The sequence below is a fragment of the Antedon bifida genome, chromosome 3, assembly GCF_963402885.1.
Source record: "Antedon bifida chromosome 3, ecAntBifi1.1, whole genome shotgun sequence".
Classification (NCBI taxonomy): Eukaryota; Metazoa; Echinodermata; class Crinoidea; order Comatulida; family Antedonidae; genus Antedon; species Antedon bifida.
In genome coordinates, this window is record NC_136228.1 from 24,040,033 (window position 1) to 24,158,193 (window position 118,161).

Here is a 118,161-nt window from a genome sequence, read left to right on the forward strand (position 1 = left end):
TGATATCATAGAATGAATAATTGTCCGGGTGGTAGTTGTCCTAGGGGGGTTATTGTCCGGGTGGTAATTGTCCAGGGTGTAGTTGTCCGGATACGCAACAAAGCTCCATGCCAAATTTGGCGGCTTTTGTCCACCGCGTAACGAGGTCATGCCAGCACAATGTTTGTAGAAAACCGCATTTGCATTTGCTCCGTTACTACAGCCTAAGGTGGTGTATGGCATGTTGTGCAGGTGGGAGGACAGGCAATACGGTCACGAAATGTATTTATGAATGATTTTGCTCTTCCATCATCCGATCTACATGGTGGATGGATGAAGAAGTTGTATTAACCACGTTTTTCCTTTAAGTATTTATATTATATAATAATGTAAACACTAATTTGTACTTGAGTTATGGAGAATTATTTTTTTCCGAAATAAAAGATGAATGAATGAATGAAAAACAAATTCTTCCCAAATGAAGGACAAATTCAATTCAACTTTAGCTTCAAATTGAGAGGGGTACATAGCTATGAGAGGCCTAATAATGGTTAAAGTAGGCCTACGTTGTAAACTGTGTAAATGAATAGGTGTCATATATATTGGCAGTGATATTAATTAAAATATCTAATTTTGATACTACGGTCCCCCAACCTTCTTTCTCCACTCACCATCCCAGCATCCAATTATAATCATATACTTTTAGGCCTATGCTACTTCATTACGCCAGTATTTTAGCTCCTCCTCCTCCCCTTCCAAACACATCCCAGATACTGGGTGATGTGTTTAAGACGGTTCCAGTACAAATTGTTAGCCATCACTCCCAACCCATAATTTTCAAATCATTAGTTTAAAATTCCCAATACAGTTTCGGTCATGGAGGTATAATTATACCTCCATGGTTTCGGTCATGGTGACAGGCCTACATCCCCACCCCAAACTTCCATCCCCTTCCCAGGGATAATTAAAATAAAATACTTTTAACATTTTCCAACCACAAAATGATAAATACCAACAAAAATAAATATGAATTTTGTTTAAAGTGAGACGTTTCGGCCCACGTTCGTCCTGGGAAAAACAATTACGCTTTCGGCCCTCAAAGTGGGATGAAATTATATTTAATTTTATACAAACTTTCACTGTGCTTTGAAAAGAATATGTGTTGTAATGTATGTGGTCTTAATGTATTATATTAGATTATTATTTTTTTTTTTATATATTATTTTTGAACACATTTACGGCCGCCATCTTGTTGGTGCCGCCATCTTGTTGGTTCCCCCTCCTGTTGGAATCACTTTTCAGTCTTGAGTACGCCCTCTAGCCTTCGGCTTACAGCTCACTGTCTGAAACACATGCGCACAACAACGAGGAGCGCCCGCACGCCGCACCGGCTATTTCAAAAATTCAATTGTCACACGACACAACAACACACATACACAGCGGTCGTTTTTTTTTGGTATATCTCTCACGAATAGCCTACCTAGGCCTAGCTAGTAGGTGTGAGAGAAGCACGTCTGTAAATTAATCAATTTAAAGGATTTAGTTGCTACCTTTTCTGTGATTCTCCTTCGCAAAAGTACGTATTAGGCCTAATTCTAAGGTGTGGTATTTATGATTATAGTAAGTTACTTAACTTGGAGTCAAAATAAAATTAAAACGACAGGTGCGAAACGGATCTAGCCTAGCCTAGGCCTAGGTATCCTATACTAGTAGGCCTAGGCCTTGAGTTACAGCTCTTCTTTATATTTCTATAACAAGTTGTATAATAAGTTTGCCGGCCGTTAAATCAATGTATATTTTATATGTATTTTAATATTAACTTACATGCTATCGAATCTTATATTCTATTTTTAATATTTACATACTATCGAATCATTTAATCATTAAAGATGTATTGTCCCTTGAAACACAAAAAAATGAAGGTCAAAATATTCTAAATTTAAATTCGCCATATCAAAGTAATATTAAAGTTATTCACTTTAAGTCGAAAATTCGAGCCAAAAGCAACAAGTTTACGTAATTAACAGGTAAATTAGTTTGATTACATTTCGTCTGGAAAATCGTCGCGAGCGAAAGTAAACAAAGATTTCAAACCACGAGTACGCATTATGCATATGCTAATTAGGATTGTTTACAACTCGTCACGGTTGAGAAGGTATTTTCACACAGATCGTGAGGAAGTTTTATGATTATGCATACAGAGTAGCCAAACAAGCGCGTTTCATTATGGGATATGTTTTGATTGAAAACTTTGACTGGAAGTCAAAGTTATTTTTTTAACAAAAAAACGTCTGTATTTCAGTTAAATGATTTTTTTTTCGACAAATTTTTGGTGATAGTTAATAACTATTATGATACTTCAAAATGACCCACCTTTTTTCGAAATCTGTTATTTTTTATTTTTTTGGAATTAGTCAAAGGGACAATACATCTTTAACTTTGTATATCTCATTATATTGGTAGTGAAGGGAAAATATAACGTTGAACTGACACGACGTTTCTCGACCCTCTCCTATCGAATCTATACATTAATAATTTACGTACGGTATTGCCGAATCTTTATATCTCATTTACATACTATCGAATCGTTATACAGTATTGAATTAATAATTTACGTACGGTATTGCCGAATCTTTATATCTCATTTACATACTATTGAATCGTTATACAGTATTGCATTAATAATTTACGTATGGTATTGTCGAATCTTTATATATCATTTACATACTATTGAATCGTTATTATACAATATTGTATTAATAGTTTGCGTACGGTATTGCCGAATCTTTATATCTCGTTTACCTACTATCGAATCTTTATACAGTATTGCAATAATAATTTACGTACGGTATTGCCGAATCTTTATATCTCATTTACCTACTATCGAATCGTTATACAGTATTGCGTTAATAATTTACGTACGGTATTGTCGAATCTTTATATCCCATTTACATACTATCGAATCTTGGTTTTTATTATTAGTAATAGGGTGTGTTCTACATTAAGTGTTATTCCATTGTAATACATTGTTTGTGTTTTCAATAAAGCCACGTGGGGACGAAAACGCCAGAGGAACGCGCACCTTCTACAGCACTATTGCTGGCCGCCAGTCGAGTTATTAGCAAAAATTCGCGTAATTAATTACCGTACCGTACAGACACTTGCATCTTATATTAGTATTTAAAACTCATTTTAAATTGATTTATATCTGAAGGTATAAAATCATGTATATTGTAAAAAAAATTAGAAAGAAGTTAACAAATTATGAACACTACTATAGTATAGTTACTTTACTGATTAATTAATATACAATAACAAAACTATATATTGTGATATACTTTATTGAACAAATGTATATAATTCTTAATAATTGGCTTATTATATATTATATTAATATACAATACAAACACCACAATGAATGTTATTGACTTTATTATTAAACATATATATCATTTATTTAAAATCATTTAGTTAAAATAAGTAGGCTAATCATCGATTCGCCATTTCGTTTAAAAGAACGTATCACATTCAATCTGTAAAATAAAGAGAATAAATTACATTACAATAATGTAGATTGTTATTTACGTCCGAGTAAAGAAAACCTGTCGAAACAATGACAATCAAAGATTACAAACCAACGACAATCAAAGAGCACACGGCGTTCCATACAAATTGCCGTTATTGAACTAGCGGCCGCTTTGGTTGGCGGCCGCTTCGACCGTAATCCGTACTAGTACGGGTTGGTTTGAGTACGGATTGACCAGCACCCCTAGCCTCTAGCGACTACTGAACTGTAATAATAAAAAGGTTTCTCTTGGAGGACTGCGACCATTACGTCAAATGGCATGTCTGCCTTAAACAAATCAAAGATTTGGTGGCAGATGTAAAAAAATGGATTTCTCTCAAATTTTTACCATGAATAGACATTTCAATAAAAAGCATATCTACAACATTCATTTTAATTTTTAGCCTCCGTTGCCATGACAACGGTCAATTATCCAAATTTTGATGTTTTTGCCATTTTTCACAGATTTTCTATAGTGAAAAAGTACAAACTTGTATACTGATTTTAACCAAAAGTACTTACAGTATACAGTTTTTGTTTATAGCAGTGTAAACAACATGTATTGAGTTCCATTTAATGTAGAAAAAAAAAATTTACAAAATGGAGTTTGGTTGATACCATTATTTTAAAAAGGGGTGTTTTTAAAAAATATTTTTTTTATAAAAGTATACCTCATAAACGTACCTATAACTTCCAAAGTGGTGTTTTTATATCAATGAGGTTTTGTAATTTGATAGTCAATAGGTTTGTCAACAATAATCACGAAAAAAACACTGGGGTAAATTTCGTACATAGGTTTTGTGTTGCCAGGAAAATACGAAAAATACAAAAAAATACAAACAAAATATCAACAAACAAAACACATGAAACACAATTTAAATATGGCTAATCCAATAATAAAATGTATATGTGGCTTGTCATAATGCTACTAGAGTCATAGGAATAGTTTAGATAAAATAGGAGAATGTGTTGCCAGGTTTATTTCAAATAATTGCCAGAAAAACAGTATTTTGCATTGAAATATTAAGTTGATGGAAAATAATGTTAAACTTTGAAATAATTGCGTCAATGGTTTTTATAAATGTTTACATCTATTTTGTGTAACGAGATACAGAACTGGGGTAGCACTAACATTTCATTTTGTTTAGCCATTTGGCGAAAGTTCAAATATTTTTTTTAGTCAAATCAGTTTATCTATAGCCAAAATGGCTAAAGTTCAATTTTTTTATTTAGCCAAATGAATCGGTCATTAGCCAAAATTAAAAATTGTTGAAATATAATGGTAAAAACGTTTTAGTTAATTTATCTATGTCAATAGGTCTATACACTGTTCCCTGAATGTTTTTGTAAGGCATTTGGGGAAAGAGAGCGATGCCTAAATCACTGTATATTTGATTTTAAAAAATAATTGTTGTTGTATTTTATATGATCAAAACAATTGTTCAAATTGTTTTTAATCATACAGCATTCATGCAGTTATCAATTTAATAAGAAACATTTTACAGTTTTCTGAAATTCCCTAAACGCTATGTTATTTTTGTTTTTTACGCTTGGCTGGTGGCTTCCGTACCACGCGAAAATCGTGTCCTAAGACTTTCACGGTCACCCACCGTCACCGCCGCGCAGCGGGTGAATGTTTTTAAATTGGGTATGCTCAAGAGGTGCGAAAGTGCAGTAGCGCAGGCTAAGACAAGCGCAGGCCTAGGCAAATTATGTACGATGGTACGTCGTAGGCCTATATGCTAAAAATATTTCTTGCATACGAACACTCGTATCGTTGTTGAACGTGCAGAAAATATAGGCTAAAGCACAGGGAGAAGGCGTTTCTGTCGGGGGAGAAATTTATACCATCCCGGCTCGATTATTTATTACACCCAACAACACAGAAGCCGGCGGCCGGCCTTGCTGTTACGTTTATATAGTCCGCAATAAATGCACGTGTGTGTTTAGCTAAATCCTCGTTAGACTCTACCATTTCCCGAATGTTGTTTTGTTTACTCTACTGACGCACTGCACGCACGAGGAAACTTTATTAAGGGTAAAATATGAAACTACATTATTAGAGCATAAAATGCATAACGCATAAATATTGATTTCGATAAGATCATTCATTGAAGATACTATGTTTTTTTTTAATCTGAAAGAACATCCTTATCGAAAAATAGACAATCCCGGTAAATACCCGACCGTCGGCTGTCGAGTCGTCGTTCGTTTGTGCAGCGCAACACGTGATAGTTTGGGTAGACTCCATCATCCATGTGTCGTGTAACGTCTGTTTCTCTGTGCAGTCTACCTCTGCTATCTCCATCATATTGAAACAACAAAGAGACGCCTGGTACAACGAAACAAGTTGACGAAAATGGAGCTTGAAGTAAACAACATGATAACGAACAAAATAAATGCTTGAAGATCGACAAATGGACCTTTTAGTTGGACTTTATGCTTTCGCCAAAATGATTATTTTATTATCTATTTTATCATGTCATAGCCAAAATGGCTAAAGTAGCCGTTTTATTTTTCGCCAATCTGGAAACGTTTTCGCCCATGGCGACTTGGCGATCGGCCAGTGCGAGCCCAGCAGAAAGACCTCCCAAAAAATCTGACCTTGTAAATAGGTCATTTGAGGTCAAAAGGGGTCAGAATGCAAAACAGGACAGGTCCCCACTTTACTACAACTATTAATGTTTGATCAACATTTACAAGATAGTTCATAAAAATTCTCAACAATTTTCATTTTTTACCTATAGTGTTACCATAGCAACCATTTCTATGTCTAACTAAGGAAAGTAATTTTTTTTTTAAACGTAAAAAATGGCATTTTTATGAATACAAAGAATTGATTGCATTTGTAATTTTTCTCAATTTTACTTTAACTGCATTCTAATAATCTTAAAGTGATGACAAACTTGACCTTGTAAATTCATTCATTTTGAGGTCAACATTTTACCATAGTAACTGTTTCTATGCGAAAATATTTAAAAAATAAGGGGTTTTTCATAAATAAAAAACATTTTTTCTACATAGTTTTACATTTCTACTTTTTGCGAAATTTACTTTAAATACTGAATCCTAATAATCTCAGAAAGAAAGTCTTGACAAATCTGAATAAAGGTAAAAAATTGACCTTTAGTGTTATCTTAAACCTGTTTAAAATAATTTTTTTAAAATAAAATATGGAGTTTTTATGAAAAAAATAATTATATTTTACATATTGAGGTCAAATGACATCAACATTTTACCTATAGTGTATTGTAGCAACTGTTTCTATACGTAACTAAGTACAATATTTTTAATATGGGGTTTCATGACTATAAACAATTGATTACATAGCTTTACTACTTTTTCCCAAATTTACTTATCTACTGAATCCCAGAAAATGTCTGACCTTGTGAAAAGGTCATTTGTTGGGTCAAATTATGTAAAAATGTATTATTTATGTTATCTTAGAACCTTTTTCTATGCGTAACTAAGGATAATTGTTTTTTTTAAATGGCCACCCTCGGGACCTGGAAAAGTGGCCGCTTACGGGCGGTGACCCCTTACGGGAGGTTCTGCCGATAAAGGGCCAAAATCACGTATTATGGCTATACACGATATTCTTAACGAAACGAGCCTCTCAATTTTCCAGCTAATTGTATTATTATTTATAATCAGGTGGTTTAGTATTTTTTAGCATTTTCAGACAAATTTTAAAAGCTTTTATCATATGAAAAATGGTCGGTCAAAATCTGTGTAGTTTTCTTATCTCTTCACAGTAATGTTTTTAAAACCACTTTGAAATAAAGCTAATATATAAGGGTCTGTTTCTGCTGCATAACGCAATTTAACCGGTTATTTTAAAATAGATTAAAAATAGATAACAATAACAAGACCGCGTTTCTGCTCAATTTGTGCTCCGAAATAACCGGTTAAATCTATGGGTGGTCGTCGAGCAAAACGTCATCATTACCCAAAATGCAATACACTCAGACGGAAGTAGTAAGTTGGCTGTTTGTTTACATCGACGTTAGTACACACGTGTGTGATATCGCCGAACATCTCAAACATGTTAACATAATAATAAAATGTTGTCTCCAGGTCTACAAGTTTTGTTTTTTGTAAAGCCTACTTACCATCACTAATAAAATTAATTCTCATGCCGCCTTCAATAAACATAGGGAGGGTCGTGCAGCGCCCGATCGCCTAGGATAATTATTATCTAGCCTAATTCCTCAAAAAGGCGATGTCATACGGCCCCCTTCCCACGTGAACGACTGTTGTCTTTCGCGAGCGCAGTCCTACTAAACACCAAACGGAAACAAAAACGAGACTCAGAATGTTGCAATACCCACCAAACGAGAGTATATAATTGTTAATTAATTATGAAAACCCAACTTTTATAGCAAAAATCATCCGAATTTATGTGAAAAATGATAAGTTTAGCCGCAAAAAGTTAAATCAAACGAGTGTATCCAAGTCATAGAATATCGCACGCACATAGTGCCTTTAATAGAATAATGAGTGTTGAACATTATTTCGTATATTTATGTACTAACATAAATAATAGCACATTTCTATGCTTAATAAAATCATATTTAATATATTATCAAAGGCTCTGATAACCTTTGTTTTCGGTCGATGTGATGTTTTTCTAAAAAATGATGATGTAAAACGATCAAAGTAAGATTGTTCATTGTTCTCCTATTAAAGGCACTAAGGGTGTGCCATAAATACGCTCGTTTGGTTTCAGTTTTTGTTGCTAAATTCATCGTTTTTAACATAAATTCGGACGATTTTTGCTATAAAATTTGGGTTTTTATAATTAATTAACCATTATCTATTCTCGTTTGGTAGGTATTTGCAACATTCTGAGTCCCTTTTTTGTTTCCGTTTTGGTATTTATAGGACCATACCCTCCGCGAGCGTGTATTAACGCCTCAAATTGTTTAGCTTGGGTAGTTCGGAACTCCACCCCGAATTCCTCTTTTACTTTCGCAAAAATGCTCTTATATATCTGTGAATCTTTTCTATTGCCTGTCATCCTTCCCCGTACTTTCTCTTCCCCCCCACAACTGAATAACATATCTTGTGATTTCATTCATCCACATACATGTTCACTTCTTCGTTCGACTGTCAAAACCACGAGGAAAACACACATGGTACGCGACGGTATCTGACGCGGGGTCACAACTGTCAATCAAATAACCGTTATTTCGTGTTGCAGCTAAGAATTGCTCAGCGATAACCGGTTAAACGGCGTTCTAACACCGATTTAAATTGGTGTTTTTAACCGGTTATTTTGCGCTGCCTTTTAACCGGTTACCAAAAATGTGTCCTGTTTCTGCTGGCAAGAAAATGGAGTTAATTTATTCACACCGATTTTAATTTATTCACACCGATTTTAACCGGTTATTTTTATGCAGCAGAAACAGGCCCTAAAGAAACATGGACCTCTAATTCATAGGTCCATGCAATAAGTATCACATTTTTCGGGTGGCCGCTTACGGGAGGTCATTTATCATACAAAAAATCTCATTTTTAGTATAAAAAGGTGCCTGCAGCTGCTTACGGGAGGTGGCCGCTTACGGTAGGTACCAAATGCACTAATTAGATAGGAAGAACAAACAGGCTTTTCAAAGTGCGTCCGTTAAGGGAGGTGGCCGCTTACGGGAGGTGCCCGCTGTAAATAAAATATGGGGTTTTCATGAATAAAAATAATCACAGAAGTCCTTATGAATATGACCTTGTAAAACGGTAATTTGAAAATGCAAATAAGGCATGCCTGCTAATAATCTACAAATTTAAATTTGTATAAGATAAGTATGAAAAATCTAAAGAATATCTCAATTTTAGTTACCATAGTAACTGTTGCTATGCATAACTAAGGGAAATTAAATAATTATCAGATAATTATAAATTTAATAATTAATACTGAATCCAACCATCACAGTAAAAAAAATATAGAATTTAAAACCAATATCTAATATAAAGTGTGATATTTTACATGCTGACCTTAAATGAAATGAAATTTCACATCAGGGCTTCAATATTTGTTATGTAGAGCATATATACATACCTGAGTATATCATTGACTTTTGATTGGTTCAATTTTGGGGAGGGGAAAGTGGTGGATCCAGGAGTTTGAAATAGTTAGGGGGTTGGAGACGAGGGTCTAAAAACTTAACTTTATGTCCTATCTTTTGCATTGCAATTTTTAACTTGTGGTGGGTGGGGGCTTGGAGAAAGAGGGAGGGGTGGGATGGAGGAGTTTGAATCCGTCTATTGGTTGGGGCGATGGTAGCGGCAGTGTGGGTGGTGCTTGAATGCATGCATTTGACACCCTATAGTGGATGATCGACCAAAGTATTGCAGTTTAGTCGAAAGTGGTAGTGGATGGGCATGTGGGATCTGCTTAGGTTAGCAAATAGAAGAAGTAAAAAAATGAAGGAGGAGCTTCAAAATAAGAGAGGAGTAATCTGTTAAAATTCACAACGATCTGATAATTTATTCAAATTTCCAGAGGATATAACCTATAAAATGACATTAAAACTGGGAATTACAGAATCTATAATTAAAAATATTGTTTTTTTTCTCACAACACAACTAGAAGTATATAAAACATTAAGAATTTTTCTGACCAATGAGTTTCAAATCAGATAATCAAAGAAAATAAAATGTTTTTACTAATATACCATGTTTTTTTTTTTATAAAAATGCCTATGTTTCTCGCAACACTGCTTGTAGATTTTTAAATTACCCCAGTATTTTATTTTAGAAATCAATTATTAAACATTAGAACTACCTATTTGTAATAAATCAGCTAAAAAAATACACCACTTTGGGTGTTATGGTGAAGTAAAGTTTAGTTGCATTTAACAATTTAAAAAAAGTGAAAAACACCCCTTTTTAAATAAATGGTATCTCCCCAAGTATGAAAAAAAAAATATGAAACAGGTACACAATGCATTGTTATTATGCATACACTAATTATTTTTTATAATTAAATGAACAAAACAAAAATATCGTTCATCAAAGTAGTACCAATATCCATTTTAAAAAACCTTAAAAAAAGACAAAATTTGTCAAAAACACAAATTTGGCCGTTGCCATGGAAATATATGTGTGAAATAAAAAATACTTATTTGATTTCTCTCAACACATATATAGCCATGTGCAAAATTTGAAAGAAATCCATTTTTTTGAGTCTGCCACTATTTTTGATATTTCTTTGATTCTTACAGACAATGGCTCTTAAGTTTCATCTAAAAACTAACTATGCTCATCTCAAAGTTAAGCGATGAGGTCATAATTGACACCTCACATATCCTGTAAGACAATATATATAAGGGTGCCTTCTCCTCATTTAGCAGTCAGTTTATTTAATCAATTCATAAGCAAGCAACTACACAATGTTGATTTTTTTTTTTGTACCATATTTATTGAGGGTGATCCATCCAGCAATTGCTGATCATTAGGGACCCTCAGAGGTTCACAAGACAACATATACACAAGATGCTCTACATAAACAAAGTCTTATTACAAGTCTTTGGGAGTGGAGTTGTAATTTTGTCCTTAGAAAAAATCCTGACATGTGAAGGGACTTGAACCCAGGACCCTTGGAGTGGTAGTCAAGCATCATAACCACCAAGCCACAACTCCACTCCATTATAATATTACTTCTTGCATTATTTATAAATTTAGGATATTATAAGTAAGGATTTTCTGTGCAATTTGAATTAAGTATTGTTTTGATTCAAATTGTTCAAATTGCGCATTTTCTTCAGAAGGTAGGAACATAAAATATGGTCAAAGTAATAAAATCTTTTCACAAAAAAATATAAAGAAAAATTTGAACTGTTACCACACTGATTAATTTCAGGGTGTAATGGCTTCCAGTTTATCGCTGTCAAGAACTTCTAAGAGAGTGCTTCCACGCACACCTAGCAATGCCAAGGAAAACGTATATCCATTTAACAGTCATTTCAGCACACCTGTTTCTACAAAATCTAAGAATAACCCTCAAGCACTCTTTGGCACACCTGAATGCTATAATTCTGTCACATTTGGCACACCTTTAAAACAAGAAGTCACATCAAACTCCAAACATGGGGAAGAGGATGGCTTTAGTGTGACTGTAGCAGTCAGAGTTCGTCCGTTTAGCGAAAGGTAAATTGGTAATTAAAAAAATAATATAATGTAACATTACTGTCTGGTTAATAACTAATACGATAATAATTATATGATAATAATAATATGCAATGATTTCCTTGTAACAAATGTGTGAAGTAAGAATTTTTTTCATAAATTTTTTTATGGACAAAAAAAAATGTTCAATGGAAGAAGTGAAAGAGAGATGACCAACTCAAATGTTAAATGTCCAGAATGTGTTCTAGTGTTCTCCCCAGCAGGATTGAGCACAATGATCAGTGATTCCAAAAATGTTGCAACAACCAACTTCTCCACTTATGTGGAAATTAATAAAATGAGTTACAAAAACTCACTTTGAATTAACATTATCCATTATTCTCTTATGGTTAATGGCAGTTTATCCAAATATGCAGAGCACTATTACTGTAGACTACCAAATGTTGGTTTGTGTAATTATTACCATTGTTATTATTTTACAGAGAAATTAAGAGTAGTACATCAACATGTGTTGTTTCTATGCAAGGAAATGAAACATTTGTTAAAACTAAATCAGCAAATGCTAGTAGGTTTTGCTATGATCATTGCTTTTGGTCATTTGACAAGAAAAATGGTGATTTTGCTGACCAGACACTAGTTTACAATAAACTTGGAAAACCCCTTCTCATTAGTGCATTTGAAGGCTATAACACATGTCTTTTTGCTTATGGGCAAACCGGATCGGGAAAATCATACAGGTATGAGTTTTGTTCAATTCAATTCTGGTTTATTAAATATATAAGGGGCATTGCAGAAAAATCTGAATTGTGCAAAATTTACATTATGATATAAAAAGTATAACAAAATATAAAATTCCATTTAAAAGTTCATTCAAATATAAAATATGTACAAATCTAAAAATAACAAATTTACATACAAACTAAGATTACATTTAGAATATCACAAAAACAAAATTTGATTCCAGGCAAACATATTTAAAATAAAATAAAAAAGGTGCAAAGCTGAGACAATATTTAAAATCTAATTTGGTGGGTTTGCAGATTTAGTTCCTTAATGATACTGGGTACAGACAATTTTGCAAATGATACCACTGTGATTTTAGCGTTCGAACGGAGGGAACTCTGTGCTTATATTTCTATTGGGTTTAAAAGATGACGTAAGGTTTGCAAAGAATTTTGCAAAATCTAGTTAGTAATAAAAATATCTAATGCAGAAATTGTACTGTTGACCCAAAATGATCTTACATGCTTGCTTTTGAACTGATTTAGTTAAATTTGAGTACAATTTAAAGATGGATGCCAAACTGGAGAGGCATATTCAAGAATAGACTGATTCACAAGTTTAGGTATGGGAATGCCAAATTTAGAAAGATGATAAGGGAGGGAGGCCTTTGTGGTCATAGCTTTATTCGTGGGATGACCATTTAAGATCATCTTGTAAAATTTGATTTTACTATTAACGGTATTTAATATTATGAGATCAATCAAATCCAATTATCTAGCTAATTAGTAATAGCTATTTGTTTATTTTTGTATATTCCTTATGGTTATTTTTGCTCCACTAAATAAGTTCATTGAGATGGGTTTGTATTGCATAGTTTTATTAGAAACTTCAGAAATTGTCAAATCATCAACAAATTTCCATCTTTATTCAGTATCAATAAGAGAATCATTAACCATAATTTTGAAGGTCTACCTTCATGAAGTTGATTTCCATTCAGAAAGCCAATTTTTTTTAATTACCCATTGGCGTCTATTAGTGAGAAAATCACACACCCATGAGATAATCTCTTCTTATTCCTATAATTATCATCTTTTGTACAATAATAGGATGATCAATAAGGTCAAAATACCAGGTTTATCTAGATTAGAATACAAATGATGAGTAATTATAGTGATTATCTTTTCATGGTACGCAAAAATTATCCCACTTGATTGTGGCACGGAGCCCCCTGCAGCTAACACAAGCCATCTTGGGCAGGGTGACTAAGCACACACACAGCCCACACAACCAAGGAAACCCGGCACCGGGGGTCTTGGCTAGCGATGTTTCTTTAGCACAACAACAGACCGAAATCCCCACGGATTACAGCCTAAACTCTTAATACTAATTAGCTTTGTTGCAGTTGCTCACACAACAAACAGATCTTTCGATAAATTCAATCAAACGGCTAGGCTCTCAGTATAGTACAATACTAGACTATGATACAATAGGTTCTATTGTTCTCTCTCTCTAGTCAAAACGTGTATACGTTTCGACGTTTCGAAAAGAAATGGTGAGTTATGCATGGGCGTTGCCACCCACCTGAGGGCGTGGCGCATGGGCGATACCACTGTCTTGGAGGGGAGTTCAGTAAAAAAATTTTACTTTTCGGTTATATTCTCCTCTTGAAGGAGAAAAGGCCTATGTCGGTTCATCCAGGTAAGCTATCACTCATAGACTACCAACACCACTATTGGTTTGTGTAATTTAATATTATCCATGGTCTGTCACAACTACCTATTTTCATTTGCTTAGTGGGAAAATATTTAACCTATCCATACAGTATTTAAAATGCCATTAAAAATGTCTAACTTATCTACAATACCAGAAGCATCATAAATAACAGATCAATGGATTGTCTTTCTTTTAATACACACAAAGAAAGACACTCTAGGTCAAAGGTCATAATGAACCAAAAATAATTTTTAAAATAAAGGATTTGTTTAAAGATGTATTGTCCCCCTGAAAAATAATTTTTTAATTTTTTTTTTTTGAATATGCCATTTTAATGTCACATAATAATTATCCACTTTGACAAAAAAATTAGATCGACAAAAAAATTATTTACCTGAAAAAACTGTAATTTAAAGCCAAAAATAGTCAAATTGGCTGCCAGCCAATGGATTTTTGGTTGAATTTACCCATTTATTTTGTCATTTTGTAAGTGAAAGCATTATTTGTTCGTTTCTTTTTTCTATTGAAGTGATTAACTTTATTAAAACTACAAAATACCATATTCAATCAAAGAATTTAATTAATCTTCATTTTTCATGTCTTTAAATCATCTTCAACAAGATTTGAACCAGATTATCAACCATGAAAAGCTGGATACCCATTACACCACACTTTAATTTTATGTAGTAAAATTAAGCCTAATTTATTATTATTTTTAAAATAGAGGTTCGGAAGAAATTGTTATATTGGTTGGCCCATAACACGATAAAAGTAATTGGTTAAATACTAAAAAAAGGTGTAGGCCAGCTATTTTAAAGATTGACTATTGTTTTGTGGTAATACAGATTAAAGATATTTTTGTTTGAATAGTACTCAAGCAAGTAGGTACATATATCTCTACAAATCAAATTTAACACCACCTTATATTATTTTTAGTGAATGTTATGTTTAAGTTTGTACATCTTTTTTTAATAGTATTATGGGATATGGAAAAGAAAGGGGAATTGTTCCACAATTTACCGAAGATCTGTACGCTAGAATAGAGAATCCAGAAGAAGAACATGTAATGTACATTTTAAACTTCTACAAGCTTCTATAAATAAAAATCAGTTTTATGTATTGTTTCATTGTAACTTAATTATACAATCTATTTAAAATATAAAAGTCAAGAAACATCTAGTCATTATGTATAACTTGTTTACACAAATATCATCGTAAATAAATAAATTATTAATTTATTATTTTTAAAAATAACACCAAATGATTGTGTTCCTGTAGAACATCCTACATGCTTAAACTGTTCATTTAATTAATAGACAGTTTATCAATGTTCTCATTTTGAACTCTATTCATATATCAAATCAAATCTGACCCAAATCAATACACCCATATCTAGTAAGTTGCCTAACTACTACCATTAGTATCTAGGTAAGCCCCCTAGCCCTAAAATAGGCTAGTACTAGTAGTAGACATAGTTGTCCCAGTAGTAATCTTCTTTGAGTGTGTAACTAATAAATGGCTATGTAGCGAACACAGAATATCCATCACCCTAACCGTCCTGTTTCATGTCCTGTTTTCCTGATTCAACATAGGAGGAATAACTCTGACATTTTATATTTTCATATAGAATATAATTTGGAAATTTTACTTCAAAATAGAAAAATGTCACTGAAATTACATTTCTGTATTTTTCCAGGTAAGCTATAATATTGAGATCAGTTTCTTTGAAATCTATAATGAAAAAATTCATGATCTTCTTGCCACTGCTTCAGAGAAAGGTAGAAAATCTGTAAGTATACTACAAGTAGTTCATGTTTTCTCAATATTTGATGGGTCACAAATTTGTTTCCGTTTTGCTGAATATTTTATCACGTATAAACTCATTAGTCAGGTTCAAAGAGGTATTCCATGTGCAATTTGTGATGAAAATTGGCAACTTGTCTGCAATTTGTCTTTATGGGACTTTCCAAGATTGCGGCTAAAATATTCAAATAGCGTATATCTTTGTAATGGCTGGTGTTACAGGGTCATTTTGGTGTCAAATTATTCACAACATAATATTTATATTCACTCTAATACAACATTTTGTCTAAAAATGGCTGCATATACCATTCCTGGCATTGTGACCTTTGACCTTGTCCTCTTATCTCTGTAACTAATAATCTTGGAGACAAAAAATTAAATGCAAATTGCTCAAGGCCTATATATTATATTTGATCTAATGAGCTTTTTTTGTCCAAAAGTGAAAAAAATGAAATATTGTTATTGACTTTTAACCCTAACCTTCTATCTCGATAACTACTGGTCAAAGAGACATGTAGTTGATCTTAAATTATTCAGAACATATAATGACAAGGTCAAAGGTCAAAATGCCAGGAATGGTATATGCAGCCATTTTTTGACAAAATGTTGTATTAGAGTGAATAAATATTATGTTGTGAATAATTTGACACCAAAATGACCCTGTAACACCAGCTATTATATTATATTTCTTTTATTGTATGTAATGTTCAAGATGGGATGTACAACATACATCCTTTTTTTATAAATAGTATCATGGGATATTACAAGTAATAACACTATTAGAATTGCAAAATGTTTCTTTGATAAAAATTAAACATATTTTCTTATTGCATGGTGTCAAGTTACGTGTTCGTGAGCATCCTACACTTGGTCCATATGTGGAGGGATTGTCAATGTAAGTATTTACATTATGATAAATGAAAATGAATAAATATAAAACTACAACTAAAAAACCACTCCATCTTTCAGCTTTATTTGAATGCTATTTCATGTAATATTGTGAGACCTAACCTTTTCTCATTTTCAGATTTTCTGATGGTTTTTTCAACCTTTATCATGTATAGTCCAGCAGCCAAGGGGTTTAACCTTGCAATATTTTCTAGTTTTTTTTATGGAATTTATTTATTCTTTCTTTATTCTGCAAGCACTTTCAGTACTAGTGCACTGATTTCCAAAGTGGTACAGTAATTGAAAATATAACAAACATAATAAAATAAAGACAAAGAGTAATTGAAATATACATTAAAAGTAGCAATCAATTTTAGAAAACAAAAAATTCAGTTAAAAATGTTGAGTACTAATTGTATTTTGGAATGAAGTTATTGAGAAATCTTTAAAGTTAATTTTTAATTAATTTGGAAGTTCATTCCAGCTTAGATGAACGATAAGTAAAGGTTATTTTGCCTTGACAAATGTTCCAGGTGGGGACAACTAAATTGTTATGGCTTTGGCTTCGTGTGCCTTTAGAATGGGTAGTGTTATTAAAAGTCAATTTTGAGGTCAAATATGGAGGAGCACACCCTTTTAAACACTTGAAAGTCATTAATAATAATTTTTCATTCCAGAGTACATTTAGTCTTTTCCAGCCAAGGTTATTTAAAATAAAATCAATTGAGGTCTTAATATCAACAGAAAGCAAAATTCTACCTAATCTATTCATGAGTACTTGTAAACAATTAGTATTTTGAACATTACAATTAGACCATACACAACAACAATAATAAAAAGGGGAAAAACAAGAGCGTTAGCTAACATTTTAAGCGTATATGACGGAAGAAAACATTTTACACACGGGTGACACCAATACGTTTTAAAAACATTTGAGGATACCTTGCTTATGTGATCATTCCAATTTAATTGCGGATCAAATGTGACCCCAAGATATTTAAAAGAGTCAACTCGTTCAATAATATCTCCATTATAAGATATTGAAATATCTTTAAATTTAGGAAGAATGTGGTTTGTCCCAAAAATCATAAGTTTTGTCTTTTTGATGTTCAATGTTAGTTTATTAGTTTTAAACCAATTAGCAATTGTATTTAAATAGGCATTTAGCTCGTATTGAAGAGTGACTGGGTAAAATTTATAGAATAAAGATTTTTTTTACTGAGCTATTTGCGTGATTAGCCTAAACAAAATGGCCACTATTTTCATGCACACATGCTATATCTCAAATTATTCACAATGTATATGTTTATATTAGTTCTAATAGAAAAAAAATTGACCAGAAACCCAATTTTTAGCAATTTTGACCTGGACCTATTTTTGCCATATCTAATTAAAACTAGGTGCAATTTGTTCCCAAGATATATATTTATATTCAGTCTAACAGAAGATCTTGCTTGAAAATGAAGTGTGGTTATTGACATCAATTAATATATTTATTCTATTTTTTAATAATATAAATCAATAAATATTAGTCAGCAATATATTTATTTATTCTTGCCATAAAATCAATTCTATTATCAATTTTTTTCTGAAAAAGACTGTAATATATGGAAGTATAAGTAGTAAATTCAGACTGAGAATTGGAATTTATTGCTTTGAGTAAATATTTGTTTAAATTAAAATCCAGTATGTATTGTTACCAACCAAGCACCTCACACCTCTTTGAATTATCCATCCAGATAGTAATAATCACAGTTGTTTTTTTTTTTATTTATTATTATTTTACAATATAATCCATTAGATTGAATATAAATATCTCTATTATAAACAATTTGCGCTTAGTTTCAACTCTCTATTTAATGCCATGTCGTTATTTAGATGAGAAAAATAGGTCAAAGGTTAAAATTACAGAGAAATGGGTGTTCCGGCCACTTGTTGAAGAAATGTTGCAGTATGGCAAGTATAAACATATAAATTGTGAACAATTTGACACAAAAATTGGCTCTCTACGACAAATATTTATAAATTTATATTATAGAATAAACTTATTATGTCAAAGGTCAATGAAAACACTTCCGGTCATTTTCAAGCAAGTTTTTCTGTTGAACTGAATAGAAATAGATATCTTGGGAACAAGCTTCTAGTTTTAATGCTGTCCGACCTGCCATTACTTGGATATGGCGAAAAGAGCGAAATTTTACCAAAAAATCTCTATTAGAGCTAATATAAACATACACATTCTGAACAATTTGACACCAAAATGAACTCAATACGTCGAGTAGTTCCAGAGATATAGCATGTTAGTATGAAAATAGCGACAATTTTGTTAATGAAAATTGCTCTATGCTGTCAGCCATTCAGTACAAAATTATTCATCCTGATAGAAAACTATAGAAAACATTGCAAGGTTATGGAAAAAATAGGCATTTGGCTGATAGACTAGTCTTGTCTTCCTTTCCTTCTCTCAATAACATTCTGTTAACATGATTTCTTTCAGTTGTTTATATCATGTCTCTTGGTTCTCCCAACTTTAATTAGGTTATATATATTATCATCTTGGTACCGAAATAACAAACTTAACTTTAACTTTCTTCTTTAAAATGTTCATATATTAAAGTTAAAAGTATATACTTTGGCATTTTTAAAAGTTTTTAAAGATGTCATCATAGTTAAAAAAGTATAATTCATTGCGGTATGTAATAATTTATCTGCACCAAAGTGGTTACTGCATAGTAAATACATGGAGGAATCTTTCTTCAACTTTTAGTCAGTTGTGTATGGCTAGGTGGTCTGTGCTTGTGTCTATAGCATTTAAGGTACCGAGATCAAGTCTCACCTTGGGAAACAAGATTTTTTTTTATTATCCATATTGTTTGTTAAATTTTATTTCTTAGTGTATAGGTTATACACATGATATATAATGAAATCTAGGTAAAAGTAACTTATGTCTTTAATATTATGTAGCAAGGGTGGTTTATGGCATTATATGCAGAGGGATATTTGATAGGATTGTGATACCTTCATATAAATTATAAATAATTAAAGATTCTGACGAAATCAATCTATATATCTTTTAAAAATTAATTATCTTTAATATTTAAATCCATGAATATAACCTATAATTCGTCATAGTGACGAATTTAATCTAGTGTTTTTTAATTTAGTCTTTATACTTGTACTAAGTTCACTGGACCTACTGTTTATAGTCCTTATCCGAGAATAATCATTCTACGAGTGGGCCTCGGACCCTTGCCCAGTTACTCAAACAAATACACTTTTGGTTTTCATTTCAAGTATGGTGAATTAATTTTAACTGAAGATTTAAATTAAGTTTTACACTAACACTGTAAATTCTTTACTATCAGATGGTATTTTGATTTTATATTTAGCTACTGTACACAATTTACTTTGGTGGACCGAATACAGTATGTCTATATTTTTTTAAATAAATATTTCTTGCTTAGACTATTTCTTATATTTTCATTTACTATTACAACTTTGCAAACATAGTATTGCACTGCAAATAGTTGTTGGTTCCTTTTCCAATCTTATGACAATACAAAAGATTTTTGCAATACAATATTATCTTCTAAACAATGTAGATATGTTGCTAAATCATTTGCTGATATTTGCGGTTGGATTGAACTTGGTAATAAACAGAGGGCAACAGCAAGTACAGGAATGAATGATAAGTCAAGCAGATCACATTCAGTGTTTACAATAATCATGACTAAAACTAAAGTAAGTTTTACTTTCGCTGACATTCAAATAAACTAAAAATACAATACCCATTGCATGACTTGGATGATTATGTCAGAAAAAAGAACATGTTCGTTTTTGGGTTCACATTTTCCATATTTTTGTTGATATTAAAATAACAGTTTTTATCATCCATAAAGATAGACAGATTAGTCATTACATTACAATAAGTAAATGCTTTTAAAATGACTTCTGGTGCTCTAAAATTAATTCTATGGCTAGTCAGCAGGGGATCCAGTTAAGTGTTTGATGTTTAGGGTCAGGATAAAATAAAATTAAAGTTGAAATAAATTATAAAAATGTATAGATTGAAAACCTAGAAGGTGACGACCTGGTTCATCGTGTTACGAGTCGCATCAACTTGATTGATCTTGCTGGTAGTGAACGTTGCTCTTCAGCTGTTACAACAGGAGACAGACTTAAGGTAGTGTTTGAAACATTCAATAACACTTCAACTGGAGCTAGTATATTAATTTTATGAATAAACATTTTGTATTTTAACATTTTTTACTACAGTAGAACCAGTATTAATTGGTCAGATGTTTGCCCAATGACGTAATTTTGTACTTTATACTAAGTGTATTGAGAGCCAAAAACATTTCCTTAATAAAGGTGCTATAATTCAACAGAAAGGAAAAAATATACATGTTGTGGTCAGATTGAAGAGACAGGCAGGAAGGGGTGGGGAGGTTGGGCGGAGAATACATAATTATGTTGGTCTTTATTAATATTGTTTTTGTGATGGAGATGAATAAACCATTTGGCAAACACAAAAATGTCCCCAGCCCCTTAATAGTGGTTTCCCCTTAGTAGTGCTAAAACATATATTTCCCCTTGTTTCATGTTGAGTGGTGTCTGAAAGGATACTGTACTAACAATTTGACTTAAAATATTTATGCCAACACATCAATTTACAAGCTAAATGCAACTACATTAATATTATTATTTATATTATTATTATTGATATAATGGAAAAATACATAAAATTTTGAGAAATGAAACCTTTATTGATAAGTTTAATTGTTCAGCTAGTAATTGTGCATTTACCTCATTCAAACTTGTGTTTTGTTTTAATTTTAAACGATTTCAGTACTCGTAATATCACAATTTAAATTTGTTTTGTTCCAATTTTGTAGGAAGGAGCTAGCATTAACAAGTCCCTCTTGACCTTAGGAAAGGTCATAACAAATCTATGTGACAAATCTATAAACAAGAAGATGAAGACTTTTGTACCATACAGAGAAAGTGTTTTGACATGGTGAATATTCTTCATTCACATTATTGCCGAACCTCCAAGCAGAGCATGATTGGTGAAATATGATCATGTGCTTCAGCATTTGGGTGTAGTGGTTAATTTGTAGTGGTGTTATCGGTCACGACAGTGCACATAAACTAATCATTAATTAATCAAAATTAACAAAGATTAAGACTCATTATTATTATTTTAATTGCAAGAAATTGTGAATCTTTTTACAATATGATCAACATTCTCGAAAAATCATCATAATGTTGATCTATTTTGATAGATTTAATATACGTTTATATAAGTTTATGGATTTGCGATGAATGGAACATTCCAATCTCTCAGTCTCAGTATATTTATTTTGTTTGACACAAGTAGGTAAATGTATGGGTCCTTGCGGATAAACTTAACACCGTTCGATATAGTATTGCAATACTTTGACAATACTGTAAATATGTATTAACCATTTTTGGTCGCCATTTGACTCGCAAATTTTTTTTTGTGAGTGTGGATACTGTTAGTATATAAACACATATACAAATAAACTTTATTACTGTGAGTGTGGGTAGGCCTTACTGTTAGATATATAAATACATAATATACAAATAACTTGATTACTGACAGTTGCTTCTCAATGTTTGTATTAATTAATAGTTACAAACAATATAATGTCGTAGTGGTGTATCGTCACATGTACTTTACTATTTCAATCTACTATGACAGTGACAGTTTTAACAAAGTATTAAATCGCAAATGTGTTACTGTATTTAGAGGTATATTATTTAAAGGCCTATAAAAGATGAAAACATATTTCGTTACTGAGTCGATAAAGAATATATTTAACAATTATTCCTCTTTGTACCCATCCTCTTCCCCATCCCTCAACCGTAATGTTATATACAAAACACAAATTGGGTTTGTTTAAATGAGTCCAAATCAAAAATTCCCAGGGTGCTAATTTCAGTTGACTACATAAATCATCATGTTTATTTATTTGTTTCTGTAAACGACAATGTTTTATAGTCCTGCAGTACGTACATTTTTAAAAACAGTTTTTGTACGCTGAAGAAATGACTGTGTATTCGAGAACCATCTGTGGGCACGACCTAGATGGTACGTGTACCATCTAGTATTATACAACTCCTATAACATTGGTGAATTTGTGTTATTTTCAAAACTACTGCATGAAACTTGTTTTAAGATGTTGAACTTCATACAATCATAAACAATCTCATTAGACATACTAGAAACGACTAGAATTTTTAAAATTAATATTTCTATTTATGTTTGGCAGGTAAATGACAAAAATTAAAAGAATTATAAATTTGTTTATATTTGTATACAAGGATGCTTAAAGATAGTTTGGGAGGCAATGCTAAAACAGCAATGATTGCAACAATCAGTCCTTCCAGTATTCACATTGAGGAAACTTTAAGCACACTACGATATGCTAAGCAAGCTAGATCTATTATAAATGCAGCAAAGGTGAATGAGGATCCTAATGCAAGGTTAATAAGAGGTATAGAAAAAAATATATATATTTTTCTTATTGGAGCGATTTTAGTTTGAAGCATTAATATTGTTTATTTCAATTTCAGGCAAACAAAAAGAGTTTCATTTCACTATGATGTTCAATACTTTTAGTAGCACATTTTCAATTATTATACCAGTGTTCACTCTTCCCTGATTATACGGCTACATTATCATTATTTTTGTAAATAATAGGCCTACATAGTGAAAGCGCTTTTTCAAAACACACTAGCGTCTAGCACGTTAATCATCTAATATGAATCAGTATAAAAGGGCAATATAATTATGAAAGTTTATCCATCCTGTAATTGGTGATTTTGATGTGTATGAAACCAAATTATCGTTTCTGTTCTTTGGACTTTATATCTTGAATTTTATTTTAGAGTTGCGTGCAGAAGTGGAAAATCTTCGTAGATGTAGGAAGGGTTGTACAACATCAGATTCTGCCTACCACCAAAGTTTGGAGGAGATCAAGTTTTTAAAGGAGCAACTAAATGAGAGTGAACAACGAATGACAGATGCCACAAGAGCTTGGGAAACAAAATTACAGCAGAGTGAAAAAAGTAGGGAAAAGCAATCAAGAGGCCTAGAGGTATTATTACAACTTTATTTATTTATTTTTTTTTGCTGTTTAATCAATCTTCTCCTTTACGAGAGTTAGCTAAATTAATTATAATATTTTTAAACACAAATTATTTTCCAAAATACTTTACATACTGTTCTGTTGCTTGAACTAGTTTTTTCCTAATTTTTTCTCAGAAATCTGGAATATCTTTAAAAGTGGATAACAAACTACCGAATCTTGTAAATTTAAATGAAGACCCTCAGCTTTCAGAGGTTCTTCTCTACCTTTTAAAGGAAGGTCAAAGTACAGTTGGTCAGCATAGAAAGTCATCAACAAGTGATATACAACTTCAGGGGGCATTAGTAGCTGCAATGCACTGGTAAATATAATATATACTCTTCATGTACTACCAATATTATAAAACCACATAGCAGTTCTGAGTTCGTATTAGATTGCGCATAAAGCATTAGCGACTTTTAGTTTTCATGAGACAGATGGCTATGTGCCCATCGACTAAAATGATTGGCACATAACCATGTGGCGTGTTGTGAAAAAACATTGAGACATGATTTTATTTGGCGATCTGGAATAGGAGCAGGTATAAAAGGTTGTTTAAGCTGTTGCAAATTTTTGAAAGAGCTAAGAGAACCTGAAAAGGGGCTTCACTAAGGTGCAGGTCATTTACAAAATTTTAGACATCGTCTGTATAATAGGAGAATAAATTAGATTGTGAATTTTTATTTATGTATTTCGACATATACTCAGTGGCACACTTATATATAATATAATAAAGTGTGTCATTTACTATTGACATGTCTAGAGACAGACTATAGCTTATGAGCAGTTGAAAATAATCATATGTGTCATGATTTAATAGTATGGTATATAAGTACCTCTTTTATATTCATTTTTTTCCATAAATTAAAAAATAAAATAAACATATCTGTAATCAGTGCTTTTGTTTTTTTCTATAGCATATTTAATAACGTTGACAATATTGTAAGTGTTAGTTCAATGGCAGATGCTGATACATACCTAAATGGATCATTAGTCACTTCACCTACTGTACTTCATCATGTAAGAACAATTTTCACTTAAAGATGTATTGTCCCAACAAACTTGAAAAATGAAGATTAATCAAATTAGACTTTGAATAGGCCATTTATTTTTTAATATTATAGGTTTATTCACTTCTGTAGATAAAAAAAAACAAAATCCCATTTGCTTTAACAGGATTTTTCTTATAACCCTTTTTGTTCGATTACATTTTTGGTCAAAGTGAATATTACTATTAAATCTTTTAAAATGGCATTAAAACAACAAAATTTTTTTATAGGGACATTATATCTTTAAATTATCCTCTTATTTTAGCTGTGTACATCAAAACACAATTTTTTGTAAATTTAATTTTTGAAATTGCTTTGCCTTAGACAGTATATTATTTTTGTTCAAATTATATTGTACTCGCAATAATGTGTGCTTCAATTTTGTTGGCCTTTGGTATGACTTTTCAATACTCTTTTCAATAGTTTTAAGATAGTATTTTAATTGTTCTTTCTAAATTTGAACTGTTAGACGTATGTGTACAATGTTGGTAACAAATAAGAAAAAACAATTATTTTTTTTAAAACACATGTACTGCACACATGTTTTTCTAAAATTGCAGGGTGATCGCATTGTAATTGGTGACCATTACTTCCGATTTAACCACCCTTTTGAGGTTACTAATTGCAGACAAAAGAATCGTAAATCATCAAAACAAAATGATTTTGAGTTTGCTCGGAATGAGTTAATTACAAAACAAGCTTCAAGGTATGACTGAATTGGTAAAACACAGGTTATTTTCATTCCTATTTTATGTTAATACAAACATGGACCTGTATTTTGAACAATGTTTATATTTTGAAGATTGTAAACCCTAATATCTCCTATTGAAGTTGCAAGAACACAAACCACATATACCGGACAACCATTAGTATTTGGATTATTATCAGTTGGATGGTGAGAATACTTCATGAGTTGAAGTGTCAAGTTGAAAATAGGGCTGTCAATTTTTCATCGAATGAAATATTCGATCCATTCAATGAATATAAAACATTAATTTTTTGTTTTATATAGCACACCTACTTTTATTCAATTTATCAATCATTGATATAATAATACTAGGCCAGGAAGCTGGGAAAAAAAGGCATTGCTTCAACATTATATGCGGAGTAGAACAGTTATAGAGGCGCGTACAACAAGTTGATACTCAAACGCGGATTAGTCAGTGCATGGCTACAATTTTCAAATGTTTACAAAAAGCTGAAGATGCATTAATTATCACCATTAGAAATCACTTTTCCGTTCGGTAGAGCTAATGCTGAATGACATGTGATGCATAATTAACCAATTAAATTGGAAGGATACAATCAAGTGTGTTATAATATATTAATGTTGTGCATTGTGATATATGATTAATTTCTATTTGTTGTCAGATTAGAGAGCCAACAAGAAGCAAAGTTAAAAGAACATAAGGTATAGATATTCTGTACATTTGGTTAGGCAATGTTGTTGAATTTATTACTTTGCAAAATAGAATTTTGCTAAATATAGTACTTGCTTTGTTTGTTAGCACAATGGCATCCACAATGTTTAAGTTATCGTCCTGCATGTTAATAGGTACCTAACAGAACATGCCTATTGATTTTCAGGAAAATTGATCTATTGGTCACATTACAAAAGCTTCTTGTATTAAAATCTGACTTACCTGTATCTTCCATATGCGATATTAAATAGCATATCCTTTGTATTCTTTTAACATAGACTGGAATATCAAGTGAGCCCTCTCTCTCCAAATATAGTTTTCTCTGATTTATTTATATTTTGCCATTTGCCAAGAGCCATTAATATTTTTACAATTACCAAACCTTGTTTATGACTCCAAAAACACCAGTTGTGACTATTTGTATGTTGGCCCATGATTAGGTAATTGATTAAAGGGTAAATTTGGGTTTAAAATTTCTTTTATATTATCTTTTTTAGAAGCTACAGAACAATCAATTTTACATAAGAAAATGACAAATATTGGGTCATTGAAAATCAATTAAAATTTTGTAGCGTTCTTTCTGTTTTACCGCTGTCCAACAATTTGATACTTTTTTTATTAATGATGACCGTATAAAAAACACACAATCTTGATGCTTTTCAACATCACTAAAATATTGTTTCTTTTGAATGCTATACAGTTATGTTATGTGTTTATAAAAATGTCATTGTACTGTATTCAACTTGGTTATTTTGTTTAAATAGCAAGCTGCACAAAAAGAACTTGTGGAACAGAAAAAATATTATGAAGCTAGGTTGATTGCCTTATCTGCTGAATTGGTATAGTATTCATGTTTTTGTAAAATGGACTATTCCTTTAATTTGATTAAAATATTGGGTTTTCACACTCAGAATGTGATATAGTGATTCATCTCAATGGAAACATTGCACAAATTACTATTTTATAAGAATTGCAAAATATGCCCAAAATGGCACTCACATTTCATAATTAGTATTTATTGATAATATTATATTTAATTGTTACTCAAAAATCTCAATTGATAATACTGTATTATATGAAAATAAACTTGTTTTAATGGTTGTCTTTTGTGGTATTAGGAAAAGCAGACCATGGATGCTAAAGATGAGATTGCAAAGTTACAGAATCAAAAGAGTGTAAGTACGGAACAATGTACAATAACTATAGTAACATCTACAGTACATACTGTGTTTTATAACACAGTGTATCCATTTATTTGATTGTTCAATTTTGTATCGTATCCCATGTATTTAATTTTGATTTGACAAAATAAAAGATAATCTTAGTAGGTACGAAAGTACATTATTAGTGTCAACATTTCCAACAAATGTTACTTGGCTTTCTCTTAGATCAAAATGAATGACTCAGCTAGATTCTGTGAAAGCTACCTGTAGTTAAATACCTGCATTTTTTTATTCTCAGTTTTCTAGTCACAGCTACAACAGTGACTGTAGTGACTTTTGTTGCTACTTTATTGTACTCTAAACCAGTCAGTCTGAACACACCTTTTTGTATTGACAATAGGTTCTGGAAACTGAAATCTTAACCGATGGCAAGAGACTTATTCAGATGGAGCCAATCTCAAGAGAAAAACTAAGTCATTCACATGTAATAATGGAACTACAACAGGAAAAACTCAGAATGGAAAAAAGTATCCAGAGACTGCATAATTTGAAACTACATCATAATGAAAAAAAGAAATCTATCGCCATATCATTAGGTAAATTTTAGAATTTTAGAAGTACATGTACCTAATAATATTAAAACAAGATTTTGAAAACTAAATAATGAGTGATTATTTTTGGTTATTATGTAAGTAGTATGTAGAGCAGTAGTATATTTTAAATTTTTTTTCTTTATCTATTTGCTGTTTGTAGATTTTGTTTGCTGATTGCAATAATAGTGTTTTTGATACATAAATGATAATAATAATAATAATAATACATTTATTATTATGTTTCTTATTCAGTATTTTTATATATTATATTTTTATTCCATATATTTCATATAATACCCTGTTTCTGCTGTTCATAATCTAATCTTATTACCTACTTGAGATGCCCAAGTTTATGAGGCTTTACAACTGTATCAGACCTCCCAACCAATATCAAGAGGATTTTTTGAAATCATGTTTAAACTATAGAGGCTGCTTTACTGTTTTGACTAACTAATTAGGGCGCTATTAAAAAATAGAAAGATATTGGCATCTATAATAGTAATCATGGGTATTTGCATACCAGAGGCAGGGATGTCAAGAATGTTGTATTTTACTGGGAAATCACAAAATATGTTTATCCAAATTATCGGGAGAAATTATATTTTATCGGGAGAGTGGGATATGACAGCAAATCTCAGGAGACTATCACCATTATAAGGAGAGTTGGGAGGTCTGCTGTATTTTAGCAGCATGAAGGATGCTCACAGGAGGACATGGATAGATTGTGTCCAATGACAATCCATTTGAAGTGCATAATTTATGTTACTGTCTAATAAATGGTTTTTAATATTTGTAGAAAGTTCCAACTTTTGTTTGAAAGAAGTTATACATAATTTGGCAGGAAATAAAAGACCACAAAATTAATTTGTGCAGAAACGTGTTTGATACTGTATACAAATAATGAATGTATGAGTGAAATGGTGCAAATAATTTCATGAGGTGAAAGACGGAAAGACAAAAGTTATATTTTCAAGTGAAAATATAACAAATGTTCATCTTTTACCGAATGAAATTATTTGTACAATTTCACAAATACAAAACATTCATCATTTGTTTTAAAACACATCTACTTTAGCAAGAGGCTATAGGCCAAGGACTAAGCCAGAAGCAGCACTCCAATGTTATTAACAATGGTATACTTTTGTACCACATTTATAATATATTCAGTAGAAACGGACCCTAATGTACATACCATACCATACATATACCATAATTCAGTAATGCTTCTTGCTCTCTATGTATGTTTTTACCAAAATAGCATTATTACATACTTAATATTTTAATTTATTAATTGCAATTTAATTGTTTAATTCTTCATAGATCCTTATAATAGCAGACTGGATTTATTGCGTTTGTCTATTCATCTGCAGGAAGCAAATAAGATTAGCAAAACACTAAATAAACATACAGTAAGTAATAAAAATAGTACTGATGAGCAAAATTAATAGTGTCCTTCCAGATTCTAGGCAGTAAAGTCACCAACCAGACATACCACAATTATATATACATGCCACTTCAAATAATGTCAAAAGCAGAACTGAAAATTATTATATTTTTGGCCATGAGTTTGTGTTGTGTTGAAATGACCAATCCTGCGCCTTAATGCTAACATCAGAGGTAGACTTACCACAAGTCTCTAGTTCTTGTTTCTTTTACAGCAAGCATTTTTTTTTCTATTGAAGGTTTTAAGTCGGCAGGATATCTGTAGCAATGACCTGAAACAACAAATGGTTAGGATACGTGTGAACAACACCAGACTGGGAATAGTCACTTACTGGAATCTGGATAAATTTGAGGAAAAACTTTTACAAATGAGAGAGCTTTTTCAGGTAATTTAGAAGAAAATCCTATCTTAAAAACCTGCTGCCAGTTTTAGTTTCAGAATGCACTTGTCTATACTTGGCCAAAATGATCTAACCCTGACCCGGCAAAATCTTGCCGGTTATTAGTAACTTTATATATAATTCATGCTAAACTTGCAGCGTTGAAACACCGGTTCTCGTCAGATCTCGAAGTTAAGCAATGTTGGACCAGGTTGCATTCTAGATGGGAGACCGTCTGGAATCGCGGCGTCTGCTTTATATACTCTACTCTATTGTGTTGCGCTGTGCATCGGCGATGCTATGCTTTTTCAATCGCTCCTGTTTTAACTTTGTTTTTTAACCGTTTTGTGACTTTTTCATCGTTTGAATTAATAAATTATGTTTGGATTGGTGTTCCTGTAAGTATGGATGTTTTTTCTAACTATTGGACGGCAGTTTTTATAGTTATTTCTACCGTTTTAACCATCACGGAATCAACGAGTACGCTAAGCTACAACAGTGATGGTTTGTTAGGGTTCAAGTACGTCCCAGGACGGCATAAACATCCCGATCTGGGTGCCCAAAAGAGACGATGTTGTGCCGATCCATAGGCAAAGTGGACGCCAAGGTGTCAAACAACGAAACAAAAATTGACTTCGCCTACCAGCCATCAGTTAGTATCAAACTAGATCGATTAGATTAGAGGTTGTGCAAAATTCTTATCTGAGTTTGTGACGCTAGTATGTTATGCTTCACGGAGTCCTGGCTTACTCCTGACATTAATGACAATTCTGGGTTTTGATATGTTTCGTCTAGATCGATCCAAAGCCGAAACCGGAAAATCGAAGGGTGGAGGATTATGTGTCAATGTGAACAACGTCAGAGTGGTGTCTACTATGTGTGATAAAAACATTAAACTGATGTGTCTTGCCTTTCGTCCTTTTTATCTTCCGCGAGAATTCAACAAACTTTCTGTGACATTAATTTATATACCCCCTGACGCAAACGCTGAAAACGTCGCTAGTGTGATATCAGACATGATTCACAAGATCTCGGAGAAGTCCCCTGAATCCCCCAAGTTGGTTATAGGTGATATTAACCATTGCGATAAAGCATTTACCGAACTACTTGCACATTTTGCCAAATGTGTTGATAAACCCACAAGAGGTAGTAATATTCTGAACTGCTCGGTTCCAGATGCTTATAATTGTGTAATTTTCTGATTAGTTCCACTATCATCAACTCGTATCACGGCGTAGTTCAACTTCTTCCTAGTTATATACAAGCGATTGATAGTTTACAAGATTGCTTTGAATGTACGAACTGGTCGGAATTTTTTGTTGATGATTTTATTAATGATTAATATTATTTTCTGTCAAACCATTAAGATATTTAATAATGAGAAGCTTGGATAACTAGAAAACTGACGGGTTTGTTGAAAGATAGACAAAAAGCTTTTAATGATAATGATGTTGTCCAATAATATTAAATGGTTAATTAAAACAAAATGTCGTGGGCCACACACAAAGAACAAAAGAATGAACCTCGCACTCTGTTCTGTATTTACGTTGTAAAACGTTTATTGTAACTGGACTGTAAATCATCGAACGTGAATTATTAAACAGACTAAAACACACACCCCTGCAATGCCCTCCTGTAACACTAACACAGCTTAGTATAGTTACAATTAAAAACAAGTTGCTCTCAAGTCAGCTCAATTTACTGCAGTCTGCAATTGTCAGTAACACCAACCATAATTAAAGTGGTTTTCTTCGCAAAAATAACAAACTAACAATCTTTAAACTCTTCTTAACACAGCTTATCCTCCTCGAGCTTCTATGTCAACTCCTCACGAGGTAACTGTTCGCGCAACGACTTTATAACATCGACGCTATCTAAATATTAATGCGCATACGTACAAAATCACAAAAGCAAACATTCTATAATAATAAAGTAGTTCCAATCAAAATAGATAACTATTTAGAAAAAAAAGATAACTAACGGTAAACATAATTATAAAATTAAGCTGGAAGACTCATTTAAAACAAATAATCCTAGAGATGCTTGGAAATGTATGTATGAAATGACAGGTCTAAAGAAGAAGGTCAATGGTGGTACTTTGCTTTCATCGCTTGATACTCCTGGAAAAGTATATAATGATTTAAACCGTCTCGGCCAAAGTCAAGTCGTCCCCTAGTCAAGTCGGCCCCACATCAACTCGGCCTCACGTCAACATTACTTTTAGGTATTGATCGGGTCATTATTGATATTAACAGGATGTGCTTAAACAATTCAGGAAAGTTAACAAAAGGAAAACTTTTTGGCCTAATAGTGTTTGTGCTAGGATTATTCATGATTGTGCCAATCAACTTGCTATTCCATTTAGTAATTTATTTCAATTGTCTATGGACATGCATATGGCCTTCTGAGCTAAATGACTTTCGCTCGGTTGCACTTGCCTCTATTGTAATGAAGTGTTTAGAACGTATCGTCTGTAAATATTTATTATGTTCATTATCTCCGATTATTAATCCATTGCAGTTCACATATCAGCCACTTAAATGTGCTGATGATGCTGTTTAGTCAATTTAGTTCAACATCACACTGATAAATTAAATTGTTATGCCCGTGGTACTTTTGTAGACTTTTCATCAGTGTTTAACTCTATGCAACCGTCTATCTTAATTGAAAAACTGTATAAACTTGAGGTTAATCCATATTTAATTTACTGGATTAGTAAGTTTTTATATTTAAGGGAACAGCGTGTTAAGGTATCTAACTGTCTATCTGATGTTATTACCACAAATGTTGGTTCTCCTCAAGGTTGCTGTTTATCACCTGTTGTTTGTACAGTATATCCCATTACCTGAATACCTATTTGCTTAAATATGCAGATGACACAGTAATTGTAGGACTGATGCACGGTGATAACGAAACTTACTATCGAGAATCCGTTGATAGTTTGTCAAGTGATGTGATACCAATAAACTTGTGGTAAATAGTAAGAAAACGAAAGAAATTATTGTTGATTTTGGTAAATCTGGTAGGGTCCATGCTCCTGTTAAGATCCAAGATGATGTTATTGTATCTAGTTTGTCTTGGTTTGAAACAAGCTTAACAGGGGAGAACACTGTAACAGGCTTGTTGCTAAAGGTCTTACACGACTGTATGTCCTTAGAAGGCTCAATCATTTCCATGTTGATCCAACGATCATGAAGCTTTTCTATTCTTCTGTTGTTGAAAGTGCGATCCTTTTTTGTTCTATTGTATGGTTTTGTAGTTTAAGAAAAGCAATTATTAATATTAAGCCTGTCATATTATTAAGGAAAGTATATCAATTGATGTAACATGTACCACAAAAATCCTAGAAAAGACAAGGGGCATAAATTATAAACATCCATTACACCAAGATTATATATGGTTAAGGTCAGGAAAGTGACTATGTAGAACTAACAGATATCTAAATTCATTCGTCCCTTTTTCCATCCGTTCTTTCAATGACAAATACTGTTGAATCACCTTATAGTTTATTTTGTATTTGTTCCCCACTAATATAAGAAGACGAAAACAACAGTCAGAAAGGCAAAGGTTACGAACAAAAAAAGGGTAGACGAATGATTGGTATAAAAAAGAAAAGGCAACTTGCAAAGGACAACTGATGGTTAAGAATTGAGCGAATGTTTTAAACGGGTTTTAAAGGCACTAAGACTTAAATAGAAAATATCAATAGAAGGATTATTATTAACTAAATTATTATATGAGAGGGGCAATCTATGGATTTCCTCAGTTTCCAGTTAAGCTTGAGGACAAACTTATACCTTATACCTTAAAATTAGAATTGCAATCTACAGTAAATACTAATTGATCTCAAGAAAGTGCCTTCTAGGAATATATACAGCATGCTACTACCAGCAATCACCAACACTTCTAAACAAACCATATATTCTATTTTGTATTAACTCATCCTGTTTTATTTAATCTTAATTGTAACCAACATGTGTTTGTTTTAGAGTGAAGATTCCAAAGAAGACATATTTTATGACCCAAATGATTGCTGGCAAAAGGACTGTATGTGTCTTAGTAACTCAATGTTACCAAGGTAAATATAACTAAAATAATTATGGCTAATTTTGTTTGTGACAAAATTAATTGACATTATTAATCAAAACTCTTTCATCTTTCAAAGATCTTAGTTTTCTAGATCTTACCATTGTAAATGGTGAAATGTGAACTTTGAGCAGTTGTATTTACAGCCTTTATGAAAGAGAATGAATAAGAAATCTTATGTCGAAGGGAATATATTAGTATTGAAAGGTGACATCAAACAAATCTTCATTATAGTGATATCTTGGAAATATTATTTTTCTAGTGAGACCAGCATATCATCTAATAATTCAATACCTAAATCAAGCCAGAGTACATTGTCATGTTCATCAATACCACTGATTTCAGGTAAAAATGTCTTGATCTTTAGGATTAGATTTGTATAATGCGCTTCATACAGTACAGTCTTAAACTTTTCATCTATCCAAGAGTCTGTTATTAGAGAGCTTTTGATTTGCGGCAACCGATGACCACGTCATGTTAATTGTTCGCATGCGGGGATATTGGGACATGTTTCCTCGCTCCCCACCTCAATACAGTTTTGATGGTTTTTAGGTCCAGGTGATGCATCAAGTAACCTGACCTAGTTTGTCGCAAATCAAAATCTCCCTAGTGCTACAGCTACCACCAAACGACACTCATTCACCAGTGACTGAAATGAAGTTAGTATACAATGGTAACCCTTTAAAGATGCACTGGGTTATTTAAAGTGCGTGTGTACACTGGACACGCTTAATACTAACGCTCATTTTAAACCATTTTCTATGAGTTGAAATTATGATCAACATTTACGTAAAATAAAGAATCTTTCTTAAGCCTGGTTTCCAGTTGACATGAGGTTGTGGGAAGTTTTCAAATCATTAAAGTTGAGAATAAGTAATGGTAATCGGGTAATGATGATGTGTAGTGTTGCAAAACTATAAGCCCAGCTACACAAAGCCAGGCCCGCAAGAAACAGTTTTGGGTTCTTGATGCTGCAACTAACCTAGGCAATTTATTGCTGATATCTTATTATAGACTTAAATTAAAGTGCCATTCCCTACGTTTTTTAGATCTAATAATTTAAGGTCACAAACTACATTTAATGTAAAAATAAATACTATATGGTCCTATTGAGATAACTTTTTTTTGTCTTTAAATGGTTAAAATGTGGCAATTCTAATAATTTTAGCGGCCCGCTATAAATCCCAACATACACATTGCACACGGATTGATATTTTTGTTTTTCTTCTGTAATTCACCCACTTTTCGATCAATCGTGAGGCAAAAACAAATAGAAGACTCCTAACTTTTCAGCGAACATACTGGGTTCCCCCAATTTGTATCAGCAGAGTCTGGCAAAAACAGAAAGATAATTAATGCAGTAACTATACAACGTCAGGCTAGGCCTATAGCTAGCATACGATGTTCGTATGGTACCGATGTTGGCCAGCTAGGCCTACAAAACTAAGCCCAGCTAGGCTAGGCCTAAAGACTGCCAACGAGAGGAAAAGCTACTTAGGTAGTGCATTGTTTCTGTCTTTTTATCATAATTTACCATAAAACGTACATTTAAGACAAGGAATGACCTGGTTTAATGATTTTAAAGTAATATAATATGCATTGTTTTTACAAAACGTCACAAATTGTAGGGAATTAATATTTCAGTCATCTGTCTGATTAACCCTTCTTGTGAAATCGTTGAATCGGGTTAACCTTAGAGATATAGTGAACTATAATATCTCTACGCAATTCATCGCAACTCCACATAGACTAGAAAACAGGCTTTAGGTGTGATATACAGTAGTTCAGTCACTATATATCTATTTTATTATTTTAGAATCACATGATGGAACTCTAAATTCTTCATCTCTTACTTATTTGTGCCGTGGTGCTCTTGGGAAGATTTTACATAAACTAGACAACTTCCAGATAAATGATTACAGCATTGCAGATGAGTTGCTACTGCAAATGCAAACAATCTTAACAGCCGTCAATTTTGTTGAGATTTTTCAGAGAAAGAAGAATGATGCTTTTATTTTTTCAAGTAAGTTGAGTAACTATATACATTTTACACCACTTTACTTATCCACAAATTGTTTAATGTATCCTTTAATTTGAGTGGGCCATGGCATGTTGTAGTGGATATCGGGCGGATTGCAATATAAAGACCTAGGCTTAGACTTAAGAGGAAGTCTCAGTTAAGCCTACGGATTAAGCCTACTGCAATACGGCGGTCTTAACTGAGACTTTAATAGTTAAGAATTTCCAACAATCAAACTAGCCTATAGTTACTAACAATAGCGTCATACAAAAAAGTGCGATTATTAAGGGAAGTATAATAGTGTGATGTGCATAAATATGGACAGCAGACGGCATCCAACTTTTACTGAAACCGAAAAAATTTCGTTAATTGAGGGATTTTCCCTCAATAAAGATACTGTCAACAGCAAATTTTTGGAATCCACTGGTGGAGGTCCCCAATTTCAAGTACCCACCTGCAGTTCATTAATTATAGATATGCTAGGTGGTGACTCCAGTGCATTTACTGGATTGGCGGCCGGAGTTGAAAGAGCCATAGGTATGCATAATGAATTAATTTGTTTGGATATGCCTAGAGTTTAGTTATGACATTAATTACTAGATCTTATCTTATAGTCTAGGCCTATTATGCTTATGGTAAATTTATATTATACAGTACCTATTTTTTTTTTTCAAAAGGCCTATATTGGTCTACGATTTAATTCTTAAAGTGACGTGATGCTCATAATTAGTTGGATTATTAATCAATCGATTTTGAAAACAATAATTTGTGTTAATTTGTAGTTGAAATTATTATTTATTATGATTATAGTATTGTATATATTACGAATTTAATAATAATAAAAATAATAACAACACTGTTAAACACTGACAAAAACGACAATTAATAGTACTGTATTTCTAAACGCCAAGTATTTATATCATTAATTATACATCACCCTCTCTCGGCTCGAATCAATTGGCGACTTGGAAGCTCCTCCAGTCACTGAAGAAGCGGTAGACAGTTTATGATAAAACCGGCTAAACGTTGAAGAAGAGGCCCATCCTGCTGCCTCTAAAATATTATTCAATGAAACTCCCATCTTGTGGGAGTAGGAAGCTTCTCCTCGAGTTGAATGAGCCCTAAATTGTTCAATATTAACTCCTGCCAAACCCAGAATTTCAACCATCCAACTACTTATTTCTCTTGTATGATTTAGGATGGCTAATAAACATTTGGGTTTCCGACCCCCTGATTGTACTGGTGCGATTCACATATTTAGAAATAGCTTGCACCAGACAAATACATGCATCCTTAAAGGCATCAATATATATCCATTTAATCTCGAAACCTGATCTATGTTGCTTATACAAACTAGACGGTACAAAAACCACACGATTATGTGATATTGTCATGTTCTTATAAATATCCATAGATATTAATGAAGATACTCTGCCCAGTGTAACTATAAGTCCACTAAACAATACTGTTTTTAATGTTAGCATTTAAGAGTAAGTTCATCCCACTGTGGGAGGGATCGGAAGAAAATTATTACTGGTTCTACAGTACATCCCAGTTCCTTGGACGAGAAGGATTTCAGTTAAAAACTATTTCATTAGTCTGCACATTTCTACCGCTTCCCCTATGGAATTATTTTTATGATATATGTTGTGAAATTGCAGATCTATAAACTCGTAATGTTCGATATCATCATTTCCGATATGACAAACATCTTTTTTCAGAATAGACCAAAAATTCCATCACAACCGCTAAAGGTGCTAAAATAGGATCACACTTCTTCCTACCACACCAGCTACTCCATGCTGTCCAAGCTGATTGATATTGTTTTTGCGTCGAGGGCCGCCAACTCTCCAATAGTAACGTCCTCTAAAGAAGCCTTCCACTTGGAAGTGCTGCCGCAAAGCAGCCATGCCGCTAGGTGTAGAGACTTGGACAGTAGATGAGTTTGTCCCGAATGTGGTTGGGATAGAAGGTCGCTCCATTGCGGAAGTAATATTGGATTTATTATTAGCATTTGCAGAATCATTGGGTACCATATCTGCGTGTCCCAAATTGGAGCAATTACTAGAGCCGTAGCTTCCTCGGATTGTATTTTCCTTAGCACACTGGTCAAAAGACAAATGGGTGGAAAACCAAGATAAGATATTTTGTCTTTGTTATATACAGTACTATCTTTTGTAATTCTGGCCTCTCTCTTTAGAACCAAATCTTGGTTTATCTGTAGAGGTTGACCCTTTCACTACCTTTTGGGTCACTTTGTTTAACTTATCGTCTTCATCAATTTTCTGTGCCCATTCATCGTCAAAAATGGCAACTCATATATGGAAGTAAGAAGAATGCATACTTTAGGTCTAGTGTTACCATCCATCCATTGGTTGAGTTAGATGTTTGAGCATGCCTAAAGACTCCATCCATTTTTTTGCTGAATATTGTCATTTTTATCTGTCCGAAAGGATCTTTGCCAAAATGAACTCTGTCCATTGGAAATTTTATTACCAAGATAAGATATTTTGTTTGTTTGTTTGTTATATACTTCTTGTAATTCTGGCCTCTCCCTTTAGAACCAAATCTTGGTTTATCTGTAGAGGTTGACCCTTTCACTACCTTTTGGGTCATTTTCTATAACTTATCGTCTTCATCAGCTTTCTGTGCCCATTCATCGCCAAAAATGCAACGACTAGATTGAATTGTCAGTTTTTCATGTTTCAAATTTTTTTGTTTTTAATGTCGATCTAATTGGTTTTGGCATATCGGGTGACTTTTAAAAAATGATCTACAGTAGAATCCAGTTTTAATTTTTCCAAAATGTCATCTTTTTTTTTATTGGTCTAGGATATGGGTTCTTTGTTCTCCCCACCATAACAGAATATCTTTGTTGTATGATGTACCGTTAGCCACTTCATGTGGGTTAATTAACATTACAGAACCTCTTCGGGTTCAATTTCCTTATCAAGGTCATTATCAGAGTATTTCACCGATAAAGGTATCCTCCGACGAAGAGCTTCCCAAACGCTGTCTCTTATTACCTAATTCTTGCTCTTGATCGAGACTCGGATTCCGACCTAAGATCTCTCATAGTATCTTGCAACATAGATTTTTAAAAATCCGTTTGTTGCTGTTGCATAGCATTTAAGATTCCTCACCAAATCAACTGGAGATTTAGGTCTAGAAGTTGTACATGAAACTTCTTTAGTTGGCTGTTGAATACTTTACTTTGAGCTATTTTTAATTTTTTCATTGTTGTCGGCTGACCACGACCCATATCAAGGAGGCGAGCCCTGACTGTGCACATGGTGACAGTTGACTCAGACAGTTATCATTTCTATCATGGGATATATCGACGATAGTATGCACTTGATCATCATTGATCTTATTCTTACATCTATCTTCTTTATTAGAAGCCATACAGTAATGTTGCTATTATATAAATTAAGCTTATTTACAAGTTTATTCTATTCTTCTTCTTGTACTACTTCAACTTGGCTATCGTCATGCAGTTTTGAGAAGAGGTCGTAGATCAGGGGTTTGAACCGGAAGTAGTTCTTTAAAACCTGGTATATTGCCTATGCAGATGAGATACAGCAATTGATTCGAGCCGAGAGAGTGTGAAGTATTATTGTCTTGTATTCGTACTTGTGTACCATCAACGGCCCTATAACATCTGGGAAACCAGCAGTTTGGTGGAATTTAACTTTTGTGTTCATGATTGCACCTGCATCCATTAGAAAGTGCATGTGTCTTATAACAGATACAGATACTGTACAGACACTGTTCTTATGATTCTGCAAACAGTTGATTCATGAATTCCTACATAAGGGAACATTAACAATTTTAATAAAGGAAAGTCCAACGAATTCGTAAGGCATACCTCTAACCTCTTCTGTTTTGTAAAGGCTATGCCCTAATTCTAAAGTGTAAATAATGTATGCCTCTTTCTAATAAATGCGCCCATGTTTAAAATTGTAATAAAATGTAGGCCCAATAATATATATTGATCAATTAATGTTAATCTAGCACTCAAAGCTCTTTCGTAACCATGATGGTCTACTACGGCGATCTTGGTTAGTGTTTATTGTGGGCTTGCTTGGTTCATGTGATAAGCCTGCCTAGAGGAGGATTAAAATGTAAGACCACAGCACTGATAGGATTAGGCTTAGATTTCATATTGCAATGGTCTTAAATCTAAAACCATCATTGCCAAGGGTTTCATCTTGGTCTTAAGTCTAAGACTTAAGACCTTTATTGTAATCCGCCCCTGGGGTTGGTTGTTATCCTTAAATAATTATCTGGAATTTGTCAGCTTATATACAGTTGTGGGAAGCACACTTAAAGCTGTGTAATAGTAACGTGTGTAGTTGACCTAAAGATTAATACATCAGTACATGGTATCACCAAATCCACAGAATAATCTACTTTTTTGCTGCATTTATAACTACAATACAATCTGTTTTTCTCATCTTGCACAGGAATGTACATTGTAACATGACCACAGTGCTGATTTTGCTTGTTAAATGAGGTAATTTTTTTATATACATTACATGCCCATGTTAAATTCAAATTTTATTACAATATAGACGATGTTTCATGTTATGGAGATGTTGATACAAGTGTCATGCAAGCAACCCAAAGTTTTCAGTACCTGGCCAGTTACGCCTTACAGTGGACAAAAAAATTGGCTAGCCTTCAAGTAATTCTTGTGAGAGATTTATCAGACCAGTTAGTAGACTGTATTAAAAAGATGGTTAACGACTTCAGCAAGATGTTACAAGTTAGTTTTTTTTATTTAAAATTTATTATCATTAAATATGAAACTGACTAATAATAACGAGAGGCAAGCCATGATTCAATGTTTCAATATTTATTTGATCATCATTAGAATTGAACAATTTTCAAAGGCAAACAATTATAACTACAGTACTGCACAAGTATGTAAATGACATATAAATAATTATCAAAGCAAAGGTGACAGGCACAAAGTAAAAGTCAGAAACAATATTAGCTCTTTTGTTGCCCTCAAACCACAATTTAAAAGATTTGATTGGTTGAAAGTATACTTTCCTTGAATGAATGAGCTGTTTAGTCCTGGATAGCTGAGAAGTGCATTTTCATACAGAAACTGGACAATATCTTAATTTATGACCTGGGGACGGATTTATCAAAGCCAAAAAAAAGTGTAACTTAATTTTTGTTTGATTTATTGATAATACTAAGCAAACATATTTGCTTAATTTTAATCTAAGATGAAAAACACCCTTCAGTAAGTAAATGAGCAAATCTATTTCAATAAATGCATAGCAACCAGAATGCACCCTCTCTTGTTTGGAGTGAAAATACGAAGATGAAGTATTAATGTGCCCGCATAAGCAAGATGCTGCCTTCTACAGATAGTGTTCAATTTTGTGCATGTGCCAAGAAAATTTTGCTACCTAGACATTGCTAAGACATATAGATAAAGCTATTTCAATCAATCAATCGTTTGATTTATATAGCGCCATTCCAACAGTCATTACTCATGGCGCTGCAAAAAATATCAGAAAATGTAAGTAATAATGATGTTTGTTTAATGTTCAAAGGTAGGTGGTTCCAGAGCCTGGGTCCAGCAATACTGAAAGTCCGATCTCCCCAACTCTCCCTATGTTTGCTCCTTGGAATATCCAGTAGCACCTGATGACTAGATCTTAGTTCTCGTGTCTTTGATTGTCAATAATTCTGAGAGGTATTTGGGAGCGCAACTATTTAGGAATCGGAACACCAGCAGCAGAAATTGGAACAAGCGACTCCACTGGTAGCCAATTTAACTCTTTTAACAATGGTGTTTTAAACATGATCATACTTTTTTGCACACATCACCAAGCGAGCTGCCCAATTCTGCACCTTCCGACTGGTAACAGAAGCATGTACAATCTGCTCTGTTGTACAATGGTTCAAGTAAACGTCTGATCTTGGCGATGTTACATAAATGGAAAATAGCAGACCGGTAGATTGTGTTGATGAATGCGCTGCAATTGCACAGCATTTATTATCAAATATATACAAATATTTAAAATTTGTTGTTTGTAAACAGACATAATTTAAAATTATAAAAAAACATGATAATGAAAAATCACATCAAAAAATACACAAAGCATACAGGCAAATGAGAAATTCCAATAACAAATTGTCATGAGGCCTACAATGAGACACAGTTTATAGTTATACTAATCTTTTATCTAGATGTTTTGCTGTTATATAGAGTTATGGAGTTCGGAATAAATGATTATCTTTATCTACCAGTTCAAGTGTAAAGAGATCTAATACGGACTAATGATGAGAGAAATTTGTATTTTAAAAATGTCATTATCTGTAAGGCTGCCCACACCCCCCCCCCCCCCCCCCCCCACCAGACTAAAAAAAATAAATAAATCACACTGGATATCATCGAATCAATAATATTTGGATCAATATTAAATTTACGTAATTAGTGCATTATGTACAATCATATCGTAGATATGTGATTCCATGGTCATTTGACAATCAAGTCAAGGTTACAAACTTCTGTTGCTATATTGACACGCCACCAATGTGTAGGCCATGAAACTGACCTTATTTCTCTGCTGAGCAGAACCAAATAGGATCGCCTCTGTCTTTTCTCCTAATCTCAGCAGTGCAGGCTTCTAAACATTTTACGGCGGTCAGAATCTCAGTCTAACGAGGCTTGACATCGGCATGGAAATGATGTCATAATCCGTGTCTTCATATTATTTCAGCAACTGGTGCAACATCCAAGCACCGAACCTTGTAGGACGCCACATAATAAAGGAAGGTCATCAGATGAAACATCACAAACGCAAACGGCTTGGGTTCTGTCCTTAAGATATGATGTAAACCAGGACAATGCTTGATCTCTTACCCCAATATCATGTGACAATCTATGAAGAAGCAGTGAATGATCTACTGTGTCAAAAGCAGCCGATAAGTCTAGTAAAACTAGAATAACAAGTTCTTGATTATCCATTGCTGTCAGGATGTCATTCTGAACACGTAGAAGCGCTGTCTCCACACTGGTTGGCTTTGTATTCTGATTGGTAAGTTGTGATCTGATATATGCTTAGAGAGTCCGACTGCAACACGCTCAATAATCTTCGAAACAAAGGATAAATTTGATACCAGTCTATAATTTTTAAGAACTTCTCGGTCAAGGCTAGTCTTCTTTAGCAAGGGTTGTATGTGCTTTGTTCTAAATTCTGCGGTACAGTGGACATGGTAAGTGAAAGATTAACAGATTAACTAATTTCATTAGCACTGGAACTATTACAGGAGCGCAATCCCTCAACTAGATGGAACCCTTGGAAAAAAGACATGTGCATCTTGGGAATCGAATTTTGTGATCTTTTCATTAAAAAACTCTGAGAAACGTTCAGTTGATTTACAGGTACCTCTATGCAGTAACATGTTTACAATTTTAAATAATTGCTTCAGAGTGATATTCCAATTTTGCAGTATGAATATGTGATGTGTGTAAGCATGCCAATCAGTTTCGAGACCTTACTTACAGAATTTCCTCTCCAGCTGCTTTACTTTTTTCTGTGTATCTCATCAGTATACCATGGAGTTTGCGGTTGAATAGTCACCAGACGTGACTTAGTTGGAACAAGTTTATCAATGATTGGTCGCAATGTAAAGTTGTACATACATATAGCATCATTAATATCACATGGGAGAGATACAGTCGGTGTTCGTGGTAATAAGCAGGTCAAGAGTATGACCTGCCTTATGTGTTGGTCGCTGAACATGTTGAGTAAGATTAGAAGCTCTAAGAAGGCTCATAAACTGCATAACTTCCCTATTTTCGGATTTGTGAAAGTCCCGGCAACGAGCAAGTTGGAACATACTAATGCAATGGTATCGAGCATATTGGATAACTCATTGAAGTGAAACGGGGACACCATTTTTCTTGCTAGGACAACGAGATAGATAAACACAATTCGCAGTGTTCGAAATCCCCTTACTAAATTGCGTACCCAACGATTCTAAAGTACTACAGTCAGGTAAGTCCAGAGATCGTGTTTTGAGACCTGCTTTGTACATGAGGGCAACTCCCCCATGACGATCATATGTTCTAGAAACATGTAACCTTCTGGAGTTATGATCATCACGCAACCATATCTCAGTTGCAAAAATGTCCAAATCGTTGTCTATAATGTGTTCAACTATTAAAGGTTGTTTTTTTTTATTCGGATCACAAATTGATCTTGCATTAATGATTAATTAAACAAATTTGCCTAAATATTTTAGCTTAAGCAAAGATATAGGTAACTATTTTTGTTTTCTTAAGTAGGGATTTCACCCACTTTTATTTCAGTAAAAAAAAACATTATTGTAGCATAAAAATCATTTTCTTAATTAATATTTTTATAATGCATAATTATAATTTCTTCTGACAATTATTTCAGCTTTGAAAATCTTGCTTCTTATGATTTATTTAAATTTAAATTTTCAAAAATAATTTATACATTATATACTTCTTCAGAATATAATAATTAAGACATTGTTTCATTTCAAGTTATATTTTATATTCAATTGTTTTATACGTAATTTAACAATCATAATCATTTTATATTTATTTGATACTGTAATCAAGCTGTTTACAGGAGTAATTAAAAATGTTTTCACCATTGACAGATATTGGAGTGGAGCTGTATCATGGAGGTTTTGGTGTTTGCCTTCCAATACCAAGGTCCGGGGGTTCAATCCTGACTTATAGCCATATGGTTATAACTCACACTCTTTCAACTGCACTCCCTAAGCCTCAAATGAGACTTAGTTTAACTGCATGATGCCTATTATATACTCTACGATAATCATTTGATTTCATAACTTTTTATTTGATGTTGTATGAGTAGGCCTAATAAAGTTTATTTTGTATTCTTGTTTATGTAACCATGTATACATCAGTAGGCCTAATTCGCTGGTTGGATGGTAACCAAAAACGTGAGCTATAGCTGCAAAAAATTGACCTAGTTTCGTTCTTATAAGCCTAACTACACTCCCAGTTCAATGAATCTTCATTTATTGGTCGTGGATCTAAAATTATCCGAAAGCCACTCTTAGTGTTGATTAAGTTTACTGTTCTGTATACAACACCTGACACTATTTTTAATCTAAGCATTTGTCAAAAATAATGTGCCCTCTATTTACTGAGGAATTTGAAGCAAATACAGATTGGAACGTTCCATTCATCGCAAATCAATACATTTGTATAAACGTATATTAAATCTATCAAAATAGTATTTTTTAAAGAAAATCGGCCTGTCTTCAACATTATGATGCTGTACTCGAGCTTTTATTATAGCTTTATACAAACTCGGTTTTCAGCTATTAAAAACAATTATTGTAGGAGGAGATGCAAAGCATCTTCGTATTATTGTGTGCGGGTATTTTTCAAGATGGACATCCATTAGACAGTGTATACCACGATCAGAAAACACGCCTCCGGGGCAAATCGTTGAACCTAAAGTCGTTTTAATTGTCAATAACTAATTATCTAACTCAATTTAATTAGTAAACATGGTTACATCAGGTGGTTAAAATCAGTACCGAAAGTATGAACCAACTTTATATACCATCGAGTAAAAATTCTAAAGTAAGGAGCGATTTTACCGAATTACCTTACATAATTTTATATATAGATAATATGCCAAAATGCAATATTGCATTATAAAAACAGTAAATATGTGTTAAATTAGAGAAAGTTAAACCCTTTAATACATTTTGCATTATTGTTGTTTGTATTGGCAGGGATGTGAGGGTGACATTGCTAGCATGATTACAGAATCCCATCAAGTGATATGTAAAGCTTTAAAGTTTACAGCCAGGATAATAGGAGAATTGGCTATTGCAACAGATACAGAATTGATAACACTTCATCCAAATAAAGAGATTACACAAAATCCAAAGGTAGGTTGTAGAAAACAGACCATGTGATAAGACTTTACAGTACTTGATGCAGTGCTTGATGTTTCAGGCATCAATGGTTTTCAGCAAGCTAGCTTGTGTGCCGTGGTTGTGGACCTAAAGCCCTCAGTTTGAGTCCCATTGAAATCTGTTTTTTTTTTATAGTTGAGAGAGATTATTTAGAGGGTTAGATTATTATATAATTTAGGAAATAGGTTGGCTATCTCCAACATAGACAAATTAATAATCTCATGCATTATTTATGATTTTTGTCTGAGACGTAAAAATTTCACCTCCCGGCCAAGTTTCTTTCCACTTTCACAAATAGTTCCAATTTTACTAAATAACTTGCCATTATTTTTTCCATTTGAACAATGAGTGAGGGAGTGGGTGGCCAAGTGGACAGTGGAACTGTAATACCTTGGTTCTGGTGGTAGAACGAGTCTTCTTTCATGTGCACTTTAAAGAACCTACTAGTACATCTTTCGAGACTAGTAGGGGGTTACCCCGGTGTACTAGTATACACACAGTCACTGTCACTCATTAAGAGGGCCTCTTGATTGTCAGCATACGCTGTTTAGGGTCACCCTCTATAAATAAGGTGTAATAAAAATAAATAAAACATAAAAATATATTGCGTGATGGGAAACCCACATGTAGATTGTGCAGTCTATAACTGGTTTGCTCTTACTGTAAGGTTTATCTTCAATATGTTAAATAGAACAGTCAATCTTTCAACTCAAGAAATATTAACGTGTATTTGATTGTTATTAGATTGATTATACCCTTAAACAAGGTATCTTGGATGGAGCTGATGCCCTTGCAGACCGTACTATACAAGAGGGAATACAACTGGTTACCAACTGTGAACAGAATCTACAAACAGCAATGCAAAACACAAAAAAGGTAAGCTGATTTTATAAAGTTGGCATATTTTGCAGGTAGAGGCAGTTCATAGTACTTTAAATTTAATTGGCAGGATATCATGGTATCTTTTATTTCGAACATATAAAATTTGCAGCCATAGGCTGAATTGCTGCATCTTATTACAATAAAATTACGATATTACATATAAAAATGACATCAATTATTATCAAAAACAGCAGTTTTACATTTTCTTATCATAAACATTTTTTGGTTTGCTCTCTTACAAAGATCGATTATATGAGCATCCCATTTCAAGTTTTGTTGAATTTTTACTCCTAGGAGTTTAACATGATTAACACTCTGTAAACTAGAACAGGACTCCGACATTGCATACCTCCGCCTACTGTAAAATTCTCCTACATAAGATTTCACTGGGAAAAAAAATATTTTTTTTTATTTTGGTGTCTTAATGCTGTGTGTGATTAGGCTAATTTCACTACAACCATGTGTATGTGAATTTGGTGTAATGGTTATGTAACCAGCCTTTCAACTAACAATAGTTTCAGTTGACTAATAACATCAACGCCAAAAACAACGGTTGAATTTGAAAATAGGTTTTTAAAAGCTACTCATATAAAAAAACTTGTACATTAAATCAAATTATGTTCTATTTATGTAATTCATGTCATAGGATGGCATAATAATTGTCGAAGTTCATATAGTTTAACGTATGTGCATGTTGCGTGTCGGCGGATAACCCAAACTCGTCAAAGTGACAAATCTAGTTGTTATATGGTTTTCGATCTATATTAAATAAGTGAAATTCATAAAATTGTGCGTAACTTATGCTGCACGACTCTAACGTCATATAACAAAGTTTCCTGCACATCTACAGTTTAAGGTCAATCTTATGACAAAGTTATACGATGTTGTTTTATTAGTGATGAATTAGAGATACATGTTACACAAAATTTGGGGTAAGAAAGAAGAATAGATAGAACGCAACGTATATGAACCTCAACAATTATTATGCCATCCTATGACATGAATTAAATCTGTTTACAGTGCTGAATTGTACCTATTTCGTGTCATACAGCATATTACAGTATTTACAGAATACACTGTATATGTTATATACAGTTTAGCATAGATGAAATTACTAGACCCGTCTTTTAAATCCAACTATTAACACGATGACGTTATCAAATTGACATATAAAAATAACTATTTTAAAAGATAATTATCTAAATAAATACATTAATGAAAATTTCAAGAATTTTGGGCACGTAAAAGTGAGATGCGCTCTCTTTTAAATGCAATGAGGTTTTACGAAAGAGATGAAAATCTGACTTTTTGAATTCAACTGGCCATATGATGACATCAGATAGACAAAATTTGTATATGAATTCATATCTACAATTCAACAACTTCCATAACAAGTTTTAATCATGTGGGTCACTTTTCATTAAGATTAAGATTAAAATATACTGTATAGATGAAATTAAGTAACTCGCGTTCAAATTTGTTTATATTATGACGTAATAAAAAAATTTTTTTTTTAACTCATGTGAAAGAAAATTGATTGACGCGCTCTATTAAATTGGATTAACTAGTACAAAAGTGAAAAAAAATCTATTTAAAAAATTTGAGTGGCCATATGGTGACGTCAAAACAACCGGTAGGTACAAGATAATAAATACGAAACTATTAATTAATAATAAATAAACAAGAAATATTTTTTATTTATTTAATCATTGTTCTTTCCTCAGATATAATGATTTATTATTTTATAAACATTTTGTGTAAATATAGTCTGGCCTACACAAAAATATAATCATAAACTAAACTACAGTATATGTAGCCTACATATTCCAGGGTAGGAGCATTAACTCCCTAGGCTAATGTCAATGACCTGGCCCACACACACATACCGGTACTACTGGTATATAGGCCTACTACCTAGGGATAACGATACAACATTAGAAGTTAATAGCATACATTGCCTGTTAATATTTTGTATCAATATTATAATAAAGAAAGAATTCTGACATACTGACTTTGTAGTTTTTGAAATATATAGGCCCAAAACATCGCCAAAAATAATCGTTTTTAGCCACGAACTAAGTAAATAAATTGCGCCCTCAGTAGGCAATTGTATGAACTTTACGGTTTTTAGTAATCGACATTCAAATTGTAAAATTCAATCAAATATATGATATTACATGTTTATTAAATAAAAAGAGTGTTTATTTAGCATGAATTTTAAATATAATATCTGGTTAATTGTATATAAATCAAATATTTGTAACAGAAATCAAGACGAAAAAACATGAATTTCCCTTAATATGGTCAAATACAAAATTTGGCAAAATTCTGCCATAAAAACCAGGAAGCCTTTTTTTCAGTAGTTAGGTAGTTTAACCTACCTATCTGGTTACTCCCTAGAAGGTGAAAAAAGATGGTGGATATACGGTGGATAATTTTTGCTATAGCATGAAAATGAAAATCTGAAGTTGAATAAAAATACCAGAAATGTAAAATTCAAGTTATATTACATATATTTAGTCATCTGTTAACATTTTTTACCACACCGTTTATTTTTCATAGCTTTTTAAAATTCCTCTCTATTTACAAAATTTGTGTACAAAAGAATAGAGATTTTACTGTGTAATTTGAACTGATAAGAAAGTGCTTATTTTCAACAAGCTTGTGTAACACAAATAAAAATCCTAATAATTATGAAACATAGGGGAAACTATAAATCGATAATTATTGGAATGAATGATCAATAGAAATTTTTTGCCCGCACCTGGCCTTTCAAAGAATTTCAATACATTATTTTCACAACGTATGTTGGACATGCCAGGACATGCAGCAGTCCTCAGAGACAACAGCACACATGAGAAAAGTCTGTTGATTCGCGTCAACCTAACCAATCAAAAGGCCGGAATCCTAAATCGTTCAATCGTGAGCCCTCAGAGACACTCTTTTCCCAGACGTTTTTTGGGTCCAGCAGCTTGGAGTTTACAAATTATTAAAACTGTCAGCCTTAGATATATAGCTTTCACGTTGATACAGTATATTGATTATGTTCTCTGGGGTTTAGCTGGCTAATGCCGCGGCGCAAAAAATAGTATATATAGTATATAATAATACATAATGATGATTACATTTCTTCTCTGCAAATAAGACAGATTTCATCTTGACACAAATACTTTTTAAAATGATAATGTTCAATATAAATACAATCATATCAATCAATCATATATTTTTACATTATTTTAGATTATTCCACACCTTAGACCCAGTATACGAGAAACCTTGACGGCCAACATTTGTAAGCTTCAGATCAATATCAAGATTGTTTTTATTTCGCGTGTTATTATCATGATACAATACAAGTCGAAGGTGTGGAAAAATCCGACTCTGGTAATTTTAAATTAAGTTTGCTACATTCTTTTCAAATATGTTTAAAGTATTAGTTTTAATGAATAATGGAAAAGATAGATGTAGGTAGTGGACTTTACATATTATTCGGAGGGCCTTTTTTTGTAAAAGTGAATTTTATTTAAATTATTTATGCTACCAGTACCCCATACAGTAATGCCATGTGTAATGATAGGAAGGATAAGGGATTTATAAATAATGAGCAATATTTCATACTTACCCTTTTGATTTCCATATGGTCTACAACCAATAATATTCTGAATTGACGGAAGAATGGCATTCGAGATAAGTCGTTCTATAATTTTAGAAAAGGTAGATGTAAGAGAGATTGCCTCAATTGATGGTGGAGTTTTCTTTGGTAAGAGGATAACGTTTGCACATTTCCATTGAGTGGGAACAATTCCAGATTTTAATGAACAATTGATAATATCCGAGATTGGCGGACTAATTTTGTATGCACATTCTTTAATAATTCTATTATTCCATTTATTATTGGGAACTTTTTCATCAAATATGACCCAGGGTTCAAATTGAGGTTGTGGCACCAAACCAGGCAGGTAGGATCGGTGTTTGGCAATATTAATTGGTTTTTGTAACTGTGAGAAACCAGAAATAAAATTATTTATTTTATTAGGCTTCCTTAACCCTGCTAAGTTCCTATTTTGTTGGTGCCATCTACCCAAATTAGGCTCCTGAGGGGTTTAACTTTATTTAATTTAAAGCGGATTTTCGCTTTTCTTATTTCTCTAATTAATTTGTTTCATCGCCCTTAGCAAAAGCAATCTGGCGTCATTTGAACAAGGATTTTATGTTGTCCATTATCCACTCTTTGTAATTGGGGTGAAACTTAACAACCTTAGTAGGGAAAAAGTTTTTTATTCATAAATTAAGAATTTGATAAAAGGTATCAGTTTTATTTTGAACATCATCAGCTATATATAATGGTGTCCGGTCAACGCTATGGAACCGGCGCCCAAATTGGTATAAATTTGATTCAGTGATGCGTTGGGTGGTTTTAGTTGTAAGATGGTTGTTAGGTTTGTACAATTTAGGATTGGGTTTAAGAATGATGCAATTATGCTCACTACGCCCTAATGGAGCCTTAATGGTTGGAGTACTAAATTGATTATACAAATTTGTTATAATTAATCTAATTAATTAATCTAGTGTTGCTTCACCTCTAGTAGGAGTTAATTCAACTTGTTTAACATTGTTACGAAGTAAAATAGTTCTTAAGTCATTTCGGTTGAAATCCCCTAACACAACAATTCCAGCTTGTGGTTTGGTAGTCCGAATAAAGTCCAACGATGAAGCCAAATGATCAGTCAATAATGAACGATGTTCCGAATTTGGGGGTATAATACTGCACATACAATAATATAAGGCACACATCTAGGTAGGTGGTTATGGTTGATAAGTAGCCATTGAACTTCTAGATTCTCTGGAACAATGATGTCGATGAGTTCCTTCACAATGATGTCGATGAGTTCCTTCACAATGATGTTTTCTTTCACATAATAATTATACCACCGCCTTTTTTATGTGGCCGGTTTTTATAAAAGTTATTGAAACCGTCAATATTAAAGATGTATTGTCCCTTGAAACACAAAAAATGAAAAAAAAAATATTCTAAATTTAAATTGGCCATATCAAAGTAAGATTAAAGTTATTCACTTTAATTTGAAAATTCGAGCCAAAAACAACCAATTTATGTAATTAACAGGTAAATTAATATGATTACATTTCATCTGGAAAATCGTCACGAGCGAAAGTAAACAAAGATTTCAAACCATGAGTATGCATTATGCATGATGCTAATTAGGATTGTTTACAACTCGTCGTGGTTGAGAAGGTGTTTTCACACAGATCGCGAGGAAGTTTTATGATTATGCATACAGAGTAGCCAAACAAGCACGTTGCATTATGAGATACGTTTTGATCAAAGTCAAAGTTTTTTTTTTTAACAAAAAAACGTCTGTATTTCAGTTAATTCTTTTTTTTTTTTGACTAATTTTTGGTGAAAGTTAATAACTATTATGATACTTCAATTAACCCACATTTTTTTTAATTAGTCAAAGGGACAATACATCTTTAAACTCTGCAGGATTAGAATTTTCGGTGATCCAAGTTTCAGTCACTATAGCAATGTCGGCCTACTCGGTCTTGATTGTTTCAGATAATTCGTCCATTTTGTTTAGCATCGAATATGCATTGGTAGGAAAGAAAGTTGGTAAGAAAGCTTTTGAATGCTGTGTGGGTCTATAAGGCTGTGCATGAATTATAATGTGCCTAGGCCTAGTCCTCGGTTTATATTTGCACACAGTACCAGTGTTATGCCTATTCCTAGGCCTACAACTGTTGTTGCTTACCTCAAATTGGGTGTAACAGATAGTTGAAATAAGACGTTTTTTGTTCTTGCCTGCCCAACAGCCTCTTCCTTTCAAAACTTCAATTGATTTAAAATCAATCCAAACATCGTCTGGTAGCCTTAAATTCTCCTTAGCAATAACTTTTCGGCGAGTCGCTCTCATAAATTTTGCGTTGTATGATAGAAAACACATTCTTCCTCCACCCTATTGTTTCAAAAATGCCTGGCTGGAATGCCGATACAATGGTGACAGTTGTTGACCAATGCCTGCGTGTAGATGGTTTGGAATCAAACGGTAAACTCGATAAATAAATACAGCACAGTACGTTAAAACTAGTATCACAAATCAACTTACGATAATAAAGTACATCCAAAGGTTTAAGGAAAATCACAATAAAAAACAGCAAAATTACAACTGAAGTGGTGCTTAAACAAACAAATGGAATTAACAGAGCTCAAAAAAATTCCGTGCTGCCTGCTTGGTGGCTGGCGCAATAATTGAAAAACCTGAAAGAATTAGAGATAGACACAAGATTGTTTTTGCTTGGGTAAATGAGAATTGTTTTCTTTCTGTTGATAATCACTACACTCGCTCTGCTGCTTAGATAATGTACCATACAAAGAAGTCTTAAATATCTATAATTACCATTAACATTATTTTCTAGGTGGATTTGGTAAAATGCTGTTTACAGGTTTTTAAATCAGTACGACTTCTGTTCCTGAAAGTTCAAGATAGTCAATTTGAACTAGCATCTACCGTAGACATGGATGAATCAGCCCCAGATCAGTTCTACTGGGAAAGTTGCCATAGGGATCAGAACGTGGCAAGGTTTAGTGGTGCTCTAGCAGGCTACATCAAAGACGTCTCAAAAATGACAATACAAACCCTCAATGGTAAATTGTTTTTGTAAAAATCATTGTAAAATTAAGTAGAGGTATACAGTAAGATATTAAATATAGAACCAAATAGAATATGAATAAAATAGTTTTGTTGAGTTTGCATGAGAATAATGTTGATCTCAGTTTAATAGCTTACTATGAATTATACTAAACAATACACAGGTTTTTAGTTTTTACATATTTGTATTAACAAAACATCCTGGTTGTATTGTTGGGTTTTAGTTACTTTTGTATTAATAAATATGGTTTTGACTTGTTATTTACAGGACAACACTATGACTTACAACAGCTGTGGATGATTGTTGATTGTGTACCAAAAGTATCACAACAATTAACGGAAGCATCTGGCATGTTAGATCTGCTTCCGTCACAATCCATGATATCTATGAATATATCTTTACAATCCAATGTATCTGAACAATCTATGGCCTCCATAAAACCAACAAAGCCTCATGATCTGGTACTCATAGCCAATCAACAAGTTAAATCTGCATCCCTAGAAATGATGTCAGGTCTTGCAACAAGAATTGAATGTGACAGAGAAGAAAGTATATAAGTAAACCTACATCAAACAGCGCTCCAGAGATATTGCAGTGTTAATATGTAACCAACCACAGAGATTCCTTACACTTATAGCCAAATGTTTGCAACTAAACAAAAATGTATAATTTATCTGAATACTAGAATGTTAATTTTGGTCTAAATATGATCACAGCTTAATGAAAAAAACATCATATAAAATAAATTTTTTTAAAAATGCTCTTTGAATTGTGAATTCTGACAACGTATTTCCCTTTGCCTTAGCTTCAAATCTATAGTGTAAATAAGTACATTTTGTAAACAAATGGCTTGGAATTTAAAATAGATCAATGGCCGGTATTTAAGTTATGATCAATTGGATTGAACTTTATAAAATAAATTTTAATATATAAATATTATTGGCATACATACCACATCTCTTTCTCATTCTTAGTAGGTTCTTAGCGCGAAAAAACAGGTTGATCATTCACTTTTTGATCCTATCCTGTCTTATGACATGAAATATTTTTTTTAAGTTAGCGGACCCCAACCAAATTGTCATTATAATTGGGTGTGGCTACTGTACCTATTTCAAAATGGCCACCATATTTTTTCTAATATCAGGTTATAGTACATTTTAAAGTGTTATTAATACAGTACTTAGGATTTGTAATATTTTAGGGCTGTAGAATAATTGATATTATAGTAATAAGATAAGAATAAAATATCATTGCTTTTTTTTTTCAAATCGGCCGCCAATACTAAAATAAGTATTTATTGATTGTATAGTATATCATCAATTAGCATTTTAGCCAAGGGGCCTAACATTGCTACAAGTTGCAATGTGGTCTATAGTTTTTTTTATCTTTATGAAATTTGATTTTCAAGACCATCAGAATATGGCTGATGGATGTCAGTAAACACAAAATGGCCACTATTTAAATATTAACATGCTGATTCTTTGTAATTAGTGGATATATATATAGATTTGATTTTGGTGTTAAATTGTTCACAAGGTATATGTTTATATTTACTTTAATGCACCATTTTTTTACCTTTGACCTTTTTTGCCATATCTAAATAACGAATGGTTGTGGTGAAGTGAAATTATGCACAACTTAATTCTATTCTTAACATGTATATTTATATGTAATCTAATTAAATATCTTTGAAAATGACCAAAAGTAAAATTAATATTTTGTACTTTTTATTAGTTGGTGTATCAGAGGATAATTTTACTCATGCAGTCCAATTTCTAACTCTTGCTTTAACGATTGACATTGCATTACTATTCAATTGACAATAACAACAGATTGCATTGACAGGGATATTTTTTTTTTAGGCCTGACATTTTGAAAGTATAAGGGCAATTTATACAGACATTTAGCTCTAGTTTTCACAATTTTCTTCTTTCTCATAGAGCTGGTCTAGGATACTTATAAATTTTGTTTCATATTTCGAGTATAGTCTAATTTCCGGGGACCTAGCAAATCTATTTTCAAGGTTTTCTTAGCTCCACCCCAACCATGGGTGGCTGGTCATGTAGAAATATATATAATTTCAAAGTATAATCCAATTTCCTGGGACCTAACAAATCTAATTTTCTTAGCTCCATCTCAACCATGGTGGGCTGGTTCTGTAGACTTACGGTATAATTTTGTTTCATATATCAATGTATAAGTGCAATTTCCGGGCAGCTCTATTTTTCAAAAAATGTTCTTACAGATCAGCCCCAGGCTGCAAAAATGCAAATTAGCATTAGGGTGAAATTACAGGATTACCATATCTCTCTTGTGTGACAAAGGTGTGATTTTGGGAATTACAAAGTGGTCCTATGCTGGCTATTTGAATCTGTATCTGAGTCATTTGAGGTCAAAACAAAGTCTCAACAGACATTTTTAGTCACATTATGTATGCAAACATTGAGAAATGGGGTCGAGGGTCAAATGTTGTACTTCCGGTCTTCCAGTAAATTGTTTCATTAGAGCAAATATAAATACAGTATATACATTCTGAATAAATAAGTGACAAAATCAACTCTCTCTGACTAGTAGTAGTTTTTGAGATATAGTAACCCTGTAATTTTACCCTAATTTGCATATTTAAGCTAATTTGCATTATCATCGGAATGAGTGACAGAAGTGTGATACTCAAATTTTGATCTCCTTATCATATGTGACCATTTAAAAAAGGAAAATGTCTCAGGGCCGAATCGTCCCACTACCATATGATCCTCGTATACAAAAAATGCTAGATAGATTACCAAGAAATGGAAATGCGATTAACAATATATTTAATTTTATAAAAAACTTCACTGTGTTTTGACAAGAATATGTGTTGCATTATATTAGATTATTATTTTTTATATTAAATAATGTTTACGGCCGCCATCTTGTTGGTTCCCCCTCCTGTTGGAATCACTTAGTACGCCCTATGGCCTTCGGCCTATTACACCTATCTGTAATTCCCACTTCCTAAATAACATCCAACCAAGGAGGTTTATGGAATGCCGTTATTGCCTTCTTCGGCTCTTTTACCTTTCGGCTCTTTCACCAATTTATACGGCTCTTTTACCATTACGTTTGGCACTTTTACCATTTCATATGGCTCTTTTGCCATTTCATATAGCTCTTTCATCATTTAATTAAATGTTCTCTTACGTAAATAAAATATTACATTTAAATGAATGTTAACAACTAAATATGCCTAATTAAACGATATTTCATTTTTATAAAACGGGTTGGTTTGTGTACGGGTTGATCAGCACCTCCCACAACTGTAACCATTTGACATCGGGTCAAATGAAAAAAATTGAAGCCTAGTCGAACTTGCCCATGCGACACAATCAAGTCCGAGCCAGATTGTTGTTTCCACCAATAGGTGTTTCCACCAATCAAAACTCAGGATTTTTCGATTCGGGTGAATATATTCGTCTTCAACGAAAGAGAGAAAATGTGTAAAATATAGAATATGTTTGCCTGAATCGAAAAATATTTAGTTTTGATTGGTTGCACAATATTTTTGACGCGACAAATTGCCTAGTGGAAACAAACCTGGCTCAAACTCATGTCCTCGCATGTACTTTTGTTAGGCAAGTTCGACTAGGCTCCATGCAATTTTTTTCATTTGACCTGATTTTAAGGGTCATATTTGTTGAGACTTGAAAAGGCCGAAAGGTAAAAGCACTGAATGATGAAAGCGCTGAACATAATGGTTAAAGGGCCAAATAGAAAATCACCGAACGATGAAAGAGCCGTATGAAATGATGGAAGAGCCGTGTGAAATGATGAAAGAGCCGTATAAAATCGTGCAAGAGCCGAATGGTAAAAGAGCCAAGGAAGGCGTTCCATAGAGGTTCCTCAATTGGATTGACCTAGGTCGTTTGTCGTGGCTCCATATTAATAATTGAAGTTCAGACAAAATTGAACATTTTGCAACAAGAGAACAAACATTTTGATATTCCATAGATCAATTTATAAGTTTTTACTTGTATTTATACATTTATTTAACACATCAACATTAAAAATGTTTTCTTTGGACATGATATTGTGCATAGAAGATATGGATGCTAAAACACTGCATTTATAAGGAACCTAAATCTTAGTTTCCACCAGGAAGCAACGGAAGCGCAATGTGGTAATTTTGCCATTCACATGATCATCAAGATTTAAGCTCCCTTTCAGACATCTCCAGTCACATGATCATTTTTGTTTCATTCTAGATTGAATAAAAATATACCTTACAATTCTACGGTTGTTTTTTTTTTTATAATTGATATACACTTATCTAAAACAATCTTACACAGAACAAATTATATTCCTATATTGAGAGAATTTAGCAAACTTTGCAACAATTTAATCTGTCCTTCTTTCACATAACCAACATAAACACAACAGATTTTATTGTTTTGAAATTCAGCATCTTCATTTTGGATATTATGGTATCTTGCTAAACACTCTTTAGCTACAGAAGCTAAAAGGATTTTCCATAAGTTTGGTAGTTGCTTTAAGTGGTCAAAATCAAAATTGATATCCTCATCATCATCAGACATCCAACCATTGTTTCTTTTATAATTCTTAAATTCATCTGCTGGCATAAAGAGAACTTTAAGGTTCAAGTTAATTTCATCTTCTGTTAATATGCCTTCATTTCCCACAACAAATGTTTCCTCTTTTCCAAGAAGCAACATCTTTTCATCTAATAGCTCTATTTTAACTTCTTTCATCAATTTAGCTTGATCAAACAAGTCGTCGGATGTGAACTCAACAACATCAAAGACATTATCGGATGGTTTTTCTGCAAAGCCATACATGTGAAGAAGCTGTGAATTGGAAAGCTCCCCATATGTGTTATACACTTCCTCTCCTGCATTGATTTTACAAGTTGTTACCATTCTAAGACAGTCTTGATCAAATTCTAAGCAAGCATTGTGTTTTGATACATGGTTCAATATGTCAGCCATTGGTACCATCATTGGGGGTGTTGGTGGTCTATCAACATCATCTGGTGGTTCTGTGAAGCTATATGACATAACAAATGCCACCATTTTCTTGTACAGTTCAAATGTATGTACATCTGTATTGAACATTGTTGAATGTTCTTTAAGAAATGGAAGAACAATTGTATTGAACTCGGTTGCAATATTTTCAAGATCACGATTAACTTCCTCATTGATACCTGTGCCTTTTAATTGTCCAAGTTGTTCAAACGACCAAAACATGGGCAAGTTATACACATGGTGATCAACACAGAGGTCTAAATATGATCGCCAAGAAGATTCTGAAAAAGTATATTCAAACATCAGGGTAATTAACAAGGGTACCCAACCGCTTTCACCTTTTAGCTTATCTTTATTTATTTCAATTGTTTTCGATATATGTGATGTTTTTGGATGAATAAGCAACTTTCTTGGTATCCTGAACAATTCTTCACCCTTGTCTAAGTCTTCAATAGCCATCATTCCCAATTCAGCCACCACATTCTCAGACCATGGAGTAACTCCATCTTCCGACCTTGCTGCTGCTGCTTTCACACTAACTTTGCGATTCAGATTGAATCCATTTGTTTCACACCAGCTTATAAACGTTTCAAGGCACGAATCTGCAGACATGCGTTGTTTTTTAGGACATGAAGCCATTTAAATCACGCCTCTTCTTTACGCAAAACCAAATTTGTGGTTTTTTTGGCAACATGTGTGTTTTATTTAAATACAGTGCCCCTCAACGTCGGATGCTGCATGCAACATGTCGTATGTAAACCAATGATATTATTATATAGCCGGATGGCAAACTACAATGTTATCGCAGTTCAAAAAGTGATTCTCCATGGGGAACCAGAACAAGATGGCGGCTGCAATCGACCAATCAGATATGTTAATGCCCTACGCAGTTACGCACTGCAGCGCTTGTTTGAGTGAGAACGATACGCAACGCAGTATGTTAAGCGTATAAACGTGAACGCATTCTATGATCCTCGTTACAAAATAAATGCTAGCTTACCAAGAAATTATTCATTCCATTGCGATTAACAATATATTTAATTTTATAAAAACTTCACTGTGCTTTGGCAAGAATATGTGTTGTAATTTATGTGGTCTTAATGTATTATATTAGATTATTATTTTTTATATTAAATAATGTTTTTGAACACATTTACGGCCGCCATCTTGTTGGTTCCCCTTCCTCCTGTTGGTGGAATCACTTTTCAGTCTGGAGTACGCCCTCTAGCCTTCGGCTTATTACATCTCTCTGATGACACATGTGGGCCAGAACGGAAAAATATAACAAAAAGGTAGTGAACCGAAGCAACAATAACTCATTCAGTACCAGTATTTGTTACTTATTACGTTTTGAGATAAATTTTGTCATGCATGGACGAGGTTTTTGTCTGAAAAAGTGTCATAAGATTTTACAACGTCTATCTCGTGACAATAAAATGCTTTCAACGGAGCCGAATTCATATCATTATCAGGTTTGTGCTGCCTGTCTGTGTGCCTACTTTACGTATACTAGCCTGCTTAGGCTACTAGGCCTAGCTACTAAGTACTTACTAGGCTAGGGCCAGGCCTATGGCTAGGCCTAGGAAGAGTCTAAATCTCAGTCGTCAGGGCACCTATTTAGCTTGCGCATGCGCACTTAATTTGTGAGATAGATGACAACAATAAATGATTTCGTATTTTACCATTTGCACAATTCATTCATACAGTATGTAGTGCGATGTGCAACACAGTGGTAAAGCTGAGTTGTTTTCGTTTTATCTTTAATTGTCATGCAATTCCACTACAAAACCATGAATCATAATTCATATGACTTTTTTAATAATCATAATTTGGTTATCTTTAGTAATTTTATTGCGTCACAGGCACAGCATCTAGTTAACATTGAGTTAGCATATGCTTCACGTTTATAAATAATTCACTATGAAGTCGTCGTATGCAAACCTAGTTAACATTACACGTTGTTAATTCACTGTGAATCTGGTACAGTTGCTGGGTCATTCTTCAGTAAGTGTCTAAAATCGTGTCCCGATACTTTGGTGGGATACACGGTATCTTCATAAATATCATTTTAAGACAAAAAGCCTCATCATTTAGAGGGCCCGAATCCGCCTAGTTACTATAAACATCGTGTTCAATGTAGCGTGAAAAGCGAGTCGTGAGAATTTTTTACAAATTTTAGATCGAGGTAGTAGTAAATTGCTTACCATGGCTTATATAAATTAATTTAAACAAAGTTACATTAAAAAAAAAAAAAAGAAAAAAGAAAATTTTGCATAAAATTGGTTTTCGTATTATTTTGTAGTGTTTTACTTGTGAAGTATTTAAGCGATCCCGAACAAACAGCGCCACCACGAAATCGAGCTAGCGCTAAATATGAACATGGAAAATCGTCTGCCACACAAAAAATATTGCGTATTGGAAATCAGAGACTTTGCCAGCTATCTAGGTCAAGGTCATACTGTATTTTACTACAAAATCAGATTTCCGCTTAAAGATGTATTGTCCCCCTGAAAAATATTTTTTTTCAATTTTTGTTGTTGAATATGCCATTTTAATGCCACATAATAGTTATTGACTTCGACCAAAAATTGGATCGAAAAAAAAATTATTTACCTGAAAAAACTGAAATTTAAAGCAAAAAATGGTCAAATTGGCTGCCAGCCAATGGATTTTTGGTTGAATTTAACCATTTTTCATGTTATTTTATAAGTGAAAACGTTATTTTTTCCAGTTTTTTTTCTACGGAAGTGATTCACTTGATTAAAACTACAAAATAACCTATTCAAAGTCTGATTTAATTAATCTTCATTTTTCATGTTTTTGGGGGACAATACATCTTTAATTTAACGTCATCGGTCAATCAAATACCAATCAAGATACACTCACTAGGCCTATTCTGACGTTGTTTACAGTACTGATTTAGTGTATTTTGTGTATCAATGTATTAGTAAACTGTCAAAATGTTGTCTCTTCACTCTAGTTCGATGTTGTGGCTTTGTAGATTGTGTGGCAATAAATTTAGAAATTCTGACAAAAAATGTAAAATTACAAATCTTAGGCCAGACATTTTACATCACAATAACTTAGACACAGCCATTAGTAGCATTCATCCACAGTTTGTTTGCACTACATGTCAGTCAAAGGCATACAAATTTCAACCTATAAAACCATACAACTGGACAGAACACACAACAGAGTCATGTTTGTCATGCTATTTATTTACCAATATTAAAAACAAAGGCTCAAAAAGAAAACTCACAACTTTCCAAAGAAACAACAATGGTACATTTTCATCAACTAATACCAATTTGCGATCATTGCCTAGTCAATTTAAATTAAAAGATGCTTCCAAAGATTGGTTTTTGTGTGCCATTTGTAAACATGTTATGCCCTTATGTCCTTGTCCATGTCTGAAACTAAATGTGGCCACACATTCTGTGCACACTGTTTGTCACAATTATTATATTATTATAATATATATATTATAATATTATATAAATGTGATGTAATTCCTTGTATAAAATGTTCTTGTCCTGTAAATGTGTTTGACGTCACAAAGGCATCTAAATTGAGTAAACAGTCACTATTGCATGTAGAACTGACTTGTAAAAAATGCTCAGACACATTGCTATACCATCAATGTGATAGTCATGAATGTACATCCAAGTGCCAACAAAAGGTGAAGAAAATACAAAAAGCAGTAACTGAAATCAACAGTGAAATTAATGAGGTCATACCAGATGAACTTCTTGCACAAATCCCTAAAAAAGAATAAAGAACTGAACTTGATGACAAAGGGCAGAGTAAGTACTTTTAAATTACATTAACCCAAACTATTTATTAATAATACATTGAGCATGTATTTAAATATCTAATGGCAATGCATATTATTATTTTTGTACATTTTTTAGTAAATCATACAGCAAGTTTCTTTAATTTTGTAGCCATTGAAAGTCAGTGTTATACAGACATCCAACAAGACACAAGGTATTTGTAAAAAAACTATTACCAGAAAGTCTGCAGAATTTCAACGGTTGGAGAAAAGCATACATGGTGGCTTGAAGCAAAGCCCAACACAACAAACACAGCCCGATGTAGATGTAGGTCTTGCATTAAAGACTGATTGTGATCTTGGTTGGCAGCAGTTTCGTAAACTGAGGAGGTAAATAACAATAATTATATATAAATAAATATTTCATTCAAGAAAAATAATTAATACAAAGCAGACTACATACTAATAGTTGTTCATTTTGTAGAAACAAATCAGCATTCCTTCACCTTCATTACTATTACTGTACTATCAATACTTTTACAGGTATCTTCCACGAGGAACACTTTCCTCTGAACGTAAAATGCGTTAAATGTAGAATTTGATAGTGCAGGATTATGTACATGGAGAAATGGTGAAACTAGTGTTCAAAAATGAAACTGCCAGTGGGGAAAATGGGTTTGAAGAAAGAGAAGCACCAGTCATAAGAATCAAGAACATACAATCTTTTGTATTCTCTTACTTGGGGAGTCATTACCAGTAAGTTCAATTTTAAATATAAATGCTAAAGTTTATTAGCAAAACATAAACATTTTCCAAGAATTCATTTTTATAATTTGTTTGTTTTAGATTAGGAAACATTAAACCAAATAATGAAGACATTTTCCTAAAAGTTGGTGGCGACTAGGTGGCGGCTCTACCAAGTTTGAGATCCAGATTTGTAGCATAGATAGGCCAAATGCACTAAAGAACATATTGGTGGTTTAATGCACCAGACTACACAGTGAATCTGGCAAGGACTCTGCCATTAATAGTAAAAGAAATAACAGACTTGCATGGACAAGTTTGGAGGTAAGAATGAACTATTTTATGTAATACATTTTTTATTCGAATGAAGAAACTCTTCCCCTTTTAATTTTGATAAATTCTTATTCTTCATCATAGAGGGTACAATATCAGACTGTTCTTTTTCGGAGACTATGACTTCCTTGTGCGGATATATGGCCTTCTTTCACTACCTAATTGTAAGTAAAAACAAATATATACATGTTACAGAGGGTTTAAATTAAATAGTATTCCTACAGTTTGTAGATTGTTCTTTATTGACTTTATTTCTTAGGCCAATATGGTTGTTTGTTTTGCCACGCCACCAAAGACCACATGAACAGTGGCATTAGCAAGGAAGACAGAAAAATGATGTCACTCCGGGAGGACTATAAGCAATTTGTTGCCCATGGCTCTCATGAAGAAACCAGCAAAGACATATCAAGAAATGTTGTTCGAGAGCCAATGGTAAACATTGATATTGACCATGTAAGTTTTTAAATAAAACTATATTACAAAAAAACTACGCAATACAAGGCATTTTAACTGCAATGCATTATTCTAATCCATTTTAATCAAATTGTTTTACAGGTTTCAATTCCTTGCCTGCATATTTCTCTAGGAGTGTTCAAGAAGTTGTACGACCTATTAGAATCAGATGCCCATAACTTGGACAAAAAAAATATATAAACTCGGGTAACATTACATACTTAAAAAAAATCAATATACTAGAAAGAAGCCCATTTTGTATTTTAAGTTTTAATTCAGACAATCAAATCCATCAGAAGAACTCAACAACTTCGAAATTACAATCGCGAAGAAAACAGCTCTAAATGAAGCCTGCAGAGAAAAAATAAGCAAGCTGCAGAGTGACATTTCCAGCAGGGAAGACAACATGCCCATTTCGCAATTACTAAAGTCAACAGCATTGATAACAAAATTGCAAACAATTAGAGAACTTGTAAGTAATAAAATGAAACCACATACATTGCAGAAACAGGCACAGGAGGGTGCCACAAATTCATTAGGTATTCACTGCTCTCGAAGTATGACAATCTGCAAATACAAATAAAACTAATAAGCAATGATTAATGATTAAATTTGCATACTCTCTCTCTCTACGGCATTGTTAATAAAGATTATTTTAAACGAAAATTTGATATCAAAAATATTTTGGGAAGGAGATGAATTTTTTCAAGATTATTTTAATTTAATTAATTCTACATGCAATGTTGACAGATTGTTTGTTAAATTTCATAGGAAAAATCAATAGAAAAAGATGATTTTAAGGTGGGTGCTGGGCCACTAACTACAGCGAATGTGTTGAAGAAGCATAAAGTCGACAGGCAAGCATATCATGGAAAAGTCACCTTTTGACGAGCAGTCAATGGACTTGCCTATAGGGCTGGTATTGTGAAGGATCTCCAACTGGAATTATATACCATTAAGGACAAATACATTCCGTTGTTTAGCAAATATTCAATTGTAGAGCAGAAGATTAACCATACTAGATCGCTTACTACTGAGGAAATCAAAGAAATTGGTAGGTATACAGTTTATTAAAAACAATTGTTACTAATTTATAAATGACGATAAAAAAATCACAAACAACATACCATTTTTCTTATGCTGTAGACAACAACATCCATGATTTTGTCGGAGAGTTCCGGAAGTATGGCCACAGCATCACTCCAAAAATGCACATGCTTGAGAAGCATGTGGTACCAACATTAAAGAGGTGGCAGATTGGTTTGGGGCTGCTTAACGAACAAGGCGGTGAACAGATACATGCTGCATTTAATAGACAAGCAAGAAGCGTATATGGTGTGCAGTCCGAAATGAGGAAGATGATTTCCATTATGCGGAATCATCTTACGTTGACTAGTCCACAAATTAATAGCAAGGTTGTTAAGCCTAAAAAAATATTGAGGAAAGATTGTGAGCAAAAGTTATTTTTAAAATTTGTAATTAATGGAAAAAACATAATAATTGAAATATATAGCTTGTACATTATTTGTAAAAACTTATAGTTCTATATTTATTTTCAGGTACAAACTCAGCTGAAGAATGAGGAGGTCGGATTATAATGCATATTAACTTGACAACGGTTAATTTTCTCTGTGTTATAAAATTTAATTCATTGCATATGATGAAACAAAAACCTTTCCTACTCCAGATATCAAGTTGATTATAGTTTAAAAAATGGAATCATTGCGCATTACCATACAACTACAACTATGTATAAAATTGTCATTGTGTATAGAAATATCAACCAGTCTAAAAAAAAAACGACATATGTTGTTTTTATTGGTAATTCAATCAGCTAATGTATGACCTCATTATTTTGCTTATACTATTAATACTAGCGTAGACCTAAAACTCAGTAGGCCTAGGCTATATTTAACATTAGTATTGATTATATTGAGTCATCATTTGACTAAGTAGTAGTAGACCTAGCCTGGCCCGAGTATTAATATATATTCAATATTTGTATACCCTGATCCTGTATTTTTAAGCCAGAGGAGGCTAACTCTAGCTTGGCTTAGGCCTATTTTTAGTAGGCTAGCCGGCTAGCCTAGGCCTACTAGTAGACACTAAGTTCTAGCAGGCCTAGGTCTAATAAAATGTTGATTTACGAACAACCATTTCTTATTCATTTCAATTGTAATAATAATGGTAATAGTCCCACTAATTAAGATACTCCTACTGTACTCCATGCTACCAAAACGTCCTACGCCATGTGAGTTCAACTTTGATACGTGTATTTTACCCACATGTTCAAACTCGTATTGCAAAAATACTAACCGATACGGAACCCCTAATTACCTCCGCCAAGGAGGTTATGTTTTCACCCCTGTATCTTTGTGTGTGTGTCTGTGAACAGCCTGGAGGTCACAGTTTTTATTCGATTCTCACCAAATTTGGCAACAATGATCTATGCCCCAAAAGCTCGGACGAGTTCGAATTTGAGGGGAAAAGGTCATAGGTCAAGGTCACAACTAACAAAAAACTATTTTACTGCCTAGAGACCACAGTTTTTATCCGATTCTCACAAAACTTAGACACAATGATCAATGACTCATCATATAATTGTGGTTAAATTTTGAAGGGTCAGGGTCAAAGATCAAGGTCCATAAAAAAAAAGAAATAAAATAATAATAAAAAAACAAAACAAAACCTCAGCGGGACTTGAACCAGCGATCTCAACTGTGGGAGGCTGGATAAATAACCATTACACCAAACTCTCATCCACAACTCTGTAGTGTGCAGTTAGCCTATTTACACTTAGAACTAATAAAAAAAAAATTTTTTTTTAATATAAATATTTTCCGGGGACATTTTATGTAGGGGAATTTTACAGTCGGCGGAGGTTTGTACTCTTGGAGTACCCTCTAGTTTGTTATACTTGTTTGATAATAGTTAACATTGTAGAAATAGAATGTGTACATATAAATAACGCCTTTATTACATTACCTGCCGAAATAACAAAAATCATCAACATTTTAGTGAAAATAACAGAAAGAATAAAGACTGATTTTCATTCTTTGTTTACTTCCATTCTGTTGAGCCATTAGCCAAAAACAGCAGTCGTTATTCAAATAGTGCAATCCCATATTACCAGAATTTTAAATAACAATTAATAGTCTCTACCTTGTAAACAGCAAACAACAACCATACCTTTTTTATAATTATTTGTTATATATTATATGTTTTTAATAAGGTTTTTCTATATTTTTAATAATAACTTGGTATAAAGTAGTAACGAAAATTCATGTTCAATGTTAGTAAACATTATATTCACTCTTATATTATGTTTTCAACATTTTTCAGTGCATATTGATATACCTCTGCAAAAAGTGAGGAAAACATTTGAAATATAATGTAACCTATGATAGTGTTTGCATTCAAAATCTTGTTGGTTGGTATGGAATGTTTTATTTTCCGCAAAAAGTAATTCGACGATGAAATAATGAAAAGCCGTGGATGAACTATCGCATACATAAATTGATTGATGAGCGACAAAAGGCATATAGATCTAATAATATAAATTTATGGCGAAGCCTAAGAAACAAAGTAAAGTATGAAATTAACAAAGCTAAAGAGAAACGCCATAAATTTATATTATTAGATCTATATGCCTTTTGTCGCTCATCAATCAATTTATGTATGCGATTTATGATGAACTATTACGCAAAATATGAAAATACGACTTTTTTTATTCAACTGGCCATATGATGACGTCACAACATCCGATTGGCAAAATGTTTACATGAATTCGTATCTACAATCCAATAGCTTCCAGAAAACGTTTTAATCGTGATTATCACATTTTATTCTTACGAGCTATTACAGATTAAAATTTACTGTAAAGATGAAATTAATGACCCACGTAATTAAAATTTTTAGGCATGATGACGTCATAAAAATTAAAATATTTTTATCTCATGCTAAAGAAAGTTGATTGACCTACACAATATATAAATGCAGGAGAAAAGGAATACAGATAAGCGTGATGCGCTCCATTGAATGTGATGAGCAATAACGAAAGAGACAAAAATCCTATATTTTACATTCGTGTGGCCATACGATGACGTCACAATGTTTTTTTAGCCTTATCGATGCATGATCCGATATCTACAACTCATCAACTTCTAGATTTTGTAATAAAAATAAACGGTTCATGGTTTACTTTAGAAACTATGACTGTTTAAAAAAAGACATAATTTTGACGATTTTTTAAGCTTTTTCATAAAAAACGCGCACGAATTGTCTAATTCAACGTGTTCGTATGGCGTTATTTAAACTGGAAAAGGTCTAAATTGTTTTCAAAATTACTAGGAAAGACTTGAAAAATATAATTCAAGAGAAAAAAATATGTTTTTAACGCTACGTGCGCACCGCGTGCGTAAAAAATTGCGCGCCCGTGGGAATTTTTGACATGCTCAAAATGACAAGAAACGCATAAAAAGTTGATTAGAAATTAATTTTGCGCATTTTGAAATTTTAAATGCGCGTGCGCGCGTAACTTCTTGTGAAACATGCCATTTTTAATCCGTAGAAAGTTTGCCCCTGATATGACTTAAATTTTGTCAAAGTGTCAATACTAAATGACTTTTGGTTTTTAATCTATAATCAATCATTGAAATTCATAAAATTGCGCGTAAGTCACGTTGCGCAACTATGACGTCATTCAAAAATAGGAGGTGCACAACTTCACGTAAATGCCCATATGTTGTCAAAGTTATGAAATGTTATGTTTACACATTTTAGAGAAACGCGACTCACATAAAGGAAGGAAGGAAACAAGAACTAGATTTGAACTCGTCACTTTGACGAGTTCGGGTTATCCGCGCAAACACAACATGCACATACCTTAAACTATATGAACCTCGACAATTATTAGGCCATCATAAGACATGAATTAAGTATGTTTACAGTGCTGAATTGTACCTATTTTGTAGCATACAGCATATTACAGTATTTACAGAATACATTGTATGTTATATACAGTGTAGCATAGACGAAATTACGAGACCCATGTTTTAAATCCAATTATTAACACGATGACGTCATCAAATTGACATATAAAGATAACTATTTTAGAAGATAATTATCTAAATAATTACATTAATACAAATTTGAAGAATTTTGGGCACGTAAAAGTGAGATGCGCTCTCGTTTAAACGCAATGAACTTTTGCGCAAGAGATGAAAATATGACTTTTTGAATTCAACTGGCCATATGATGACGTCACAACATCTGATTGGCAAAATATTCACATGAATTTGTATCTACAATCCAATAGCTTCCAGAAAACGTTTTAATCATGATTATCACTTTTTATTCTGACGAGTTATAACAAATTGAAATTTACTGTAAAGATGAAAATAGGTGACCCACGTTATTTACATTTTTAGACATGATGACGTCATAAAAATTAAAATATTTTTAACTCATGCGAAAGATAGTTGATTGACCTAGACAGTATTAAAATATATGAGGAAATGGAATACGTATAAGCGAGATGCGCTCTATTTAATGTAATGAGCAATAACGAAACAGTCAAAAATCCAATATTTTACATTCGTGTGGCCATACGATGACGTTCTTCATGAATTCATATCTACAACTTATCTGCTTCTATATTAAATTAAAAAAATTGGGGGTAACGGTTGATCCTGAGAAGCTATAATAGATTCAAAATAGGCATAATTTTGACAATATTTTGTCACTTTTGCAACTAAAACGCGCGCAAATTGTCTAAATCAACGTGTTCATATGACGTCATTTTAATTTGAAATGATGTCAATCTTTTTTAAAATGACTACGATAGGCTGTAAAATCGTAATTCAAGAGAAAAACACATGATTTTCATGTTCCGCGCGCACCTTACGCGTAATTTTTTTCCCGCGCGTGGGAATTTTTGACATGCTTAAAATGTCATGATCAGCGTAGAAAGTTGATTAGAAATTAATTTTGCGCATTTTGAAATTTTAAATGCGTGTGCGCGCGTAACTTCTTGTGAAACATGCCATTTTTAATCCATAGAAAGTTGACCCATGATATGAATTATAATTTTATTAAGTTTCATGAAAGAATATTTGTTGGTTCTAAAGTTATGATCAGTTATAGAAATTCATAAAATCGCGCGTAACTTACGCAACGCGGATCTGACATCATCGAAAAGCTTGGCTGCACATCTACACTTCAATGTCAATCTTTTTACCAAGTTATACAAAGTTATGTTCACAAGCAATAGGGGATATGCTGTAGACAAAAATCCGGGAAAGAAAGAAGAATAACAAAGAAGATGAAAAAAAAGATATTTACAATCACATGGGTTATCCTGCAACTAAGTTGCGGATAACCAATAATACAGAAAAACTAGATTTGAACTCGTCACTTTGACGAGTTCGGGTTATCCGCGCAAACTCAACATGCACATACTTAACTATATGAACCTCGACAATTATTATGCCATCCTATGACATGAAATAAATATGTTTACAGTGCTGAATTGTACCTATTCTGTAGCATACACCATATTACAGTATTTTACAGAATAAACTGTATATGTTATATACAGTGTAGCATAGACAAAATTACGAGACCCATCTTTTAAATCCAATTTTTAACACGATGACGTCATCAAATTGACATATAAAGATAACAATTTTAGAAGATAATTATCTAAAAATTAACATTAAAACAAATTTGAAGAATTTTGGGCACGTAAAAGTGAGATGCGCTCTTGTTTAAACGCAATTAACTTTTACGCAAGAGATGAAAATATGACTTTTTTAATTCAACTGGCCATATGATGACGTCACAACATCTGATTGGCAAAATATTCACATCAATTCGTATCTACAATCCAATAGCTTCCAGAAAACGTTTTAATCATGATTATCACTTTTTATTGTGACGAGCTATAACAGATTGAAATTTACTGTAAAGATGAAAATAAGTGACCCAAGTTATTTACGTTTTTAGACATGATGACGTCATAAAAATTAAAATATTTTTAATTCATGCGAAAGATAGTTGATTAACGTAGACAATATTAAAATTTCGGGAGAAATGGGATACGTATAACCGAGAAGCGCTTTGTTGAATTTGATGAGCAATAACGAAAGAGTAAAAAATCCTACATTTTACATTCGTGTGGCCATACGATGACGTCATAACATCCGAGTGGTAAAGGTTCTGCATGAATTCATATCTACAAAATATCTGCTTACATATTAAATTTAAAAAATTGGGGGTCGTGGATGATCCTGAGGAGCTATAATAGATTAAAAATAGGCTTAATTTTGACAATATGTTGTCACTTTTGCAACTAAAACGCGCGCAAATGGTCTAAATCAACGTGTTCGTATGACGTCAGTTTAATTTGAAATGATGTAAATCTTTTTTAAAATGACTAAGAAAGGCTGTAAAATCATAATTCAAGAAAAAAACACATGATTTTCATGCTCCGTGCGCACCTTACGCGTAATTTTTTTCGCGCACGTGGGAATTTTTGACATGTTTAAAATGTTATGATCAGCGTAGAAAATTGATTAGAAATTAATTTTTAAATTTTAAATGCGCGTGTGCGCGTAACTTCTTGTGAAACATGTCATTTTTAATCCATAGAAAGTTTGCCCTTGATATGACTTAAATATTCACCAAATGTCAATACAAAATGACTTTTATTTTTTATCCTATGATCAATCATTGAAATTCATAAAATCGCGCGTAAGTCACGTTGCGCAACTCTGACGTCATGCAAAATATGGAGGTGCACAACTTCAGGTAAATGTCCATATAATGACAAAGTTATACAAAAGATATATTCACAAGCAATAGGGGATATGCGACGCACAAAAATCCGGGAAAGAAAGAAGAATAACAAAGAAGAAGATGAAAAAAAAGATATTTACAATCACATGGGTTATCCGCAACTAAGTTGCGGATAACCAACTAGATTTGAACTCGTCACTTTGACGAGTTCGGGTTATCCGCGCAAACGCAACATGCACATACTTAACCATATGAACCTCGACAATTATTATGCCATCCTATGACATGAAATAAATATGTTTACAGTGCTGAATTGTACCTATTATGTAGCATACATCATATTACAGTATTTTACAGAATAAACTGTATATGTTATATACAGTGTAGCATAGACAAAATTATGAGACCCATCTTTTAAATCCAATTATTAACACGATGACGTCATCAAATTGACATATAAAGATAACAATTTTAGAAGATAATTATCTAAATAATTACATTAAATCAAATTTGAAGAATTTTGGGCACGTAAAAGTGAGATGCGCTCTATTTAATATGATGAGCAATAACGAAAGAGTAAAAAATCCTACATTTTACATTCGTGTGGCCATACGATGACGTCATAACATCCGAGTGGTAAAGGTTCTGCATGAATTCATATCTACAACATATCTGCTTACATATTATAAAAAATTGGGGGTCGTGGATGATCCTGAGGAGCTATAATAGATTAAAAATAGGCTTAATTTTGACAATATGTTGTCACTTTTGCAACTAAAACGCGCGCAAATTGTCTAAATCAACGTGTTCGTATGACGTCATTTTAATTTGAAATGATGTAAATCTTTTTTAAAATGATGATGAGCAATAACGAAAGAGTAAAAAATCCTACATTTTACATTCGTGTGGCCATACGATGACGTCATAACATCCGAGTGGTAAAGGTTCTGCATGAATTCATATCTACAACATATCTGCTTACATATTAAATTAAAAAAATTGGGGGTCGTGGATGATCCTGAGGAGCTATAATAGATTAAAAATAGGCTTAATTTTGACAATATGTTGTCACTTTTGCAACTAAAACGCGCGCAAATTGTCTAAATCAACGTGTTCGTATGACGTCATTTTAATTTGAAATGATGTAAATCTTTTTTAAAATGACTAAGAAAGGCTGTAAAATCATAATTCAAGAAAAAAACACATGATTTTCATGCTCCGTGCGCACCTTACGCGTAATTTTTTTTCGCGCGCGTGGGAATTTGTGACATGTTTAAATTGTCATGATCAGCGTAGAAAGTTGATTAGAAATTAATTTTGCGCATTTTTAAATTTTAAATGCGCGTGCGCGCGTAACTTCTTGTGAAACATGCTATTTTTAATCCATAGAAAGTTTTCATATGATATGACTTAAATTTTCACTAAGTGTCAAAACAAAATGACTTTTGGTTTATAATCTATGATCAATCATTGAAATTCATAAAATCGCGCGTAACTTACGCTGCGCGACTCTAACGTCATTAAAAATATGGAGGTGCACAACTTCAGGTAAATGTCCATATAATGACAAAGTTATACAAAAGATATATTCACAAGCAATAGGGGATATGCGACGCACAAAAATCCGGGAAAGAAAGAAGAATAACAAAGAAGAAGATGAAAAAAAAGATATTTACAATCACATGGGTTATCCGCAACTAAGTTGCGGATAACCAAAAATATTGATCCCATACAATAACAAGGAGTTATCCGCTCTACCAAGCGGATAACTAATAAATCTGGCCACCCAGATGATATTCCGGTGAAACTCATTAAGCTGTTTTCTTTTGAAATAGCACAACCCCTGTTTTTAATCTTTAATACCTGTCTAAACGAAGGGGTGTTTCCAACTGTGTGGAAGACCGCATCAATTGTACCAGTACCTAAAGTTAAAAAACCGACAATGGTTGGCCAATTACGACCTATTTCACTAACTAAAATATTGGGTAGAGTATTTGAATCATTCCTAGCGGGATGGTTAAAAACGGATTTCAAACCAGTATTGGATTGTAAACAGTATGGTAACGTGAGAGGAACTAGTACAACACATTACTTAGTAGATATGTTGAATACGGTTATATCCAATATTGATGTGCCAGGGACCTACGCCACATTATGTACAGTTGATTTCACAACTGCGTTTGATAGGATAAACCATAATGTTGCTATTTCAAAGATGATAGAATCTGGTGTTAGACCGTCGATAATTCCAACGATTAGCAGTTTTCTGATGAATCGCACCCAGTGTGTGAAATTTAAGGGACATTGTTCTGGACTAAGAACTATAACGTGTGGGGTCCCCCAGGGTACCAAACTGGGACCCAGCATATTTACCGTTATGGTGAATGATGCGGGTAACACCACTGATAATCGTTGGAAATTTGTGGATGATCTAACACTGGGAGAAATAATTAATATAAAAAATAATAGTACATCATCAGAACTTCAATCCCATTTAGATTCCTTGAGTTGTTGGTGTAAACAAAATGACATGCTACCCAAGCCTTCTAAGTGCCATGTTATTAATATAAATTTTATGAAATCCCAAATAAACTACCCCCAATTTACTATAAGTGGTGAAAAAATTGATACTGTACATAGTATGAAATTATTAGGTCTTGAGCTACAAGACAATTTAGTTTGGGATATCCAAATCAAAAGTATTATCTCTAGAGCAAGTAGAAGAATGTTTCTTCTTTATGCATTGAGAGGATATAGTGCACCTATTGGTGACATGTTAAGTATTTATCAACTCTATATTCGACCGCTGACTGAGTATGCATGTGTTGTTTGGCACTCTAGCATTACAAAACATCAGACCAATGAAATTGAGAGGTTGCAAAAGCGAGCATGCAAAATTATACTTGGCCAGGATTATGAGAGCTATGATACGGCCCTTACTCAACTTAAAATTACCAGCCTTGCTGAACGTAGAGAAAAATTAACATTAAAATTTGGAGAAGGTATCCTTAAGTCAGAGAGACATCGTAATATGCTGCCTGCTGAAAGACCTAATATATCTAGATTACGTAACCCCAATAGATTTACATTACCTAAAATAAAAACTAACCGATATAAAAATTCAACGATTCCCTATATTATAAACAAATTAAATTCCTCCTGTGAAAAATTAAATTAAAAAAATATATAATGAATGATTGTGCAATATTACCGCCTAAAATAATCAAATGAAGAGCACTGCAGACAACGTTTAATATTAATATATACTGTAAACTTTTTTTTTTTTTTTATTTTCTTTTTTGTATTTGTATTTTCCGAAATTTAATATATTTTTGTAGATTTTTAATGTTGTGAATATTTTAGTGAATAATTGTGCAATATTGCCACCTATACTAAAAGATAATAATAATAATCAAATAAAGAACAGTGCAGATAGGTTTTAGTACATTATAATGTAAATTTTTCGTTTTTTAAATAAAAGTGCAATTGTATTTTCCAAAATTGTGTATATATTTTAAGATTCTTAATATTTTAAATTTTAGTGAATAATTGTGAAATTTTGTAATTGTATTTTCCGAATTTATTATTGTAGTTTTTATAGATTTCATTTCAATATTTTTTATTGTAATACAAACGTTATTAGCTATGTGCTATTGTTTTTGTAATTTTATATATACCGTAATAAATAAATTTTTGGTGAAATTGTAATCTAATTTTGTTTTGTATTATCCTGTAGGAAGCTGTATCTGCATTGAATACATTGCAGACAAATTCACAAGTTCTTGATAAAATACGTAAAGACAAGCAACCAGGTAGTCCCACCAACAACCTGCCAACTGTTGTCAATTTTCTTCAAAGGGCAGAAATGAGTGTAAGTGTACACAGTAAGATGCATGCCTAGACATTATCATATATTCTATATTGGCTCAAACATTTACCATTTAGCAATATAATTTGCCTATTAGTATTACTCAAAACAGTTTTGGAGGCACCTCTGGCCATAGTTTTAACCAGAAAGGAAATGCTCAATGTGAAAGTACATTTGTATGAGTATTATTATAAAAAATGTTTTAAAGAATTAGACTATTAATGATCCTTCTCCAAATGTGTCTCCACTTTGTTTTGCTTTGTCATAAATGTAAAACTATTTGCCATTCTGTTATTATTTCAGTATTTTGTGAACATCTACATACAATACAAATTTAAAAGAAATGCTCACCAATCTGTTTTAGAAAATGGCCATTGTTTATTATTCATATTATGATATCTTGTTTACTATAATTATTCAAGTTATTGTACTGTTATGTAGTTTTATATGTTGTTTTGTACAGTTAGATGATCTAGACAAACTGAAGATAATTCATGTGAGCGGTACTAAAGGAAAAGGCTCTGTGTGTGCATTATGTGAAAGCATCCTACGTTCTTGTGGCTTTAAGACTGGCTTCTACAGGTGATTCATCACTATTATAGTCATTGATTTAGTTGTGCTAAGGAGGATGATCAAGTTACCCAACCAAAAATGTGTTTGTCTGACTTTCATTTTCATGTGACACACCTTAAAGTTATTTTAGTTTTTTTTTGGTAATTTGTATGTTTTCATAACTTTGTGAATACATATTATTCGTATGGTTAAATATTGAATCAATGAAAATGTTTACAGTAAGAATTTTACAATTGTCTTATAGTTCACCTCATTTAGTTGAAGTACGTGAAAGAATACGAATTAACGGTCAGCCAATATCTAAGCAGTCATTTGCAGACACTCTATTTACTGTTTATAATCGTCTGGTTGCAACCAAAGAACAGTGCAATGGTGAAATGCCTGCATATTTTCGATTTCTTACAATAATGGCTTTTCATCTATTCTTACAAGAAAAGGTAATGTCATTGGAAAACATTCATTCATATATATTACTGTGTTCTATTTTTTTCCATCGGCCCCTTTGCATTTTTTAAGAGCCACAGGGTGCAGAGTCGCAACCCAAACTTTTGAGATATTTAGCCTTGAAGTTCAGAATGTGAAAAACGGCCTAACCTACCCATTTTAAAATTTCAATAAAAAACGATACTATAAACACTTATCTTTAATATATCAAACTCTTGTTCATGAAAAAGTATCACAAGTATGTGTATTTTGCAATTATTTAAGTCGTTTCCATTGAAAATCTATTAGGAAATTGTACTTTCGTTCACGAAAAATCAACTTTCTTTACGGCGCTTTTGTAAACAAACCGCTAACCCAAATGACGTCATGTTTGGTACCTATCTGTTCGAAAATATATCAGCTACCATAATTTTTAACAACCTAAGGGATTTTTGTTAATCTAGCCAAGGGAAATTGGTTTTATTAAGGTGTTAGGTTGCTAAAATTTCTAACAAGAATTTGTGAATCCTTCATTGTGATTGGCTATAGAGAAAAATTACGCTCTCTGATTGGCTGACGCTTTTGTTTACGATTAAACAGCATGGTTTCCACCGTAGTTTTTCGAATCAACGTTTCAACATTTTGTGAATATTTAGGAATTTAATCGTTATTTTTATCCATATATTTTTTTAAATTAACAAAAAATATAATATTATGTACCACACAGTGATATATTTTCGACTAGTTTGCCGTTATTGAGGAGATAATAGCGAGTTTTGACAGAGAGTCTTGTCGCGTTGATCGGCGGGCTAGGCCAGGCCAAGCTAATCGGCGTCGCTAACTTCATTGTTGATTTTCTCAAAATGAAGATTTCCTGAGCTAGAAAGTGACTCGTATGTTTTCATTAATACCTCTTCATATAATAAACCAATTTTAATAAACAATGCCTTATTTTAAAGCTTTATAAATGTATATTATAATATATAAAAATCTAAAAAAATATTATTTCCGACACTGCGCCGATTTTGTGATGCCATGCCTCATTTAGTGTTATAAGCTTGATTTGATTTGATTTTATTCAGGTTTCAACATAAAATTACAAGACAAAAATTAAAGCGTCTTTTAATGTTGCTGAAAATGCGTGTAACTTGTTTCGGCCCAAATTAATGTAATTTAAAATCCTGTGTGTACTTTGACGACATTAAATGGGCCCCAGACTACGCAGATTTTTTTCCGGTGGATCAGCGGAATCTTTACCCTCCAAAATACAATGCAATTTCCAGGGAACTACAGGGCTATGTTCCTAAAAATATTCTTACCTCGGCTCCAACCAATGGTGTATGTGTGGCTAAAGTTTACATTTTCTTAGTGGTCATAAGTGTGTGCATATGCGAGTAAAATGTATTTATTACCTCTGCCAGAATGGCAAGAGTTGTGTTTGTGTGTTTGATTGTTTCTTTGTTAGTTAGCAAGAGTACTCAAAAGTTATTGCCTGATTTTCATAAAATTTTAAGGGATGGTTTCATAGCTCTGTACACGTCATAAAATGTTCAATATCAAGTTGACCACAGCATTACACGAAATGGAAGACATCTTTGATCAATGACAAACAATGCTGTGCAGAGAAGCCTAACCAACAGAAATAACATAGCGAGATTTAAACAACTACACAAAAAAATATATATTCGGGGGGAAATGCACCCTCTAGCAAACTATGTTAACAATGTTTTTTTGCTTCCTTAATAATAATAATAATTATGTGACATTAAAATGGCATATTCAACGAAAAAAACATGTTTAAAAAATATTTTTTTAGGAGGACATTATTTTAAAGCTCAGGTACAGGCATGACTTTTAAATATAATATTTGGTTAATTGTACATAAATCAAATATTTGTAACAGAAATCAGGACGAAAAAACATGAATTTCCCTTAATATGGTCAAAAACAAAATTTGGCAAAATTCTTCCATAAAAACCAGGAAGACTTTTTTCAGTAGTTAGGTTGTTAACCTAATGTAATAACATGTCTGGTGACTCCCTAGCAAGTGAAAAAAGATGGTGGATATACGGTGGATAATTTTTGCTATAGCATGCAAATAAAAATTTGAAGTTGAATAAAAATACCAGAAATGTAAAATTCAAGTTATATTACCTATATTTAGTCATCTGATAACATTTTTTACCACACCGTTTATTATTCATAGCTTTTTAAAATGCCTCTCTATTTACAAAATGTGTGTACAAAAGAATAGAGATTTTACTGTGTAATTTGAACTATCCCCCCACTGATAAGAAAGTGCTTATTTTCAACAAGCTCGTGGTAACACAAATAAAATCCCAAAAATTATGAAACAGGGGAAACTATAGATCGATAATTATTGGAATGTATGCTCAATAGAAATTTTTTGCCCGCACCTGGCCTTTAAAGCACTTCATTATCATTCTTATATTGTATTTGTATATGTTTTTATTTTTAATCTTGGAATAAAAATATTGATGAATGAATGAATGACTTTGGTATTTTAACATATTTTTAACATCTGAAAAAAGACCAGTGGAAAAAATTGTTCTGTCTATGTTTGGCTTTACTTTATAGGTTGATGTTGCTATCATTGAAGTAGGATTGGGAGGAGCTTATGATTGCACTAATATTATTAAGTAAGTTTGCAATTCCACAACAGTGGCCTGGCTTTACAATACATGTGACATGTATTGTAAAGCCAGGCCACATTGTTGACATTATTTGCCTGAGTAATGAAATCTAAGAAATATAGAATTTATTTTATAAAGCTTTTGTGAATATTTTTCTGTAATAATAGAAAGCTTAGAAATAGAATTTATTTTATGAATATGAATATTTTGTCAGGAATTTTTTGTACGTAAACTGTATTTTTATGAAACCACCTATCAATTCATGGACTGCAATGGTAAGTTTTGGTCTCATGTTTTAATAAATTGGTTCGTGAAGTTGTGCAGCTAACATTTTCATGACGTTTACAATTGCGCAACGTGACTTACCCGTGATTTTATGACTTTCACGTTTTTAACATAGAGCGAAAACAAAATAACACTTTAAATTAAAACTTAGCAAAAGTGTAATTTATATCATACGCTAACTTTCTGATGAAAACAAATGGCAAGTTCCACAGAAAGTTACGTGTGCACGAGCGTTTACAAATTTAAAATGCGAAAAATCAATTTCTAATCAACTTTCATGACATTTTAAACATCTCAAAATTTCCACATGCCCGCAAATTTGTACGCGCACAGTGCACACGTAGCGTTAAAAATATAATTTTTTAACATTAATTATATTTTTCCAGCCTTTTTTAGTAATTTTATTAAATTTTAAACCATTTCAACTTAAAATCATGTCATACGTCCACGTCAAATTAGACAATTTGTGCGTGTTTTTTATAAAAAAGTTCAAATATTCGTCAAAATTATGTTTTAGTTTCTAAAATAAACGATGAAATTTATTTTTATTACATGATCTGGAAGGTGATGAGTTGTAGATATCGGATCATGCATCAATATGGCTTTTTGTCTTTTTCATCATAGCTCATAAAATTTAATAGAGTGCATCTCTGCTTATGCGTACCTCAATTTTATCAAGATTTTAATATTGTCTAGGTCAATCAATTATCTTTTGCATGATTTAGCATTACTCATGATTAAAACGTTTTTCTAGAAGCTGTTGAATTGTCAAAAAATATCAATTCATGTACAAATTTTGCGCATCAGATGTTGTGACGTCATCATATGGCCAGGTCAGGTCACAATGGCATAATCTTTTTTCTGACCGCAGTTTTCTAACGTATGACGTGCACGTGGCATTTGTCGTGTGGATAACCTAACTCGTCCATAGTAACGAGTTCAAATCTAGTTCATTTTATCTTTATAGAAGATGTGTGAATTCATCTGCTTTGCAGGTAAACAAATGCTGTATGCTGAAGGAAATTGTTGATTCTCTGCAGTGTCCAATTGGCAGTATCACCATAAACTTCACTTTTTGAAATTATTCAAACATTATATATTTTTTTGTGTAGAAATCCTGTAGTTGTGGGAATAACAAGTCTAGGTTTGGATCATATCCGTGTTTTAGGAGATACCATTGGTAAAATTGCCTGGCAGAAGGCTGGCATTTGTAAGGTGAGTGAAGACATATAATAGTTGGGGAGCCAAAAAGTGTTCACCTGCACCCTCTAGCAAACTATGTTAACAATTTTTTTTTGCTTCCTTATATCAATATTAATCAATTTTTTGCTGTTGGCCCAAAAAAAACAAATTGGGATGCTTGGTCAGTACAGGGGCCAAAAGATCAAAGTTAAGACTTTGCATAACTTGGTAACTACTGGGTGTAGTGAAACTACTCAAAACACCCATACTTCTATTCACTCTAATGGACAACTTTTGCCAAAAGTGGACGAAAACCCCTTTTCTGACCACTGGTCAAGAAATTGGCCATATGAATATCTCGGCAACCACTGGTCAGAAAGTGGTAAAGTATTATTATGTTTATATTTGTTCTAATGTAATAAAAATCAACTGTCAATAAACCCCTAATTTTGACCTTTGACATATAGCCGACACAAACATTTTTGGCTTAGAGCACACTTTTTTATATCTCATAAATTGTTGGGCAGATATGGTCATAGTTGGTGTCAAAATACTCAGAAGATACATATTTCTATTCACTCTAATAGACAACTTTTGCCAAAAATTACCGTGAAACTTAACTCAGCAACCACTAGTTAGAAAGTTATAATTTTAGTCTCAAATTACTCACAATATATATATTTATATTTGCTTTAATACAACAGAAACAAAAAACACCTTATTTTGACATTTAACCTATAGCTGATACAAACATTGAGCACACTTTTTATTAACTAGCGAATATTGTCTTGCTTAATATCAAAATATCCATGACTGTTGTGTGAGTACAGTATTGTATATACTATGAATACTTTGTATCGGAAGTCCTAAGTAGATACATAATTATATTCATTCTAATGAATAACATCACAGTTAAATCTCTCATCACCAAGATCATTATTAATATTTAATATTATAATTACAATCTAAACTAATCACTGTTTAACAATTTTAAAGAACTCCGGTAAATGATGCTATGCAGTATACTGTTACATATTTTTAAACCATAGTTGAACAATAAAAACAAATCAAAGTAACCGTGGTATGACTATATTATATTGTGAAGAAGATTGTTTATTTATTTGTCCTCCTTTTTGTTTGAATCACTAACTTATAATAATTTATAACTAATACTAATTAAGAAGATTACCATGTTACCTAAACATCATACTACTCATATATATGTGATTTTCATTAAAACTAAAATTAAATATTAATAAGTTAACAATTCTAAAGAACTTGGGTTTGTTTTGGTCAGATGTTCCAGTGTTTCCTCCATTACAATAAGCTGTTTGATGCAACATACTTAGTTATATTGAATCTTTTTAGTACAAACAAACAAAAATATGTAAATTAGTTGCATAGTAATCTTTATTCACAAACCTATATTTAGGATACTAGTTTTAATTAAAAGCACATGCGCAATGATGTAGTATGATGGTTTACTATGCAATTTTCATTCATTTATTTGCTTCTTAAATTATTAGTAAATCCAACAAAAAGGAGGAAATATTGTCCTTTCGGGTTATTATAACATAGTCATACTAGTAACGGTTTACTTTGATTTGTCTTTAGATTTTCATAATTTTAAACACAAGCAAGAAAGAAACTATGACCTACTGTATGTGTATATTTCAGATTCAAATATCTTTTTAAGGTTTTATACAATTGACTCCAAGTTGGAACTTTGATACGATTTTTACATAACTTAATTTCTGGCCAACTATAGGTGCATATTTTCAAGCAAAAGCAAAAAAACATTGTTAACTTAGTTTGCTAGAGGGTGCAGGTAATCCCTTTCTGGCTCTCCAACTATAAGTTATAATTTTAACCTGTTTAGTACTGAATTCCATTTTACAAGTAGCTAAAACATTGAAGCTACACCTACAATTAAGTTATAACACTTGCATATTATTACAATGAAGAAATATAATCAATAGCATTTAACCGTTCAATGTCATACAGTACAACATTACTGTAATTATACTGTAGTTACAAACTGTAATTTTTATTTCCAAAGCCAAATCATCCTGCCTTCACAGTGCCTCAACCTCAAGATGGAATGAATGTCATTTTCCAAAGGGCAAATGAACTTAAGGTTTGACTTAATAGTTTTTACATTTTAACAACAGCATAATACTTTATACCAAGTGGTGGATCATAAAACATTAAGGAAGATAATTAGGAAAAACAAAATAAATCTCATATTTTACTTGTTCTATTACTATTGCAAATATTTAACACACACAAACACGAAACATCGGGAATTAAAAGCAATGATCATTTGTGTGTGTTGATACCAATACTAGTATAATACTGTATGTTGAAGTTCGCCTGAAAGATGGGTATAACATCTGAACGTTACGGATTGACATTTCATAAGAATTTTCAATTAATATAAGTTTATAAAATACATGCTAAAATGTCCGTCCGTAAAATAAAAAATGTAATTAAGTTTTTACATGATCCTGTCAAACAGTATAAAATCACACACAATATATTGGGATTTTTTATGTCCATCCGTAACAAAAGAAAATTTAATTGGGTCAACAAAAATAATAGGTGTAACTACCAATTGCTAATGAGATAATCATAATGTGATTTTATAACTTTACACTTACAGGATCAATGTCACACAGCCGCAATTACGGCTCTTTCGGACATGTAATTGCTGGTAACCAACGGTGAATAACGGTAAATAGCCACAACTGTACACATATAAATGTAAAAAGTAAAATTTAATAATAATCTTCGACAACCAATTCTTTCTTTTATGATTCAAACCCCCAAAAAAAAAACCCACAAAAAAAACCCAACCAATTCTCAAACAATGATACCGTGTTCCTATTCCCCACAAACTTTATGCAATTCCCCAAATTTCCCAATCCTTCCAAACCAAATATCAACAATCTTCTTATTTTTAAATAAATCCCCGAAACCCCCCTTTTCAAATACAATAATATCACAAGATGAATAATTAAACAATACTAAATGTCCACAATATCGTTCCTTCTTGCCTTCTCTCCTACGCTGACACAAAACAAATTAGAAAGATAAAAGTTAAAACGATTCTGCAAATAAACAACTCCCACGCCTCTGCTCCCGTTCTGCTTGTATTATCAATTATAATTCTTCCTATTTTCTGACATATAAATAAATCAAATATAAAGTTAAAATGTTTCTTGATGTCGTTCTGCCCTGCAATCCGCTCCCCGACCAATTATTTCTTTCTCCTTTCCACGTAAAATAATATCAGTATCAATCCAGTTACTCTTCAAAATTTCCAAACAATTCTTTACATGCAACAACGTCTGCTGTTTCCAACAGTTATTTCTTCCGTCAATTTACCTTCACAATTTAAATTAATCCTCAGTAATCTCAACAATTAACAGTTCTACATTTAAGTACAGCCTTATAGTATTACTTCCAACTCACAATTTATTAACTTCATGTATATCACTTTATTTCCTTTCTGCTTCAGCTCTATATCACCATAATTATCTCCAACTCACAATTTATTAACTTCATGTATATCTCTTTATTTCCTTTCTGCTTCAGCTCTATATCACCATAATTCAATTACTTCTTCTCCTGCACGTCTTAGTTTCTCATATCAATATTCACCTATCCCTTTCTGGCTTAACATAACATAGCCCTCCCTCTCTGTCTCCTCTCAATTTCCATCTACCTCAAAATTCCCTCAATTATCCACATATCACCACCTTATCCTTCTCCACCAATCAGCAACTCACACACTAACTTAACCCTTATACCTCTCCTCCAATCAGCAAACACCACACAATCCTTCTCTGCAACACAACAACTCTGCTCCACTGGCTTCACACAATAGCTTCCTAAAACAAAAGAAAGGTTCAAATAGTGAAAACAAAAGGAAAAGTAAGAATGACTTGCAAAATATATACACAACTTTATGTCACTTGTGACATTTACTCCCCTCTAAAAGAATAATGTATCAACATTTTCTCCATACCGTGACGGGTCCTATTTACACTCGACTTAAATAATCAGCTCCTACATTTTCACTGCCTTTAATCGCCTCTATTCGGAACTTGTACGGTTGTAGAGCCAGGGCCCATCTCATAATTCGCCCATTGGACAATTTCGCTCTGTGCATAAACACAAGCGGCTGGTGATCAGTTTCCAACGTGAAGTTTCGTCCATATAAATAAGACTCAAATTTTCGTACACTCCATACAATGGCTAAGCATTCTTTTTCCATCACTGAATATGCTTTTTCTCGAGGAAGCAGTTTCTTGCTAGCGTACGCCACGGGAAACTTCACGTCACCATACTGCTGCATTAGAACCGCTCCCACTCCATATTCGGACGCATCTGTTCTCAAAATAAAATCTTTGTTTAAATTAGGAAGGCATAAAATTGGAGTACTGTTTAATTTTTCCTTAAGTTTAACAAACGCACTTTCCTGGGCCTTCTCCCAACATATTCGGTTAGGTTCCCGATTCTTCGTTTTGTCGGTTAATGGACAAGCAATCACAGAGTAATTAGGAATGAACTTTCTATAGTAGTTGGTCATCCCAAGGAATGACCGGAGTTGTTTCTTTGTTTCTGGTTGTTTGGCTGACAAGATGCTTTGTATCTTCTCCACTCGAGGTTGAACATTTCCTTTCCCTACCACATGGCCAAGAAACTCGATTGTTTCATAACCAATGAAACATTTGCTTGGTCGAGCAGTTAGATTGGCCCTGCGGAGACGTCCAAACAATTCAGACAAACATTTCATATGTTGATCCCAAGAAGCTGTGTGAATTAGAATGTCATCAATATAATTAAGTGTATTATCCATTCCTTTTAGTAATTTTCTCATGATACGACTGAAAGTAGCCGGTGCATTGACTAAGCCGAACGGCATGACATTAAATTGAAACAAACCATCTGGTGTTAGAAAGGCTGTTAAAGGTTTTGACGCTTCATCCATGGGAACTTGCCAATACCCTTTACTTAAATCTATCTTAGTAAAATAATGATCATGGGCCAACTTTGTGAACAGTTCCTCTTGGTCCGGAATCGGTTCGGCGTCAAAAACTGTAACCTGATTAAGTTTTCGAAAGTCCACGCAGAATCGATTTGACCCATCCGGTTTCTTTACCAATACTATTGGAGAGGCAAACGGTGCCCCTGAAGGCTCCACTACACCCAGATTTAACATCATATTTACCTCATCCTTAATGGTACCTCGCAACGCATGTGGAAGTGGATAGGGCTTGGAACGGATTGTATCATCAGTTTCCAGCTTGATTTCATGCTGCCCAAGTGTAGTCTTACCCGGTAAATCCGTCAGTACATCTTTGTAGTTTCCGATAAGTCGGTGCACCTCATGCTTTAGTGTATCATCCAGGCTTTCGTTGATGTGGATGTCGGCTGTTGTTTCTTTTGCTAGTAGAGGGTGGAGCTGTAAAAGATTCTCATTAGATAGATGATAATTTTGGTCATTTGTAAATGTTTCATTAGGTTCGCATTCAATAACAGCGGTGCTAGCTAATTCAAGGATACCAGAAGGCTCGGATACCCCTAAGGCAGCACTAATGTCTGCGGTTCGCTCATAATACTTTTTCAAGAGATTGGCGTGAAATATTTTGAATTTCCCGTTAAGGTCAATTTGGTAGTCTAGATACCCAAATTTCTTTACAACCTTAAAAGGACCTTTCCATTGAAGCAATAGTTTGTTTTTGTCTGTGGGTAATAAAAGTAGTACCTTATCCCCAACCTCAAATTCCCGGGACTTACTCTTTTTGTCATAATATTGTTTGTACCTGACCTTAGATTTTTGTAGATTCTTCTGAGCCATCTGACAGGTTTCATGTAGTCGTTCCCGTAAATCCATAACGTACTGGTAGGTGGTTTTTGTTTCTGGTGTTTCGATTTCTTCGGTCCACAATTCCCTTAGGATGGACATGGGTCCTCGTACGGTACGGCCATATAACAGTTCAAAAGGAGAAAACCCTAAACTTTCCTGTGAAGATTCCCTAACCGCAAAAAGTAGTGGGTCAATGTAACGATCCCAATCAGTAGGCCTTTCTGCACACATACGTTTCAGCATTTGTTTGAGTGTTCCATTGAACCGTTCGACCAAACCATTACAAGCTGGGTGATATGGAGATGTCATTACCTGACGTATAGACAACAACTTACTAACTTGCCTCATGACTTCAGATGTAAATTGTGATCCCCTATCGGTAAGCATTTCTTTCGGGATACCAAGTCTAGAGAAAACACCAACCAAGGCCTCAGCAACCCGTTCAGCTTCAATATTTGGTAGAGGCACTGCCTCTGGATAACGAGTAGCAAAATCTATTATTGTGAGTATATAACGATTACGACCTTTAGACATGGGGAAAATGGGACCAACTATATCAACGGCAATCCGTTCAAACGGCACCTCGATCAAAGGCATGCTTCCTAGAGGCACTTTCGTAACTCTACCTTTTTGTACAGTTCTCTGACAAATGTCACAGGATCGACAATATCGAGTAATATCTGCAGTTACCCCAGGCCACCAAAATGTTGTCAACACTTTATCTGTCGTCTTTTTTACCCCTTGGTGTCCTCCTAATAAGGTTTCATGGGCTTGGCGCATTACCTGGCGTCGATAGTCAGCTGGCACTACTAGTTGGGTAAACTTATCCCCGTGTTCAATATTAGGAGAGGAAAATTGCCTATATAATAGGTCTTTATGATAAATAAACCTAGCCTCGGCTTGTTTGTTACTCACAGTTGTAGTTTGTTTCTCTGCACGATCCTTGAATTTTGCAAGGCTGATATCTTGTTGCTGAGCGGTTTTCATAATTCCCGCTGTGATGATTTGCTTATGTATTTCTGTAGTTTTAAGTGTTCTGAATGGTTTATCCATAGTGTTAGCTTGAGACCGGGTAACAACAGAACATCCTTGAAGATTTCGCTCTGTCCATGTGGGATCTGGATTTCCTGGTGCTCGTACTCCTGCAATATTACCTAATATCAAGTCATAAATAGGGTTATTCATACATAGTGCATACGTCTTTCCTGAAAAAAATGGAGTATTAACATGTATTAATGCAACCGGTAAGTTGCGGACCGTGCCATCAATCAGCACACAGGTTTTCTCCTTACCAGTAAGTTGTTCGGCTGATACAAGATCTTTCTTCACAACCACCCCACTACAGCCACTGTCACGAAGAACAGAGACGCAGCGTGACCCAACACAACCTGTATAAACGGGCATTTTACTAATTGAATTATTTAGAGCCGCTGTCATAATTGGAAGACAGTGCCCACATTGAAGAGTGACCTTATCACCATCATTATTGATACAACATTGATTTAAAGACTCTGACCTTTTCGTAACCATACTGGCCCCCACATCGGGAATTTCTTCTTTGGCATTACATTCGTGTTGGTTTGTACATTTCTGGCAATCAGACCCTGTTTGTGGTGAAGTAGACAACCCAGCGCAACTGTTGGCGTCCTGTCTACAATTTCTGGCAATATGTCCTGTTTTTAAGCATCGGTAACATTTTGGAGGAGAGTTTGGCTTATGCATAGTTGAGGCTCTGCAATTTCTAGCTAGGTGACCTACACGATGACATATAAAACAAGTTGGACTACGGAAATTAGAAGGGCTTTGTGATGAGGATGTACTGGGAACATTATTAGAGGAGAGTTGAGGAGAATTTGGCTCTTTTTGTTTAAACTCTATTGGTTTACCAAATAATCCCCCACGAGCTTCCAAATATTGCTCCGCAATTTCAGCCATCGCTTGTATCGTTTTCGGTTGACGTTCCCTTAGGAACAGAGCTAGGTCCTTCCCACACCCATCGGTAAACTGCTCTCGCAGCAATAAATCTTTTAACCCCTGAAAGGTTTTTTCCCCCTCTGCTAGGTCAATCCACCTGTCAAGATAATTGCTTATCCTCGCAGCAAATTGCGGGCCGCTTTCTCCGTATTCGGGCTTAGCTGTTCGTAACTTATGTCGAAATCCATCGGCGGTTAACTGAAACCGTTTTAGAAGAGCCAATTTCAACAGTTTGTAATCGTTAGCTTCAGCTGACGACAACCTGGAATAAACCTCGAGAGCCTTCCCAGTTAGTAGGGCACTTAAGTTAACCGGCCACTCAATTTCTTTCCACTCCTGACTAGTCGCATACCGTTCAAACCTTTTCAGATAGGCATCTAGGTCATCTGTTCGATCATGGAAAGGGGGTAATTTAGGTTTACTGGCCTTAACCCGTGACTCAGGATTGGGTAATACTCTACCACCCGGCCGTGCCCGATTCTTTTCTTGTTCTAATTGGATTTCTAACCTTCGCATTTCTATAAGATAGGCCTGATTCTCAGCTTCTTTCGCCCTTTCGTTTTCTCTCTCTTTTTCTTCACTCGCTCTTTTTCTCTCTGCTTCGTCCCTCTCTAGTAACTCTCTCCTCTCTCTCTCTTCCTTCTCTAGTGCCTCTCTTCTCTCTCTCTCTTCCTTCTCTAGTGCCTCTCTTCTCTCTCTCTCTTCCTTCTCTAGTGCCTCTCTTCTCTCTCTCTCTTCCTTCTCTAGTGCCTCTCTCTCTCTGTCTCTGTTTCGCTCCATTTCTTCTCTCTCCCTGTCCCTGTTTCGCTGTTTTTCTTCTCTCTCCCTGTTTCTCTCTTCTCTCTCTAGTGCTCTCTCTTCTCTCTCTCGTGCTCTCTCTTCTCTCTCTCTGGCAGCTTCCTCTCTCTTTTCCACAAACTCTCTTAATTCCACTCCTTCTAACCCCAACGCTTTTCCTGCGTCAACAATTTTAGTGAGATCCATTTCTTAAGAAAAAAAAAAATATATATATATAAGTATCCAATATAAGTATACAGTATGCCAATAATATGGCAAATAGACAATCCAAGAATCCCGTACAATTGTTTCATCTACCAATGTTCACGCTAGGTTACAAAGTTTCCCGGATGAGCCCCCATAAATGTCACACAGCCGCAATTACGGCTCTTTCGGACATGTAATTGCTGGTAACCAACGGTGAATAACGGTAAATAGCCACAACTGTACACATATAAATGTAAAAAGTAAAATTTAATAATAATCTTCGACAACCAATTCTTTCTTTTATGATTCAAACCCCCAAAAAAAAAACCCACAAAAAAAACCCAACCAATTCTCAAACAATGATACCGTGTTCCTATTCCCCACAAACTTTATGCAATTCCCCAAATTTCCCAATCCTTCCAAACCAAATATCAACAATCTTCTTATTTTTAAATAAATCCCCGAAACCCCCCTTTTCAAATACAATAATATCACAAGATGAATAATTAAACAATACTAAATGTCCACAATATCGTTCCTTCTTGCCTTCTCTCCTACGCTGACACAAAACAAATTAGAAAGATAAAAGTTAAAACGATTCTGCAAATAAACAACTCCCACGCCTCTGCTCCCGTTCTGCTTGTATTATCAATTATAATTCTTCCTATTTTCTGACATATAAATAAATCAAATATAAAGTTAAAATGTTTCTTGATGTCGTTCTGCCCTGCAATCCGCTCCCCGACCAATTATTTCTTTCTCCTTTCCACGTAAAATAATATCAGTATCAATCCAGTTACTCTTCAATATTTCCAAACAATTCTTTACATGCAACAACGTCTGCTGTTTCCAACAGTTATTTCTTCCGTCAATTTACCTTCACAATTTAAATTAATCCTCAGTAATCTCAACAATTAACAGTTCTACATTTAAGTACAGCCTTATAGTATTACTTCCAACTCACAATTTATTAACTTCATGTATATCACTTTATTTCCTTTCTGCTTCAGCTCTATATCACCATAATTATCTCCAACTCACAATTTATTAACTTCATGTATATCTCTTTATTTCCTTTCTGCTTCAGCTCTATATCACCATAATTCAATTACTTCTTCTCCTGCACGTCTTAGTTTCTCATATCAATATTCACCTATCCCTTTCTGGCTTAACATAACATAGCCCTCCCTCTCTGTCTCCTCTCAATTTCCATCTACCTCAAAATTCCCTCAATTATCCACATATCACCACCTTATCCTTCTCCACCAATCAGCAACTCACACACTAACTTAACCCTTATACCTCTCCTCCAATCAGCAAACACCACACAATCCTTCTCTGCAACACAACAACTCTGCTCCACTGGCTTCACACAATAGCTTCCTAAAACAAAAGAAAGGTTCAAATAGTGAAAACAAAAGGAAAAGTAAGAATGACTTGCAAAATATATACACAACTTTATGTCACTTGTGACAATCAACAACTTTTTACTATGTTAATGGATAGGCATTTTTCCATGTTTTTTGTAGTTATATTTTTGTTTTATTATATTAAACCTAAATACAGTACAAGCAAACTCATTGTGTTATTGCACTCTGTATTAATACTTTATATATTATTTTATATTATATAACACCTAAATAAATTCCTGTCATTTGATGGGACGATTGTGGGTCACATGGCGTGCAATAGTACGCACTATTAAACAATCGTTTAATAATGCTTTTTTTCGTGTACGAAAAAAAATATCTATTTTTGGAGAGATGTAGTAATTTAGAATCAAAAGGGCATTTAAATTAACTTTAGATCATTTTTAGGATTTTGATTAATTAATGGGAACATCTCTACAAGACGTGGAATCTTTGGAAAAATATAATTAGCTTAGGCCTAGATGAGTTCCAGTTGCCTGTTGAAGTTTCGTACTGCTGTCTTTCAGCCTAGGCCTAGGCGTTTTAGCCTTGCTAGGCCTAGGATTTTTTGGTCGTTTGTTGACATAATTAACACTAACAGTAACTAACACTGCATTTATAAAATCCATATAAATAATAACATTTAATATAATTATTGAAAACCAAACGTTACTGTTTTAATCAATGTGATGTGAATCAAATGTAGGCCTTGTGCTTATTTGAGGGATACGTTTCATTTTTTAGTTTTAATAATATGGTAACATTTATAATCAAATAAAATCCTCTAATGAATATGAAAAGTGGTAAAAAAATGCTTGGTAAATTGTAGATGACAGTCCGATGAATTCTACTACAAATAGTATAATTGTGTTATAAATATAATACAATATTGTGTGTATAAATGTATGTGGATGGGCGTTTATTAGATGATTGGGTCGAAGGGGGCGGCGTTTATTAGATGGTTGGGACAGGGGAGGAACGTCGATTATTAATCTAAGTGATGTTTTATTGTGTTTATTCAAATAAATAACATCCTAATATAATTAATACATTATTTAGTGTGAACATCTTTTTAAACTAACTTTTCGACACAGTGGGCCGTTTCGTCCTATGAAGAAAGACGTTTGAGACGGCTTGCAACATGGGCAAAAGTATCCCAGAGTCCTTACGGGACACAGATAAACCACAGTTATTCCTGCCAGCTTACTTAACAACTCGGCTATCTGGGTTTCACTCAATTTCAAACAAATGTCTTATCAGTTCTCCCGATGTAATTTTATATACTATTCCCCACAAGTATACTCCGATGCTTTATGAATATATTTAATTTGATCTTTATTAATTTGCAGTATAATTTTTATTTTGCTAGATAATGTACCTTCACACACACGCTCCGAAAATAAACCAAAAAAATAAAATGGCTATCGCCACCAACAACGAACTTAGTTAAAACCAGGAAGTTGCAAGGTCATGACTCACCATGAACCCGGTAATTACCTACAGCGTAGGGTTGAAAATCTACCGATGAAAACAGAAATTTTTGTACATATTGTAAAATATTGATTGCCATGATTTCTTTCTGTTACTGCCAGACATATGCCATAACAATTGTTAAACAATATATTTCCAGAATAAAAAACATATTTGGCAATTTATATTATGAAAGTGCACCAAATATGTTTTCAGAGCAAAAGTGTCTGTCCTTAACACACAACAGTGTGCGTCCTTAACACACAACAGTGTGCGTCCTTAACACACAACAGTGTGCGTCCTTAACACACAACAGTGTGCGTCCTTAACACACAACAGTGTGCGTCCTTAACACACAACAGTGTGCGTCCTTAACACACAACAGTGTGCGTCCTTAACACACAACAGTGTGCGTCCTTAACACACAACAGTGTGCGTCCTTAACACACAACAGTGTGCGTCCTTAACACACAACAGTGTGCGTCCTTAACACACAACAGTGTGCGTCCTTAACACACAACAGTGTGCGTCCTTAACACACAACAGTGTGCGTCCTTAACACACAACAGTGTGCGTCCTTAACACACAACAGTGTGCGTCCTTAACACACAACAGTGTGCGTCCTTAACACACAACAGTGTGCGTCCGTAACAAAAATATTTTTTTTAAATCTTTGAGGTATTTTACAACCATATGACTAAATTTACTTTACCAATAACAATTTAAGGCCTTACTTTCCTAGATAGAAATTGTACTGAAATCCTAAATTTTGTCTTGTCCGTCCTTAACATTCATATTTTCGCTGTTCTATTTTTAGCAACAAGATTTTTTGCCACTAATTTTTTTTTGGGAAGAGGGTATGTGGTATACTTGCATACAAAACATACAAAGAATTTAAACCTCCTACCAGAACATTTGTATCAATTGATAAATCAAATGTTGTGGAAAAGTGTCCGTACATCCGCAACGTTGGATCTGTTATATCCAAATGCCTGGAGTCACAATCTGGTTTTCGTGCAAAAAGATCTAAATAGATACAATAGTTACAATTTTATAACTTACCTCATTTATTATGTTTGGATTTTGTTTTCTTTTAGGCTAATATTCATTGTTCCCCTAAAATAAGTGATTATGATTTCAAAGGAAGACCTCTGAAGTTAGGGCTGGCAGGCAAACATCAGCATGTCAATGCTTCACTGGCATTGCAGTTATGTAGAACATGGGTACAGGAAACACATCCAGACTTAATCAAATTTGAAGGTAATCAGTATTTTCTGTTTAAATGTAAATATTATTATTTGTTGCTTTTAAAATCACTTTATGTATGTATGTATTTGTATACAAATGTACATGAACAGTTCATCTTTGGTCTGAGATTTCATTTTATGAGTTATGAGTGCTTCAACATTTAAAATGAATATGAAAGTTTTTCTAGCAATATCATTTTATTGGCTCAACATGTAGATCAATCAGTTTTAAGCTTGTCATAGTCATACTAAATGTTTTGGATGATGACAACCCCGTCAAAACACCCTTGGGACAGTGTGAACATCTTAAAATGTTTATATAGTAGTAGGAATATCATTTTAATCGCATTCTCACTCCTGAGGTGTGTATATTAATCGAAACGCAACAGTTCTTTCAAGAAGTACACACATGGTGTACCACAAACTTATATTCCAACACATTTATTTTGCCATGCAAACCTTCAAACAATATATCATATCAGATGTTTCTTTACTTTGTTGGTAAAGTCTGGTAGTACAACATGTGTAATACATACACCACAACTGCATATTATTTTATTTTTAGATGTAGAATTTGAACCAGAATGCAAGCGAACATGTGTGGACTCTGAAGACACTAGTGACACACCTAGGTCTTGGGGTATGCCTGTCATTCAGCCATTTGTTGTGCCACAAGTTTTCATGCAAGGTATGCCTGATAGTATGTATACTAAAACCGTAATGATGAAAAGTGTTCTTCTATCTCTCTAGTACAATACATCTTTTAAACAAATGTTAAAATTTATAAAGTAACTGACACAAAAACTGTATTAGATACAGAGTATCATTTACATTGTATTCATACTGGTTTTATTAGGTTTACAGGATTGTTATTGGGCTGGTCGTACCCAGACATTCAAGCGGGAAAATGCAACTTATTACCTTGATGGTGCACACACACCACGTAGCATCCAGGCATGTATTGATTGGTTCACAGAAGTGGCTGAAGATGAGGCTAATAACATTGATGGTTTAGTAGCTAAAGCACTTGTGTTTAATTCAACTGGAGATAGAAAAGACAGTGCATTAATTTCACCCTTGATGGTATTTTAACCTTTATTAATATCATTAATCTAATTAATTAGATGTTTTGCCCTACTCTGACGTAATTTGTACTTTATACTATGTACATTTGAGAATACTTGCAAAAAAATTCGCAAGTAGTTCTCGGGTGGGACTCAAACCCACCACCTCCAGATCACTAGCCTGGCTGTAATCTAATTGTGATTCAACAATACTTTAAGTAACCTGACAAAGCATGAAGATAATTGTATTTTAGCAAGAATTACAATTACTGTACACAATTACTATGACAGAGGTCCAGTTAATTGAGAGAACAGGAATATAGGGTTCATAAACTTCACATCATAGGTTATGGTACACACACAAAATATTTGTTTACTAAAATTAGAGCAAATTTCTGACCATTTTGAGCATTTCATTTTCTCATTCTCATTACATATTTTGTGTTAACAGGCATTGTACTTCATTTTTAACTGAAGATTACTTCCAAATTTTCATTATTTTACAAAACTTTTAGCTTATAAATAAAAGCTGGTCACTTAAGCTACATCATATATTTAGTTAAAGACCCATTCCCTACAATTTTTGACATTTTGTAAAAATAATTCATATATATTACTTTAAAAACCAGGTCATTCCTTGTCTTAAATGTACGTTTTATGGTAAATTTAAGATAAAAAGAGAGAAACAATGCACTATCTAAGTAGCTCGCAGTCAACGTCATCGTGGATGGTCTTTAGACCTAGCTAGGCTTAGTTTTGTAGACTTAGCTCCTGGTAAACAGCAGTAATGTACGAACATCGTACGCTAGCTATAGGCCTAGTCTGACATTTTCTAGTTGCTACATTAATTGTCTTTCTGTTTTTGCCAGAATCTGTTAATACAAATTGCGGGGGTTACGAGTCTTCCATTTGTTTAGGCCTCATGATTGATCAAAAAGTGGGTGATGCTTGTTGGGATTTATAGCGGGCCACTTAAATTATTAGAAATGACTTATTTTTCACATTTTTAACTGTTTAAAGAGGAAAAAAGTTATTGCAATAGGACCATATCGTATTTACTTTTACATTAAATTTAGTGACGGGCTGAACATGAATGCGCTGATTCCCAAATCTATCTACACTATCTCGGCAGGTTGATCACCTTTCTGTATGACTAAGTGCTTGTCTCTCCCAGGTGTTGTTAGGAATGTCATAGGCTTTCATCCTTGTATCTCTTGTATAGAAGAGTGCCTTTGATATTCATTTATCCTCCATATGTATAAGGTGACCAGACCAGCGCAGTTGAGCCCTCGATCTGACAGCGCTCTAGCACACCTGTTTTGGATACCCTATCATTCTGGAGGTGCCACAGACTTTTCGAAGGCACCGAAGGTGGAATTGGTCTAGCTTCTTTACATATCGCCAGTACCAAGTCCATGACTCACTGCCGTGCAAAAGTGTTGTCAATGTAACGGTCCGATGGATGGCAATCTTTGTGTTGAGTCGGATTCCAAAGGCAGCACTTGCTTTTCCAACCCGTGACGTGATTTCGTCTATACAGGCATTCTGTGAAAGGAATCCACCCAAGTAGCAAAACTTCTACACCACTTTCAGTTGATCGTCACCTATCTTTATGACCGGTTCATGAGGTATACTTCCTGGTTTTGGTTGGAACATAACCTCTGTCTTTTTTATAATGATGGCCATAGCATTGAGCTGCTCGGCCATCAGTATAAAAAAGATAGAGGTTATGTTCCAACCAAAACCAGGAAGTATTTGCAAAGTCATTCACAATGCTCTGTAGGTCATCTTCTGTGTATGATATTAGTGTACAATCATCTGCAAATAGTAATTTACACAGAAGCAGTGATGACACCTTAGAGCGGGCCTTTAGACGTCGAAGGTTGAATATATCACCATCCATCATGAATCTGATCAGAACACCTTTGTTGCAGTTCTTGAAAGCATCACGGAGCATTGCAGAAAAGATGACACTAAACAAAGCAGGGCCATGACACATCCTTGTTTGTTACCATTTGTCACAGGGAATGAATCTGACGTGCTCCCACAGTATTCATGCCTTCATGGAATGAGCGGATGATCTGGGTTACTCATGGTGGGCATCCAATCTTCAAGAGAAGTTTCCAAAGCCCAGCACGGCTAACTGAAACGAAAGCAAACACCATATACAGATCTAGGTTTTGCTCTCTGCATTTTTCTTGTATTTACCTAGCTGCAAGCAGCCTCTGTCTGGCCTAAAACCACACTGAATTTCTGGTAAGGTTCTATAAAGGTGAGTGGTAAAGGCAGTTGATCACTCTGGCAAAAATCTTGCTGCCAATGGCTGAAGTTCTTTTGTCCTGCTATCCCACCAGTAGTTCTTCATGTTATGAAGCTTAGCTTGAGCCGCTTGTTTTAGCCGGTTGTATCTTGCGAATTCTTGTCATTTATATATGTATATGTGTGGAGTGAGTGAAGTTCATCAGGGAGCTCACAGGTGCGTCATTTTCATCAAACCAGTCCATGTGGTTCCTTTTAGCAAAATTAATTGAGTCAGCTGAGGCCTGGAAGATCTTCCTAATGACTGGCTGGGTTTGCATCCTGTAGGGCAGCTGAAATGTTATTTCTGAGAGAGTAGCTTGTTCCTCAGTTTCATCTACTGTAACTTGAATGTTTAAGGGGGGCTTTGGACTGTACTGACTGGAATATGTTTCTACATAATTCTGTTGACGTATCTGAAGTTACTGAAACTGTTTGTGGTTATATAGATTTTTGTTAAAATATGATTAGCCCACCCACGTTTGTTAAATCGTATGCCAATAGTAAACCTTGGATTACCAGTGAAGTGTTTAAAAAAGAAGAGAACAGCATTTAATAATAAGAACAAAACCGAGCTTAAAGACATTTAGAACTAATTGTGTCATTCGTAAGAGTAAATTAGCCTACAAAAGAAAAATCGAACACAAATTTATGAATAACGATTTCAAACAGGTTTGGAATGGCATGCGATTGATGAGTGGGTTCGCTAATAGTAAAATAGATACACACAACTTCTCTGAGGAGAAGGATGCGATCAGACGGATGCTTAATGCTGGGGGTCAGTTAGATAGTGTAACAACAAATGAGATCGAAGTTCGTACACTTTTTAAACGCCTTAACTCATGTAAGGGTGCTGGTCCTGATAAATTATTGCCTCGCACTCTTGCTTAAATCATGTGCTGACCAACTAAGTTACGTATTTATGAATATCTTTAATATTTCTTTTAGTTGTCAAACTATTCCCAACATATGGAAAACCTCTTGTATAGTTCCTATTCCAAAGAAATCGGTCATCAAATGCATGAATGACCTAAGGCCTATTGCGCTTATGTCAGTTGCCATGAAAGTGTGTGAGAAAATTCTGATAAACCGGCTAAGGCCTCTTGTTCAGGATTTTGCCGACCCCCTGCAATTTGCATATTCCAGCAAACATAGCATGGAAGACGCAATTGTATACAAAATAAGTTATATTCACATTTAGATAAATCTAGTAAAGGTATCAACGTAAGGATAATGTACTACGATTTCTCATCAGCATTGAATACGATACAACCCCATCTCCTCGCTCATAAATTACTTGGTATGGGTGTTGCGAATCAATTGGTCAGTGTCATTCTCTATTTCCTTTCTAATCGCCAGCAGTTTGTAAAATTGAATGATGTGAGGTCTGGGCACATAGTGACCAATATGGGTGCACCCCAAGGCACGGTATTGGCACCTCCAGTTGACTGTCCAGTAATTAAGTTTGCTGATGATACTGCATTGCTTGGGCAATCCTTACTTACTACCAATCCATTATTTGTGGTGTATGGGCTTATTGTATTACAGCGTGGGGTAGTAACACGTTGAAAGAGGACATTGTGAGGAACGACCGTATAATAAAGAAAGTAGGTAATTTAACTGGCTCTAGTCTGCAAAGTGTTTAGTCTGTTCACCACACACGTGTGATGAGACTGTTCATGTGTATCCTAGATGATAATAGTCATCCACTTCATGATAGGCTGATCTGTTATTACCTAGAAATGGTAGGATACCCGCACCAATTGTTATCTTTATTCATTTGTCCCAATGAGCATCAAGTTTTTCAATATGATTAATATGAGAAAATGAGTAATACATTGAAATAAAAAATGAAATAAAAATAGATAAGAATAGTGATGGTAATAAGAATAATTACAATAATGACGATGAAAATGATATGATAATTAGGCTATCGTAGAGCGATAGCCTATTGTTATTGTTAAAAAATTATATTTTTTCTGCTCATTTTTTATTCGTCGCAGATCGCGAAAATGGCGATAGCAGTTATGTTGTAACTTAGTTAGCAGATGCACATATATATGTAGTTGTGCAACATACTTTGGTTTAATGAAAATATGGTCGCGTAGTTAGGTTTTCTGACTATAAATTAGAAACCAATAGATATTTTTAAATACAACTTGACACACATAAAATTATTCTTTATGTCAATATGTGTGCCAGTACGTATCATCACCAAAATGTTGAACCTTGGTATTTTCGCGCGTTATTTGTACAGATCTTCTCTTTATATGTATTGTTTTATAGTACTTTTTATAATAATCATTGCTATGTAAAGCTTCTGATATTGATATTTTTATATATATACATATTTTAATATTTTAATTAACTCTGAGCAAATGAAATTCTCCTTTGGAGATTAATGTTTATTCAAATAAATACGGTACAGTATTTCATCATCTAAGTATATTTTTGTATAATTTTGTAATGTTTTGTGATATTTTTTTTTTCTATAACTATTTTGATTGATGTTTGTATCACCTGTTTATATAAGTTCCCCTTGCTTGTCAGCATAATGTTGTTTAGGGTCACCAATGCTGTCTACCGTTCCGTAAATGTAGCTTTGGTGTGTTATAAATAGTAATGATCTATTCAGCCAGTTTTTGCAAGTTATACATTTAACTAAATATTTTTCTTTAATTTTAGACATGTAAATTTGATGCTGTTGCATTCTGTCCTAATATTGTCACTTCAGATACCTCAGGAAATTCAGCAGGTAATTCTTCATGTATTGTGAAATCAATTATAAGTCAAAATATCTTGTTCATGGATTCAAATTCAAACAACATTTCAATTTTAGTGCTTTTATGTGTATTTTCTTCAAGGAATGAGCCTGTCGGCAACATTTAGTGTTTGCAGAAGATGCATCTTGTCCTCTCATCATAAAGTGTTTCTATATGGCCTCCTAGATGCATCTTGTCCTCTCATCATAAAGTGTTTCTATATGGCCTCCTAGATGCATCTTGTCCTCTCATCATATAAGTGTTTCTATATGGCCTCCTAGATGCATCTTGTCCTCTCATCTTCCACTCCACACACAAGATTTGAATGTTCCATATTTATTATTTGTTTTACTTTTTTTGTAAAACAGCATAATTTTTCTTTTTACAGATCAAACAAATTATAACACCACCTTAAGCAAACAACTTTCCAGATGTCATGGTAACAATGCTATTTATGAGTCCTTGTTAAAAACAACAGACACAGTTTCACACTGTATTGGCAATTCAGGGGAGAAAAGGAGCAATGGGAATTCATTCCAAACACTAGATACACAGTTCCATGAAAAACACATTGATGTTACAAACACAGAGGATGTAAGGAAAAAACATGTAATGGACAGTAAAGAAGCATTTGTCAAAAATAATGCTGTGTTTCAATGTATTTCTAGTGCAATGTGGTGGTTAGTTGGCATTAAGGACAGTAAGTTGGAGCCATTACAAGATAGTCCTGCTATTCCTATTAAACTTGAGAATGCTGTACATGTCCAAGTACTTGTCACAGGTAGTTTACATCTTGTTGGGGGAGCTGTGAAGCTACTTGATCCAAATTTAACAACAATGCAAAATTTGGAAAAAGCAAATGGCAATTCAGAACTTCAAAGAATTTGAACTAACTGAATTAATCAGCACATTTTATTGTGTATATTGTAATAAATTATATATACTGTACAATAATGATAATTTTTTTAAAATTTTCATTAAAATATGTGCGCAGAAATTGGGTGTATAATATAACTTGATTGGCAATCCATCTTCAATAGGCTAAGTTTGTCTGATCTTGTTACAGAACAACACCAACAAAATCACTTTCAAACTGGGTATCCGCATTAGTAATCAAGCTTTGTTACGCAACACAAAGGGAAAAAATGATTAATTTTCCATAAGATTTCATTGTGTACTTGCTAAATATATTAATATTTTAAATGTTTTTAATAACACTTGATAGTTTGTTCCATTCACTTGTGGCAGTAGCGTAGAAGGTACGGTAAATTGTTGTTGTGTTGTTGATCACAAACTTTATTAAACATTAGTATGGTGTACCAGTCAGTCAATCTTATGAACTGTATTTAAATTAATTTGAACAACTCTATCTTCACCATTAAATAGATTTAATTTTTCAAGCTCTTTTTGTCCTACATGATACATTGACTTTTCATTTAGTTTTATACAGAACCATATTATTTGGCAAGACATTTCTTTGAACTTGCAGAATACCATATGAACATGCGTAGTCAAAATTATGTTGAATAAGAGCATAACAGTTTTCTAGCGTATTCGTTAAGAAATTATGCTTTGTCTTACACAAATTTATTATTACATTATGTAAAAAAATATTTAGCAAGTTTCATCCAATGTTTTCATTCCAGTTGTAACAATAAGTGAGATAACAAAGACAATCGCTATTGATGTGTTTTAATGCATGGACCTATAAATTAAGTCCTTGATTAAAGTACGAAGTTTAGTAACTTTGGTAACTAAAATTCATTGCCTCATAAAATCATAAATGAAAGGTTATGTAAAGCCAGGTCTGGATCAAAATACCTTGATTCAAATATATAAATCCAAAGGCAAATTACTGAAAAAATGACAATGCTGTGGGTATCAGTGGCTGGATCTCAATGGAGATACAAAAAAAAAGCGAAAAGCTAAATCAAAACGATAAGTAAAACAGCCAGAAAAGTTAGCAGAGCTTTCAGGCAACACTAGCCCTTCATCAGTGCAAGTGATCAGTGATTCAAATATATATTTATAAATACTTATAAATATGTAAAATATTTATATGTTAATTATTCAGTTATATCACCTGGTGGTTTAGAATTTCTTCTAATGCCTATAATATACATAAACTTCTAAGGAGCATTGTAATTGTGTCATCTTTGAGTTGGGTTAGATTATGTTATGTTTATATTAAGTCAATATTTCAATTTAATACATGTTTTTATTTATAAATCGCATATTTATTGTTTTTATCCTTTTTATCATTTGATAATACCATTTCACTGGCTTTTCTTAAACCATATACAACTACAAAATATATTTTATTAAATAAAATATGTATTTTCAAAATGTTACAATCATGAGAATTTTTGTGTTCAAATGTTGCTATCTTAGATTATTCTACCTATTGTGTTACAATAATATATGCATCCCCATACTGTCATTTTCATTCGATTATGGGTCACATGGTGTGCATCCATAGTACGCACTATTTAACGATATTCGTTAAATACTACTACTTTTTTTTTTTCAATAAAATTAGGAGTTACGTGCAATGCATTTAACTTTATTGCAAATAAAATGCAATTTTACGTTCAGGTGAATAGTAAAACGGCTTGCCATACGGCCACCTCCCTTAACGGCCGCAATTTCAAAAGCCTGTTTGTTCTTCTATCTAGTTAGTGCATTTGGTACCTCCCGTAATTAAGCAGCCGCGGCCACATTTTTTACTAACAATTAGATTTGTTTTATGGTAAATTACCTCCGGTAAGCGGCCACCCGAAAATTTTGTAGTGACGTTTTGACAATATTGCGGATAACGCCTTGTAATCATCATGTTTCTCTTTTTTTTTGGTTATCCGCACTTGGTGGATAACCCCTTGTTATTGTCAGGATCTTTTTTTTTTGGGTTATCCGCACTTGATTTTTTGAAATTTTATGGTTGATCATAAATTCTGAACAAAAATTTATTTTTCAATGAAACTTAAAGATATATTGTCCCCCTAAAAAATATTTTTTTAAATTTTTTTGTTGAATATGTTATTTTAATGTTATTCACTCTCACAAAAAATTGGGTCTGAAAAAAAATTATTTACCTGAGAAAAAATTTAATTTAAAGCAAAAAATGGTCAAATTGTCTGGAAGACAATGAGTTTTTGGGTAATTTAACTGTTTATTTTGTCTTTTTATAGGTGAAATAATTTTTTTCCCCCGTTTTTTTTCTTATGGAAGTGAACAACTTCATTAAAACTGCAAAATGGCCTATTCAAAGTCCGATTTTAAAAATCTTTATTTTTCATGATTTTGGGGGACAATACATCTTTAACAAAGTGTATTTCATAACTTTTGACATGTTAAAAATAGCGTGCTACGCAAAAAATTACACGAGTGCACGTATTTAAAATTTCAAAATGCTCAAAATTAATTTATCATTTCAGGCCATTTTAAGCATTTTAAAGCAAATGTCTGTTTTGTTTGCGTTTTGCGCATGCACTTGTGCGCACAGCTCGTACAAAGTGTAGAAAAATGTTTTTTTTGCAATAGATTTTTGTTTTTCAAACCTTCTGTCGTACATTTCATTCATTTTGATGAACTTTGATTTTAAATTAATGACGCACATGCACGTTAAACTTTTGTGTGCTAAAAAATGGGTAGTTTAATGCAAATTTATGCAAATATATACCTATTTTTAATCGGTGGTGGCTGGCAATTTAAAAAAAAAATCATAAAAATCGGTCAATGCATTGAATTTATATAATTTTTTACGTTAATTTTCTTAACAAGATTTTAAGAAAAGGCATTTCAGTGGTTAGTGAAAAAAGTGCTTTTCATACATATCATTCATTCATTTATTCGGTCAAAATCAACATACAATACATGATTACATAACAATGTTACAATACAAAAAGTTAAAACTTGAGACTCACAATTAAAAAGAAGGAGAAAATGTTATAAACAATCTAAAACAATGCAAATGTCTAAAATGATGGTTAAAAAATGGCTTAAAAATGGTTTTAAAATGGCATAAAATACAGCATTAAAACAGAATACCGTTCAGTACCATAGTTTATTTACCGGTTTTCTCTTTTGTTCGTTAAGTATTCTTTAACCAGTTTTCTAAATATCCCAACACTCATGGTGTTTTTTATGTCGTTTGGTAATTTGTTCCAGTCATTAATGGCTGTAGCATAACAAGTTCCATCGATAGCTGTAGATGCTTTTGGCGGAATGAAGTGGAATTCACTTTGTCAAAATATTCATTTAAATACGAGGGAGCGGAATTATTTAAAATCTTATGCACTGTATTTAACTTCATTTGAGTTACTCTGTCTTCGACATTTAATAATCCTAGTTTATTCAACTCTTTCTGTCCAATATGGGTTCTTGGTCCTTCACTTAAAATATATCTAACCATATTGTTTTGCATGACTTGTAACTTATTTTTACATTTCTTTGTAGTGGCAGAATACCATGATGAACATGCATAATCGAAATTACATTGAATAAGTGCATAGCTTAACATTTTTCTTGCATTTTCATTTAAAAAAGAAGCTTGTCGGTAAAGAAATCGTTGTCTTACCGTAATCTTTTTAACGACTGCATCAACGATTTTTTCGCCCGACAAGGATTTATCTAATGGTATACCAAGGTAGTTTATGGGAGAGGATTCTTTTATTGGCACACCATTGCAGTGAATTGAGAAATCAGTGACCTCCTTTAATTTAAATTTGGAACCAAATAGTATCGCCTCTGTTTTTCCTAAGTGAATTGATAGCTTATTATCAATTAGCCACTCGTTACAAGATTTCAATTCAGTGCTTAGTTTTTTGGCCAATAAGGTCGGGTCCTTTCCAGAAACCATCAGGATACTATCATCGGCATATAAAATAAGTTTACAGTTAACACTAGTCGGCATATCATTGATGTAACATAGGAACAAAAGTGGGCCTAATATACTTCCCTGTGGGACACCACATGTTATAGGGAGTAAGCTAGAGTTAACATTGTTTACACATACTAACTGTTGTCTGTTATACAGATACGATTTGAACCATTGAGTCGATCCTATACCCATTGCTTCCAGTTTACGGATCAAAATGCCATGGTCAACTGTGTCAAACGCTTTCCATACCAGTATAGTTGCCATTTGACATTTCTGTGCGAATATAGTCCGTTATATGAACTAAGCACGAATCCGTTGAATATCTACTCCTAAACCCTGATTGGAAGTCATATAAAATTTCATTTTCTCTGAGGTATTCATCAATTTGAACATATATAGCTCGTTTGAGTACCTTGGACATTACACTTAAAATACTAATTGGTCTATAGTTGCTTACCACAGACTTGTTGTTTTTTTTAACAACCGGATGTACCCGTGCAATTTTGAGGTCATCGGGCACGGTTTCGTTTTGAATTGATAAATTTATGTGTGTACCTTTAATGGCAATTACACCATCGCACAAGAATCGTGCAGGATTGTTAATAAGTTGTTGACAATTGAACAACCTTAAAAGATTTAACAATTTGTTTAGAAGAGCCGAGATTTTATCTTTAAAATTAATATTTAGATCACCCAGAATAATGAATTCGTAATCTGGTTGAATATTCGACAGAGTATTTTCAAAGTTGTCGAGGAAACCATTGTCATTCGGGGGGTCGATAGATATTTCCAATTAAAATTGGTTTTGTTTTGGGGAGTAAAATTTCAAAAAATACTGATTCAATTTGATCGTTGTGTAGATCAAATCTTGTATTAAAAGCAATGTCATTACGTATGTATACACCTCCACCTGATCCTGATCTGTCGTTGCGTAGAGTTGAATAGCCATCAATCTTGATTTCTTGGTCGGGAACAGAATCGTCAAGCCACGATTCTGTGATAGATATGACAGCTGCATTTGACTTTAATGCGAGTCCGCGAAGTTCTGACATCTTTGGTATCAATGAACGTGTGTTTAGGTGTACAAAATGTAAACCTTTATTTTTGAAACATTTAAAACGGTCCGTCGTGATACCAGTTGTTTGGTTGATATTGTTCGTATGGGCAGTGTTGTTGCTTGTGACCTTGTTGTCTGCAGTTGTAGCACGTAACTGGTCTTCGTCGGTCTGATGATCTGTTGCTGTTCGCGTTGAGTGTAGAGTAATGCTGCCGCCGGGTTGGTTTGTAAGCCTTCCGATGAGACTGCCTTTTGGAACGAACGCTGATTTGAGTTTCTTCTCCCATCTCGAAAGATGGCACTTTCGCTTAGAAACACATTTTGTAGAAGGCGATTTACTCCCGCTTCTGATAAATCATCTTTGTATCGAAAGTTGCTATCGTTGTCAACGAAAGTAATGTCACTTTCTTCGGAGACAGTTTTCAATATTGCGTTTAAATCCAAGATCACATTAGGTTCAACCCTGTTGTCAACGCGGGGAAGGATGCTGGACACAGTCAATTGTTCGGATTTGGACTTTGCCTGCGTGATTAAATCTGTATATTCACTTGCGATTTCATCAGCAGAGTTATTCGAAGCAAGGTTATTTGTGCCGCAGACTATTGTAATATCTTTGAATGTACCAGTATTCGGATCATCAAAATACGATTTTATGTCGCTGATACATGCTCCTTTTATCGAATGAACAATCAAGTCATCCTTCAAAGAGACAATGTTTTTTACAAGTGAATCTCCAATTAGCAGGTTTTTTTGCACCCTCTGGTCTATAGTTTCAGGTGAATTTACATCTTCATTATGAGTAAGCGTCTCGTTGTTTAGCTTTTTGATAGTAGCACTAAGACCTTCTATCGTATCCGTCTGCTTCATGTGTAGGCCTAGTTCTTCCAATTGCAGTATCCTGTCAGATTGCTCCCGTATAACTTTCGAATGGTTATTAGTTGTATCTATGAGAGTCTTTACAAGAACAAGTATTTCGGATACATCAGATGACATATGTCTGCAACTGAAACATGGCTAAACGCCAGTTGACTCCGCCTCACTCAACTTCAGGCAGCTTTCGTGATACCAGTGGCCACATATGCAACATCGAATGGTATTGCCTTTGTTGGCGCTCCCTTTGAGAGAACACGTTGAGATGCAGATCTTTCCTGAGGCTGTAGAACATTTTGTGTACTTATCTTTGGTTTGAGTTGCATTCGCCATGTCACTCTCGTTCGGTCAAAAAAAAACTTTTATCTTTAGAAGTCATTTGTTTCGTTAACAAGGTAAATTTCCAAAGAAATATTCAGGACCAACACTTCCACAGTCCCCATACCCGAGCCCCTCCCATCTTTCCCACCCCCGGGGGAATGGTGTACTTTATCTGCACCCTAATGTCCAGCACGTCATTTTAAAGCTTTTTAAGTAAAAAAAATACAATGCTTCTCTTTATTTTGCAGAAATCAGCAAGATTTATTATACAATCTGAATAGAAACCAAGACAATACTATAGGTGTGTTCGCCTAGGCCTACCTTTTATTTTTTGTTCAATCTGATTGAAAAATTAATGTCATTTAGTGAATTACCGTATGAAAGGTTGAAATATAACCTTTCATCATAGAGCAATACAAAATCTATAGCTTCCATGCTATCATCATTCACCTCATGGCATTATTACCATTCCACATAAACATTCGTTATTTGTATACCATTTTACTGTAGGCCTAATCGATTAAAAATCATGTTAAAATGTTGTAACACAGTACTGAATGTTGCACGACGGAAATTAATGAACTATGTTTTTATGTACTTTGTATTAATTAACTTGGAAATGACCTAGTCCCTTCTAATGGCAGATAATGGGTGGAGTTTAATTTACATCATTGCCTCTTTCCAATTTTCTGCGTCATAATGCCTATTTTCCTCTACACAAAATAAAAACGCACGGTGCATTACTAAGCCTAATTGATTTCAAAGAAAATATATCATTTCCAACTGCTGTTTATGACACCACCGGCGCAGATATATATATTTTTAGTGGGGCATTGTCCCCATCACTTTTCAACCGCAAAATCATTAAATTGTTGAAATGAAATAGAAAGTAAGACTTCTATGACACGCATGCCGTATTGTATGTAATTTCAGAAAATACAGTATCTAAGAAGAATAGATTTTGCGTGAATATAACCAGTGGCGCATCAAGAGCATTGCCTAAAGTGCGTAACCCAAAATAATTGTATTCTTCCGGGCGGAATTTGTATGTGCTCAGAAATCGATTGAAACGACTCAAAGAGCCAGGCTTCCAGGGTTCGCCCTTGACGGCCCCCTGGCCCCCAGCCTTATATAGCTCGCTTTGCTCGCAAAGTATTTCATTTTTATACGTCCCCCACTATTCAAAAGGGATCTGCGCCGTTGTTTATGACACTTTTTTTACTCCAATAATCTGAATCTGACATAATATAAGTCTGATACAAGTAGGATTTTTCGCAATTGTCGGAAGGGAAGAAAAGAAACAAAATATCGTTTGTGAAATAAAACGCAGTCAACAGCATCTGAATCGGTAAATATTAATTTAATTAAACACTCCCGTAATGAAATTTAAATGTTAGGCCTACATTACGATCAAAAGATGTAATAAAATTGGATAAACCCAAAAGCAGGTGCGTAGGTGGCTGGGGTGCGAGAGTGTTGCGGCCGCAACCACTTCCCACCTCCCCGACCCCAAAAGGGCAAAAAGGTCTTTTTTAGGCCTAGGCCTAACATTTTAAGTATAAGTGCAATTTATGAGCAGCTTTATTTTTTATTTTCTATTGCTATTGTTATTATTTTTATTAATTATTGAGCTATAATAGATAATAATTCCTTCTTTTTATAAAGCGCTGATAAACAATCGTTCTCACAACGCTTTATAATGTCCATATCAGACAGCAACATTCAATGTTCGAATAACGGATAGGTCTACTGTCACTGATGTAATCTCGAAATCATGTCATGAACATGAAAAATGTCTTTTGGATGTGTTGTAGATAAAAGTAGTAAGGAGAGAAAAAATAAGAAAGATGAGGTTTTTATCACTACAAATAGAAGTTATACTTGTACAGGCTACATAGTTGTCTTGCTGCTAGAGGCGGAAGTTGATTTCCTTTATGCATTCCTATTTGATTACAGGTGCTAGTATTGAATAGTGGTATTTTATTTCTCAGTTGACTTCAACAAACATGGTGTGGAGTATAGCTATAATAGGGGTTTTATTAATTGCAATAATGACAATAGGTAATGCAGCACCATATAAACAGGTAGGCTCTTTAATTCTTATTTGACTTCCTGTGATTATTTATTGAAGGTACAAATTGCCAAAGTACTTTTTAATTGTCTGTCTCACATTTATAGAAAAGAAACACAAGAGGCTTGTGCTGTATTTATTGTGCATAATGAGTAAAATGACCGAGCGGAAGGGAGGGCGCCGTTACCGTAAACAAAGAGGCAACAATATCGGCATGGGTTCAAGACCAAACTGTAGGTCCAATAGGCCACTTTAAAGAACACAGTTCAGATCGAGAGTTAAACAGCAGCGATGGACAGTTCAATTTACTATTGGCAATTCTTGGCCAAGTGACTGAACATTTTTTTAAATATTATTTTATTTATGCCTATTTCATCTCATCCCGCCAGCGGTAAATATATATGAATCAATTCAGTTATGATTAATTCTATCAAACTAACCAAACGAACAGGCATTCATTTGTTATCCAAATGTTAATGCACCGAAATTTATCTGGAAATCTTTTGAGTTTATTACTTCTCCACTGGGGCTGCCCTGGAGAAACATCTCACAAGATCTGTCCATTCATTATATGTTTTTGTACAATTAATACAATCAAGAATCAATGCATACTTACTACTTCTAATTCGAGTCAATTTACAATTTAGGTTTTCCGAGATGTTTCGTTAAAGAAGGAAAAGATATTACTGAAAGCCCTATTAAAAACACGCTCATCAAAACAACCACATGCAGTTTCCCATGATAAGTTTGAAGACAGACGAGCAATAGAATTACTTTCTATAAACACGTCACTACCTCAAGATGAATTGATTTCCGCAATGAAAATGAACGACCAGCAGATTTTGAGCGAAAAACTCACAAAAAAGAATTTACTAAAATTGAAATTGTCCAGTTTTGGCTGGTCAAGTTTTGACTGGTCCAGTTTTGACTGGTCCAGCTTTGACTGGTCCAGCTTTGACTGGTCCAGCTTTGACTGGTTCAGCTTTGACTTGTCCAGCTTTGACTTGTCCAGCTTTGACTGGTCCAGCTTTGACTGGTCCAGTTTTGACTGGTTCAGTTTTGACCGGTCCAGTTTTGACCTGTCCAGTTTTGACCTGTCCAGTTTTGACCTGTCCAGTTTTGACTGGTCCAGTTTTGACCGGTCCAGTTTTGATTGGTCCAGTTTTGACTGGTTCGACTTCAACTGGTCTCATGAAATAAATTGGACTAGTTTCGACTGGTCCATTTCAGAATGGTCATTTTTTAACGTCGAATGGTCGGATATTGACCTGCTTGGTTGGTCTAGGGACCGGACGTTCAACCGGCCTGATTTCTCAGTTGACGATTCATCGACAATGAGCGAGTCGAGTTCGTTTGAATGGAATGTAGATCATGCAAAACAGCAGTAACAAAGCAACGTTGCAATTATCAAGGTAAATTGTTTACTTCGTAACGGTATCAAAAAGATCATATAGTCATTATGTTGTCAAATTTGCTTGTTCCTTATCGTATAATTTGTTTTATGCGTTATAACAGAACAAAGTTAACTATTATTTTAATTGTTTTGCAGCAGGTGGCGAATTCGTGACAGCATATAGAGGTTGCATTCTCCACCATCACGCGTTATGTGCATCACGAGAAAATCCAACATTTAGCGAATTGAATTGAATATATTGAAAATAAGGAAAATATTATTCAAATTGATTCTGTAAATTTGTGTGTGACTTATTACATTATGCCTATCATTAAAAAATAATATTGGCTTAAAAACACGTCTATACTTGAATAATTGCTGTTCGAAAATTGTATTAGATTTTTTAGGATAAATAAGGTTATCGCGTGTTAAGGCCCATTTACACATCAACAAGGTTTTAATTAACCATTAAATGGCATAAATGATGCTGCCTTTGATGAAAATAATTTCCACACGTCCAGTCAAATGACGAATAATCATAATTAGTAAGATCATTAGGGACTTTTAGATTTTCACATCGACTGATTTCATGTCGACTGCTACTCTGTTACGTCATTTTATGATATGCGCATGCGCTAGGCGACTGGCACGTCGACTGGCAAATTTGGCATTTTGGCGTTCGGTCTCTGACATGAGTATGACGTCATAACACTGCAAAAGTTTTCCAAAAGCATTGCGGAGAATAAAGACACGGTATCACATTACAATACATAAAGTATGTGCTGCGAAAACAAGACTGTGTATAGGCCTACTAGCCTGTAGCTTAATATAAATACTGAAAATATTTACTCCAATTAAACATTTTGACAAAAAATTACCGGAAACGCCATTTTTACCCCTGACCTTGATATGCTATATTCGATGACGACTGACTGTAGAAATACAATTTATGGCTCAGAATATACATTCATATTTTAGTATGAGATATTTTGTGACAAAATGGTTCGAAGTAAAATGTGTATTGAACTTGTATACAAAGCAATTCAATATCGCGACAATTATGTGTAGAGGAAAGTTATACGATGTTTGTATAAATACTGAAAATGTATATTAGTATTATTGGCAAGTAGTCTTTTCTTATTTTTTTTGTCATATTTCATATATTTTTTTTTTAAATACAAAAAGCAAACAAAGTTGGAAACAATACACAAAATAAAAAAAGCATTAACAATTTTCTTGAATCTTTCCAAAATTAATTTAAGATTGTTGCAATGCGGTAACGTAGTTCGCAAGTATAAATAAAACATTTGGACAACAAATAATGAAATTTGGCAAAGCGATATCGCCAAATCTAATAGTTCCATTTATAATTGGTTAATCAAGTTACTTGAGACCCATAAGGGGACGCACACATTGCAGGTGGAAAGTTTCGTTTTTAAAGGAACATAATGTAATATAATGTGTGAGATTTTGACTGTATTGAAGACTCTACTCGCTTGGTTGAAATATCACAGTTGTTTATTTAGTCGTGCCTAATATACTACAGGATAATACAGAATAAAAAAATACAAACACAGGAACAGAGGATGAAAGATGCTGTAAGTGAGGTGTGGCTGTAGATTTGCTTCTGAGGAAGTGTCGGTAAAGTAGCCTGTTTTCAATCTTTCTTTAATACATCGGAATACAAAAAAAAAGCAGACAGAGTAAAAAAAGAAAAATTATACATAATCAATTCTCCTATATAAACACCTTCTTATAAAATAAATACAGTTGTGCACATCAAGTCAGAAAATAGTGATACAAATCTATGTTAGAGAAGATTATCCCAGGCACTCCACTCTTCCCATTCTTCGGCTCTATTATTAATCAACCTCTAAACTTTTTAATTGTAAAGTAATATTTTACAAAGCGTAAGTGGCCGGTGGGTGAGAGGAGGCCCGAAAACTTACTCTTATTTATATACAACTTTAGTATTGACAAAAGTAAATTAATCCTATTGGATGGTGTATTACTTATAAAATAAATACAATTGTGTACATCAAGTCAGTAGAGTGATACAAATCTATGTTACAGAAGATTATCCCAGGCACTCCACTCTTCCCATTCTTCGGCTCTATTATTAATCAAACATCTAAACTTTTTAATTGTAAAGTAATATTTTACAAAGCTTATGAGGCCGGTGGGTGAGAGGAGGCCCGAAAACTTACTCTTATATATATACAACTTTAGTATTGACAAAAGTAAATTAATCCTATTGGATGGTGTATTACTAAAAAGCAGTTCACTTTCCGAAACACATATGCGAATATCAAGATTTCGAGAACACCATTGAAAAAAAAAATTACTTATCCATCTACTGATATTACATTTACAGAATAAATGATAAACTGTTTCTCTTCTAATGTTACAAAAAGAGCAGTTATCTTCGTCGATATACTTAATAATCTTAAGGTAGACTTTAGTTGTGAGGATACTGTTGTTAAGTCTGTATTGGAACCATCGTAATTTTATGTTGTCGGTCACATTAAAAGTTGCAACATTAATTCCTTCCCATTCATGTTCCGAGAATTCAACATTTAAGATTTTACCCCACTTTTGTTTAGCTTTACAGTTAAAGTCTTTGTTTTGAATAAACTTACTATAAAAAGCTTTACCTCCTGTTTGGGGTTTGGTTATGGTTTCAAGTATGGGTAAATTTATTGGGTTTTGTAATTTAGTATTTATTTCTGTACCCAAAGAAGGGTATTTAGTTATAATTGCATCAATTAATCCATAGTATTTAAGGAAATTATTTTTTTTCACCTTATAGTGTGTTTTGAAGTTTTCATAACTAAGCAAGGTTCCTCTATCCGAGATTAAATCATTTATGAACCTTACGCCACACTCATAATAATTGGTGTAAAAAATTGGAAAGTTATTGATTAGAATCGAATCATTCAACCATATTGGTTCTTTTAGTACGTTATAGTTTGCAGATGCTGTTGAATTATGAATAGCAATAAACTCGGACCATGAATGGAGAACATCTCTCCAGAACAAATTGTTCATATTTTTCGACAGCCTCTGAATCATGCATGAGCCGTATTCAAAGATTGATTCAGTTTTTTTACCATGGCATATTTTGTTGAAAACTACATTGAGAATTCCAGTGTTGTTACGAATTCTTCGCATCCAACTAATCTTAACTGCCTTTATGTAACTGAAGATATCAATCATGTTAATTCCGCCATCCTTATACTCTCTAATTAGCTTATTTCTTTTGATTTTATCCTTTCCCTTCCAGACAAAATTAAAAAACATCCTATTAAGTTCACTTAGATAAGCTGTAGTAGGGTTTGGCAACATTGTAAAAATATAATTAAGTTTTGATAATATTAAAGATTTTAACACAGTTAATCTTCCCAACACAGTAAGATTTCTCTTACGCCACACATTGATAGTAGACCTAATTTTACCCGTTATCTCTTCAACATTTATTTTAGTCATTTTGCTTATTTCTAAGTCAAATGTAACACCCAAAAAATCAAAACGGCCTTTATCACACCAGTCAAGATTTGAATTAGTTTTAATTTGTTCACTCGAGAACTTTTTTAATCCAAACCATATTGCTTTGGATTTAGAAATGTTAATTTTTAAACCAGACATCTTTTCAAATTTTGAAAGTGTACTCATGCATTCAGTAAGTGATTTGTGTGAGCCGTCCAGAAGAAATGCAGTGTCATCTGCGTATTGTAACATTTTAATCTCAGAGGTATCAATTGTTACTCCTTTAATATTAATATTTTGGCGTACCATTATGTTTAGAATTTCCACTCCCAGAATAAATAGGTATGGAGATAGCGGATCGCCCTGTCTGCAATCTCTTTCAATATTGAAAAAATTGCTGGGGTGTCCATTAACTAGAACGCATGAAGAGATATTCGTGTAAAAAAGTCTACACCATTTTTTAAGAGTTGGTCCAAAATTAAAGAAGGTCAAACACTTATCAATAAATTTGAACGCCAGGGAATCAAAAGCTTTCTCGAAATCTACCAGTAATACGAGACCAGGTAGGTTTTGTTCGTCATAGAGTGAGAGGATATCATATAAAATACGAACATTTTCACCAATATATCTACCTTTTATAAATCCCGCTTGGTTTTCATTAATGATATTTGGAAAGACAGATTTTAGCCTCTCTGCTATGGCCGATGAAGCAATTTTGTAAGCAACATTTAATAAAGATATATGACGCCAATTTTTAAATTCTTTTCTTGATTTATTCGCCTTTGGGATTAGAGTGATTGCTCCCTGTTTTTGAGTGACTGAAAGGTTACAAGTTTTAAAGCCATATTTCAAAGAACGAAGAAGTAGAGCACCCAGTTTCCCCCAAAAAATCTTGAAAAATTCAGACGTAAAGCCGTCTGTTCCAGGTGATTTGTTGTTTTTCATTTTGTTGAGTGCATTTGTAAGCTCAGCTAAGGTCAATTCACTCTCAAGCTTTTGAGACTCTTCTTCTGAAACTTTTTCGAAGTTCTGGTTTGTTATTAATACGTTTAAATCTATTTGCTCTATATGTTTTTTTTTATATAAAGAACTGTAAAAACGCTCAACTTCCTTTATTATAAGTTTATTGTCCAATATAGTTTTTTTTCTTCATCTATTAATTCGTCTATTAATTTGTTCGTAAAGTTAGTTTTCTCGAGACCTAAGAAAAATTTGGTTGGCTTTTCAGCCTCTTCTATCCACTTAGAACGAGATCTAATAAATGCTCCCTTTAGCTTTTCGTTTCGAATGTCTTCTAGGCGTGCTTTTTTTTGTTCAATTTCTTTTACTCGGTGTTCTGTGACTGTAATGTCTAATGTTTGTTGTGCGAGATCGTTTTCCATCTCTTCTATGTTATTAATTAATTCTTTTTCCAAATTACGAAGGGCTTTATTTTTTCTTGAACTATATTTTATTGTACCTCCACGAATATTGCAAAGCAACACCTCAAAAAATAGTTGGTCATTTATAGTTAGATTTAACTTATTATTCTCTGGGTCTTTAGGTGTGGTGTTGGTATAGCTTTTAATCGTATTCTCTATAATTTCATTTATGAGTGTAACATAATTTTGGTCATGGAGAAGTGAATTATTAAATTTCCAAAACCCCTTTCCTCTTTCTATACTTTTTAAATCAAGTGTTATTGTCACTATGGAGTGATCAGACTTATAACTTGGTAGGATGTTTGCATTTGACACTAGGTGCAATAAATTGTTTGAGGTCAAAAAGTAATCAAGCCTTGCTTGTTTAAAAGGATTTTTTGATCGCCACGTATAGCGCTTCTCGTTTGGTTTTTTTTTTCTCCATATGTCACATAGATCCAAGTCTAGCATAATTTGTTGTACAATTGTTTTAGCTTTAGGATTATTTACATGTCGATAGTTAAATAGGTCTAGATTTTCATTTTGAACTAGATTCCAGTCACCGCAAATCAGAATGTAAGGGCTAGTGAATAATTCGATCACTTTTTTAACTTCCTGATAGAAAGAAGGATCATCTTTATTAGGCCCGTAAACATTCATTATTATTAAGTCAATATCTCTCACTCTAATGTTGATCGCGATCCAATTACCATAGTTATCTTTTTTAACATCATTTATGGAGTATTCGAAATTGTTATTTAGCAGAATGGCGACTCCCCTAGAATTTGATTTTCCATAGCTAATAAAACATTTGTGTCCCCACTCGGATTCTATTTGCGTTGTTTGTGATTCTACCCAATGAACGTCTTGTAAACAGTATATTGATAAGTGTTTCTCCCTCAAATAATTAAAAACGTCATTTCGTTTTTTCTTATCGCCTAGGCCTCTGCAATTGGCAGACATACATTTAATGTTACTTAACATCTACCAATAAAAAGTGACTTCATTTGACAATAATCTGAGATAAGTTAGATCTGACTCATTTCAACTTGATCGTTTTCAAACGATCGTCGTTTTGAACTGTTAACGATCAACGACGATAGCGTCGAATAACGTCGACAGGAAAACATGCTTAAGGTGTGTAGGCCCTACTCTAAGAAGTGCCTGTGAGGTGTGTCTGGGCTCTTCTGAAACTTAAGGGTATATCGGCTTCTGTCATTAGCATATGTCATTACATCATCGCTGAGCCTAACTATTGGTCCTAAATTGATATGATCCAGGTACTTTTTTGAAGGAATTGATTATACTCTAGTAGCTAGATCAACTTTCGTTTGCACTTTGAGGACCAGAGAATTTGACTTCAGAAATTGGTTTAAGGTGGTCAAACAATCATTTTTGGCTTGGTTACACATTTTGAAAATGTGGCGAAAGACCAAAAGGTCAGGGTGAAAGATTATAAGACCAAACACCAATAGGTCCTTAAATCTCGACAACCACTGGTCACTGTGAGGTAATTTTGGTCTAAAATTGATCAGAAGGTATATTATATTAAGGTATTTCAAATCTGTGCTTAAATACTGAACATGTGCGTTATGTAAACTCAACACGAGCGTCATGTAAACTCAACACGAGCGATGTGTAAATTCAACACGAGCGATGTGTAAACAAAACACGAGCGATGTGTAAACTCAACACGAGCGATGTGTAAATTCAACACGAGCGATGTGTAAACTCAACACGAGCGATGTGTAAATTCAACACGAGCGATGTGTAAACTCAACACGAGCGTCATGTAAACTCAACACGAGCGATGTGTAAATTCAACACGAGCGATGTGTAAACTCAACACGAGCGATGTGTAAACTCAACACGAGCGATGTGTAAACTCAACACGAGAGATGTGTAGCATACTCAACACGAGCGATGTCAACTTAACATAGTTATGTCCGTCCTGGCCAGTACAGAAGATACTGCTAGTCAAAACGGTCAACATTTTTTAGGGTGAGGGCATTGGTCAGGGGTCTTCCATGGTCCCGGTAGCATTGTTTATTTTATTTATTTATTTATTTATTTTCATTTTATGAGGGTGATCCATCCAGCATACGCTGATCATTAGGGACCCTCAAACAATACAAACAGAGGCCTAAACGCAAAATAAACTAAAAAAATACAAAATTAACAAAGATATAAAAAATAAATATATATATTTTAGAATTAATGTTCTTTGCCTGATTTGTTTATATATATATATACAACACGCTGTTTCTATTGTTATATTTCTTTTATTCCTGTCCACCCAGGCAGCACTTGCCAACTCATATGCTATGACTTTATCCAAATTCCCTCACTTGCACTGATGAAGGGCTAGTGTTGCCCGAAAGCTCTGCTAACTTTTCTGGCTGTTTACTTTATCGTTTTGATTTAGCTTTTCGCTTTTTTATTTGTATCTCCATTGAGATCCAGCCACTGATACCCACAGCATTGTCATTTTTTTCAGTAATTTGCCTTTAAATTTATATATATATATTAATTAATTAAATTTCAGTATATCACCGGGCGGTTTCGAATTAATGTTCATTGCCTAATGTGTTTATATATATATATATATATATATATAATTTCAGTATATCACTGGGCGGTTTAGAATTAATGTTCTTTGCCTCTTGTGTTTATATATATATATATATATAAACACAAGAGGCAAAGAACATTAAGTCTCGGGCGACTTTTTCTCATTCTCACAGATTTCCTCATCTTTATCGTTTCAAATTAATTAATTAAATTTCAGTATATCACCGGGCGGTTTAGAATTAATGTTCTTTGCCTGATTTGTTTATATATGATAGAGATAGATATATATATCTATCATATGGCCCGGTTG

General features: G+C 33.5%; 5 protein-coding genes and 2 long non-coding RNA genes across 9 annotated transcripts; 6 read left to right on the forward strand and 1 right to left on the reverse strand.

The window, feature by feature from the left end:
- The first annotated feature begins 1,426 nt into the window (after positions 1-1,426).
- Positions 1,427-55,391, forward strand: LOC144838022 (kinesin-like protein KIF14). Its single transcript, XM_078693359.1, has 28 exons — positions 1,427-1,555; positions 11,403-11,689; positions 12,151-12,405; positions 15,080-15,167; positions 15,801-15,893; positions 16,750-16,802; positions 20,398-20,536; positions 20,862-20,978; positions 21,691-21,812; positions 23,144-23,316; positions 23,711-23,919; positions 24,087-24,271; positions 24,867-24,969; positions 25,559-25,704; positions 26,370-26,409; positions 27,184-27,258; positions 27,538-27,594; positions 27,983-28,178; positions 29,496-29,584; positions 29,858-30,004; positions 33,988-34,076; positions 34,347-34,429; positions 35,901-36,107; positions 40,679-40,872; positions 45,882-46,040; positions 46,812-46,943; positions 53,385-53,613; positions 53,886-55,391. Exons 2-28 carry the CDS (start codon positions 11,409-11,411, stop codon positions 54,173-54,175), a joined length of 3,951 nt encoding a protein of 1,316 aa, XP_078549485.1. The 5' UTR covers positions 1,427-1,555; positions 11,403-11,408; the 3' UTR covers positions 54,176-55,391.
- A 2,204-nt stretch (positions 55,392-57,595) lies between these two features.
- LOC144837408 (N-lysine methyltransferase setd6-like) lies at positions 57,596-59,357 on the reverse strand. Its single transcript, XM_078692484.1, has one exon. The coding sequence runs from the start codon at positions 59,273-59,275 to the stop codon at positions 57,950-57,952; it is 1,326 nt and encodes a 441-aa protein (XP_078548610.1). The 5' UTR covers positions 59,276-59,357; the 3' UTR covers positions 57,596-57,949.
- Positions 59,358-59,914: 557 nt separating this feature from the next.
- LOC144838033 (folylpolyglutamate synthase, mitochondrial-like) lies at positions 59,915-101,550 on the forward strand. 2 transcript variants are annotated; one of them, XM_078693384.1, is made up of 12 exons: positions 59,915-60,108; positions 75,472-75,606; positions 76,067-76,185; positions 76,421-76,613; positions 79,198-79,259; positions 80,651-80,753; positions 82,780-82,857; positions 93,530-93,692; positions 94,245-94,367; positions 94,536-94,762; positions 99,727-99,796; positions 100,192-101,550. In XM_078693384.1, the coding sequence occupies exons 1-12, from the start codon at positions 60,004-60,006 to the stop codon at positions 100,689-100,691; spliced, it is 1,878 nt and encodes a 625-aa protein (XP_078549510.1). In that variant the 5' UTR covers positions 59,915-60,003; the 3' UTR covers positions 100,692-101,550. The 2 variants fall into 2 exon arrangements, with proteins under 2 accessions (XP_078549510.1, XP_078549511.1); XM_078693385.1 differs by having other exon boundaries at positions 59,915-60,100; positions 75,470-75,606.
- On the forward strand, positions 62,632-63,312 carry LOC144837281 (uncharacterized). Its single transcript, XR_013611459.1, has 3 exons — positions 62,632-62,798; positions 62,952-63,164; positions 63,255-63,312. It is a non-coding gene; the product is annotated as an uncharacterized LOC144837281 (long non-coding RNA).
- Positions 63,359-64,946, forward strand: LOC144838721 (uncharacterized). Its single transcript, XR_013611696.1, has 5 exons — positions 63,359-63,476; positions 63,570-63,649; positions 63,745-63,938; positions 64,041-64,410; positions 64,710-64,946. It is a non-coding gene; the product is annotated as an uncharacterized LOC144838721 (long non-coding RNA).
- On the forward strand, positions 64,345-65,616 carry LOC144837283 (uncharacterized). Its single transcript, XM_078692333.1, has 5 exons — positions 64,345-64,410; positions 64,710-64,795; positions 64,922-64,992; positions 65,085-65,387; positions 65,498-65,616. The coding sequence occupies exons 1-5, from the start codon at positions 64,345-64,347 to the stop codon at positions 65,518-65,520; spliced, it is 549 nt and encodes a 182-aa protein (XP_078548459.1). The 3' UTR covers positions 65,521-65,616.
- A 7,325-nt stretch (positions 101,551-108,875) lies between the features above and the next one.
- Positions 108,876-110,750, forward strand: LOC144838457 (uncharacterized). Of its 2 annotated transcripts, none has more exons than XM_078693828.1 (3): positions 108,876-109,014; positions 109,649-110,413; positions 110,551-110,750. In XM_078693828.1, the coding sequence occupies exons 1-2, from the start codon at positions 108,937-108,939 to the stop codon at positions 110,387-110,389; spliced, it is 819 nt and encodes a 272-aa protein (XP_078549954.1). In that variant the 5' UTR covers positions 108,876-108,936; the 3' UTR covers positions 110,390-110,413; positions 110,551-110,750. The 2 variants fall into 2 exon arrangements, with proteins under 2 accessions (XP_078549954.1, XP_078549955.1); XM_078693829.1 differs by having other exon boundaries at positions 110,554-110,750.
- Positions 110,751-118,161: the final 7,411 nt, after the last annotated feature.

Coding starts and splice junctions, on each gene's coding strand:
- LOC144838022 (XM_078693359.1), top strand. CDS start 11,409: ATGGCTTCCAGTTTATCGCTGTCAAGAACTTCTAAGAGAGTGCTTCCA. Junction 12,406..15,079: donor GGATCGGGAAAATCATACAG/GTATGAGTTTTG, acceptor TTTTTTTAATAG/TATTATGGGATATGGAAAAG. Junction 23,317..23,710: donor TAATGCAAGGTTAATAAGAG/GTATAGAAAAAA, acceptor ATTTTATTTTAG/AGTTGCGTGCAGAAGTGGAA.
- LOC144838033 (XM_078693384.1), top strand. CDS start 60,004: ATGCATGGACGAGGTTTTTGTCTGAAAAAGTGTCATAAGATTTTACAA. Junction 94,368..94,535: donor GCCACAAGTTTTCATGCAAG/GTATGCCTGATA, acceptor TGGTTTTATTAG/GTTTACAGGATTGTTATTGG. Junction 94,763..99,726: donor CATTAATTTCACCCTTGATG/GTATTTTAACCT, acceptor CTTTAATTTTAG/ACATGTAAATTTGATGCTGT.
- LOC144837408 (XM_078692484.1), bottom strand. CDS start 59,275: ATGGCTTCATGTCCTAAAAAACAACGCATGTCTGCAGATTCGTGCCTT.
- LOC144837283 (XM_078692333.1), top strand. CDS start 64,345: ATGCCCATTTCGCAATTACTAAAGTCAACAGCATTGATAACAAAATTG. Junction 64,796..64,921: donor AAGAAGCATAAAGTCGACAG/GCAAGCATATCA, acceptor TCCGTTGTTTAG/CAAATATTCAATTGTAGAGC. Junction 65,388..65,497: donor AAAAATATTGAGGAAAGATT/GTGAGCAAAAGT, acceptor ATTTATTTTCAG/GTACAAACTCAGCTGAAGAA.
- LOC144838457 (XM_078693828.1), top strand. CDS start 108,937: ATGGTGTGGAGTATAGCTATAATAGGGGTTTTATTAATTGCAATAATG. Junction 109,015..109,648: donor ATGCAGCACCATATAAACAG/GTAGGCTCTTTA, acceptor TTTACAATTTAG/GTTTTCCGAGATGTTTCGTT.